General features: G+C 38.7%; 14 protein-coding genes, 7 long non-coding RNA genes and 1 other non-coding gene across 54 annotated transcripts in view; 8 read left to right on the forward strand and 14 right to left on the reverse strand.

Moving 5' to 3' along the window:
* LOC112178344 (pentatricopeptide repeat-containing protein At1g06710, mitochondrial) overlaps positions 1–1,657 on the reverse strand; it is a 2,115-nt gene extending 458 nt beyond the window's left edge. Inside the window, exons 1-2 of one of the 2 annotated variants that reach the window (XM_024316500.2) lie at positions 1,389–1,657; positions 1–1,041 (exon numbers count right to left, since the gene is read on the reverse strand). The exon at positions 1–1,041 is cut by the window's left edge and continues 458 nt beyond it. In XM_024316500.2, the coding sequence (XP_024172268.1) occupies positions 1–1,026 (1,026 nt within the window). In that variant the 5' untranslated portion in view covers positions 1,027–1,041; positions 1,389–1,657. Of the gene's footprint in view, positions 1,048–1,388 lie in introns of both variants that reach the window. The other variant, XM_040512015.1, reaches the window with a different exon arrangement.
* Positions 1,658–2,136: 479 nt separating this feature from the next.
* On the reverse strand, positions 2,137–5,829 carry LOC112176768 (plant intracellular Ras-group-related LRR protein 9). 9 transcript variants are annotated; one of them, XR_005803210.1, is made up of 6 exons: positions 5,049–5,829; positions 4,809–4,975; positions 3,965–4,651; positions 3,050–3,310; positions 2,619–2,732; positions 2,137–2,539 (listed from the first exon to the last, which is right to left on the reverse strand). XR_005803210.1 is itself a non-coding variant. In XM_024314839.2 (3 exons), exons 1-3 carry the CDS (start codon positions 5,712–5,714, stop codon positions 4,021–4,023), a joined length of 1,464 nt encoding a protein of 487 aa, XP_024170607.1. In that variant the 5' UTR covers positions 5,715–5,829; the 3' UTR covers positions 3,782–4,020. The 9 variants fall into 9 exon arrangements, 1 of the variants encoding a protein (XP_024170607.1); XR_005803208.1 differs by having other exon boundaries at positions 2,137–2,732; XR_005803209.1 differs by having other exon boundaries at positions 2,619–3,310.
* Positions 5,830–13,735: 7,906 nt separating this feature from the next.
* Positions 13,736–14,626, forward strand: LOC121050414. The gene is made up of 2 exons (XM_040510209.1): positions 13,736–14,157; positions 14,188–14,626. Exons 1-2 carry the CDS (start codon positions 13,769–13,771, stop codon positions 14,309–14,311), a joined length of 513 nt encoding a protein of 170 aa, XP_040366143.1. The 5' UTR covers positions 13,736–13,768; the 3' UTR covers positions 14,312–14,626.
* A 5,465-nt stretch (positions 14,627–20,091) lies between these two features.
* Positions 20,092–25,950, reverse strand: LOC112175696 (kinesin-like protein KIN-4C). Of its 2 annotated transcripts, none has more exons than XM_040509981.1 (12): positions 25,640–25,950; positions 25,208–25,327; positions 25,009–25,125; positions 24,840–24,920; positions 24,113–24,184; positions 23,909–23,999; positions 23,759–23,790; positions 23,290–23,363; positions 21,737–21,799; positions 21,464–21,605; positions 20,912–21,355; positions 20,092–20,644 (listed from the first exon to the last, which is right to left on the reverse strand). In XM_040509981.1, exons 1-12 carry the CDS (start codon positions 25,748–25,750, stop codon positions 20,525–20,527), a joined length of 1,467 nt encoding a protein of 488 aa, XP_040365915.1. In that variant the 5' UTR covers positions 25,751–25,950; the 3' UTR covers positions 20,092–20,524. The 2 variants fall into 2 exon arrangements, with proteins under 2 accessions (XP_040365915.1, XP_024169186.1); XM_024313418.2 differs by having other exon boundaries at positions 20,093–20,644; positions 23,290–23,372; positions 25,640–25,947.
* A 1,239-nt stretch (positions 25,951–27,189) lies between these two features.
* Positions 27,190–33,552, reverse strand: LOC112175695 (uncharacterized protein At5g08430). 4 transcript variants are annotated; one of them, XM_040509980.1, is made up of 11 exons: positions 33,276–33,552; positions 33,036–33,095; positions 32,780–32,910; positions 32,032–32,111; positions 31,745–31,932; positions 29,812–30,664; positions 29,377–29,489; positions 28,799–28,858; positions 28,456–28,506; positions 28,238–28,308; positions 27,190–27,737 (listed from the first exon to the last, which is right to left on the reverse strand). In XM_040509980.1, exons 2-11 carry the CDS (start codon positions 33,036–33,038, stop codon positions 27,587–27,589), a joined length of 1,701 nt encoding a protein of 566 aa, XP_040365914.1. In that variant the 5' UTR covers positions 33,039–33,095; positions 33,276–33,552; the 3' UTR covers positions 27,190–27,586. The 4 variants fall into 4 exon arrangements, with proteins under 4 accessions (XP_040365914.1, XP_024169184.1, XP_040365913.1 ...); XM_024313416.2 differs by having other exon boundaries at positions 33,028–33,095; positions 33,276–33,486; XM_040509979.1 differs by lacking the exon at positions 33,276–33,552 and having other exon boundaries at positions 33,028–33,187.
* Positions 33,553–41,324: 7,772 nt separating this feature from the next.
* Positions 41,325–41,829, forward strand: LOC112175714. The gene is made up of 2 exons (XR_002926598.2): positions 41,325–41,444; positions 41,532–41,829. It is a non-coding gene; the product is annotated as an uncharacterized LOC112175714 (long non-coding RNA).
* Positions 41,830–47,405: 5,576 nt separating this feature from the next.
* Positions 47,406–47,954, reverse strand: LOC121050338. Its single transcript, XR_005802701.1, has 2 exons — positions 47,813–47,954; positions 47,406–47,664 (listed from the first exon to the last, which is right to left on the reverse strand). It is a non-coding gene; the product is annotated as an uncharacterized LOC121050338 (long non-coding RNA).
* Positions 47,955–48,428: 474 nt separating this feature from the next.
* Positions 48,429–51,704, forward strand: LOC112175705. The gene is made up of 3 exons (XM_024313435.2): positions 48,429–48,804; positions 50,886–50,945; positions 51,040–51,704. Exons 1-3 carry the CDS (start codon positions 48,652–48,654, stop codon positions 51,184–51,186), a joined length of 360 nt encoding a protein of 119 aa, XP_024169203.1. The 5' UTR covers positions 48,429–48,651; the 3' UTR covers positions 51,187–51,704.
* Positions 51,705–53,278: 1,574 nt separating this feature from the next.
* LOC112175703 lies at positions 53,279–54,364 on the reverse strand. The gene is made up of 4 exons (XM_040509998.1): positions 54,182–54,364; positions 53,968–54,094; positions 53,532–53,600; positions 53,279–53,420 (listed from the first exon to the last, which is right to left on the reverse strand). Exons 1-4 carry the CDS (start codon positions 54,238–54,240, stop codon positions 53,355–53,357), a joined length of 321 nt encoding a protein of 106 aa, XP_040365932.1. The 5' UTR covers positions 54,241–54,364; the 3' UTR covers positions 53,279–53,354.
* A 113-nt stretch (positions 54,365–54,477) lies between these two features.
* On the forward strand, positions 54,478–55,845 carry LOC112175701 (NAC domain-containing protein 83). The gene has a single exon (XM_024313429.2). It carries the CDS (start codon positions 54,839–54,841, stop codon positions 55,694–55,696), a length of 858 nt encoding a protein of 285 aa, XP_024169197.1. The 5' UTR covers positions 54,478–54,838; the 3' UTR covers positions 55,697–55,845.
* Positions 55,846–58,257: 2,412 nt separating this feature from the next.
* Positions 58,258–61,877, reverse strand: LOC112175697 (sister chromatid cohesion 1 protein 1). Of its 5 annotated transcripts, none has more exons than XM_040509986.1 (13): positions 61,705–61,877; positions 61,269–61,337; positions 61,074–61,155; positions 60,529–60,830; positions 60,282–60,441; positions 60,121–60,194; positions 59,839–60,019; positions 59,658–59,736; positions 59,409–59,539; positions 59,232–59,316; positions 58,947–59,059; positions 58,762–58,865; positions 58,258–58,691 (listed from the first exon to the last, which is right to left on the reverse strand). In XM_040509986.1, the coding sequence occupies exons 4-12, from the start codon at positions 60,589–60,591 to the stop codon at positions 58,783–58,785; spliced, it is 969 nt and encodes a 322-aa protein (XP_040365920.1). In that variant the 5' UTR covers positions 60,592–60,830; positions 61,074–61,155; positions 61,269–61,337; positions 61,705–61,877; the 3' UTR covers positions 58,258–58,691; positions 58,762–58,782. The 5 variants fall into 5 exon arrangements, with proteins under 5 accessions (XP_040365920.1, XP_040365921.1, XP_024169188.1 ...); XM_040509987.1 differs by having other exon boundaries at positions 58,258–58,680; positions 58,778–58,865; positions 60,561–60,830; positions 61,705–61,876; XM_024313420.2 differs by having other exon boundaries at positions 58,258–58,680; positions 58,778–58,865; positions 61,705–61,876.
* Positions 61,878–64,865: 2,988 nt separating this feature from the next.
* Positions 64,866–66,093, forward strand: LOC112175709. Its single transcript, XR_005802699.1, has 3 exons — positions 64,866–65,114; positions 65,214–65,667; positions 65,792–66,093. It is a non-coding gene; the product is annotated as an uncharacterized LOC112175709 (long non-coding RNA).
* LOC112175698 (sister chromatid cohesion 1 protein 1-like) lies at positions 65,992–69,611 on the reverse strand. Of its 5 annotated transcripts, none has more exons than XM_040509989.1 (13): positions 69,439–69,611; positions 69,003–69,071; positions 68,808–68,889; positions 68,263–68,564; positions 68,016–68,175; positions 67,855–67,928; positions 67,573–67,753; positions 67,392–67,470; positions 67,143–67,273; positions 66,966–67,050; positions 66,681–66,793; positions 66,496–66,599; positions 65,992–66,425 (listed from the first exon to the last, which is right to left on the reverse strand). In XM_040509989.1, exons 4-12 carry the CDS (start codon positions 68,323–68,325, stop codon positions 66,517–66,519), a joined length of 969 nt encoding a protein of 322 aa, XP_040365923.1. In that variant the 5' UTR covers positions 68,326–68,564; positions 68,808–68,889; positions 69,003–69,071; positions 69,439–69,611; the 3' UTR covers positions 65,992–66,425; positions 66,496–66,516. The 5 variants fall into 5 exon arrangements, with proteins under 5 accessions (XP_040365923.1, XP_040365924.1, XP_024169191.1 ...); XM_040509990.1 differs by having other exon boundaries at positions 65,992–66,414; positions 66,512–66,599; positions 68,295–68,564; positions 69,439–69,610; XM_024313423.2 differs by having other exon boundaries at positions 65,992–66,414; positions 66,512–66,599; positions 69,439–69,610.
* Positions 69,612–72,600: 2,989 nt separating this feature from the next.
* On the forward strand, positions 72,601–73,828 carry LOC121050337. Its single transcript, XR_005802700.1, has 3 exons — positions 72,601–72,849; positions 72,949–73,402; positions 73,527–73,828. It is a non-coding gene; the product is annotated as an uncharacterized LOC121050337 (long non-coding RNA).
* Positions 73,727–77,346, reverse strand: LOC112175699 (sister chromatid cohesion 1 protein 1). Of its 5 annotated transcripts, none has more exons than XM_040509983.1 (13): positions 77,174–77,346; positions 76,738–76,806; positions 76,543–76,624; positions 75,998–76,299; positions 75,751–75,910; positions 75,590–75,663; positions 75,308–75,488; positions 75,127–75,205; positions 74,878–75,008; positions 74,701–74,785; positions 74,416–74,528; positions 74,231–74,334; positions 73,727–74,160 (listed from the first exon to the last, which is right to left on the reverse strand). In XM_040509983.1, exons 4-12 carry the CDS (start codon positions 76,058–76,060, stop codon positions 74,252–74,254), a joined length of 969 nt encoding a protein of 322 aa, XP_040365917.1. In that variant the 5' UTR covers positions 76,061–76,299; positions 76,543–76,624; positions 76,738–76,806; positions 77,174–77,346; the 3' UTR covers positions 73,727–74,160; positions 74,231–74,251. The 5 variants fall into 5 exon arrangements, with proteins under 5 accessions (XP_040365917.1, XP_040365918.1, XP_024169194.1 ...); XM_040509984.1 differs by having other exon boundaries at positions 73,727–74,149; positions 74,247–74,334; positions 76,030–76,299; positions 77,174–77,345; XM_024313426.2 differs by having other exon boundaries at positions 73,727–74,149; positions 74,247–74,334; positions 77,174–77,345.
* Positions 77,347–79,345: 1,999 nt separating this feature from the next.
* Positions 79,346–85,301, reverse strand: LOC121050336 (kinesin-like protein KIN-4C). Of its 7 annotated transcripts, none has more exons than XM_040509997.1 (12): positions 84,946–85,301; positions 84,697–84,764; positions 84,403–84,579; positions 84,208–84,261; positions 83,317–83,395; positions 83,124–83,205; positions 82,615–82,879; positions 82,191–82,276; positions 81,604–81,660; positions 81,325–81,487; positions 80,674–80,881; positions 79,346–79,789 (listed from the first exon to the last, which is right to left on the reverse strand). In XM_040509997.1, exons 3-10 carry the CDS (start codon positions 84,427–84,429, stop codon positions 81,385–81,387), a joined length of 753 nt encoding a protein of 250 aa, XP_040365931.1. In that variant the 5' UTR covers positions 84,430–84,579; positions 84,697–84,764; positions 84,946–85,301; the 3' UTR covers positions 79,346–79,789; positions 80,674–80,881; positions 81,325–81,384. The 7 variants fall into 7 exon arrangements, with proteins under 7 accessions (XP_040365931.1, XP_040365930.1, XP_040365929.1 ...); XM_040509996.1 differs by having other exon boundaries at positions 79,346–79,603; positions 79,707–79,789; positions 80,695–80,881; positions 84,208–84,579; XM_040509992.1 differs by having other exon boundaries at positions 79,347–79,603; positions 79,707–79,789; positions 84,208–84,579.
* A 4,102-nt stretch (positions 85,302–89,403) lies between these two features.
* LOC112175713 lies at positions 89,404–93,295 on the reverse strand. Its single transcript, XR_002926597.2, has 3 exons — positions 92,200–93,295; positions 91,422–91,497; positions 89,404–90,079 (listed from the first exon to the last, which is right to left on the reverse strand). It is a non-coding gene; the product is annotated as an uncharacterized LOC112175713 (long non-coding RNA).
* A 243-nt stretch (positions 93,296–93,538) lies between these two features.
* Positions 93,539–100,579, reverse strand: LOC112178348 (kinesin-like protein KIN-4C). The gene is given in 21 exon segments (XM_040511553.1): positions 93,539–93,723; positions 93,957–94,070; positions 94,203–94,434; positions 94,551–94,607; positions 95,151–95,236; positions 95,562–95,678; positions 95,749–95,820; positions 96,778–96,858; positions 96,941–97,057; positions 97,135–97,248; positions 97,333–97,428; positions 97,583–97,680; positions 98,329–98,391; positions 98,473–98,635; positions 98,711–98,824; positions 98,924–99,040; positions 99,125–99,216; positions 99,326–99,362; positions 99,461–99,585; positions 99,823–100,001; positions 100,434–100,579. Coding segments are annotated over 20 exon segments (2,124 nt in total). The 3' UTR covers positions 93,539–93,723; positions 93,957–94,052.
* Positions 100,580–102,192: 1,613 nt separating this feature from the next.
* Positions 102,193–102,299, forward strand: LOC112181027. Its single transcript, XR_002928640.1, has one exon. It is a non-coding gene; the product is annotated as a small nucleolar RNA R71 (small nucleolar RNA).
* A 10,343-nt stretch (positions 102,300–112,642) lies between these two features.
* Positions 112,643–113,692, forward strand: LOC112178349. Its single transcript, XM_024316507.1, has 2 exons — positions 112,643–113,335; positions 113,432–113,692. Exons 1-2 carry the CDS (start codon positions 112,643–112,645, stop codon positions 113,690–113,692), a joined length of 954 nt encoding a protein of 317 aa, XP_024172275.1.
* A 7,542-nt stretch (positions 113,693–121,234) lies between these two features.
* On the reverse strand, positions 121,235–122,909 carry LOC121050339. Its single transcript, XR_005802703.1, has 3 exons — positions 122,835–122,909; positions 121,901–122,044; positions 121,235–121,424 (listed from the first exon to the last, which is right to left on the reverse strand). It is a non-coding gene; the product is annotated as an uncharacterized LOC121050339 (long non-coding RNA).
* A 4,271-nt stretch (positions 122,910–127,180) lies between these two features.
* Positions 127,181–134,028, reverse strand: LOC112175711. Of its 2 annotated transcripts, XR_005802698.1 has the most exons (7): positions 133,994–134,028; positions 131,744–131,960; positions 129,366–129,680; positions 128,960–129,055; positions 128,313–128,870; positions 128,043–128,081; positions 127,181–127,234 (listed from the first exon to the last, which is right to left on the reverse strand). It is a non-coding gene; the product is annotated as an uncharacterized LOC112175711 (long non-coding RNA). The 2 variants fall into 2 exon arrangements; XR_002926594.2 differs by lacking the exons at positions 131,744–131,960; positions 133,994–134,028 and adding an exon at positions 129,804–129,989.
* Positions 134,029–137,482: the final 3,454 nt, after the last annotated feature.

The following is a 137,482-nucleotide window of genomic DNA, read 5'->3' on the forward strand; positions in this document are numbered from 1 at the left end:
ATTGGGCCTTATGCCCCTGTCCATCATATCAAGAATGCACTTCTTGGCATCTCCACAGAAATTGGGGTCAATAGTGAGTCCCTTGATTAAAACAGTGTAAGTGTAGGAGTTTGGAGCAACCCCTGAAGCTAACATGCCCCGGTATGCCTCCAGAGCACCCTTGGTCTTGCCAAACTTGAGGTAGGCTTGAATAACGCTGGTGTGATTTGTGACCATGGGATATACACCCGTCTCACAAATGCGCTTAAAAAGCTCGTTGGCCTCGTCTACATAGCCATCATCTATCAAAGCACCAAACATCTCCAATGACTCTTTCTTGGCAAGGCCACCGCCGGCTGTACGCCACTTGCGGAAGACTTTTTGCATCTTCTTGTCAGTGGTCTTGTTGACAAGATCATCATACAACTTCATTGCATTCATTGCTTCAGTGAGGTGGCCTTCTTCAAAGTGATGAACTTTGGACTCAGGGGTAAACCCCTTTGCTTGTATCTGCTCAAGGAACTCCCTGGCCTTCTCCACCGACTCCCGACAGGCAATGGCGTTGAACACAGTCATGTAGGAGGCAGAATGTGGCTTCATCCCCTTATCTAACATTTCTAAAAAATACTTCTTGGCATACCCAACAAAATTAACATCAGAAGATGAGTCTGTTGCAAGTGAGGTGATGAGTATAGTGTAAGTGCAGGAAGTGGGGTCGACACCGGTGGCTATCATCTGCTGGTAGACCTTGAGGGCAGCCTTGGTCTTGCCGGCATAGGCGTAGGCCCGAATGACAATAGTGAAGACGGCAACATCAGGCAGCACGGCAGAGTCAGAGCAAGGCTTAAAGAGCTCTTTGGCTTCCTCAGCGAGGGTGTTATTTGCCAATATATTGAAGAGTTGAATGGCATACTTGTTAAGGGAGTCGTAGTCCCGAATTTCTTTCAAGACCTTGTCCTCACAGTCTTTGGTGGCCTCCTCGAAAACCTTCATTACATGTTTCTTGAGGCCATCGGCGGAAGAATTGGGGAAACTAGTGCCCTCCATTGATTTGATTATTCACTGTAGCTTAGTTGTAGCAGGCATTGAAGTTAGAAACAACAAAGGTCAGAGCTTTAGGAAAGGTAAGAGACCCAAATTAGTCAAGTCTAAGCGAAGTGGAAATTAGGGTTTTCTATTCTAAATTAAACTAAACCATATGCCATCACCGGAGTGTAAAGATCAGAAATGTACAGAAAACCGAGTGCAGAAAAGGAGAGGAAAATCAGTGAAATAAAGTTAGGTTTTCAGTTTCCTATTGGAAACAAATTTAAGTTAAATAGTAGCTACTGTGCGAGATTTAGATCAGTAAAATGTGCTAGGGTTCCCAACAAGAAGACGATGATGATATCGGAAGAAAGCTCACTCACCTTTCTTGGCTCTGCTTTGTGTTCGAGGAGAGGAACAGTGCCGAGAAATGGGTGTTCAAATTTCGGATGTCGAAAAATAAGAAATATTTAATGCTCTCTACCCGCCTATTATATATATCCGTTAAATTAAAACCCTTTTTTTTTTTTTTGGTCTAGAAGGTTCGAAGTTACCACCTGTGTTTTTTGTGAGCATTTGTAGCCCAAGTTAAAACATTCATCCAACTTTTCAAGCTAACATAAGTGCAATAATTTCTTTTCTGTTCTTTAGTTTTAGTATTGTATAATCACAGAAGCGAGAAATATAGTGACGTTTACGATTTTCTTGGAAAGAGGAGACACCGAATGGAACCCTAGAACGGAGCGCACAATCTTCATACAATGTATGTGTGTATTCTCGAAGTCACTTTACGCTCAGAAAACATAAGCAATTTCACGTAATTGCGATTCAGAGAAATATAAACAACAACGTTGTCGGAAAATTGTGCTTCTATCCTTTTATTTTTTATTTTTTTCAATTAGAAAACACACGAATCAAAGAGGTCATAAACACAAACATGTAACCTAATGGAGCGGCTAAGCTCTAATGCAGCCTATCATCGGATAGAGATTGTTAGAATCCCTCAGTCTTGTAGAGGAGATGTAAGCAAGGGAACAGCCACCTGAGCTTCATTGTACTACCGTTTTTTGGTTTCAATGGTAACGAGTAACTGGGATAACTAGATTTGTAAATTACAGGATTAACAAAATGTGATACTAAACTAGCAACTAGTCTCGTCAAAACGGCAACAAAATGGTAGTGGTGATATAGAAGAAAGTAGCGGTAGCACAAGAACTCATGTACACAAGTCATGTCCTAAACCAAATGTCAGCTTACAAGGAAACTGAAACAGTAAAGATTGAACAGAACATTCTGGATTCTAAGATGGAAACAGTAGCTTTCAAAATACTAGATGCCCTGTGAAATGCCAGAGGAAAGCTTGCCTTGGTCTCCATACGAATTATCAACACTACTGCCTGAGACGCCATATCATGTAAAACTTCATTACTTCAGCATAGACCAGCCATCGTACAACCACTGTTAGCTTCACATTATCTACAGTGCTTGGCTTTAACAAATAAAAGTGTAGGAGTACCATGAAGGAATGATGATGCTGCCCAGCAAGAACCAGAAAATCACTTATGCTGCACAATTTATGAAAGTCACATACGAGAATGCAGCATTGAGCCAACCTGTGCTTCCAAAGATAGTTCCAAAAGTGTTGATGCGTCCCAGAGCTTTGGATTTCCAATAGTACCAGCAGCATTATCATGAACTCTACAATAAATCAACCCAATAACCATCCCCTGCAGTGTAAAAGCCAAGTAACCATATCAAGCCTGTCACAGAAAACCAACGGTGTTGAAGTTATCTTGAACTTTCCCCGCATCCCAGTTACCTAATGAAAAGAATAATGACCTCATTGTACAATCCAATGCTTGGGAATGCTAAATTGGGAAGGGCCTACATGTTAAAATTGTGAGGATTAACCAGCTAATTGTCCTCATAAACAGTCACGCACTAGAATTTTTCCAATACGACACACCATCGCCTACTGAGTTGTAGAATTGTTTTACCCCATAAAATAGATAAATTAAGAGTTTGAGCTGACTTTAGGACTCACTTTTTCCAATGAATGCTTTTGGTTTCAAAATTCTCCTAACCAATTATCCACCAGAAACGAGCAAGAAAATCATAAATTTCCTTGCAGATATCAAGAGGAAGTTGGAAATCACTCAAGACAGAAGATGGAAAATTCCATAGATTCAGCAACTGCTCTAATAAAATATTCAGTCCAGGCTTGGAATTTTAACTGGTAAGTTTCACTCTATTATAGTATAAAGGCCTAAATAGCGCTCAGAGACTTCAATTCTAGAATCTCCACCTGCACATCATGCCTTGTAAAATTAGTTTCGATTGCCGAAATAATCTAGTTTAACCTCTATTTATTTTATTTTTTTATTAAGGATTTTAGCTATATTTTTCAACTGAACATTTCTTTCTTTTTCTGTTATTAATATTTAATCCCCTTTATCCAAGGATATCAAAAAAATAAGTTATGCCCAGAAAATGTATATGGGGTAAGAATGCAAATGGCTTTATGGGATAAATTGGGATATCTGAAGCCTTTAAAGGTCGTTATGTACTAAACTCATACTCATAGAGGAGACAGAGTCATGGTGAGGGGTGTGGTGCATCTTATAAAATAACTGGATTGCAGAATCAATAAAACACAGAGTGACAACAAGGGAATGATAGATTCTTATAGAATACTCATCAATATTAGACTGGAAAAAAGAATATAAAGAAAACAATCAAAAGCATTTGACATTGTAATACAAAAACTAATAACATATATCAAAAAGATAAACCACATTCATCAATCATATACCTCAATTTCTAGCTTAGTCCCAGGTGCAACCATGCATGATTTCAAAATAAGTACAAACCTGAGGAACTCATACCTCAGCCAAATATGATGAATTTTTTTCCAAAGTTACAGGCAAAATTCAAAATTAAAAAGGTCAGCAGAAATTACCAGCCATCTGCATCATCCTTGGGCTCTTCAGGTGTTATGTTCCTTAAAAGTTAAAATCATAGCTGCTGATTAAGAATAGGGTCTTCGGGAGCTTTTGGGGATAGATATTCAGAAACACCTGAAACATAACCCTTCACCCAAGAAGTGCCGCGTGTCAACCATCCTGCTTCTTCCTGTTCTTGTACTTGAAGCATGCTTTTCTTTTCTTCTTCCGCCAGTAACTCTAACCACCTATTGCTCATAAAGACCTTGATGGCTTCAACACCTTGTTGAACTACATCAGGAGGCGGAACCACAAGAGGGTTTCCATCCAGGTTAAGTTTAACCAGATTTTCAAGGCGGCCAAATGTATCTGGAAGAGCATGAAGCTGATTGTTGCTGAGATCAAGTTCCTTGAGATTGGTTAGATCACCAAAAGTATCCGGGAGCTCAGTGAGATCAGTAAAATTACTGGCAAGGTTGAGACTTTGGAGACTAGTCAATCGGCCAAAAGCTAGTGGAAGACCACGTAGCTCATTGAAGTGAGCATCCAAAGACAGCAAAGACCTCAACTCACAAATAGAGGTAGGAAAGGAACGGATTTTGTTCAACTGCACCGAAAGCTTCTGTAGATTAACCAACTCATAACCAATGTTGGTTGGCAAGTACGTGAGCTGGTTGAAACTCACATCCAACTCCACCAATGACCTAAAATATTCCAAAATAGAAAACAACTAGTCATTCTATTGATCCATTCCATTTATTTTACTTATCTATTCGAGACATTTTCCATTTAGAACTCAGTACCGTATTGTAATAATTCCGAAACATACTAAAATACAAGCTTCAGAATTGTGTGGTTTACCTGCAGTGGCAGATAGAGTCAGGAAGGGCAGTTAGCTTGTTGCCGGAGACAGTGAGGAGCTTCAAATTTTGCAGCAGCCCAATCGTCTCGGGCAGTGACTCCAAGAGATTGGTAGACAAATTCAGCACTTCTAGCTTCTCTAATCCGGCTATTGTATCAGGAATGGCCTGTTTCACAATCAAAATTTTATAACTAAATCAACCAAATAAGCATCCACCACAAAATGAAATCAAACCAAACCTGCAGCTCATTGTTGGAAAGATCAAGCTGAAGCAATCCACTGATCCGGCCAAACTCCTCGGGCAAGAAACGCAAGCCTCGATCCGAGAGGTCGACCCGGTCCGGCCCTGTCCCGGCCGACGCCTGCTGCAGAATCCGGACGACCTCCTCATCGACTTGGTCGCTGACGCCATCCACCTTCTCCTCCTCCTCCTCCACCACTCCGGCCTCCGCCGACCGGTAAATCTTGACGAGCCTCTCCTCGGCGTCCTTGAGAAGCTTCTCGTAGGCGACGTGCAACTCCTCCAGCTGGAGGATCGCCATGCACTCTTGCTCTTCTCTCCCCGCCGATTCACGCTGCTCCGTCTCGGCCACGTCAGCACGGCCGGCATCGATGACGGCGAGCTTGGCCTTGGCGGAGTCAACGGTCTCGTGATCGGGTCGGTCGCCGAGCTCGGTGAGGACGGATCGGGCCTGAGCCACGTCGGCCACGGCGCGTCTCATCGCGGCGATGACTTTCGGGTCGGAGAGGTGGGGCATCCGGTCAGCGATCTCGCTTTGAGCAGCGGCTGGATCGCCGATGTGGATGGACATGAGGTCGGAGACGACGGGGGTGGTTGGCTTGGATCCCAAGGAGGGAAGCCGGTCCAGGACGTAGGAGAGCATCGGGAAGCGGTTCCGATCCATCGGGACGGGTAAGGGTTTGTTTTGATGGGATTCGTTTGAGAAATTGAGAAGTTTAAACAGAGGGAGAACGAGAGATTAGAACTAAATTCCTTAAATACCTTCAGGTTCAGACTTCACAGGGTGACACTCCTCTACGGCATCACTCACTGAGTCACTGTATCGTAAATATATGACTCGTCATATGATTTTTTTTTTTTTTTTTTTAAGAAATAGACAATGCCGTTACTTATTCATGGCCAGAAATTGTCTTATCTATACTATTATTAAGAGAAGAGGGTTTGTTAGTCAAAATCTAAAATTTTGACAGAATTGACCCTAAAATATTAATAAATTGACTATAATCCAAATGCTAGGCACTGAGAAACAAAAGGCTTAGAACTTCACTTTGCCCTTATCCATAGGGTTAACCTCCTGAATAGCAGCAGCAGTAGGATAAGTGAGACGCAATGGATCCCCATTCACCTTATTTTGTGGGCGAGGTTCTTGTTCTTGCTCCCAAGAGGTCCACCTACCTTCTTCAAAATACCCTGCTCACTCTCATTGTCAACTTCAACCAGACCAAAAGCATCTACTTGAAAAGTAAGAAGTTTACCACCCATAATTGTTTTGAACTTCTTTGGGGAGGGAGTACAATCTCCATTCCTATTTCTTTTCTTGAAAACCCTAGTCTCCATCTGCATAACTTGTGCGGGAGTAGTGGAGTCAGAAGCAACATCCATAGATGCAGAACCCGAGGCCTCCACACCATGCACAGCAGCCAATGCCTGCTGCAGCCTCCTCCTCTACCGTGACTTGCACGGTATCAACAGATGGGTCCAAACCTGATGTTGATCTCTCCAACCTCTAAACAACATGTTTCTTTTTCTTCCACAAAGTAGAGGAAGGCTTGGGTAATTCTCGGCTATTCTGGGTCGAGAATGAGAAGGATCCTCCAGATGTAGAAGGACCACCAAAGCGCAAAACCCTAGAAGCGGAGATTGCTGCATTAGGTTCCTCACACTTGGTCCCTGAATTAGTAGTAAGGCCATATTGTAAGCGTCTTCCCCTGAGATGTTCAAACTGAAACTTCAATACAGGTTCAACCCCTGCAGTCAAGAAGATCTTACGCTTAAGCATAATAGGTTTTGAGATATCATGTGAGAAGAAAATATGAATAATTCCTTTATGAAACTCTTTCTTATCATAATCTAGAAAACCTCCCAAGAGATTCCCAATGAGAACAAATTTGTCAAGTTCTTTATACGGCAGAGGAATATCCGAAACCCTAACCCAGATATGAACATGTTTCATCGGAACCTCAGCAATAGGGAGTACCTCGTCGTACTCCTCCAGACAGACTGGAGCACGATCAAAGCACCAAACTCCTCCTCTAAGAACCTTATTCCAATCCTGGGTTGATTCGAATGAGAACAAGAAAAGGTTGTCATCTCTTTCCTGCACCCTAAAGTCCCTTACCACCATCCATGTTTGGAGGAAGTGAGACTTGAGGGCTGCAGAGTCCACAGGCTTGCAAAGTGAGGGATTTTCCAAGGAGAAAAGATTAGGAGGATTTGCGCACAGGGCCTCCACCAATGTTTCCCTGGTCTGGGGATTGACCTCCATCAGTGAGGGCCAATGAGGCAGCAAAGCTAGCAGTGACAACGTTAATGGAGGCCACAGAGGAGGGAGACGTGAGGCTGGTAGGGGAAAAACGATGAGGTCGCCATTTGCTAGGGTTTTGGAGAGGAGAGAAAATCTCGTAACATCCACATTGGTTATTGTTAAGTCGTTTATTGAACATAATCCATTTGCAAGGCGCACACACACACACACACACACACACACACACACACACACACACACACACACACACACACACACACACATATATATATATATATATATATATATTATAGAACGAGTGATTCATTTATTAAAAAAAGGCCAAATTACAAAATATTGGAATGACTAGTGGTGAACATAAATTCTCAACTCTCCTCCCTACAACCTAAACTAATCACGGACCCGTCACCAATGATGACATCTATGAGCAGCGACAATAACTTTCGGGTTAGAGAAAAGGGGCATCTGGTCAACGATCTCGCTTTGAGCAGCGACTGGATTGCAGATGTGAATGAACACGAGGTCGGAGATAACGGCGGTGGGTGGCTTGGATCCCAAGAAGGGAAGATGGGCCAGGATGTAGGAGAGGATCGAGAAGCGTGACGGATTCGTATCCATCGGGTAGGGTAGGATTTGTTTTTGATAGGATTCGTTTGAAAAATTAAGAAACACCGAGTGAGAGTGAGAGTAATGATTCCCTTTATATGTTTAGGTTGAGGGGGTGACACTCCTCTACGGGCATCATCCACCGTATGATATATATATATATATATATATATATATATATGAGTTGTCATATTATTTTCTTTTATTTAATAGACTTGCCATGTGGCTTTTGATAAATGCATATATATATATATGGTATAATGGAGGCAAAAATCCCAAACAAGAAAAGACAAACTAGTCAAGATGGCTTTTACATGCTTAGGTCTAGAAACACGTAAAGTATCATCAAGCAAGGCTTCCACAACTAAATTAGGAGGACTTTGAAAAGTGCAAATCCTAGAAGCATGATGCACTCGACTTAAGTTCAGAAAAATAATATTAGGTGAGTTATTAGTTTAAGTCTAGCTCCAATTACATGCATACACTTCATGTTTGAAACCAAAAAAGATATCAATCAACCAAAACCAATTAATCAATCATTCACAAAAGGTAGTGAATCATTTAAGAAAATAAAAGTCTGACTTTCATATAATTGGGGCATCAAAACAATCCCTAACTACAGTGGATTTAGTTCAACATGGGTTTTGAAATCACAAAGAAAACCATAATTGAATGTTTACCACAAAATCAAAAACAGAGGTGGATGGAGATGGTAGCCATGAAGCACTTGAACACAAGTAACTCCAAATGGTGATGATGACGCCAAGATGTTATGTTTCAGGATTTTTGTGATTCTCAAAAGCTCCAAGGATGATGTTACGTCTCGTACCTCAATTTACCCGTTTACAGGTCATTCGTACTGCAAACAAATAAAATCTTTACTTTTCACCTTCATTTTGATCATTTAGTGGCTCTAAAAGTTGACTTTTTGTTCGACTCAATTTTTTAAGAAGCTTCATTCATGAAAGTTGTAGAAGACGTTAAACCGAGTTCATGGACACGTGGCACGCTAAAATCAGAGTTGTAACGAAGAAGTTAAAAGGGTTTCAAGTCAGTGGCAGTTTTATAATTATGTTGAAATCATGTTCTATAAATAGTAAGCTGACTTTCCATTTCGGGAAGGCCCCAAAATTTTCAGAATTTTCCTCTCTCGCCTGCGTAGCTTCCTAGCATCGCAACCGCTTCCTCCGGCCACCTATGGCCATGAAATTGGTACAATTCTCTTCGTCTTGAAATACGCTTTCCATCCATATATGTCTTGCATCCTATGATTCACCATAGACAATGAATCGAAGCAAACAAAGTCAGACTCCTTTTTCAGTGTTTTCTTCAAATTCCGGCTAACTCTGACCAAATTAGGAGGGGAGATCAACTGGGCTTGTTCGTATGGAGATCCTCTACTAACCTTTCAAGTTTCACATCTCAATTCAACCTAAGGAATACGAATTTTGGATTTGAGCGATTTCGGCCTCATTCTTCTCGAGGTAAATTTCGGTCTCTAAACTTGAAAATGGACTTTGTTGCATTTATGAAAGTTGTTGTGCTTGTTGAGATGAAGATTTTGACATAAGTATTGTGACCCGGGTCGAGGTTGGTCAGCGGTGCGTGGGCCTCACGTGCCGCTGCTGGTGGCGGCGCGTGCCGCTGCTTCTGACCTTCCATATTATTCCACTGTGCAAAGCACGATGTTACAATTGTGTGGACACAGTTTGATAGGAATACGTCGAATTTCAAGATCGATTGGAATTTCTGAAGTTTCAGAAATTCGGGTATGAATTCGTAATGATCCGACCGTTGGATCGTTATGATTTTTGATGAGCATGTTAGAAATATTGAGTTTAGGAAATCCTTGAAGTTTGAGACGATTCCGATTTGAGTTCGGATTTTGCGATGAACTATTAGTTAGCTGTTTTGTTTGAATTCGTAATTAGTTAATACTAATTCATTTCAAACGAGAGTCTCGGATTTGAGTGTTAATCGTGACTTGCGATCTCTTGAACTCAATTTCGCATGTGGTTGATGATCTTTTATAAATATTCAGATTATATTTCTTGTGATTTATGATTGTCGATAATTAATTGAATTTATGTGTTAATAGTGATCTTTAATTTCCGATGAATATTATGAATCTAAGTAATTGTTATGATTGTTGGGTTCATGGTATGATCGTGGATGTATTAATTATTGATCGAGTAGTATTATATTGTGATTGTAATAATTGTTTCAGTTGGTTGTGATGATCGTTTGTTGAGATTGTTGTTTGTGAATTGATTGAATGACTTATGTTGTTAGAGACATTAGAAGAGAGGGGATGGATTAGTGATCTCGATCAGTGGCACCAGAACAGAGGGGATGAACTAATGATTGAGATTGTTATTGTGGTACCAGGAGAGAAGGGATGTACTGGTGACCATCCATAGGGAGACACTAGAAGAGAGAGGATGTACCGGTAGCACCAGAAGAGAGGGGATATACTGGTGGTCATGGTTGTCGTAGTAGCACCAGGAGAGAGGGGATGAACTGGTGGCCGTGATGATTCTTGATTCTTGATTCCACATGCACATATGGATTTTCATTTTCCAAACCATGAAATGCAGGAAGGAGTTGAACAATGCCAGCTCTAAAATCAATGTTGGGCGTGTTAGTTGGTAACATGCATGATGCAAGAAGGTTGAGCATTACGTGCAAGATGCAAGTAAGTCTGCAAAGTTCTAGGTGGAGGAGGTGGGGGAAGCACATTATTGTTGAGCACATTATTCAGAACATTGTTTTGGTCATTGTTTACATTATTATTTTCATCTTCTTCTATGTTTACAGATGATGCAGATGAACTCGAAGACTCAAACAAAGTTTCAGATTCGGGCTTTTTAACAAATCTACCTAATTGGTCTCTATAACGCATAAGAATGAAAACAAATTAACTAATTTAACTAACACTAACAAAATTAAAAAGAAATGGAACGAATGTACCAAAAGTAGAAATATTCTGCGTGCTTCGTCAAACGCTCCCCAGCCACCGGGGCCAAAAATTGCTTGCTAATCCCAAGTGCAGGAGTCGCGTAGTAGTATAGACTCAAAAGTATGAGTGTCATTCCGCCAAGAGCAGTGAGAGAATACACAGAATTATGAATAAACTAAAAAGAAAACAATTTAAGTGAGTTTAGTTGAAGAGAATTGAATTCAATAATGACGGACACCAAGGTTTCGGGGTTCCACCTTAAATCTCTTATGCAATCATATCAATTCGACTCTTTTCCTTATAACTTATTTAAGAAAACTGACACTAAAGATGAATTCAATTTAAGGTCGTTCAAATACACAAGGCCCAATCAATTTCTCCAGGAATAGTTCAAGTATAAACTGTATCTATGGCAACAACCTATCAAGAAATAATTCCAACGAAATTGTTTATCAACCTGCAACTCTACTTAGTCTCAAAAGCATGGATATTTTTACTACACAATAGGAAAAACATTCCTGATCCTATGAAATAGAGTATCAAATACCCATTAATCAATCAAAAAGTAAACACAAAAATTAAACTTGAACATCCAAAAGCTGAATTTTCATTGAAGTTCTTGTCGAATCGAACTAATAAAAACTACATAGGGAATCCAAGGTTTCTCCCCTAGCCTTTGCTAGGAGATTAGTTCTTTATGAGAAAAATGAAAGCCACAAAATGATCCATGAGTTTGGAGGAGTACAACGTAGCAAATGAACTGAGGTACGTAGGAGGAAAAGGAGAGAGAGGAAACCAATCTGCCCTAACCTTTTCTTATATGTTGTTGATTGCCCAACCCTTTGTCGACATCTAATGCCTGAAGACATCCTCTTTTGAATGAACTTCTTGATTTCACGTAGCCCAAAATCCCCCAATTCATGAAGAGATTAAATTGTAATTGAACTCTTCTTTCTACTTACTTCAAGGAGCTTGTAGGATTTGGGCTCTTCATAATTGCTAGGTACCCCTTCAGTCCCCCTTAATTAGAAGGCAATTGAATCTGAGTATTTGGAGAGGTGCCTTCAAATGATTAGAAGAAAGGATGGAGAACAGGTCGCGTGGAACACTTATCCCCTCCTCAAAGATAATTATACAAGGCAATTAACCAATAAAGTCAACATGTCCACGTCCAAGTACAGCAACTCCTTTGGGCCTTTAATTGTCCAATTCCATCATCCAAGTCTCAGACGTAATAAATCAAGAATATGATATAATTAAATTAATTTAGGCCAACAAAATACTCAATAGCTAAGCAATTATGAAGATATAACTGCATTTTTGACCACTTATCAAGTGTATATCTAAGTATAGTTTGAATTATCGAGGTCGACTAATGCTATGGCAGGATGAGAATTATATTCATGTATAATGAATTTGTGTTGAATATGTGTTTTGATTTGTTATATTTATAATTCACAGAGACCGGGAGGCTGTGACCCTTGTTATGTTTCAGTGGGTGGGCGGTTGTGGTTATGAAGAGCAGGTAGCTAGGCTCCAGGGGTTGAAACTCGACTTGTATGATTAGAAGTGTTCAGTTGTTTTCTGCAGGATTGGGTAGTCCATTTTTAGGGGAAGTGCTGCTGAATTTTCAGTAAGATTTCTCCTAAGGTGGGCCCCGCAAGACTACTTCTGATTTCAGGGTGAATTCCGGGGTAGGTCCTATCAGATGAGCTAGGGCACAAGTGTATGTTGTAGAAAGAGAGAGAGAAGATCACACAGAGCCGTCAAGGGTTAGGTTGAAGAGCCGTTGAGGGTACGACAACTGCTTGTTAAGAGAGATTAGCCACTAAGCACGGCTAAAACACTCGGGTCGAATCAATAAACTAGCCGCATACTATTACTCTTCTAAGCCGAAACCCCTTCTTGGCAAAGGTATATATGAAATCCTCTTGGCAAAGTTCAATGGCACAAAGACGTTCTTTTTATATGCTTTACTTCCATGAATTCTTCTTGAATTCCAAGTCTCCTTTAAGTATTCTGATTGATGCATAAGTAAGACCAATGGAACCACACCACCTTATCTAATTGCATCATAAAAGCTTGAAAAATAAGCCTAATAGGACTTGTAGGATTATTGAAGCAAACTTCTAGGTTCCTCCATTATTCACGAAATCATTCCCTACTAGTTGCATCAGGAATTGCTTCTTGAGTTCTCCTTCATTAATCAAGTCTTCATATTGAATCATGGTTTTAGTTTTCCATCTTCAGCACCACATGTGCCTTGCACATGCCTAGGATATGCGTTTTCTCTTCTTGTTACATTGCATATGCTTCTCACATGCTTATCTCCTTTATTTTGTTCTTTGCTCCATAAGACATCTAAAATAATAAAACAAAGTTAAAACTATATAATAAGAAAATTAGCATAACAAAATATTTATATAAATTGTCGCATTTTATGCTTCTATCAGATGACTAACTTGTTGGGCTTCATTATACCTAAAAAGAAAATGTCTACGGTTGCTTCTCATCGGAACAAGGAAAATAACATGAAAGGAAGAGGCTTTAATTTATTATAAATCAGGATAGCAAGATGATCAAGTTCAAAGAGTGATCACTTGGGTACTTCATTAGTGTTAAAATCATCATCAATGAGTTGAGGAATTAAAAAAACCTTACTACCTTACTCATCACGACATTGTTGACCGTTTGACTTCGTTGGCCGAGAAAACGTGTCGATTGCCTTACGTGGAAAAATAACGGTCATATTTCTCTCCTTGTATATTAACTTCCTTCCCACTTCACTCTCTCTCTCTGCTTCAATTTCCCCCAACACAGAAAACCCTAATTCCCAACCCACAAAGAATTTAGGGATTGATCTTCCTTGGAATTTGTGACGGAAACAATGAGCGATTCTGTTTCAGGGTTGATTCTCTTCTCGGAGGTTGCAGATCTTGCTGCGTTTGATTCCAACACAAGGGCTTCTTCTTCTTCTTTGAAATGTTGCGATGTTGCGATTCAGATGTTGGTGGAGTTCAAGACTATGAAGAAGAAAGGCTTGCTGGCCGCTCATCTGGAGAAGACCTTCTTCATTCCCAAGAAGAAAAGGTCCAATCTTTCTATTTCTCTTTCTATTTCTAAGAGGAGGACTGACTTGTTGGCTTTCTGTATACCCAAAAAGAAAAGATCTAATCTTGTTTCTCAAATGATGATGAAAAGGAAGAGATCTGGGGAGCAAGATGATCAGATTCCAAGACTAAAGAGGCGGAGAGCTATTACTGGAGATGACTTGGGTTCTCCATTGGCCATGCCCTCTCATTCTCATCAAGAAATGAAAAACATGATTAGCAGCCACGTCCCACTCTGGTCATTCCAAAGGAAATCCCCGCTTCGATTTTCCCTCATCAAGCTTCATCTATCTGCCGCCAGGACAACTGCGGTTAGTTAGTGTGCACATTCTGAGGTAGTTTATTCTCTGATTGGGTTTCTTGCTATGAAACCAATCTCTAGTTAGTGCACATTTTTAGGCAAATTTAATTTTAGATACTCATTGATTGAATTGGCTTATTGTAGTCCCTTTAGTCTAACCAAATTAAACATTCATGTGTGGTTTCTTATACCAAATTGATGACAAAATCTTCCTCTTTTTGTTTCCTTTTTCTCGAGCTCTGTACCCTCTCTTGTCTTTCAGCAGAGACTTCCAGCAAAGAAGAGATCATGGTTTTCAAAGCTGGGGTGCATTCTGAGACAACCATAAGAGATTGAGTAAGAATAGATATATGTTCTGATTAGTATTTACCAAGGTTCGAAAAATCACTAGGCGCTAGTCGGGCGACGGGTTAGGGAGGAGCGCCTAGGCGACGCCTAGGCGGTTTTGTATTTTTTAATTTTAATTTTATTTTTATAACTTTTATTTATGTAATTAAAAATATATAGACTTATAAAGACGTAATACACTAGAAATGGGGTAAATGGACAAAATCCCAAATATTGGGTCCTTGACCACCAGCCCCAAAATAGGCTAATTTTAGCCCACTTACACCATCAACAAAAAACTGTTCTCACTAACCCAAAAACAGATTAAAAAGACGATTTTACCCACTAAAAATTAAAAAATTACACAATAGCAGCACTACATCTCCTCTCTGTCTCCACGATAAGCACAGCTCTCCTAAAACTGTTTCATTCTCTCTCTCTCTCTCTCTCTCTCTCTCTCTCTCTCTCTCTCTCTCTCTCTCTCTCTCTCTCTCTCTCTCTCTCTCTCTCTCTCTCTCCCTCGGATTCCGAACCCGATGCGTCCGAGCCCGGTGAGCTCCACGACGGAGGCTCCGGTGAGTACTCCATCATCGATGGCGCTGCAGGCTGTCGTTATCAAGTCCGGCACGACGAGGAATCGGAGAGAGATCCACCACTCACCGGATCCTTCATGGGCGGAAGACGACGTCGATTGCATACGACGAAGAAGCTCCGGTTGTGGCGTTTGCTTCCGAGTCGGAGAGGAACTGGATTAATGCTAGAGCGGCAGCCGGAGTTCGAGTCCGAGTCCGGGTCGGGTCCGGAGTTCAAGCTGGAGTTCGGTGCCCTCTCTCTGAGTTCGACACTCTTCCTCTGTCAACGACGTCGTTCTTCTGTCTCTCTTCCCCGATCTCCACCTCCGGTCTTTCTCTCTCTCTGATCTCTAACTCCGGCGCGGCGTCGAAACAGGATTTAGGTCGAGGAGATGAGCAGGATCGGTCCACGTCGTCGGAAGTCCGGTGGTGGACTAGTGGTTGTCGTCGAAACACGGGCAGAAGCACAACATCTCTCACCGGAAGATTCCGATTCCGGTTTCAAATGGTTTCGCCTTCAACAGCCAAAGATCGACTGACATCATCAACGTCGATTATCCTCCAGTGCTCGACGCAGGTTGTGGCAGAGAAGAAAGATGATTGGGTGCCCACCAAGTCCGACGCCGGCAGGTTTGTCGACTGAGGGTGCTCTGGTCTTGGGTGCCCAGAGCATTTTTTTTTTTTTTTGTAAACTGTGGGAAGAAATCCGAGAAGGAAAGGAAAAAAAAAAGAAAAAAAAGTTGTATTGGGGGCAAATCAAAATGGTTCTACTTCTGTTTTGCAACAGAAGGCCCGAAAGGAAAGAAAACAGGAAAAATAATATTCTATTGCTCCCCAATAGACATCTATTGGGGAGCAATAGACATTTGAATTAATGTAATCTACTAGTTTTTTTGCTTAATCAAAGTTTTATTTATCTAATTTTAGGAAGATTAGTTCTCATTTTGGCTATCGAAAGTTCTATTGGGGGCAATAGACGGCTATTGGGGCGCAATAGACGTTTTGAATTGATGTAATCTCCTTGTTTTTTTTCAGTAATCAAAGTTTTATTTGTCTAAATTTAGGGAGATTAGTTCCCATTTTGGCAACTGAAAGTCCTATTGGGGGGCAATAGGCTTCTATTGGGGGGCAATACATGGTTGATAGTCGTCTATTGGGGGCAATACATGGCTGATAGTCGTCTATTGGGGGGCAATACATGGCTGATAGTCGTCTATTGGAGGGTAATAGACGTCTATTGGGAGGCAATAGACGTCTATTGGGGGGCAATAGAGGTTTATTGCCCATCTACTAGGGGGCAATAGATGTCTATTGGGGGCAAAAAAACTTTCCGGTGAGATTTTCAGCAAATTCCGGTGGGCGGCAGTAGGTGACCGAAATCCGGCGACCGGTGACCGGATTCCGGCGAAAGTTGGCCGGAATCCGGTGAACGTTGGCCGGAATCCGGCGGCCGGTGACCGGAATCCGGCGACCGGTGACCGGATTCCGGCGGCCGGTGACGGGCTCCGGCGAAGTCTCCCATGGTTTATCTCTCTTCTATTTTTTTTCTCTCTCTCTCTCTAAGTAACAAGGGGGTGAGGGTAAAATGGTATTAAAAAAAATTAAAAACAAAAAAAAAGGTATTAGGGAAGACTCCCTTAGAGTGTATTGGGTAAGAGAGAATTAAAAAAACTTAATGGGGTAAGTGGGAAAAAAATCCCTAGAAATGGGGTAAATGGACAAAATCCCAAATATTTATCCTCCTAAAATAAAATAAATATTTATTTAATTAAAGAGAGGTAGCAGAGAGCTATTTTAAGGAAGTGTTCATATGTGTTGTGGGAGTGTTTGGGAGAGGTATCTCCATGTTTAACTGAAGCTTAGTCATAATGATCATGACCGTTGGTGTTAGTCTTCAAAAAGCCACTCTTTACATAAAAAACAAAAACATGAAGTTGTAAAAGTAGCAGCAATTGTGCTTCTTGTTGCTGCCTTACACACGTGCCCATCCTATAGAAGAGGGATCTCCAAGTCACGAACTCTCCACAATTAACCACCCCATTCATTTTCACGGGTCTCTCTCTTTCTCTCCTTTGTGAAACCAGTAGCCGCCATCTCCACCTTCTCTCTTCATCAGTTTTTTCATTATTCAATAACGCTGAAGAACCGGAAACCATAACGAAGACCAGTAGACCTCCATGAAACAACCTCCATGATCAGAGTCGTCTCCTCCATTCTCTCTCTGCAAGTCGTCAACCTCCATGAAACAACCTTTATATCTGCCTCCGTGAGCCGTCAACCTGCATAAAACAACCTGCATATCCGCCTAGAAAGGCCGCCTAGCGCCCAACTACCCCCGCCCAGGCGCCCAGTCGCCCGCCTAGGCCACCTAGGCGGCCGCCAAACCCACATCCGCCCAACAGAGCTAATTTGGCATTAGTCAAGTTTTAGAACACTGGTATTTACTACATCATTAGTTGTTCTCTTTTTCATCACACTAGCTTTCGATTTGAACCTTTCACACAAACCCTATTAGCACTGTTAGGAAAAAAAAAAAACAAAAAAAAAAATCTTTGTTTAGTATTGTGAAGATATTGACAGTTAGTGCAAAGCCAATGTGGATACGTTCCGTAGGGGCTCATTCTCTGAAGTGTGACCTACATGCGAGGTTGGACAGTCATATGGCTTCACAGGTTCCAGGTAAATATGCAGGTTTCTGTGTTGAAAGTGATCTGAAAATTACCTCAGCAATCTGAATTTTGTGTTGAGGATCGTTACACCCAACTTGAGTATGAGAATCTTCCACCAGTTTGCTATAAATGTTGGTCAATTGGGCATGTTAGAGATGGTGTGTTGAGAATGATGATTCCGAGATACCTGTGACTCCTATGGATAATGTTGTTGATGTTCCTACGCCTACTAGCTCTAGCTCTTTACCTTATAATACTGTTGGGAAGATTCTGAAGGATGCTAATATGGTTGGTTTGGGGCTTTGGGATCATGGAATGTTCTGATTAAAAGGAAAAGCATAAAGAAGAATGTTGCTTCTATTGTTCCCATGCCTGGGAAGCTGCAGAGTTCATCCTACTTCAATTCAACCTACCATCTCCTTTATGCAAAAAAAAAAAAAAAAAAAAAGCCTCTTTCATCTGCAGCGAATATTGCTATTGGATCCAGATTTCTTGTGCTTCAATCTTGTAAGGATTCTGAGGTAGTCGGATCATGGAATGTTCTGCTTAAAAGGAACCATAAGAGTTCTCTTCCTGATCCAGTTGGGTCTAAAGGCAACTTCGTTACTTCAGCTACTGTTGCTCCTGTGTCTAATGCTCAAGACCACTGGTGGTAAGAAGAAGGTGGGAAGGCCTTGAAAAAAACTATTGCAACCTCTGCAACCCTACAAGTGCCATAGGTAGATAGGCTATTCGCCTAAAAGTAGCAGTATGGTGATTGATATTTTTCCTTCATCTTATTCCCTTACTAGTGGCCACTGCCCTCCCAATCTGATGGTAAAAATGAGGATGAAGGTATGTTAAGGTGATTTCTTGTGATTGTGAGAGTCATTTGTGCCTCATAATCATGCACTATAGCTGCTTATGCTAATGATGATGCTATGAAGGAGTTTTCTTACTCAAGTAGAAATCATGTCTTCTCTTGGACGTTCCCAGTCTGAATGTTGGAATGCTGGTGCTAAAACTTCCTCTAGTATTATTAGTGATTTTCAGAAGTTCTATTTAATTGATATGTTTGGTCTATTTGAGCAGAGAATTGATGGCAATAGAATTATTGATGCTTTTGGGATTCTCTGAACGTATTTGGTTCCTTTGGGATTCTCGTGGAGTCAAACTGATAGCACTTGCTCCTTTTATCAGGCTATCACTGGTGTAGTTTCTAATGATCAGGGTTTGGATTGGATACTTCTGTTTATGGTCAGGAATGGTCTTTGGGTATATTTGGATGATATTCTTTCTCTTCATAGTCTTCCTTAAATGCTGGTAGGAAACGTCAACGATTTTGTGTCTGTAAAATATGGTGGTGTTGCATTTGGACTTGCTTGCTGGATGGATTCGAACTGCTTAATTCACCTAGGGTTTATTGGATCATCTCAGACTGCCTGGTTTAAGAAGACGTAGGGTTAATGGGAGCTGTAAGAAAGCGAGGTTTGACAAATCATGTATGCAATATATTTCATGGTGGCAGGAGTTTCCTGATGTGTTGTTCAACATTTCCTTAGACTGAAGTCAGACCACAGCCCCTTTTGGTTTCACCTAGTCTTTATCACTATTCCAGTACGCAGGACAAGCCTTTGTGGAACACCAGTGTTCAGAATGTTGTTGTAGAGGGACTCTAGCTGCTCCAGATCAAAAGCTGCTCTGCTTGACCTTTCGCATTTTTTTTTTCCTTCTTTTATTCTTTTTAGTAGATTATGCAAGTGTTTCTGTTGTAATTTAGACATTGGCTTTTAATACAATTCCATTTTTTAATTTCGGTACTTGCGCATATGTTTTGGTTTTTGATTAACATCGTTCATACACTAGCAGAATATCTGTGCTTGTTTACATTGTCACCATCAACTCCGTAACCCTAACATTGTAACAGAATTAACCTACCCTTTAACCCAATCAATTCTAGCCAACTCTTATTTTGTTCTTCTTTTTTTTTTTTTTTTTTTTTTTTTTCTGGAAGTATAATTAGCAATTGAACACCACACCTAACCATCACCATTTTTGACCAAAAAAAAAAAACCATCACCATTCACCAACCCAAAAACAAAAAAACGCAAGCAATAGAACTAATCTGATCAAGGATTAAAAACAAAGAAAATAAATGAATGTCACCGGAAACCAAGCTAGCTTGTATGTTAGCTTGTCAAAATGAGATCAGAAAAGCATATCAAATGTATATGCACCATTTACAACCTCATCAATGTAGGAAGCTTTACATATGCACCATTTCCATATTTTACTAGGCTGAAAATAACCTTAGAGGCAGTAAACATGAGAGGATTAGACAACTTCTAATGGTTATATGGTCGACCAAATTCACAGCCGAAGTATAGTCGATGAGGCCCATACAAAACCCTTATGATAGAGAAGAGAAAGAAAGAAACATAACAATGCATGGCTATATCATATATTAAAATACACCAAAGAGACAACCAATTTTTTTCAAGTTGCTTTGATGTCATTGTTTACACTGAATTTTGTAAAATCAAAAAGTTAATTTCTCGCTCTGTTTTGTTTGCCTTCACGATCATAGGACAATGGGGAATTTCTAGCCACTGTTGTTGTGTGAAAACTTTCTCAATCAATTCACTATCCAAAAGGGACATTTACTGGCAAAGGACCAACCTTCTGTTATTTGTCATTTCCTTCCATATTTACTGGCACTGAGGAAATTGGGTCTACAGTAACAAGCTGAATCGCTGGCTTTCTCCCCTTTTTTCTTGGGCCAGGTTTTGCAGCATTTGTACTCACCTGTAGGATTTAGAACTTTCAGTTATAGCAAGGAAAAAAAAGGATAATGAACCCCAGCAAGCACAAAGTAGCTATTAAAGCAAAATTCTGAAAGTTTGTCAAAATAGGAACCGAGAGAGATCCCGGCCATATAATAATTAGTGACACCATTAGAGAGCAGGAAGCAAAGTTCTCAATAGAGAAAATTAAGTTAATTTATCAGATACTACAAAATTTTAAGCTTCTTAAGAATAAAAAGTGGAGCTCGAAAAGGTTACTGAAGCATACCAATATGTTCCCAATTTCAGTTAAGGGTTTCTTTATTGCTCCAAAGTTCCCTTCCGGTTCAGCAGGCTTCTGAACTAGTGCACTCTGAAGTAGCATTGCACCTTCAGAAGCCTCTATGCTACTCTTCACTGTTTCACTGGTGTTTGAACTATTCAGAACGCCATTAGCAATCTCTGATAGTGGTGAGTCACTCGACTTGATTGGGACTGCTTTCCTATTGCTGCACTTGGATGCTGCACAGCCACATGAGGCACCACAGCTTCCACCCTTGGATCGACATTTGCATTTCATCGTCTTGCACAAAGAATTCTTAGTGCATGAGCAGCAAACTGGAGCTGCCGTTTTAGATGTTCCAACTGTGGAATTTTCTGATGCAGATGGACTAATGTCCTCCGCTAACTTGTAACTGCTCCCAACAGATGCAGTATGCTGATTCCTAATGCCCTGATTTAGCAGACAACATAACTGAGAGGCTTAGAATAACTCATAAATCCTGTAGGATAAGTTAAAATTCAAATTATAAAAGCATGGCCCAAATCCAACTCTGCTAACCTGTGACTTCCCATGATCAAGCTCAGCCTTGTGCAATCTTAATTGTTCAACCATACTACTGAGGCTGACTACTTGAGCCTTCAGGTCTGTTATATCTAAATCCTTCTCAAAGCTGTCAACCTCTTTCTCCTGGCATGAGCACCTTAAGATGGAAAGAGGGAAAATGGCACAGTCAGAATGCATATGCATAGAATGGTACATACTACATAGTACCATTAAGAACAAGTTTTAAGACGAACTTGCAGGAACAAAGTTCATAGAATAGCTTCTTACCTTGACTTTTCTTGTTGCAGTGCCTCTACTTCATCTTTAAGCTTTTCAGCCTCCTCCACCATCCTAGACATTCCAAAACGAGAGATGATCTTTATTAGTGAGAAATCTTAAGCAGAGCCATTAAAATATACTCTAAGACTTTAGAACAGATCACAACCAAATAACTCCTACTACATTTATACATAAAAGTTCATGGCACACTAGAATACTTTTAAGGTTGAACTTGCAAAATTTTGAAAACTTCATTTGAACAATGCATTCTTGAACTATAAAATCAAAACCTACTAGAATCTATGCAATGTCATAACCAAGTTATTCTTATCCATGTGCTTCACACTTATATTAACTTCACAGACATCCTAGACATTCCAAAATGAGACATGCATTTTCTTAATTAGCAAGAAATGCTCAGCAGACTGCAGAACCATTCAAATGAACTCTAAGACTTAAGAACAGATCACAATAAATTCACGACTAGATGCTAAAGCCATGCATAAAGCTTCATATAACAATAGAATACTTCAAGGTCTTCTGAAGACAAAAGTTTAAACCAAAAAAAAAAAAAACAAACAAACAAAAGTAACTGACATCATATTTTCAGAAACTTCATTTGAACAACTCATTCCTGAACTGTAGAATCAAAAACTATAAACCTATAGACAATGCATATCTGGAATGTCAAAACCTAGCTTATTCATCCAGTCATTTTAGAATATGAATGATATTGATGCTTCAAAAAAGAGGGGAATATAAGTTTGATCTTTCATGCAGTGAGATAACTAAAACAAATAGCAAGCCAAGTGATAGTGTCTGTTGATATTTAAAATTTGTTTACATGAAGAAAAAAAGCATGATCCATGAATGTAATCCACTTATACCTTAGAAAGAATGTTAGTGGACCCATTGATTACAGTTCCCTGCTTTTAAAAATGGCACTCAATTTCTTCTGGTGTAGAAAACCTGAGATTTATCTACTGATAGATTCTTCTTCTTTAGATTTTGCATCTAAAGTATATTTTTAGTTCTAGGAATCTTTTTAATCCCACTGGCCTGGTCTCCTTTAAACATATAAGTTAAATTAAAGTACAAGTCAGGAAGTGACCAGAAGTACTAAGTTTCCAGAATCAGTGATAACGTCTAGTGCCTATAATTTTCTTCATAACCAAACATGTTATGTTTTGATGATTGATTGCAATCAGAAAAGATAAAATTTTCAAGAATACAGTTTGGTGTTACCACACTACTCAGAACTGCACAAGTATTTTGGTTTTAGATACTAGTCACAAGTCACAACTACAGATTGGAAAGACTGCACCATCCAAAGTATCAAACCGATACAGTCCTCTTTAACCCAAGTCAACTTTAAAATTAAATGAACCAGATGAAAATTACTCCTTTTATGCCAGATATTATAAACTTGATTTCTGTTTTAATTAAACAAAATCCTTCTGATCCAAGCCAAGAACTAAAGTACTAAACCTTTCAGACAATTGCATAGCAAGAAGAGATGAGAAAACTATTACTAGACTAGTTGGAGAAAACAGCATACTCACTCTTCTATTTGACGTTCATATATAGCACATAGGTCATTCAACTGCTCTGTGACTTCAGCCTCATGGTCAATTTCCTGCACCAGCTGTTTGAAATTGTTTGTACGCCAAATTACTAAAAACCAATATAAAATCAATGGAAGAATGTAACTCTATAAAGAAAATATAATTATTCAAAAATGCTCTTGCCTCTGTTCTAGTTTATAATAGATTTTAAAGTACCCTTAATAAAAGATTTCTATTAACGTGTTTGAGCCCAGAACAGTATGAAATCCCATGACTCATAGAAAGTGGAAGTCATGAACTACACCCAAAAAAAGAAAAGAAAAAAGTAAACAAAATGTTAAAAATGCAAGACAACAAATATATTAGTGAATCAACTTACCCATAGGCATATACACTATGTACGGGTGTATGCAACAAACACATCAAAACACACACAAATATTAACCACAGTTAAGTTGTCAAGTACCTGAGTTGCTGTATTATTCCCATTTTTGCCACCTACATTTGTACAACAAGAAAATGAGGGAATAATATCAACTTTTATGTAAGCAACAGAGGAATGTAAGACAACTAATTTATCAGGAAGCAAAAGCCAACTCAACAAGTAGGTTCTGACCTCTTTTTAGCAACAAAGCCTTGCGAGATTCTAAGAGTCGTCTCAGCTGTTTAGTAGCCACAGATGCTTCTTCAGTCTTTCGACGCAAAACCTGATGCAGAAGAACCAAATGTCAGAGTAATACTGTAGATGAATCTCAGATGCAAAACATTTCATTCTGTAACTTTATCTAGCATCTTAATCTTAAAGGAAACATATACTCACAGTCTTCAGCCTTTGATTGGAGGCCAATAGCTTGTGCATCTCATGTTTATTCTTCCTACTCTCTTTCTTGAGCTGTTGGAGCATAAAGGTATCCAGAAAAAGAATAATGAAAACAAAGTTCATAGTTTGGCATCATAATATAAGTTGAGCATAGACTAGCTAAGACTTTTCCAGAAAAATACCAAATTAATAGCTTAAATTTTATATTGGACAGAGGCTATGCTACAAAAGTCAGCTGCATCTGCATATCTGAACTCGATCTGTATGCAGCATTTGAGCTACACAAAGTCTGAGTATATGCTATTACTTTACATGAAAAGGTGAATTGTGCAATAGAGCAATACATCTCCGTTGCATCACCACTTACTCCAAACATATAGTCCCACTGACGACAATAGAAACAGTCATACTCCAAAAAACTGCCTTTAGTGTGATATGCCTCTCAATACTAGAATGAACTGAATGCAGGGCTAAATAGGCTTAAGAATGCATTTCCCAATTAAGCTATGCAAATGTGGATAAGTAAATTTGTCAGGAACAAAATACAGTAATGCTGATTCATAGCTTTCTATGTGAATATGGACACAATGAAGATAGGTTTATAGGTCATTTCTTAGCCCTATTTATGCAATGCTACTGATTCAAGATGTCTGAACCATAGTTTACACTCCTAGATATATAAGTGAAAGAGCATGAAAAAGGCAATTGTAAACCAGCATGCATATACCTGAAGAACTTCCTTGTCCAACAAAGCTTTATGCAATCTGAACTGCACAGATTCTAGTTTCATCTTACATTGCATTTGAACCTAATCATCACAAATTTTGTTAACAGCGGAAGCACAAAACTTAACTATATTTCACAGTAACAAGCACAATTGATAAGATAAGTGTCACCTTCTGAGCCTTCAATCTCTGAATCTCAAACTGGAACGGCTTTGCTGACTCGTCCCCTCTTCTTCTTTGGGTTGAGAGTTGAGACTGAGAATCTAGCTTCCTCGTCAACACCGTAACCTGCACCAATGTATTTTGTCAGACACAGAACATGCAATACTAGCACCAAACAAACCCTCACAACATCTAACACAAAATCCACCTGATCTTCGAGGAAAGTCAACTTCTGCAGGTAGTTTTCTCTGAGTTTCTGAGCACTGTTCTCCACACCACTAGTAGATGAAACATTTGCAAGCTTGTATCTCAGCTCCTCAACCTCCTTCTGCTAATTTTCACCGTAGAAAATTAAGAAACTTTCACAGTTAACCAAAACCAAAACCAAAACCAAATTCTTACATGTTTAAGATCAACATCACTCGGATATAGACTGAGATACTCAAATCCAACTCTTTAACTACATTTCTCACAAGCTAAACACAATCCACATGCATAACACTGATTCCGAAACTAAACCGTACCAGATCAAGCTCGTCCAGTACGAAATCAGCTCAATTTTCCCCCAAATTTTCTCAGAAACCAAACAGATTCTCCAAATTGAAACGAAAAACGAAAAAGAAGAGATCGAAGTAGTGACCTGAAAGGCTTTGTTTTCGATTTCGAGTTCGCGAACTCGCTTCTCGCAATCGGCGGCGGCGGCGGACGGGTCGGCGGTCTGCTTGGAGCGGCGGTTGGCCTTCTTCATCATCTGTTGTTGGAAATTGGATCGATTAGTGAGAAGGAAGGGAAAGTTGAAACCCTAATGGAGGCGGCGAAGGCTGTAATGGACCGGATCTGAAGGTTCAAGTGAAGAAGAGTGAGCTTTGGATTCGTTTACATAGACTGAGAGAGCTAGAGTCAGAGAGGCTTTATTACAATACCAGGAGGGAACCATCTGATTCAATTTTGCCACGTCACACAACACGAACGTTAGGGAACTTTTTCAAACTCAAAATTAGAATTTCAAAAAAAAAAAAACAGAAATTTAAATTTGAAGGAAAAAGAAAAGCTTCTATTTTGTTCCCTCTTAACCAATTTTCTCTTTTAGGCAGGTGGTTTTTTCCTTGTCCTTCTCCCTACCGAATTCATCTTTGATGTGAGAAAGATTTATACTCATCACATTCATACTGTTAATTAAGCCGGCTAATCAATAAGTTATGCTCCACTTACTATTTGGAAGATTATTTAAATATTAAATTTTTTAAGGAAAATAATTATGTATTTTCTCAACTATATATCATTGTATACCACAAAAAATTGAAAATGAAATCTAATTTTGTTCTTAAGTAAATATTTTTGCAAGCGATAAATTAGCGACGCAAATTTGGTCCACAGTTTTATCTGGATTGCTTAATTTTTATGACCAAGTCAAGATATACAATACACAAAATTCATGTTCAACTTATATGCATCAATCTTAACCAAAAAAAAAAAACATCACTTTTCAGTTTTAACCAAGCCATTCACCATCTTCTCATTAAGAAGGATCATCAGTAGCTTGGTAATACTAATCCAAGCAAAACATTATTGCTATATGAACGTACTTTTAGACACATTTCAAATGTTACTGAATATAAGATGAATATATATTATTACTACATGAAAATAATTACTTATATTTGTTTGATGTAAACATAACGCCTGCAAAGAAACTCATGGTCTAAACATAGTAGCAAAAAAATAAGATTCGGTGGTTGATGTGTGTGGAGTCATCATCCACTCTTGCCATGCAAGACTGTCAGAAATTATATTGAAGTTCTTGCTATAGCCCAAATTTATTGTTGTGTCATAACCCCAAGAATGGTGTAGCATTTTTCTGACCAGCTCCTTGTCGTCTCAAGAACACCAAACCAGTGAAAGTGTGAAACACTGGTCGTAAAGATCTCTGGTTATGGGATAGACAACTCCCCATACATTTCATTCCTTTCAGCTAGGACGTCTTCGTGCACTTACCGATTAGAACAAGAGAGGCCGGATCAAACTCCAAACCTTGTCCCGATCACAAACACTTGCACTTCCTCACAGTGAGAAGATGTTGAATGGCTTGGGTGAAATCCAAGTTCTGCTGATGCATGCCAATATGAGCGAGTCCGTGATAAAAGTATTTCTGACATGTCTCATGAGCCATTACCTATCACCTGAAACCACTACTGCAATTCAAATGATAGATACTTTCTATAATTCAATCATGCACATAACTTATTCTGTGTTCACTATTTCTAATTTGGTTACAAGTCGCTCATAAAAGAAAATCAACCATTCAAGGCAAGTCCAAATCTGTTTTCTAAAAGCAGAATCAGAGAAACACATTGTACCCTAAACTCATACCAAAAGATACTATAACAACCCGCTCATAAATCATAGCAACATAGAGTCGATGAAACATATCCATGAACCATACCAAGCTCACTAAAAGAAAAAAGAAAAATTAAAAAAGAAAATCTTGGGCCTATAAATTGCTCAAGTCAGGTTATAGCCAAGAACCAAAACAGAACTTGCAGCTTTTAGTAGCATTTCCAGTACAACATAGATTGAATCCAACACTTCATGCCTTGTTGATCACCAATGAGTCCGTAGACCCAGAACCGGATTCAAGATCTATAACCTCAGCAATGACCTCTGGCATCTGCTTTAATAGTCGCTCCTGTTCAGATGGTTTCTTTAGTAGCTCTCTCTGGTCCAGATATTCATCTAGCGTTTAACACAAATTGGTTAAGGTTCACTATCATTTTTTCAGACATAGAGATAGAAACCAGATATTTTACATAAAAAAGATGCATCAATAACTAAACCAGATTTTTAAAAAAAAAAAAAAATGAAATACTTGAAAACTAACATCACACAATCCATATATTAAGCTTGACGAAATGGGGATAAGATAGTGTATCTACAATTTACACTAAACATTTCCACACTGTCCTAATTTGTTGGTAAGCTAACTCTCCAGAGAGCTTTAGGTTTGAGGGATTCGATTACCAATTTATATCAAGCTTACCATATGCTTCCTAATAACAATGCAAAATTCTAAAACCTTGGACTGAATGAAACAGATGCAAAAATAGCAAGAAAGTTCTGGTGCTCATTTACTGTTGACTGCAAGTGTAGTGTAATGTGTCTATTGATCATTATAAAACATCAAAATTAATTAGCATTCAAAATGATGAAAAAAGAAATCATAAATACTATGGAAGGATATTCTCTTCTCCATCCCTTCTCATTTGCCCAATCAACACAATTCTGCAATCTCACCAACTCCTTTTCAATCCACTGACAGCAATATTTCCATAAGATGCAAAAAGGATCAGAAAAGGTGAAGTGCAATACATTCGCATTAAGGTTGGCAAGATAGTCCAAAGAATTAAGCATAAGATAGGTGAAAGACGCAAGAAGCTAATATCAATTAGAAACACCTACATGCTTAGTTATGTCCTGATGCAGTTCTCTTGCCTTCTTTTCAAACTCAACCTATTAAACAATGAACTCGGGTCAAGATCGCGAGAAATAACTATGAATATATGGTACATACATTTTTTCCAAATAAAAGCTGGAAGTCAATCGGGTCAAGGTCTTGACACAGTAAAAAGTTGATAAACCACCGTGGAGTTTTTTTCCACAGAACAAGCTCAGAAGTGAAATCTTCATGATAAACCATTACAAGTTAGGAAAACTATACAGAAGGAAAACAAAAGAAAACTGAAAGGATGCTTACTATATATTCAAACCAATAAAGTCTGTAAGAAGAGAAACTGGAACTTACAACTGTAGGTTTCTTTAGATAACCATTTGCCACATTTTGGCACAAATCTTCACACTCTTCCTGCAAAAAGTAAGGTGGAATTTCATGAATGGAGGGAAATTTCCTATCAATATTTTTATTACCAAATCAGCAAAACAATCTTTATGTTTTCAGAAATTATAAGATATTTATACATTACTAAATAATGTAAGTATAGTAAGCACAAGAAAATTTGGAGAAAGTATGAAATATTAACTGTCTCCCAATCTAAGTATGTGATTTATATAGATGCAGGAGGATGGTGAGAAAGATTACATGAAAAATTGCAAATAAAGTGCAATAAAGATAACATACATGTCCATGTATACATAACCACTCACCAAATGTTATTTTAAGGTTAATCCTTATTCAAGATAATTAAACATAAGATTGAATTTGTCACAAGAGCTCTAAGAATTTCATATCAAGAACCAAATATCTAACATACTGATGCTTGAAAAGTTACATTCCCAGCTTTCTATGGAGATTATGTAGACATTAAAATTAATAGTGTCAGCTTTGTAATTTGGAAAAGTGAAGACTTCCAACACACCAATTACCTGACTGAAGTTAGAATCTGAAAGCAGAGAAAGGGGAATATCGTTTCCAAAATAGGAAACTTGCAGGAGAATTTTATTGCCCTCACCATTGGTTGCTGAGATTTCCTTTATGCCTGCAAGAAAATAGTACAGAGCAAACTAAAGACTCTCAGTGCACTTAAAAGCCAATGGAGGTATTGGCCCAAAGAAAAAAAAAGGTCAATGGAGGTATCAAGATTACATCTCCTTTACTGAAGATCAATCTTTTTGTGATATTCTCATTAGGGTCGTATCCAATCAAAGATGGCTTTTGGCTAATAATTCAATCATAGATACATCACCAAATTTTCATTGGCAAAGCATCCAAACATTCAAAGTACAAGGCTGACATTTATTCAATCTAACATTAATAACAGAATGCATCACATGATATTGACTGCATAGTACACACAATACCTTTAACTTGTGTAAATTGGTGAGTATTTCTCTGAAGGTAGTCTAGGGGGTTATTTTTCACTCTCACAAAACTCCCTAGTACCTTGCTTTCCGAATGATCAGGCTCCTTCAGTAACTTCTCCAGTAAGCTCCTCTTTATGTAAACAAGCTTCATATTCTCAGGGATAATAGATGCAAAACAGCTCTTTTGGAATCTAGGACTTGCTTTCTTTTCATCAGATGCTATGGTTGTATCAGAGCTCACTCTTCTCTTCTTGCGTTCATGCGTAGTACCATTGTTCTTATCTTCCAATTTGACTTCTTCCTCATCCTCGCTTCCACTATCCTCTGTTATGTTCTCGACAAGATGTTCCCCTAGAAGACCATATATCCTTACCAGGAATACAAATTTCGTTCTGAAAATGGATCGTAGACTTTGATCACATAGAGCCTTTCTCTTGTCTTTGGTCACATAAAGCTCTTTATCTCTGATGTAGTTACAGATAATATTGTCCAAATCAAGCTGGGATATCTTCTCAGTTGTATCCTTCCCAATGGATCTTAGAAACTCAATGAGAGGTTTAGAACCCCATCCTATAAACTCTAGTCGCTTAGATCCCTTTCTTAATCTCATTGGCTTCTGAATTTCTGTAACACCAGTGCCACTAGTGTCGCTATCTGACATTGTCAAGTCCTTACTTTCGTCACTCTCACTAATATTTATAGGTAAGAATCTGCAGCTTTGATTTTCTCTCTTCTTTAAATCGACATTTGCTGAATAAACATCGCCAGAGGTCAATCCTTCCTTTTCCTTTACAATCTCCCAATATTCTTTGAATAGCCATTCATCTTGATCCTCTAAGTCTATTTTCTCCTGAAATTCAACAACATAAAACCACAAAAAGAACATTAACCAGGAAATCTACATGCTATAGAATCAGAAATTAGGATAACGCATGCTACCACAACCATGATATATAATACAACGAAGAGACCAAATCTGAATAAAAACAGATGCCTTATCTTTCACTCTGAGCTAAAAAATAAATCAATAATTTAGATTTTGTAACCTGTATCAAGTAGAACAACTCCTAATTGTAAGCATCTATTCTTTTCATGAAAAACATATCTGTAATAGATTTCAATATCCGTAAGGAAATCTCTAATGAAGTAAAATTAAAGTTCAGATCCATTGAAAATAATTAACTGGGTTTATAAAGAGGTAAAATTTATGGGTTGCAGACAAGACAAGACAATACAAGGTCTCCTCCTGCTCACCTAGAACTTTCCGATGAGAGAAGATCTAGAAACCCTTTCAACTTGCATTCACAAGTCATAGAGATTTTCAGTAGGTAGGTGATTCTTTATCCTTATCTGGCTTCTTTTTCATCTGTAGTACATGCTGTATAACTCATTATACCGTGTACATCTGTATCTGATGTCACTGTACATTTCTAGTACATCCTGTATTACTCGAAATTATCATTATTTTCCGAAATATGTATTTGAGTTTGAATAGCTACAGCCCAAGTGTGATTATTACTGGTTTGCTGTCCGCTTTTCCTAGTTTCATTACCTATAATAATGAATTGAGTATCTGTGTGCCCTCTCGATAGTAACAACAGCAAGATTCAATAACTTTTGTTACCTTTTTAGTCAAGTTATTATCAAAAATAACTCTAACGAAACGGTCACAATGACCCTATATTTAATAAAATAATACATAATAAAAGCTAGCTGACCAAAAAGTGATACTCATAAACTGACCATCTTGGTGGGAACTGGTACTATACCAATGAGAAAGATCTTAAAGGATACAACCATCTATATGGAAATTCCAAATGAATAAAAGATGAAGAAAAAGTAATGATCAAATGAGCATGAATTCACTGCTCAATGGCACAAGTAAACAACATTGCTAAAAATTGATAAAAAGGAGGATTATTTAACTTACTCCCTCTAAACCATATTCTGAGTTTTCTTTTGCCAGCAGAATACGCTTTACACAGCTCTTGCACAAGCCATTCTTCCCCCTTAGTAGTGCAAGTTCAGAAGCACCTATGCAATCTCTACATAATGCATGTGGACAACAAAGGCAATAAAACCTTGAGGTACCAGAGCACACTACACAAGAATGCCTACCTGAAAATCAAATGGTGAGTCAACATATGAGCATTTTGGAATATTAAACAAATGGTGAGTCAACATAAATACTAATCTTCAGCAAGTTAAGTTTCTTACTACAAGTCCAGCGCTTTCCAGAGTACATGGAGTTTTTCTTTTTTCCTACACATCCTGGATGATACACTTTTAAGCAACTCCTGATATAAGTAAATGTGTTAATAAGCATTAAAAAAGAAACAGAAAATACAACAGATGGTGCATGCTTGTCATCAAAGAATAAATACAATAGGTTGAAAAATAACAAAAGGAACAATAGTGGCAGTGCTGATGATAATGAAGCTTCTATTAAATATGATGCGTTGCTAAATGATGGAATGTATTTACCTCAGATATTTGAAAAATTATAATGTTTATAATACAGACATTATTAGGCATTTAGTTTTGGAAACACAAAACACTAATGATTCCATGATAGTAGTAATCATATCATGAAAAAGTGGATCAATGTCATCTCAGTAATTTGCTCTATAGTTTTGGAGCGCAATTCAACCCAAAGAGATATGCAATTCTCTTTGGCAACTATTTTAGGTAATACAAACCACTTTTATATCTAAGATTCCTTCAAAAACAAGGTATCTCTAGCACTTGGGCCAGCCTGGTTAGGCCTGGCTGAGTCAAAAGGGCCCAAGTAGAGGTTTGAGTATCTTTGTTTGACCAGAACAGAGTCGGAGTCAGAGAAAGAATTCTGACTCTGTTCTTTCTTGTAGTAGCTTCATGGATGGCCAAGATTAGCATAAGCAATTCATTCCAAAAATTACACGATATTATAGACCCAAATTGAGGAGAAGAAAAAAGAGGAACTCACTTGTGGTCGCAAATCATAAGATCTCCACCATCATAGCAGCAGAAGCACCAATCCTCTGAATCCTTGTCTTCCTCCTCCACCCTCTTCTTCTTCTTCTTCTTCATGATCCCTTCTCTTCTTTTATCTAGACCCTAAAAACCCACAAGCCAGCAGAACAACTCACTAATCAGTCAACTTCTACAATAAGATCTAGCCCAAAACATACATGAAACAATCTAAATTCTTTGTGAATGAAATATTAGTGTTACCTTCATACCATGCAGATGCAATGCAACGCAATCAAGCAAGCTCTCTTGCAAGAAGACACCTCAAACTTCTACAAGCCAAACATGCAAGAAGAAGCACAAGAGAAGACCAGTAAAAAACACACTCACGAGTGTTCATCCTCGAAAAGATGAAGATCTCTTTCTTCCATATAAGGACTTATATCCGGGTTAGGTAGAACACTAATTTTAATTACCCCAAATTTCATACTAATTGCAATTATAACCCTTACCCTTAAATTTGAGGTCCAAGATTTGACATTCCCTCACTTTTCCCAACTCAGCTTCACCACTACTGTTCCAACTCTCTATACCTTCAGATTGTCTGTTTCGATTACAGAACCAAATGGGGTAGTGGGGAGGGACTGTTTCTTTTGGTGATTTCCACTGTGACACCTATGCTTGCGGCAATTAGAGCAGGCCATGTTGGCGCTTATTATAATAATCCCCAGCTCTGACTGACTCTCCTAATCAATCAACTTCTTTCACCTGTCATATCGTTTGCTGTAAATGGGGGCTGGGAAACGTACTTAGTCTCACATCATGATTACTTCGAGCCGGAGCAAGTAAATAAGCAATAAAGAATAAAAGAAAACCTATTGAACACGCATATATGTATTGGGAATTACATCCACCCAACGCTCTTCTTCTACAAAACAAAAAATAAAAGATCAGTCATCAGTCATATACATACTTCATTCTTGTACCCATAATAACTGGTATCGGTTGGGGTTGCCTGAAGAATTGAGGAGAGAGCATTATTTATTTGAGGGACTAGTGTCACCGCTGTGGTCACTTATTTCATATCTATGGTTTCCGAGTAAGTGTTGAATTTCTTTCCAGATAGGACCATACAAAGCGAATAGGACAACTTGACATAGGGATATAGGGTACACAATATTTTTTCTTTCTTTGTAGCCATCAACTGTTGCATTAACTTTTTAAGGTACCACTTATCCTTCAAAATGGTACTATAATGTGCCTAACACAAATTTCAATTCATCGTTGTCCAAAAAAATTAGCAATTTATGACTAGTTATAATTAAACCTCGATGGGTTGGCGGTTTGGTAACTTTATGTTTTTTTTTTTTTTTTTTTTTTTTCTGAGAATGGGCAAGTTTGGTAACTTGGTTTGGCTAGCCACCCAAAATTTAATTCTCATTAATAATAAAAAAGCTAGTATTCTTAGTGATAATAGAGTTTGGTGGACAGGACAATCGTCAATTCTTACCAACTTAATTGGTTTAGTTTGGCTGCACTTATAGCCACATATATTCAATTCTCATTAATATTGAAAATGTTAGTCTTCTTAACGCTAATAGAATCTGGTTAATAGGATAATCGTCAAATGAGTTGAAAAGAATCAAACATTAGCCGATCAAGTCCTTGCTGGCACTGTGAACCTTAACTGACATGTTGCACAAGTTGTAGGACCGGTTTGTGTGACAAAATTTTGCTTTTTGTTTTTTTCTCTGGTGACCAATTTCTAGATTGGTCTGACACGTTGCAAGAATTGTGAGGCCAATTCATGTGACTGAGATTTTCCTTCTTTTCTCTCTAATGAACACCATCTTTGAATTAGTCTGACATGTTGCATAAGTTGTGGGACAATTCGTGTGACCGAAGTTTGTCTTTTTTTTTTTTTTCCGACGCACAACCGACTTTGAAGTTACTCTAATCTGCAAAGTTTGAAAGGAGAATTTATTTGATACTAGCTAAATAAACAGAAAATCCTATGTTACAATGAAGGGACAAATCATTCCCCCTCTCATTAACTATAAAGATTTTGATTAGGGTTTATTAGGGAAGCTTGGTGATGTGTTTGTAGCCGCGTACCAAACACACAGTTAGTTAACGCAATCGGGTGGGTTCTAGCATCATTTCTAGAATCTCTCTCCTTGGCTTTGTTTCATGGTGTTATTGTTCGTTCAGAATTGGTTGATCGGCTCATAGCTCTTCATTTGTCTAGATTTGGTTTTCGGCTTCCTTGGAGCATTGAAGGCGGTGATCTTGGCTTGTTTTGGTGACTTTGGCGATGGTGGTTGGCATTTTTTTTTTTATTCAATGGATATGAGCCTAACCTTACCAAAAAAAAAAAAAAGAATTAGCATTGCAACTACGATGGCAATGGTGGTAGTGATTTCCTTTCCCTTTGTCTTTGAAAGATGGGACAGGAGTTGTGTTCATCCGGTGGTCATCTTGGCAATAATCAATTTTGGTGAGACTCGATTTGAGGATAATAGAGTGGTACAACAATGGTGAGACTCGATTTAGCTTTGGGGATGTCTGTAGCCTATTCAGTGGTTCGGTTTCTTTTTACTAGCAATAGCTTTTTGTAAGATGATAGTAGACTTTGTAGAGGAATGACTTTATATTTTCTAAAAGGCTAAATATTGGTTACTACCTTATACTTTAGGTTCAAAATCAATTCAGTCTCTAGCTTCTAACTTCATCAAAAACACCCATGTACTCTTATTTTTCATCCAATTGATTATTCTGTCAATAGTCTGTTAATTGGATGCGTTAACTTGCTGACATAGCATGCCGACTCAGCTTTCTGTGGGGCCCACATGCAAGCAAAAATTCCCAAATTAGCCTCGACACTCCATCTTCTCCATGCTCTCGTACCTCTTCTCATACCTTCAAAACCAATCAAAAGAAAAAGTAGTCAACTCAATTGATCATGAAGTTCAGATGGCGAAAAATTGACAGAACTACACGGTGGCAATATGGAAGCGATCATTTTCCTTTCAGACAAACAGAAGACTTATAGCAAACTATGAGGCATCAAAACAACTCAATACTTATCTAAACCTGAAAAATAACAAATTTGAGGCGCATCCAAATTAGTTAGTCTATGATTTAGATGAGAAAATCGTCTTTAGCAAAATTGATTAGAAAAGACTTTGTTAAATTCAATTTCGCAATACTTCAAAATAACCTACTTAAGTTTCACCACAGGCTCTACATCAAAATCTACTATGGATGGGGAGGTCTCCTCATTGGTCGCCGTAGCGATGAGATAGAAGGAGAAGAGATGATTCAGCGAAGAAGATGAGTGCCCAGAGAAAATTCTGGGTATCCAAAATGGCGGCGCGAGGGCCATTTTCGGGCACTGCCGAACGCCGTGGAAGTTGCCAGTGGCTCGACAGAGGCCGGTGAGCAGGATAGTGGTGGACATGAGGCACGATGGTGCTTGTAGAGCAGTGGTGGAGGAGAGAGAAAATCCTAGATCAACTTTCTCTCTCCTCTGAGTTTCCTGTAACTTGAAACTCAGAACTAGAGATTGTGTGATTCTGATGTGATAGAGACGAAAATTCCTCGTCCCCCGCACGATTTTCACCTATTTAGCTTTCTCGATTTTTTTTTTTTGTTTCATTCAAATTTGAAGGAATAGAGTAAGATTTCCTTATGTTTTTTTGATTTGGGACTGTGTTTAAGGGGAAACCACCGTATTAGGTTTTGGGTGAAATCAAGGAGAAAGAGCCAAGGCTAATTTGGGAATTTTCACTTGCATGTGGGCCCCACATAAGCTGAGTTGGCATGCTATGTCAGCAAGTTAACACCTCCAATTAACAGACTATTGACGGAATGATCAATGGGCATGAGTGTTTTTGATCAAATTACAGGGACTAAATTGATTTTAGACCTAAAGTACGAAATAACCAGTATCTAGCCCTTTTCTAAATAATGACAATAGTTTTGAAGGAAAATTGCCGTAGCTTTTCAGAGAATAACAATAGTTTTTCAAACATGGTAACATTTTGTTACATATTGAAAATTTAGAATGCGGTGATACTTTGTATATGTAATTAGCTCAAGAAGAAATAGGCAAATGTGCAGGTGGGAACTTCAACAATTGTTTTTTGTTTATCACGATGTTTATTCTTTTGTCAATATATTTAAGTTCACATATTGGAATATAGTTGAGAATAAAAAAATATTGGGGCCGTGACCATTTACTCCACTAAGAGTTTTTTAACCCCATTTACCCAATCCAACAGTGTTTGACAGTGCCCTCATTTTAATTTATAAATTACACTCATATCTATCTATCTATCTCTCTCTCTCTCTCTCTCTCTCTCTCTCTCTCTCTCCTCTCTCTCTCTCTCTCTCTCTCTCTCTCTCTCTCTCTCTCTCTCTCTCTCTCTCACATCCCTCCAATCTGCGTTTTCTCCCTCTCTCATCCTTCGATTCCGATATGCACGGTCCTCTCTCTCAACCATGGCAGCTCCGGTGGCCCATTTATCCAGTTAACATTTTGAACTGATCGCCCTACTAGGAAGAAGGCGGACTCGATAAGGAAGAAGGCCACAGAGGTCGGCGCCCGAGTCAATGTAGTCGAGACGGCCATGGGGCACCACAGGGTGGGGCGGCGACGAAGGGTCCGATGGAGGAGATGAAGCCATGTAGGGCAGCGGCGGACGAGAGTGAGTTCCTGGAGCGGGTCTTCTTCTTTCTCGTTCACAACGCCGTCGTTGTAGTTGAAGGAGAAGATCCTTCTTCTTTCTCGTTCACAGCACCGTCGCTGTTCTCGTTCACCAACAGATTGGGTCTTCTTCTTTCTCGTTCACAACACCGTCGTTGTTCTCTTACGCCGTCAGTGTCATCGTCCCCGGTTGATCCGATCTGGTGCCTAGAGCAATTTCTGGGTGCCCAAAGCACTTTTTTTTTTTTGTTCGTCAGAGGTCTGGGAAGCTCAAAGCTCCATAACGGAATCGGGTCTGGGCTTAGCTGGGCTCGGACGACGTCACTCTGTTGGACGGCGTGGTTCTGTTTTTTTTTTTTTTTTTGGTAAATTTGGTAGAAGGCTTATAAGAAAAGAAGAAAGAAGAATGGAAAAAAAAAAAAAAAGTTTTATTCAGTAGTTATACATGTCTATTGGGAGGCAATAATATGCTTATAAATTGATCAATTGGGTCTGTAGTGTATTCATTTTGGTTTTGGGAGTTTATACAATTCACTGGAGGGCAATAATATAATTATTGGAGGCAATAATATGATTATTGGGAGACAATAAAATGATTATTGGGGGGCAATAATATGATTACTGGAGGGCAATAATATGGTTACTGGGTATTATTAGGGGGCGATAAATTCAGATGCCGGAATCCGGTCACCAGTCTGGTAGCCGGATTTCGGCCACTGGTCGCTTGAGTCGGGTCACCGGACCGCCACTGGAGTCAAGCAAGGTCTCCAATGACTTCTTTCTCTAAGTGACAAAGAAAGAGAGGGCAAAATTGTCTCAAAAATAAATAAAAATGAATTAAAAAAATACTTAATTGGGTATTAGGAAAATAATCTCTTAGAGTGTTTGGGTAAGTGGGCAATCTCTTAGAATGTTTGGGTAAGTGGGCAATTTTTAAGCTAAAATTGGGTAAATGATCATTTCCCTAAAAATATTAATGTTTTTTAAGAACCCAAATTTTGACATGAATTTGTCAACATCTACATCTTAACCACACACACACACACACACACATTTTGTGTGTATATATATATACACAATCCTTCTTGGCTAAGGACATCCTTATCTAAGCTTAGGTACGGATTTTTAGTTTTTGGCCACTTTTCGATCACATATTCACATCTTAACCGTTCAGTTTTTAGGTCATAATGTATAGATCATATCTGCAAAATTATAGCCAAATTGATGATCGTTAAGGCATCCAAAACTGCAATTTACAACAATATACACGAACGATTCCTTTTCTACAGATTCAGTTCGTTTGTGTAAATTGCAGTTTTGGATATCTTAACGATCATCAATTTGGCTATAATTTTGTAGGGATGATCTATATATTAGGACATAAAAACTTAACAGTTAAGATGTGAATATGTGATAAAAAAAAGTGGCTAAAATATTATCTAAGGCCGCGTTTGTTTGTCTGCATTAGTGACTGGATAGGACAAAATATTATCTAAGCTGGTGTTTGGTGGTTTAGATTGCTCTAAGATTGGAAATCTATATCTTGTCAGGGTAGGATATCAAATCCTATTAGAGAGGTGGGATATGCATAGGCAGCATAGCAAAACAAGATTATAACTATGATCACCCCTGTATTTTGAGCAAAGACGACCATCATTCTGTTTGAACCTATATTTGGCAAGGCCCATGTAGCAGATAGGTGGACCCGGCCCGCAAGGCCTAATGAAGGACCGCGGCTAATGAAGGATGGCGGCCAATTAGACTCGTCACATTAAATGTTTATTGTCAAATTGATGACAAGAAATAACGTGTGCAAAGAGCCGTTATTAAATCGGTAGAGATTAAATGACCCACAAGTCATAATGAATGACCGCGGCACATCAAAGAGGTTGATTGTCAGGAGAAACATTACCGAAGTTTGGGGCAATTAACTTGAATGAGCATCAGGAGGTGTTATTGCCAATCATTAGTTACAAGACCTGATTGATTACTCATGATAGAATTAATCATTGATAACTATATCACAAACATGAATACTGTTCTATTTGTAATCAATGCGGTCTTAACTATAATGGCTGAGATTGTTTCTTTTCCTTCATTCAGTAGTTTAGCTTCACTATAAAAATGACCATATGATTCATTGTTAGAGGTCCTCGACCAAAACGCTCTACGCGATTACACAAATTTTATCTCAATACATTTCAATATTTCAGCAACACTTATCAATCTTTACGTGTTTATCTTATCACTTTCTTTACTGGTATTTATCTTTCCTGCACTTTACTTTGTTGCTCTTTACATTCAAGCAGTTTATCTTCCTGCACTTTATTTGCTGCACCTTTACATTCCTGCACTTTACTTTGTCTTTACCTGCACTTTTATTTTCTGTCGTTTACTTTACGTTATTTACTTTATACAAAATACAAAATCACAAAAAGAATCATCATCACTTCACTTTCACCTCAATCACCAAGTTACACAGCACTGCGGCCAAATAAGGCCGATCTGTGCTAAAGTCCTTGCATTTAAGGCAGAGAGTACCCCGCGGCCGAGATCGATCCTTCCTCGGCCCACAATCAACTGATCAGAAGTCAGATCAGTGCAAGATCTACAATCTATAACAAAACCTCGCTTGGCCTACCTGCCGAGAGTTGGCACGCCCGCGCACATGTCACCACTCCAGAAGGACACGTGTAAGCAAAAGAAGCCCTCGACCTAGTGACACGCAGCCGAGAAGATTTTTGAGCGAACATCTTTTGGCACGCCCAGTGGGACACTAATGTATTAGGTGTTTTCACAAATGAGTTTCTGTGAGCCGAATCTAAACGGCTCAAGTTCAATATATGGTGTTAATGGGAGATATAACTATGCTGCGTACAAAAGTTTTGTTGACTTCAATAGCCACGCAGCATGGAATTTACAAACACTCAAAACACAACCCCAATATGGTTACAGTTTTGACAAGGAGGTTGATTTTTCCCTAAATGGTAAGCCCAAATTTGATCTCGACATTGAGCCTATTGATGATATATATGAAGAGGACGAGCCAATTCATGGCTTTTGTTACGTCTCGAACCTAAATTTACCGGTTTACTAGTCATTCGGGCGGTAAACAACAATTACTCTAACTTTTTACTTCGTTTAGGTACTTTTCGTTGACCAAAAGTTGATTTTTGTTTCGTTCTTTAAGTGAGAAAATTTCCTTCATGAAAGTTGTAGAGAACGTCAAATTGAGTTCGTGGACACGTGGCGCGCCTAAATCAGAATTCATATGAAGTAGATATGGTCTGCAGAAGTTAAATATTATGTCGGAGTTTTTTTTTCGGAGATGTTGGAAGGGCAAAATGGTCTTTTCACAAAGCCAACTATATAAGAGAAGAAACCCTAAATTCTCTCTCATTTTTTTTCCTCTTTCTCTCGGCCGCACAGCCTTCCCCCCTTTCTTATCCCCGACCTCTCCTTCTATTCCTCTGCCATCATTGGAGATCACCACCTCCGGCCACCACTCCACTACACCGCCACCACCAAGAAAGCAAGCGAAGGACGGTGACCCAACCCAAGGAGAATCACCGACAAACACCGCCTCCAACCTACGCACGCGGCACCTATGGCTGCGACGTCACTGTTCGTTCTCTCTTTTCGATTTCCGGCCACCATCTCAATTTACCGCCACCATCAATACACCCAGCAGGCACGAGGAGAGAAAACCCAGATGTTTTAGTGTCCACTGTTGCTGGACGAGACAGTATGCGCCTTCGCCGGAAATCGAGGTTTCTATTAGGATCGATTCGTCCTCTCCGGCGACGTCTGAACTGCACAACCGCCATAAATGAAATCAGTGCCTTCTTGTTCACCAAAACCCCATGGTCCTAACATCTAGCTTCGGTCAGAACCGCCACACGCACTACACGCGCCGCCGCTGGTACCTGGATCACCGTAGCTCCGCCGCCAGATTTCTAGGCCGCTCAAGTAGGTAATTTCGTACCCTTTCCTTGGTAAAGTCTCCAACTCGTTTTGGACCAAGGACCTTAACCTATTATTGTTTAAATTGGCTTTTGAGGTTTGTGGAATTTTGAGAGTTGGGAGTTTCGGACAAGGAGAAGATGATTGGATCAGTTGTGACAGAAACCGACAGTGGACTTTGGGTGACTGATGGTGGAGGAATGCAGTTTTGGCGAATCGAGTTTGGGTTGGAAAAGAAGAATGGTAAGGATCTCGGTTGGATATGTTTTGCTTTGTGTTATTGTACTAGTGAAGATATGGTTGCGGGAATTGTTGAATTGGAATTGGTTGTGTTGCTTAAATTGTATTGGAACTTTGGCATGGAAATGGAAAGGGGATTGTAATGGTTAAAAGAATGGAAAAGAGTAGTGATGGTGATATAGTATTAATGAAATTGCCGACCATTTACCCTTTGGTTCTGTTGAGGAAAATGTAATCAGATTTAATTCATAAGGAATTTGTATGGAATTTGCATTTGGAACGATTTAATGGACTCGGTAATGAAAGTGGTATATTTTATTAGTCAAACTTAAGAAGATTTTCAATTAAAGTCAAAGGAGTAATTTATAACAAAGTAATTTGTGCTACAATATTCTGGAATTTCCGTGAGAACGGAATACTCCAGAAATGGTAAATGTGGGAAAAAATTTCTTGAGGTAGATATACCCAGTAAGTGGTCGAGTAGAATGATTCAAAGTATATTTTGGAAAGTAGCTTGATCATCATATCCTAAGGGATCTTTAAAGAATTTGAGCAACAAAATTATAGACGAATACTTATCGATTTTAATTGCTTATTAAAGGACTCGGACATGAATACTCGGAGTTGGATGTACGTCCAATTTATAAGGGATCGTAGCAGGAGAAGCAAACCCGACGTACGGGGAGCTTGCTATTGCACATCATAGCGTAAACCTGTGAGTGGACTTTTGTTTTTAAATATTGATGCATGCACCTATTTTCTTAAATAATGCTCTAGTTTTAATCATATTACTTATTGAGCAAATGATTTGATTTTCGGAAATTCGATCTCGGTTTATCTCGTGGATTTGCTCTCGATAATGAGTTTCAAAGGTTGATTATGATTTATAATATTATTTGACAAATTGCTTATTTCCGAGGTAATTTTCCGGAATTAAGTATATTTCTAATTGCCGATTTAAGTTCCTGGAAGATTCTCGAGATGAGTTTCGATGGAGTTGGATTTTCTCATTTATTTATTGACTTTCGGTTTTGGCATCGGGAATGCCTAATTAAGGATTTTGGATTTGGTTGGTTTCTTGGAGATTTTGAGAGATTTTTGGAAATAGGATTTACCTAAACTAATTTCTGGTTTTGGTTACGAATTTGAGAATATCTGGGCGTGTGGGACACGCCGTCGATTTATTCCTATTTCTCACTTATCCATTTTGAGATTGAGAGTAATCTTGGCGTGCGAGGTCACGTCGTTGAATACATAGTTTCTATCTCGTGAGAAATGTGGGGAAGCTACATGGATTTACTGGTTTTTCATGATTTTTCCTCACCATACGCGGGTTATGTTATTAGGTCTCCTCCTCACTGACTTTGTGTTGGTGAGTGGCAGTTGAGGTAGCTTGTTCTCCTCCTCACCTACTTTGTGTTGGTAAGTGGCAGTAGAGGTGATTTATTCTCCTCCTCACGTGGGTGGCAGTCGAGGTTATTTGGTCTCCTCCTCGCACAATCTATGTGTGAGTGGAAGTTGAGGTTATTAGTTCTCCTCCTCACACAATCTATGTGTGAGTGGCAGTCGAGGGTAGGTAGAGCCTAGGAGGCTCCATTACCCGTATGGTGATATTTCTTCCCCATATCCTGTCATTACTTGACTAGCGGGGCCTAGTCTGATTTCCGTTTAACCAGCGGGGCTGGTCTTATTCTGTTGAGTATCGGAGTTTCCATCCTTCCTTTAAGTTGTTTGGGACTAGCGGGGCTAGTCGGTTTTCTTGAGCGGAACTCCTTTTGTTTCGTTTTCCTAAATCAGTGCTTGCATCGGGAGATTTTTTTAATAAATTAAATGTGGGAAAGTATAAAATCTCTTTTGTTTAAAATTGCTTATTTTTGTCCACTCACACTAACGTGTTTTCAATACTTTCCCCTGGGCCCTTCGGTTTCAAATGCCCAGTTTGCAGGCGAATTATTGAGGTCGGGCGTACACGGAGTTGAGGCATAGTCAACAACATGGCTTCCGCGTTTGCCTTTGAGGTAGGTTGTCCTTACTTACCTTTTTATTAGAATTGCTCTGATTACCTATGGGATTTATGTTTTTCAAGTTGAGGTTTGTGTTTTGTGAATTGGAGATTGATGTTGAGTTGGGGAGCAGGGTGGCTCCAGAAGTATAAGGATGATTTGATTTAGAAGTGTAAATGCTTTCTACAGGTTTTGGGTAGCCCATTTTAGGGGAAGTTCCGCCAAATTTTTAGTAGAATTTCTTCTAAGGTGGGCCCCGCAGGGCCACTTCGGATTCAGGGTGAAATCTGGGGCGGGTCCTGTCAGCTTTGATCTACTCAGAGGGCTAAAGCACCATCAAGAGGTTGATTATTTAAGTGAGGAGGTTGTACACTTTGACATGGTTGTCAGTAATAAAGCCGACTTAGAAAAATCACAATCGGCTAAATTTGAAGTAGAAGTTGAAGTTGGTAATTCAAGTACATATGCAGAGCTTGAAAATTCGGCCTACATAATAGCCGGAGAACAAGAACCTACTACATGGGGTTTAAGTTTAATGCTTCACAGCCTCCAAAGGCTTGAACCAAAGGCCGAATACAAAGAAGTTTCCAAGTTTGCAATAAAGCATTGTTGGCCACCTCCATAACGGCACACAAGATTTTTACATTTTGTTTTCTTGCTTTAGTTTCTGCAAAAAAGAAAATAAGATAAAATAAAATAAATGAAAAGTTGTGTTTTTAGGAGCCGTGTAATTGATCGGTAGGCATGACACTGTACGGTTGAAATATTTCTATGATCACGGCTGGAAAAAAATGTGAATGTCATTCGACAATGAGGCTAACTTTGTTTACTAGTTCCTTCACCACTCGGCTCGAGCCGAGGCTCAAGGAATTAGGGAAGGGCTACATCTCATGAATTCAATGAATAATCATAGCCGGTAAAGGACCACGTTTGAATAATTGTTTAGTGGGTACGTGAACGGCTAGTTGGTATCACGAGTACCGCAGTTGTTGAAGAGCCGCACTTGAACTGACACAGTAAATAAAAGTCCATGGTTAACTAATTGTCTACTAGGCATATAGAATGTATAAACCGTAGCCAGCAAAGGACCACGTTTGAATAATTGTTTAGTGGGTGCGGGAACGGCTAGTTGGTATCACGAGTACCGCGGTTGTTGAAGAGCCACACTTGAATGGACGCAGTAAATAAAGGTCCATGGTTAACTAATTGTCTACTGGGCATATAGAACGTATAATCTATCATCCTTAACTCTTTGGGTGGTACCGGCGAGTTTTTCTAGCTTTTGGCAGTAACAAACGGTTGAATAGCCGCAACTATCAAATGATCACGGCTAGCAAAGGACAGCGGCTAAATGTCCATAATTTAATGAATCATGGTTAAATGGCTGTGAAGGAGTAAGTTTGAAATCAACGGTTGAATAGCCGCGGCTAGCAAATGATCATAGCTAAATGTCCATAATTTAATGGATTGTGAAACCAACGGTTGAATAGTTGCGGCATAACAAGGAGCCGCAGTGAGTGGCTGCTGCGTGACGAATGTCACCAACGCTATAATGCGTGAACCTTGCCAAGAGATTTTTCTAGAAACAATCTTTTAGTCCCTTAACCACTAGGCATCTATGCCGAAGCTCAAGGGACGAAGGGGCTTTGTTTGAATCTATATTTGGCAAGCCCAAGTAGCAGATAGGTGGACCCGGCCCGCAAGGCCTAATGAAGGACCGCGGCTAATGAAGGATGGCAGCCAATTAGCCGCGTCACATTAAATGTTTATTGTCAAATTGATGACAAGAAATAATGTGTGCAAAGAGCCGTTATTAAATCGGTAGAGATTAAATGACCCACAAGTCATAATGAATGACCATCAAAGAGGTTGATTGTCAGGAGAAACGTTACCAAAGTTTAGGGCAATTAACTTGAATAAGCATCAGGAGGTGTTATTGCCAATCATCAGTTACAAGACCTGATTGATTGCTCATGATAGAATTAATCATTGATAACGATATCACAAACATAAATACTGTTCTATTTGTAATCAATGCGGTCTTAACTGTAAAGGCTGAGATTGTTTCTTTTCCTTCATTCAGTAGTTTAGCTTCATTATAAAAATGACCATATGATTCATTGTTAGAGGTCCTCGACCAAACGCTCTACGGAATTACACAAATTTTATCTCAATACATTTCAATATTTCAGCAACACTTATCAATCTTTACGTGTTTATCTTATCACTTTCTTTACTGGTATTTATCTTTCCTGCACTTTACTTTGTTGCTCTTTACATTCAAGCAGTTTATCTTCCTGCACTTTATTTGCTGCACCTTTACATTCCTGCACTTTACTTTGTCTTTACCTGCACTTTTATTTTCTGTCGTTTACTTTACATTATTTACTTTATACAAAATACAAAATTACAAAAAGAATCGTCATCACTTCACTTTCACCTCAATCACCGAGTTACACAGCACTGCGGCCAGATAAGGCCGATCTGCGCTAAAGTCATTGCATTTAAGGCAGAGAGTACCCCGCGGCCGAGATCGATCCTTCCTCGGCCCACAATCAACTGATCAGAAGTCAGATCAGCGGAAGATCTACAATCTATAACAAAACCTCGCTTGGCCTACCTGCTGCGAGTTGGCACGCCCGGGCACACGTCACCACTCCAGAAGGACATGTGTAAGCAAAAGAAGCCCTCGGCCTAGTGACACACAGCTGAGACGATTTTTGAGGGAACACATTCTTCAACCAAAAATACAACCACCAGCCTTGTGTCATCTTCCTATATCCGGTGACCAATCCTAATCAAATCCAGCCGTTACTGGAAAACCCCAGATTTCTCCGGCCCATTCCAACAAACCTCTTGGCCGAAATCACTGATCACCCCCTCATCACTGACCTTATCATGGTTGTTGACAGGTGAATTTGATCTTGATCTAGTTTAGTTTAGTGATGAATTTGAAATTGTTATTGTCTTCAGCCGTTTTTGCCATGGCCAATCACTCTGTTCATCTTTGTTTGGGTCGAATATTTTTTATTTTTTTTTGTTGTTGTCTATTTCACGTATTTGGTAGAAGAGGATTATAGCTGAAATGGATAGGTACCTAAAAAGAGTAAAACAAATCCAATCTTATACTAATCCAGTCCAATTATCCTAAAACATTTCTATCCTGGTTCCTAAACGTGGGCCTAAAGAACATAATACATATTGGTTGGAGATATGTATGTCTAAGAGACGGACAATTGAGTAATCCAGGTGACTCATTTTTAGCTTTCCTTGCACTCATATTACCTCTCCACCATTGTTATTTCTACTCATCCCTTCGTCACCTTTGCAAAATGGGATCAATAGGACAATATAGCTACAAAATCTAGGGCTGGGCATGGGACGGGACGGGACGAAATTCTGGTGATCTCGGTCCCGGACCCGGAAATAAAACTCGGGACGGAACGGGACAGTTATGGCACTTTTTGAGAATTGATCCCGACCATCCCGAACCCGAACGGGACCGGGCCGGGATTGGGACGGGACCGGGACATCCCGAAAGAAAGGAAAAAAAAAAAAAAAAGGTCTCCTGCAATTTCCCTAATTTCTGCAATTCCTGCAATTTCTGAACTCCAAATCATGCCAAATCAATCCACTCGTATATTAACTTCACCAAATCAATCAATACACCAGAATAGTAGCCACATCAGTTTCAAATCAATACACCAAATCAATAAATACCAAATCAATGCACCAGATTAATAGCTACAATAATTTAAATCAGTGCACCGAATCAATCAATACCAATTTAACACACCAGAATGGTACTCATCCATCTCCTTCTTCCCACGACCCAAACCCCCAAATCCAACTTCAGAATGCAGACGGAGATGAACCTTCGATCATGAGAGCCACCCCTAGGACCCATGACCCAACCCATGGAGATCGCTCCGGCACCGCAATAGTCCGCAGATCAGGACAACTCGAACGACACCTCGTCGCCAGACACTGTCAAAACAACGCATGTCCTCGATTTTTAGAACAGAGCTTATCACAGCCCAAAACCCAGTTTCCAATTTCGATTCTTTACAAAAACCCAGCTCGATTTCACAAAAAAGCAGACGAATAATAATCAAAGAAGCTGAAAGAGTGGTACCTGATCAGAGAGCAGAGCAGTCTTGCTTTTAGATCCGATCGGAACAACAAAGCAAGAGGACGAATTGATGAATGATGAATTGGGGATCTAGGGTTCTAAGCTTGGGACGGTGAGTGTCTGAGTGATACTGTGAGAGACTGAGAGTGTGAGTATAGATCGCGTGAAGGAATGAAGGGATCAGAATTGAGATCGGCCTATCCGGTGTGCTCGAGTTCATGTTAGGACTATAGACTCAAAAATCAACCAATCAAATGCCATATAAATAGAAAAGTAAGAAAAATAGAATAAATGAAATTAAAACGGGACGGGACGGGTCTTTTCGGGATTCCAAGTTTCCAAACCGAAGCCCGTCCCGTTAAAACGGGACGGGACCAAATAGTTAATTTTCAGGATTTCAAACCGTCCCGTCCCGCCAGTTTTCGGTACGGGACCGGTTCGGGTTCGGGTTTTCGGGTTCAAGTGCCCACCCCTAACAAAATCAACCTTCAACCAAACCAAAAAAAAAAAAAAAAGAAAGCGTCTAGGCTGTTTGCGTGTGAGGCTTCTCAATTCTCACGTGCGCTAAAAAGAGCATATAAATACCTCTATTCGTATAAACTGGATGAGCAATTGAGCAAGGCGGTCACTCATTTCTGGTTCTAGCCCTCTCGGCTCTCTTCGTGGTCAACGATTTTCGTCGGAAACCTAATTCTGTCGTCTACATTCGGTACAAATCCCTAATCACAAGCCATTTCTATCTTCCTCGTTAGATTTTCTCAGGAAAACCCGAGTTTTGGCGGGAAAATTGATTTCAATCTGGTGACGATCGATGTGCTTGTTTTTTGCACCGTGAGTGAGTGATGGAACAGCACTTGCGAGGTTCTCAGTCGCCGATCGACGTCTTCAAGTACCGCCGTCGTCAACTGTCGCCGCTCGCGCCCCTGCACAATCTGATCGCGCCGCAGCCGGGTGACGGCGTTTCGGTTGCCGGAAGCTGCGGCTCCAAGGGCCAGGTCTCCATCTCTCTCTCTCTCTCTCTCTCTCTCTCTGGTTCATCGATTTATAACTATATTTTAGATTCTACTTTTTGTGTATGAAAGAAAAATGGTCCAAGTAATAGTATTGACATGAAATCGTAATAGGATTTTCATTGCTTCTTTTAACAATTGGTGCAAGTTGATTAGTCTTTCTGTGATTTTCTGTTTTGTTTTGGTTGGGAATCTAGGATATTGCTTGAGTACACTTGGTGTGAGATTTTTTGATCTGAAAAGATGCAGACTTGAGTTAGTTTAGCGTTCTAGCACTTGAACTGATGACATTCACAAGTCCTTGAGATTTCAGCTGCTGCTATCGTCAGCGAAAATGACAATCTATTAAGAGCTTTCTGACTTGTGAAATGAGATTTCGAGGAACAACACCAGTATTTTACCACTAGTTCACTAACATTTTAGGAAGAGTATACTTACATAAAGATGCTATGGTCAGGAAAAACACAGTCAAGCAGAAAATGTTGTTGCTTGCTGCCTCTAGAGGGCATTATATATGAGTAAACAACATTGATATTTGGAATTCATTTAGATTTCTGATGATGCCATGGTTGGTCAAAATGATGGTCCATTAGAGACTTATTTTGACATGCTAAATGAATTTTGTATGAATCTTAGGTTTTACCACTTGTTTGTTAACATCAAAGAAGAGGTAGTTACAAATGAGGGCCAAGTATTTCCATTGGACCTCTTTATCTTTTGCATTTTGATTCCCCTAGTGTTCTTAAACTCCTCCGCTTCTTAAGCTTACTGAACATTACTTTTTGCTTGGTTATACACAAGCACAAGGCCGAAAATATTTTTGCTTGCTGTGTATCAAAGATCATAACATACATTACTATTCCTCGAGATCTCTGACAATGCTGTCTTTAGTCAAGTTGATGGTTTTGACCTGTGAAATGAATGCATGAGAAAAGTTTTTTCCATCATTACTTCATTAACATTTCAAGAAGACGGGTAGAGGGTAGTTACAACTTACAAATAGGTGGTTGATGTTTGAGATTGGTTTGGAAAAAGACAAGGTTCAAGTTAGAGACTTGTAACAATCAAGTTTAGCTATTTATTGTTTTATGTTGCACATCGATCACTCTGTATGCGTTTGAACTTTGAACTGTAAATACTAAGTGCTGGATTTTTATATTAAAACTGTGAACAAGGACTTGGTTGGGTTAGTTGCACCAAATTGCATTAGATGAGGCAATACTGTAAGTCTTGCCGTACTGTCACTGCCCAATCAAATTGCTCGTAGCCTATTAGCATATTCGAGCTATTTACTTGTTCTTTTATATGAATGTTGCAGTACTATGATTCATTATATGTAACTTGTTCTTATGTAAAATTAGGTTGCTTGCTGTCGAAAATGATTCACCACCTTTTGTCATCCTACGGTTCTGGGATTGACTGAATGGGAATTTTGAAATTAAACGAAAGCTAATAGAAGATGAAAGCTATTACTCCTGAAGTAATGTCTAATAGGTCACAGTTTGACAATAAGTTGTTGGCATGGTGCTCAGATTTTGAAGTCATGTTTTTGTACCTTGAGTTAATGCTAGAGTTGATAAGGAAGTCGGGGAAAGTTAAACTGCTTTCACTGAAGTAAGCAAGTAACAGCTTATGTGCCATCCGTCCATGAGCCTCAAAATAGGAAAGAAACTAATAGTGTTCTGCCAAATTCAGTTAGTCATTAGGAGGTTAAATTGTAGTGTACGTAAGTCAATGAGGTACTGTGATTGTATTATTTTAGTAGTCAGTGCAGTTGTTTGTCTGTTCTGTACACGAACCTAATGTTCACTCTGAAATATTAGAACCTTCTCTAAATGCTGAATACGTTGATCTCACAATTTTGTAAGAATTTGAGTTTCTGTTATGGTGCCTTTGATAGTTTTGTGAGTGTGTTTAATACATTGGTTATGCTGCCTCTATTATTTCCTTAAATCTCATTGGTTTTTTGAGATGATTTGTTCAGTTGCCCAAGCAAATTGTTGGACTCATAATAGCAAATTGCTCTTTGATGGTGAGGACTTGACCAAACTTTAATTTTCTTACAGTTTGTGCATGGTAAAGAAAATCTGCATCCAACTTCTTTCCCTGCCAAGAACAAATCCGAGGTTAGCAGTTGGATAGCTACAATTGGCTGTCAAATTTTGACATATTCAACTACTGAAACTGCCATTGTACGTTTGTTCTGTTATTGTTTCCCAGGCACAGATGTGCAAGTCTACAACTAGCTCAGGATTATGCACACCCAGCCCAAAGTCCCACGTCGCCCATCAGGTCATGGCGTCAGCTGTTACAGAAGCAGCAGCAGCAGCGTTAACCTCATCGCCAAAGCCAAATAACACCAGCTGAATCACAGGTTATCTTGCCTCCAACTGAATCACAGGTTATTGAGGTTATCTTGCCTCCAACTGAATCACAGGTTATCTTGCCTCCAACTGAATTACCTTCATCGAACGAAGATGTGGATGCATCCAGCACTGCTGGGTTGAGTCTTGTCTATGGTCCTACTACAAGAAGGAGATTGCCACTGTTTACTGAAATTTGCCCAGAGTAGTGATTCTGATGTGTAGTCTAGAGAACCTCGATTTCAGACAAAATATATACTGCACTGCATATTCGTCCTGTTAGATTCGGGTTATAACATTACATAAGACAAAAGGTATAATGTAAATTCGTCATGCTGCTCATATTCTAGTGTATTGATTGGGATTAAATTGAGGAAAACTCGTTGCCAACTATACTTGTAGAGGTTTTGTTGATGCTCTGTTATGGTGTATAATATCTGGATGGTATTGCATTCGATGGTGCTTGAAAATTAAAAGGACAGTGGATTTATGGTGTATAAAATCTCTTTGTTGCAGTTTTTATTCGATCATTTCTATCTGCAGCAATTACAATGGCCAGGCTTATGAATTCCACATTGTCCAAATTTTCACAATTTTTTTTTTCTTCTTACAATGGAAGGGTCAAATTATTGATCCGGTGATTAATGAATTTGACAATGGCTTCAATGCTAAATTACCTGTTGAACTTGGTAATAAATTATCAATTTACTCTCAAATTTGAAACTATATCAAACAAGATCATTAAAACTCCTTCTGAATATCTAACACATAACTCAATCACCATAAATAGCAGTTCTTAATTATTTAATACACCATAAATAGGATAATTAGATTAGGTATATCTAATCTATCAAAATTAGAACTCGAAAAAGGATATTTAATCTAAAACTAGCATCAGCTTCCACAAAAGGAGCAATGTCAACTTTCTTCATTAACTAGCATCACTTTCCTAGCTCATTCCAGCACGAGTTCTGTTATAGAATAGTACAGTTAGGTCAGCGTAGTGTCTTTAACATGTCAATGACACAAGGCGATAAGGATACACAAGTGTAGGTAATCTTACCTACATCTTTGGTCCTCTAGTCATGAGAATATCCTCGTAAGGGGCATTTTGTTTAACTTTTACAAAATCACGAGTAGCAAGAACTGCAGATGCCAGAACATAAGCAGAACGTAAGCATATTAGGTGTAAAAACAGGCGCATAACATAAGCAGGAAGGGAAGAAAGTATGGATTCCTACCACAAGTTTGATAGAAAAGCAAAGCCGCTCCTCTTCGATTCATTCCAGCAGTCAGGTCGTTCAGGGATTCTACTTGAGGGCCACCCGGTATTTCAAAATGGGATTTCAGTTCCCTGAAAGAATTCGAGTATAAGGAAAAAATGCAGTCAGATCAAAGCTACTTAAGAACCAGGCAATCTAACAGATCTTTGAGACAAGCATACATTTGAGAAGAAGGACATAATGCAATCAGATCAAAGCTACTTATTTACCAGACAATCTAGCAGACGTGCGAGACAAGCATACATTCGAATTGCATCAGTCACTTTTTCCAGTGGCTGATTGATGATTGGTTGTTGTGTCTGTGTCGGTCCAGTTTCCATCAATAGTTCTGCAAAAATAGACATGACAGTCATTGAAATCTCCAGAAATAAAGAATGCGGTTATAAACCCATAGCTACTATGCTGCATCAACAGGTAAGTTTATACCTTGCTCAGGTGTTGGGCCATTTCCAGATAACCCATGAGAACACTAGCTGGCTGCTCCATGAGTTTACCAATCTTCATAGTAGACATTATGTTCTTGGGCTGCAACAAAGAGAACACAATGAGGACAGTGCATGGAATGTACATACGAGTATGCTTAACTCCTCCACTGAAGGATATACTTGGAATTCAGGACAAACCTTTTGGTTTCTTCTTCTTCTTGAAACTATATCTGAAGTATCTTGAACCCAAGATTGGTACACATGTCCAGGATGGATTGTTTGGTCATTATCCATTACAGAGGCAGGTGTTTTTCTCTTTCTCCTCCTTATAGGCCTCTGCCTCTGTTGAGCATTCTCTTGAACATCTTGCATCTGCAGCACTTCATCAAACACATTATTAGCCTGCTGTCTTTCCTGATGCTGGTCTTGACGAGGTGGAGAAGGTATTAGATAATTTGGTGGGTTCAACAAATCTGCATGTGCATCTGATGGATCATAACATTTAGGCAATGTGATATCCTCAGGATCAGCTGAATGCGAGAGAGAGGGGTGGGGTACGTTAGCTGATCAACAGATTATGGATATGTGTGGTCACATTTAAAAGTAACTGAAGAAGGCACACTAAATGAATAAGAAAGGACCTTGATGTAAGTATCTCCCTCCGCTGCATTATCGTTAAGTGGTTCTCCCACATCTACACTATCCAGTTGCTGCAAGCACAGAAAAAGATAGGGTGACCATGAGATATTGGAAAGATTCCATCAAGTTTCTGTATGCATTTCATACTAGGCACAATAGTGGAAACAAGTTTATTTATTCACTCGAGCATTTCATCAAACATCTTCGGTGCCCCATCAACAAAATATAAACAGCTCCATTCTCACTGTAGCCAGCCGGAAAACTATCTCAGGCATTCATTACGATAAAACAAAATGGGGGTTAAAGAGGCGTTGGGGGATTGGTGGTGTGTTTCAGTTGAATATTAAAAGCACACAAACACATACTGATTCACAAGAATACCCTTTACAGAACTAGAGGAATATCTGGGTAACAAGAGCCCATTAAGGTCACATTTACCATGAGAAAATAGCCGGTTTGCTGCTGGAAAAGCGTGGCATGGTGAGAGAAATCAAGAGACTGCTCGATGTCACCAACAAGATCTGTATCTTCATGCTCAGCCTCAGGCGGAATTATTGCTTCTTTCCTGCAAAAACCCACAGTGAGATTCAGGAATTGACAATAATATCCCTGCTCCCTAAATGCAATAAAATAAAGAAACGCAGCGTTTTACTGTGAGCTCTCCGTTTGGGTAGGATAGTGGAGTCTGTGCTGGATTTCACCTTCTTCCATGCTTCGTTTAATTGATCCTTAGAACACAAAATTGATTTTGACGTCAGAAATAAACGTCAAAAATTGATTTTGACGTCAGAAATCGTTAGAACACAAAATACAAAAACAGAAACCGCGTGAACCGCCACACGCGGCAAACCAACGGTCATATTTCCAATCTTTCTATAAAATTCCACTCTTCACTCGCTCACAATTCACAATTGCAATTTCTCTCTTTCTCTCTCTCTGTTTTTCTCTGCTTCAATTCTCTGTTTCTCTAACCCGCCCAGAAAACCCTCTCTCTGTTTTTCTCTGCTTCAATTCTCTGTTTCTCTAACCCGGAATCCCCAAATTCCAACCCAGAAAACCCTCTCTCTGTTTTTCTCTGCTTCAATTCTCTGTTTCTCTAACCCGGAATCCCCAAATTACAACCCAGAAAACCCTCTCTCTGTTTTTCTCTGCTTCAATTCTCTGTTTCTCTAACCCAGAATCCCCAAATTCCAACCCAGAAAACCCTCTCTCTGTTTTTCTCTGCTTCAATTCTCTGTTTCTCTAACCCGGAATCCCCAAATTCCAACCCAGAAAACCCTAATTCAAACCCAGAAAGGAATTTAGGGTTATGGATCGTTGTTTTCCTGTGGGTTTCAGATTCCACCCGACTGATGAAGAACTGATTGGGCACTACCTCCACCTCAAGAACAATCCTAACTCGGCGACACCGTCCTTGGTACTTCCTGAGTTTGATTTGTACGGTGAGGCCGAACCCTGGATCATTTGGGATGCCTATGGAGGACCCAATCTCAAACAACAAGATCTCTTCTTTTTTACTCTCCTTAAGAAGAAGGCCAATCCCCGCGGCGGCCATGCTAGTACCCGGCATAGTCGAAGGGTTGGATCATCGGGCACATGGAGCCAAGGTGAACCGTCCAGACCCATTTTTGGCGAGAAGAACCAGGAAACCCCAATTGGGCGAAAGACGAAATTGAGGTACGAGAACAAACTGGTGCCGGAACAACACGGTTGTTGGATTATGGAGGAGTATACCAGTGTTGATGATCAATCCAGTTGTCCTGCCGCTCATGATCATTATGTGATTTGCCGACTGCGAGAGAACAAGACTGGACAAAGAAGGAAGTCTCAGGATGATGATGATCACCATCCAAAGCCTAGGAAAAAGCCCAAGTCTTTGACAGTTGCTGATCCACAACCTGCTTTTACAACCAATGAGGCTAGAAAGACAGTGTCTTTGAACCAGAGTCCTAATCCTGAGCAGCAATTTGAAAATGAGTTGATTATTAGTGAGGGTGAGGCACAAAGCAGTATTAGTAATTGTATTGGTATGCCCGAGGATATTGATTGGCTTGATCTTGCATTGGAGGATATTGATTGGCTTGATCTTGCATTGGAGGAAGTAGAAGGGGATAGACTATCCCCTGCACTCGCAGAACAACAATCATTGACCTTTCAACTTTGTTAAGTTGGTTACTTAAGTCCTATTTTTGTGAGGCATCACTACCACTTCTTTGGAGTTTAGTTACTTGTTTTAGCTATTTTCTTTTTTATTCCTGTAGATGTACTGATATCAAAATCAATTCATTGCTAATACACTACAATACTTTTTGTTCAGTGAAATCAACCTTCCATTCTTCCTTCATTATCTCTTTACTTATTGCACTTGACGTTTCAACTTTGTTAAGTTGGTTTAGTCTTAAGTCCTATTTTTGTGAGGCATCAAAATATTTCTTTTTTCCCCTCTACTGGTGTGAAGCAAAATGCACGCTGGCTTAATCAGCTTTGATTAGATCGATTATTCACCTACTTGTTCTATCAAAAAGCAATTCAAAAGTTCTATGCTAAATGAAACTCTACTTGCCTGGACCTTTTATCTTGTGCATTTTGCTTTCTGTAGTGTTCTTAAACTCTTGAAGCTTCTTAAGCTTGCACTTGAGAACTGCCATTTAAACTTTAAAACTAATCGAACAGTAATATTTGCATGATTGTACTGTTGCTCAAAGCTGTTACTTTGCTGCATCAAAGAGCATGACATACAAGCAATAAGATTGTGATACTTGAGACTCTGACAATACTGTGGTTAGTCAGGTTGGTGGGCCATAAGAGCTTGTTTTGACTTGTGAAATGATGTATGAGAAAAGTTTAGTTTCTTCTACAGATCATTTACATAGAAGACAGATAGAGGATATATAGTTCCAAATAGGTGGCTAAAGTTTCAGCTTGGTTTGGAAAAAGACTAGGTTCAAGTAAGAGACTTGTACTCATCAGGTTCAGCTAGTTTCTTCTTGCATACTGATTATCAGGGGATGTGTTTGAACTCTAAATACAACTGCTGTATTTTTCTTTGGATTTTTAAAAATGAACAAAGAATTGGTCGGGTCAGTTGTACTGTTATCACAATAGTTGAGGCAGTACTGTAATTTGTTCTATGTTTAGTTAGGTTGCTTGCTGTAGAAAATGGTTTGCCACTTTTATCATCATATGATCTTGGGATTAACTGATTCGGCCTTTTAAGATTGAAAGAAAGCTAATAGAAAATGAAAGCTCTTACTGCTAAAGTAATTTCTACTTGGTCACAACTTGACATTAAGTTGTTGGCTGGTGCTCAAATTAGGAAATCATTTGTACCTTGACTAGAATTGATAAGGAAGTTAAGGAAAGTTAACCTGCTTTCACTGAAGTAAACAAATATTAGCTTATGTGCCATCATTATAGGAAACAAACTACTAATGCACTGCCACTTTTATTTACTCATTAGGAGATTTGAGTGTCAGTCAATGAGGTAGTGTCATTGTATTTATTTTAGTAGTCAGTGCAGTTGTAAACAATTTCTTTAGTTATAAGTCGGTTCTGTACACAAACATAATATTGACTCTGAAATTTTGGAGCCTTCTCTAAATGCTGAATACGTCGATGAGTTTGTTTTTTGGTACCTTTGATGGTTTTGTGATTATGTTATATTACATGGGTTATGCTGCCTTTATACTTTCCTCTAATCTGATTGGTGTTTTGAGATGATTTGTTCAGTTGTGCAAGCAAATTGTTTGTTTTTTTTAATGACTTGACCAAACATTAATTTTCTTGCAGTTTGAATATGGAAAAGAAAATCTGCATCCAACTTCTTTCCCTGCCAAGAACAAATCCGAGGTTAGCACGCAGTCGGATAAGCGCTAATTAGTTGACAAATTTTGACATATTCAGCTACTTAAATTGCTACTGTGTGTTTGTTCTGTTATTGTTGCCCAGGCACAGATGTGCGAGGCTACAAGTAGCTCAGGATTATGCACCCCCAGCCTGAAGTCCCACTTAGCCTATCAGGTCATGGCATCCAGAGAAGCAGCAGCAGTAGCCTCATTGCCAAAGCCAAATAACGCCATTGAGACCCTGATTACTGTCATCAGCTGGAAGGACTGGTCACCCCAAGATGATGGCATTGAGGTTATCTTGCCTTCAACTGAGATACCTTCATCGAAGGAAGATGTGGATGCATCCGGCACTGCTTTGCTGAGTCTTGTCTATGGTCCTTCTACTAGAAGAAGGAGATTGCCACTGTTTGCTGAAATTTGCCCAGAGTAGTGAATCTGATGTGTGTAGACTGTAGAGACTATAGAACCTCCATTTCAGACAAAAGGTATACCGCACCATATATTCATCCAGTTAGATTCGGGTATATGCTTTGATTACATACTTCAGACAAAAGGTATAACGTAGATTCATCTTGCTGCTCATATTCTAGTTTGTGTTTTTTTGTTTTGTTTTGTTTTTTTCCTTTTTTTTATTATTTTTTTTTTTTATCAACATATTCTAGTGTGTCGATTGGGATTAGATTGAGGAAAACTGGTTGCCAACCATACTTGTTGACGCTCTGGTGATGCTCTGTGAGGAAAACTCGTTGCCAACTATATTTGAACTTTGAAGAGGCTCTGGTGATGCTCTGTTATGGCGTATAATATCTGGACGGTAATGCATACGATGGCACTTGAAAATTGAAAGGAAAATGGATTGTGGTGTATATACTCTTAACTCTTGTTGCAATTTCTATTTGATCATTTCTATCTGTAGCGATGTACTTTGCAAAAGGAAACTAGTATAGAGCTCAGGTGGCACCCAGCCCAAGCTTGTTTTAGACTTTCAGTTGTGCACCACCCATGGATCAATTATACAAAACTATATCAAACAAGACCATTAAAACTACTTCCGAATATCTAACGCATAACTGAATCACAATGGAGCTGCCAGAAGAGCAGCAATCAGCCCATTGCAAGAAAGTAGCACTTCTTAAATACTGACCACACCATAAATAGGATAAATAGATCAGGTGTATCTAATCTTTCAAAATTAGTACTCCAAAAAGGATAATTAGACTAACACTAGCATCAGCTTCCACGTAAGGAGCAATGCCAACTTTCTTCAATAAGTAGCATCACTTTCCTCATTCCAGCACGAGCTCTGTTATAGAATTGTACATTTAGGTCATTGTAGCGTAGTGTCGTTAACATGTCAATGACTGAAGGCAGTAAGGATATACAAGTGTAGATAATTTTACCTCTATCACATATTTGGTCCTCTAGTAATGAGAACATCCTCATAAGGGGCAATTTGTTTAACTTTTACGAAATCACGAGTAGCAAGAACTGCAGATGACAGAACACAAGCAGTTCGTAAGAACAAGCGCATAACATAAGCAGGAAGGGAAAGATAGTATGGATTCCTACCACAAGTTTGATAGAAAAGCATAGCCGCTCCTCTTCGATTCATTCCAGCAGTCAGTTTGTTCAGGGATTCTACTTGAGGGCCACCCGGTATTTCAAAATGGGATTTCAGTTCCCTGAAAGAATTCCAGTACAAGGAAAAATTGCAGTCAGATCAAAACTAATTAAGGACTGGGCAATCTAACAGACAATTGAGATAAGCATACATTTGAGAACAAGAACATAATGCAATCAGATCAAAGCTACTTATTGACCAGACAATCTAACAGAGGTGTGAGACAAACATACATTCGAATGGCATCAGTCACTTTTTCCAGTGGTTGATTGATGATAGGTTGTTGTGTCTGTGTCGGTCCAGTTTCCATCAATAATTCTGCAAATATAGACATGACAGTCATTGAACTCTCCATCAAATAAAGATTATAAAATCATAGCTAATATGCTGCATCAACAGGTAAATTTTACCATGCTCAGGTGTTGGGCCATTTCCAGATAACCTTATTACGTTGAAGTTTGGATCAGAATGCTGACATCCATTATCCTCTAATACTGGTTCAAGTCCATCATTGCTATGTATAGATGAATAACGCCTCTTCCTGTTGGATCTCTGACAATCAGTACTCCAATCACTAGTACACTGAAGCAACAAAAAGAAAAAAAGAAAAGAAAAGGAAAATAACACTTCTTATCGATTTGGATAAAAAACATGCTAACCGTCCAGAATTGACCTCTGAACTGTTTCTGTTAACTCCCTTTCCAGATGAGGACCTCAGGATGGATCTTCTCTCATCGCCTGTAAGAAAAAAATTAGTTGGCGATTAATGCACATAAGTGAAACATAAATACTTCAATATCTAGAGAAATGAGAGAGGAGAGACGTAGAAATCATGTGTACCAGAATTTCTTGGTGTTGCCGGGTTGGTATCAGCTCCTTTCATGCCATTAGGATTGGCTTTCAGTTTATCCATGAGTTCAGGTTGTAGTGTTACGTCATTGTTAACTAAATTTGTCCGTATCTGTTCCATGGGGGTTACAAATGACTGGGAGCCACCTCCACTAAGAAAATCTTCAACAGGCTTCACATTTAACATATTTTAACTTTTCAGACATAAACTTAGTTATAATTTCCTGAAAAATAAGAAAACTAAAAGTAGCTGTATTGACTTAAATATCTCACCAGGTCGTGATAAGTTTGTTTTTCAGGTGGTGACCACGATGATGGTTCTGGAGGCAGAGGTGGCGAGGTTAATGCTGCAAACAAAACCACAATTAAGGCCCTCTTTCTGTTACTTGAATTATTCATGTAAAAGTTCTCAAATTACAAACTATGATACTGACCTGAAGGTGAGTCATGGGTATGTTTTTCCTTGAATAGCTCTAAGAGAGGAGCTGGATAATATGTTTCTCCACTTCCGGGTTTAAATAAACGACCCATGAGAACACTAGCTGGCTGCTCCATGAGTTTACCAATATTCATAGTAGACATTATGTTCTTGGGCTGCAACAAAGAGAACAAAATGAGGACAACATGAGTATGCTTAACTCCTCCACTGAAGGATATACTTGGACTCGATCAGGAACAAACCTTTTGGTTTCTTCGTCTTCTTGAAACTATACCTGAAGTATCTTGAAGCAGGTGTTTGGTCATTATCCATTACAGAGGCAGGTGTTTTTCTCTTTCTCCTCCTTATAGGCCTCTGCCTCTGTTGAGCATTCTCTTGAACATCCTGCATCTGCACCACTTCATCAAACACATTATTAGCCTGCTGTCCTTCCTGATGCTGGTCTTGACGAGGTGGAGAAGGTATTAGATAATTTGGAGAAGGTGGTCGAATATGTGTGGGCTCTCCTGATGTGAGGTCTACGTCATCTCCCTCAATTTCAAATCTGCCATATCATCCAAAGACAATAATAAATAAGAATACGATAATGATTCTTGCAACAGACTGATTAAGTATCTGTTATAACAGGAATGAAAGGGCATAAAATTAGCTGGGCGCAGAGTTCGCAAACTCCAATGAAAAAGGCACTCGGAAACTCAAAAGCATGAACACTTTGTTTTGCTCAACCTTCAGGAATGGGAATCAAAAATCAAAAGTTTATCTATACTGTATTGTGGTAATGATTCACCTCTCAAAGCGAGGGTTGAACAAATCTGCATGTGCAACTGATGGATCATAACATTTAGGCAATGTGATATCCTCAGGATCAGCTGAATGCGAGAGAGAGAGGGGTGGGGTACATTAGCTGATCAACAGATTATGGATATGTGTGGTCACATTTAAAAGTAACTGAAGAAGGCACACTAAATGAATAAGAAAGGACCTTGATGTAAGTATCTCCCTCCGCTGCATTATCGTTAAGTGGTTCTCCCACATCTACACTATCCAGTTGCTGCAAGCACAGAAAAAGATAGGGTGACCATGAGATATTGGAAAGATTCCATCAAGTTTCTGTATGCATTTCATACTAGGCACAATAGTGGAAACAAGTTTATTTATTCACTCGAGCATTTCATCAAACATCTTCGGTGCCCCATCAACAAAATATAAACAGCTCCATTCTCACTGTAGCCAGCCGGAAAACTATCTCAGGCATTCATTACGATAAAACAAAATGGGGGTTAAAGAGGCGTTGGGGGATTGGTGGTGTGTTTCAGTTGAATATTAAAAGCACACAAACACATACTGATTCACAAGAATACCCTTTACAGAACTAGAGGAATATCTGGGTAACAAGAGCCCATTAAGGTCACATTTACCATGAGAAAATAGCCGGTTTGCTGCTGGAAAAGCGTGGCATGGTGAGAGAAATCAAGAGACTGCTCGATGTCACCAACAAGATCTGTATCTTCATGCTCAGCCTCAGGCGGAATTATTGCTTCTTTCCTGCAAAAACCCACAGTGAGATTCAGGAATTGACAATAATATCCCTGCTCCCTAAATGCAATAAAATAAAGAAACGCAGCGTTTTACTGTGAGCTCTCCGTTTGGGTAGGATAGTGGAGTCTGTGCTGGATTTCACCTTCTTCCATGCTTCGTTTAATTGATCCTTAGAACACAAAATTGATTTTGACGTCAGAAATAAACGTCAAAAATTGATTTTGACGTCAGAAATCGTTAGAACACAAAATACAAAAACAGAAACCGCGTGAACCGCCACACGCGGCAAACCAACGGTCATATTTCCAATCTTTCTATAAAATTCCACTCTTCACTCGCTCACAATTCACAATTGCAATTTCTCTCTTTCTCTCTCTCTGTTTTTCTCTGCTTCAATTCTCTGTTTCTCTAACCCGCCCAGAAAACCCTCTCTCTGTTTTTCTCTGCTTCAATTCTCTGTTTCTCTAACCCGGAATCCCCAAATTCCAACCCAGAAAACCCTCTCTCTGTTTTTCTCTGCTTCAATTCTCTGTTTCTCTAACCCGGAATCCCCAAATTACAACCCAGAAAACCCTCTCTCTGTTTTTCTCTGCTTCAATTCTCTGTTTCTCTAACCCAGAATCCCCAAATTCCAACCCAGAAAACCCTCTCTCTGTTTTTCTCTGCTTCAATTCTCTGTTTCTCTAACCCGGAATCCCCAAATTCCAACCCAGAAAACCCTAATTCAAACCCAGAAAGGAATTTAGGGTTATGGATCGTTGTTTTCCTGTGGGTTTCAGATTCCACCCGACTGATGAAGAACTGATTGGGCACTACCTCCACCTCAAGAACAATCCTAACTCGGCGACACCGTCCTTGGTACTTCCTGAGTTTGATTTGTACGGTGAGGCCGAACCCTGGATCATTTGGGATGCCTATGGAGGACCCAATCTCAAACAACAAGATCTCTTCTTTTTACTCTCCTTAAGAAGAAGGCCAATCCCCGCGGCGGCCATGCTAGTACCCGGCATAGTCGAAGGGTTGGATCATCGGGCACATGGAGCCAAGGTGAACCGTCCAGACCCATTTTTGGCGAGAAGAACCAGGAAACCCCAATTGGGCGAAAGACGAAATTGAGGTACGAGAACAAACTGGTGCCGGAACAACACGGTTGTTGGATTATGGAGGAGTATACCAGTGTTGATGATCAATCCAGTTGTCCTGCCGCTCATGATCATTATGTGATTTGCCGACTGCGAGAGAACAAGACTGGACAAAGAAGGAAGTCTCAGGATGATGATGATCACCATCCAAAGCCTAGGAAAAAGCCCAAGTCTTTGACAGTTGCTGATCCACAACCTGCTTTTACAACCAATGAGGCTAGAAAGACAGTGTCTTTGAACCAGAGTCCTAATCCTGAGCAGCAATTTGAAAATGAGTTGATTATTAGTGAGGGTGAGGCACAAAGCAGTATTAGTAATTGTATTGGTATGCCCGAGGATATTGATTGGCTTGATCTTGCATTGGAGGATATTGATTGGCTTGATCTTGCATTGGAGGAAGTAGAAGGGGATAGACTATCCCCTGCACTCGCAGAACAACAATCATTGACCTTTCAACTTTGTTAAGTTGGTTACTTAAGTCCTATTTTTGTGAGGCATCACTACCACTTCTTTGGAGTTTAGTTACTTGTTTTAGCTATTTTCTTTTTTATTCCTGTAGATGTACTGATATCAAAATCAATTCATTGCTAATACACTACAATACTTTTTGTTCAGTGAAATCAACCTTCCATTCTTCCTTCATTATCTCTTTACTTATTGCACTTGACGTTTCAACTTTGTTAAGTTGGTTTAGTCTTAAGTCCTATTTTTGTGAGGCATCAAAATATTTCTTTTTTCCCCTCTACTGGTGTGAAGCAAAATGCACGCTGGCTTAATCAGCTTTGATTAGATCGATTATTCACCTACTTGTTCTATCAAAAAGCAATTCAAAAGTTCTATGCTAAATGAAACTCTACTTGCCTGGACCTTTTATCTTGTGCATTTTGCTTTCTGTAGTGTTCTTAAACTCTTGAAGCTTCTTAAGCTTGCACTTGAGAACTGCCATTTAAACTTTAAAACTAATCGAACAGTAATATTTGCATGATTGTACTGTTGCTCAAAGCTGTTACTTTGCTGCATCAAAGAGCATGACATACAAGCAATAAGATTGTGATACTTGAGACTCTGACAATACTGTGGTTAGTCAGGTTGGTGGGCCATAAGAGCTTGTTTTGACTTGTGAAATGATGTATGAGAAAAGTTTAGTTTCTTCTACAGATCATTTACATAGAAGACAGATAGAGGATATATAGTTCCAAATAGGTGGCTAAAGTTTCAGCTTGGTTTGGAAAAAGACTAGGTTCAAGTAAGAGACTTGTACTCATCAGGTTCAGCTAGTTTCTTCTTGCATACTGATTATCAGGGGATGTGTTTGAACTCTAAATACAACTGCTGTATTTTTCTTTGGATTTTTAAAAATGAACAAAGAATTGGTCGGGTCAGTTGTACTGTTATCACAATAGTTGAGGCAGTACTGTAATTTGTTCTATGTTTAGTTAGGTTGCTTGCTGTAGAAAATGGTTTGCCACTTTTATCATCATATGATCTTGGGATTAACTGATTCGGCCTTTTAAGATTGAAAGAAAGCTAATAGAAAATGAAAGCTCTTACTGCTAAAGTAATTTCTACTTGGTCACAACTTGACATTAAGTTGTTGGCTGGTGCTCAAATTAGGAAATCATTTGTACCTTGACTAGAATTGATAAGGAAGTTAAGGAAAGTTAACCTGCTTTCACTGAAGTAAACAAATATTAGCTTATGTGCCATCATTATAGGAAACAAACTACTAATGCACTGCCACTTTTATTTACTCATTAGGAGATTTGAGTGTCAGTCAATGAGGTAGTGTCATTGTATTTATTTTAGTAGTCAGTGCAGTTGTAAACAATTTCTTTAGTTATAAGTCGGTTCTGTACACAAACATAATATTGACTCTGAAATTTTGGAGCCTTCTCTAAATGCTGAATACGTCGATGAGTTTGTTTTTTGGTACCTTTGATGGTTTTGTGATTATGTTATATTACATGGGTTATGCTGCCTTTATACTTTCCTCTAATCTGATTGGTGTTTTGAGATGATTTGTTCAGTTGTGCAAGCAAATTGTTTGTTTTTTTTAATGACTTGACCAAACATTAATTTTCTTGCAGTTTGAATATGGAAAAGAAAATCTGCATCCAACTTCTTTCCCTGCCAAGAACAAATCCGAGGTTAGCACGCAGTCGGATAAGCGCTAATTAGTTGACAAATTTTGACATATTCAGCTACTTAAATTGCTACTGTGTGTTTGTTCTGTTATTGTTGCCCAGGCACAGATGTGCGAGGCTACAAGTAGCTCAGGATTATGCACCCCCAGCCTGAAGTCCCACTTAGCCTATCAGGTCATGGCATCCAGAGAAGCAGCAGCAGTAGCCTCATTGCCAAAGCCAAATAACGCCATTGAGACCCTGATTACTGTCATCAGCTGGAAGGACTGGTCACCCCAAGATGATGGCATTGAGGTTATCTTGCCTTCAACTGAGATACCTTCATCGAAGGAAGATGTGGATGCATCCGGCACTGCTTTGCTGAGTCTTGTCTATGGTCCTTCTACTAGAAGAAGGAGATTGCCACTGTTTGCTGAAATTTGCCCAGAGTAGTGAATCTGATGTGTGTAGACTGTAGAGACTATAGAACCTCCATTTCAGACAAAAGGTATACCGCACCATATATTCATCCAGTTAGATTCGGGTATATGCTTTGATTACATACTTCAGACAAAAGGTATAACGTAGATTCATCTTGCTGCTCATATTCTAGTTTGTGTTTTTTTGTTTTGTTTTGTTTTTTTCCTTTTTTTATTATTTTTTTTTTTATCAACATATTCTAGTGTGTCGATTGGGATTAGATTGAGGAAAACTGGTTGCCAACCATACTTGTTGACGCTCTGGTGATGCTCTGTGAGGAAAACTCGTTGCCAACTATATTTGAACTTTGAAGAGGCTCTGGTGATGCTCTGTTATGGCGTATAATATCTGGACGGTAATGCATACGATGGCACTTGAAAATTGAAAGGAAAATGGATTGTGGTGTATATACTCTTAACTCTTGTTGCAATTTCTATTTGATCATTTCTATCTGTAGCGATGTACTTTGCAAAAGGAAACTAGTATAGAGCTCAGGTGGCACCCAGCCCAAGCTTGTTTTAGACTTTCAGTTGTGCACCACCCATGGATCAATTATACAAAACTATATCAAACAAGACCATTAAAACTACTTCCGAATATCTAACGCATAACTGAATCACAATGGAGCTGCCAGAAGAGCAGCAATCAGCCCATTGCAAGAAAGTAGCACTTCTTAAATACTGACCACACCATAAATAGGATAAATAGATCAGGTGTATCTAATCTTTCAAAATTAGTACTCCAAAAAGGATAATTAGACTAACACTAGCATCAGCTTCCACGTAAGGAGCAATGCCAACTTTCTTCAATAAGTAGCATCACTTTCCTCATTCCAGCACGAGCTCTGTTATAGAATTGTACATTTAGGTCATTGTAGCGTAGTGTCGTTAACATGTCAATGACTGAAGGCAGTAAGGATATACAAGTGTAGATAATTTTACCTCTATCACATATTTGGTCCTCTAGTAATGAGAACATCCTCATAAGGGGCAATTTGTTTAACTTTTACGAAATCACGAGTAGCAAGAACTGCAGATGACAGAACACAAGCAGTTCGTAAGAACAAGCGCATAACATAAGCAGGAAGGGAAAGATAGTATGGATTCCTACCACAAGTTTGATAGAAAAGCATAGCCGCTCCTCTTCGATTCATTCCAGCAGTCAGTTTGTTCAGGGATTCTACTTGAGGGCCACCCGGTATTTCAAAATGGGATTTCAGTTCCCTGAAAGAATTCCAGTACAAGGAAAAATTGCAGTCAGATCAAAACTAATTAAGGACTGGGCAATCTAACAGACAATTGAGATAAGCATACATTTGAGAACAAGAACATAATGCAATCAGATCAAAGCTACTTATTGACCAGACAATCTAACAGAGGTGTGAGACAAACATACATTCGAATGGCATCAGTCACTTTTTCCAGTGGTTGATTGATGATAGGTTGTTGTGTCTGTGTCGGTCCAGTTTCCATCAATAATTCTGCAAATATAGACATGACAGTCATTGAACTCTCCATCAAATAAAGATTATAAAATCATAGCTAATATGCTGCATCAACAGGTAAATTTTACCATGCTCAGGTGTTGGGCCATTTCCAGATAACCTTATTACGTTGAAGTTTGGATCAGAATGCTGACATCCATTATCCTCTAATACTGGTTCAAGTCCATCATTGCTATGTATAGATGAATAACGCCTCTTCCTGTTGGATCTCTGACAATCAGTACTCCAATCACTAGTACACTGAAGCAACAAAAAGAAAAAAAGAAAAGAAAAGGAAAATAACACTTCTTATCGATTTGGATAAAAAACATGCTAACCGTCCAGAATTGACCTCTGAACTGTTTCTGTTAACTCCCTTTCCAGATGAGGACCTCAGGATGGATCTTCTCTCATCGCCTGTAAGAAAAAAATTAGTTGGCGATTAATGCACATAAGTGAAACATAAATACTTCAATATCTAGAGAAATGAGAGAGGAGAGACGTAGAAATCATGTGTACCAGAATTTCTTGGTGTTGCCGGGTTGGTATCAGCTCCTTTCATGCCATTAGGATTGGCTTTCAGTTTATCCATGAGTTCAGGTTGTAGTGTTACGTCATTGTTAACTAAATTTGTCCGTATCTGTTCCATGGGGGTTACAAATGACTGGGAGCCACCTCCACTAAGAAAATCTTCAACAGGCTTCACATTTAACATATTTTAACTTTTCAGACATAAACTTAGTTATAATTTCCTGAAAAATAAGAAAACTAAAAGTAGCTGTATTGACTTAAATATCTCACCAGGTCGTGATAAGTTTGTTTTTCAGGTGGTGACCACGATGATGGTTCTGGAGGCAGAGGTGGCGAGGTTAATGCTGCAAACAAAACCACAATTAAGGCCCTCTTTCTGTTACTTGAATTATTCATGTAAAAGTTCTCAAATTACAAACTATGATACTGACCTGAAGGTGAGTCATGGGTATGTTTTTCCTTGAATAGCTCTAAGAGAGGAGCTGGATAATATGTTTCTCCACTTCCGGGTTTAAATAAACGACCCATGAGAACACTAGCTGGCTGCTCCATGAGTTTACCAATATTCATAGTAGACATTATGTTCTTGGGCTGCAACAAAGAGAACAAAATGAGGACAACATGAGTATGCTTAACTCCTCCACTGAAGGATATACTTGGACTCGATCAGGAACAAACCTTTTGGTTTCTTCGTCTTCTTGAAACTATACCTGAAGTATCTTGAAGCAGGTGTTTGGTCATTATCCATTACAGAGGCAGGTGTTTTTCTCTTTCTCCTCCTTATAGGCCTCTGCCTCTGTTGAGCATTCTCTTGAACATCCTGCATCTGCACCACTTCATCAAACACATTATTAGCCTGCTGTCCTTCCTGATGCTGGTCTTGACGAGGTGGAGAAGGTATTAGATAATTTGGAGAAGGTGGTCGAATATGTGTGGGCTCTCCTGATGTGAGGTCTACGTCATCTCCCTCAATTTCAAATCTGCCATATCATCCAAAGACAATAATAAATAAGAATACGATAATGATTCTTGCAACAGACTGATTAAGTATCTGTTATAACAGGAATGAAAGGGCATAAAATTAGCTGGGCGCAGAGTTCGCAAACTCCAATGAAAAAGGCACTCGGAAACTCAAAAGCATGAACACTTTGTTTTGCTCAACCTTCAGGAATGGGAATCAAAAATCAAAAGTTTATCTATACTGTATTGTGGTAATGATTCACCTCTCAAAGCGAGGGTTGAACAAATCTGCATGTGCAACTGATGGATCATAACATTTAGGCAATGTGATATCCTCAGGATCAGCTGAATGCGAGAGAGAGAGGGGTGGGGTACATTAGCTGATCAACAGATTATGGATATGTGTGGTCACATTTAAAAGTAACTGAAGAAGGCACACTAAATGAATAAGAAAGGACCTTGATGTAAGTATCTCCCTCCGCTGCATTATCGTTAAGTGGTTCTCCCACATCTACACTATCCAGTTGCTGCAAGCACAGAAAAAGATAGGGTGACCATGAGATATTGGAAAGATTCCATCAAGTTTCTGTATGCATTTCATACTAGGCACAATAGTGGAAACAAGTTTATTTATTCACTCGAGCATTTCATCAAACATCTTCGGTGCCCCATCAACAAAATATAAACAGCTCCATTCTCACTGTAGCCAGCCGGAAAACTATCTCAGGCATTCATTACGATAAAACAAAATGGGGGTTAAAGAGGCGTTGGGGGATTGGTGGTGTGTTTCAGTTGAATATTAAAAGCACACAAACACATACTGATTCACAAGAATACCCTTTACAGAACTAGAGGAATATCTGGGTAACAAGAGCCCATTAAGGTCACATTTACCATGAGAAAATAGCCGGTTTGCTGCTGGAAAAGCGTGGCATGGTGAGAGAAATCAAGAGACTGCTCGATGTCACCAACAAGATCTGTATCTTCATGCTCAGCCTCAGGCGGAATTATTGCTTCTTTCCTGCAAAAACCCACAGTGAGATTCAGGAATTGACAATAATATCCCTGCTCCCTAAATGCAATAAAATAAAGAAACGCAGCGTTTTACTGTGAGCTCTCCGTTTGGGTAGGATAGTGGAGTCTGTGCTGGATTTCACCTTCTTCCATGCTTCGTTTAATTGATCCTTAGAACACAAAATTGATTTTGACGTCAGAAATAAACGTCAAAAATTGATTTTGACGTCAGAAATCGTTAGAACACAAAATACAAAAACAGAAACCGCGTGAACCGCCACACGCGGCAAACCAACGGTCATATTTCCAATCTTTCTATAAAATTCCACTCTTCACTCGCTCACAATTCACAATTGCAATTTCTCTCTTTCTCTCTCTCTGTTTTTCTCTGCTTCAATTCTCTGTTTCTCTAACCCGCCCAGAAAACCCTCTCTCTGTTTTTCTCTGCTTCAATTCTCTGTTTCTCTAACCCGGAATCCCCAAATTCCAACCCAGAAAACCCTCTCTCTGTTTTTCTCTGCTTCAATTCTCTGTTTCTCTAACCCGGAATCCCCAAATTACAACCCAGAAAACCCTCTCTCTGTTTTTCTCTGCTTCAATTCTCTGTTTCTCTAACCCAGAATCCCCAAATTCCAACCCAGAAAACCCTCTCTCTGTTTTTCTCTGCTTCAATTCTCTGTTTCTCTAACCCGGAATCCCCAAATTCCAACCCAGAAAACCCTAATTCAAACCCAGAAAGGAATTTAGGGTTATGGATCGTTGTTTTCCTGTGGGTTTCAGATTCCACCCGACTGATGAAGAACTGATTGGGCACTACCTCCACCTCAAGAACAATCCTAACTCGGCGACACCGTCCTTGGTACTTCCTGAGTTTGATTTGTACGGTGAGGCCGAACCCTGGATCATTTGGGATGCCTATGGAGGACCCAATCTCAAACAACAAGATCTCTTCTTTTTTACTCTCCTTAAGAAGAAGGCCAATCCCCGCGGCGGCCATGCTAGTACCCGGCATAGTCGAAGGGTTGGATCATCGGGCACATGGAGCCAAGGTGAACCGTCCAGACCCATTTTTGGCGAGAAGAACCAGGAAACCCCAATTGGGCGAAAGACGAAATTGAGGTACGAGAACAAACTGGTGCCGGAACAACACGGTTGTTGGATTATGGAGGAGTATACCAGTGTTGATGATCAATCCAGTTGTCCTGCCGCTCATGATCATTATGTGATTTGCCGACTGCGAGAGAACAAGACTGGACAAAGAAGGAAGTCTCAGGATGATGATGATCACCATCCAAAGCCTAGGAAAAAGCCCAAGTCTTTGACAGTTGCTGATCCACAACCTGCTTTTACAACCAATGAGGCTAGAAAGACAGTGTCTTTGAACCAGAGTCCTAATCCTGAGCAGCAATTTGAAAATGAGTTGATTATTAGTGAGGGTGAGGCACAAAGCAGTATTAGTAATTGTATTGGTATGCCCGAGGATATTGATTGGCTTGATCTTGCATTGGAGGATATTGATTGGCTTGATCTTGCATTGGAGGAAGTAGAAGGGGATAGACTATCCCCTGCACTCGCAGAACAACAATCATTGACCTTTCAACTTTGTTAAGTTGGTTACTTAAGTCCTATTTTTGTGAGGCATCACTACCACTTCTTTGGAGTTTAGTTACTTGTTTTAGCTATTTTCTTTTTTATTCCTGTAGATGTACTGATATCAAAATCAATTCATTGCTAATACACTACAATACTTTTTGTTCAGTGAAATCAACCTTCCATTCTTCCTTCATTATCTCTTTACTTATTGCACTTGACGTTTCAACTTTGTTAAGTTGGTTTAGTCTTAAGTCCTATTTTTGTGAGGCATCAAAATATTTCTTTTTTCCCCTCTACTGGTGTGAAGCAAAATGCACGCTGGCTTAATCAGCTTTGATTAGATCGATTATTCACCTACTTGTTCTATCAAAAAGCAATTCAAAAGTTCTATGCTAAATGAAACTCTACTTGCCTGGACCTTTTATCTTGTGCATTTTGCTTTCTGTAGTGTTCTTAAACTCTTGAAGCTTCTTAAGCTTGCACTTGAGAACTGCCATTTAAACTTTAAAACTAATCGAACAGTAATATTTGCATGATTGTACTGTTGCTCAAAGCTGTTACTTTGCTGCATCAAAGAGCATGACATACAAGCAATAAGATTGTGATACTTGAGACTCTGACAATACTGTGGTTAGTCAGGTTGGTGGGCCATAAGAGCTTGTTTTGACTTGTGAAATGATGTATGAGAAAAGTTTAGTTTCTTCTACAGATCATTTACATAGAAGACAGATAGAGGATATATAGTTCCAAATAGGTGGCTAAAGTTTCAGCTTGGTTTGGAAAAAGACTAGGTTCAAGTAAGAGACTTGTACTCATCAGGTTCAGCTAGTTTCTTCTTGCATACTGATTATCAGGGGATGTGTTTGAACTCTAAATACAACTGCTGTATTTTTCTTTGGATTTTTAAAAATGAACAAAGAATTGGTCGGGTCAGTTGTACTGTTATCACAATAGTTGAGGCAGTACTGTAATTTGTTCTATGTTTAGTTAGGTTGCTTGCTGTAGAAAATGGTTTGCCACTTTTATCATCATATGATCTTGGGATTAACTGATTCGGCCTTTTAAGATTGAAAGAAAGCTAATAGAAAATGAAAGCTCTTACTGCTAAAGTAATTTCTACTTGGTCACAACTTGACATTAAGTTGTTGGCTGGTGCTCAAATTAGGAAATCATTTGTACCTTGACTAGAATTGATAAGGAAGTTAAGGAAAGTTAACCTGCTTTCACTGAAGTAAACAAATATTAGCTTATGTGCCATCATTATAGGAAACAAACTACTAATGCACTGCCACTTTTATTTACTCATTAGGAGATTTGAGTGTCAGTCAATGAGGTAGTGTCATTGTATTTATTTTAGTAGTCAGTGCAGTTGTAAACAATTTCTTTAGTTATAAGTCGGTTCTGTACACAAACATAATATTGACTCTGAAATTTTGGAGCCTTCTCTAAATGCTGAATACGTCGATGAGTTTGTTTTTTGGTACCTTTGATGGTTTTGTGATTATGTTATATTACATGGGTTATGCTGCCTTTATACTTTCCTCTAATCTGATTGGTGTTTTGAGATGATTTGTTCAGTTGTGCAAGCAAATTGTTTGTTTTTTTTAATGACTTGACCAAACATTAATTTTCTTGCAGTTTGAATATGGAAAAGAAAATCTGCATCCAACTTCTTTCCCTGCCAAGAACAAATCCGAGGTTAGCACGCAGTCGGATAAGCGCTAATTAGTTGACAAATTTTGACATATTCAGCTACTTAAATTGCTACTGTGTGTTTGTTCTGTTATTGTTGCCCAGGCACAGATGTGCGAGGCTACAAGTAGCTCAGGATTATGCACCCCCAGCCTGAAGTCCCACTTAGCCTATCAGGTCATGGCATCCAGAGAAGCAGCAGCAGTAGCCTCATTGCCAAAGCCAAATAACGCCATTGAGACCCTGATTACTGTCATCAGCTGGAAGGACTGGTCACCCCAAGATGATGGCATTGAGGTTATCTTGCCTTCAACTGAGATACCTTCATCGAAGGAAGATGTGGATGCATCCGGCACTGCTTTGCTGAGTCTTGTCTATGGTCCTTCTACTAGAAGAAGGAGATTGCCACTGTTTGCTGAAATTTGCCCAGAGTAGTGAATCTGATGTGTGTAGACTGTAGAGACTATAGAACCTCCATTTCAGACAAAAGGTATACCGCACCATATATTCATCCAGTTAGATTCGGGTATATGCTTTGATTACATACTTCAGACAAAAGGTATAACGTAGATTCATCTTGCTGCTCATATTCTAGTTTGTGTTTTTTTGTTTTGTTTTGTTTTTTCCTTTTTTTTATTATTTTTTTTTTTATCAACATATTCTAGTGTGTCGATTGGGATTAGATTGAGGAAAACTGGTTGCCAACCATACTTGTTGACGCTCTGGTGATGCTCTGTGAGGAAAACTCGTTGCCAACTATATTTGAACTTTGAAGAGGCTCTGGTGATGCTCTGTTATGGCGTATAATATCTGGACGGTAATGCATACGATGGCACTTGAAAATTGAAAGGAAAATGGATTGTGGTGTATATACTCTTAACTCTTGTTGCAATTTCTATTTGATCATTTCTATCTGTAGCGATGTACTTTGCAAAAGGAAACTAGTATAGAGCTCAGGTGGCACCCAGCCCAAGCTTGTTTTAGACTTTCAGTTGTGCACCACCCATGGATCAATTATACAAAACTATATCAAACAAGACCATTAAAACTACTTCCGAATATCTAACGCATAACTGAATCACAATGGAGCTGCCAGAAGAGCAGCAATCAGCCCATTGCAAGAAAGTAGCACTTCTTAAATACTGACCACACCATAAATAGGATAAATAGATCAGGTGTATCTAATCTTTCAAAATTAGTACTCCAAAAAGGATAATTAGACTAACACTAGCATCAGCTTCCACGTAAGGAGCAATGCCAACTTTCTTCAATAAGTAGCATCACTTTCCTCATTCCAGCACGAGCTCTGTTATAGAATTGTACATTTAGGTCATTGTAGCGTAGTGTCGTTAACATGTCAATGACTGAAGGCAGTAAGGATATACAAGTGTAGATAATTTTACCTCTATCACATATTTGGTCCTCTAGTAATGAGAACATCCTCATAAGGGGCAATTTGTTTAACTTTTACGAAATCACGAGTAGCAAGAACTGCAGATGACAGAACACAAGCAGTTCGTAAGAACAAGCGCATAACATAAGCAGGAAGGGAAAGATAGTATGGATTCCTACCACAAGTTTGATAGAAAAGCATAGCCGCTCCTCTTCGATTCATTCCAGCAGTCAGTTTGTTCAGGGATTCTACTTGAGGGCCACCCGGTATTTCAAAATGGGATTTCAGTTCCCTGAAAGAATTCCAGTACAAGGAAAAATTGCAGTCAGATCAAAACTAATTAAGGACTGGGCAATCTAACAGACAATTGAGATAAGCATACATTTGAGAACAAGAACATAATGCAATCAGATCAAAGCTACTTATTGACCAGACAATCTAACAGAGGTGTGAGACAAACATACATTCGAATGGCATCAGTCACTTTTTCCAGTGGTTGATTGATGATAGGTTGTTGTGTCTGTGTCGGTCCAGTTTCCATCAATAATTCTGCAAATATAGACATGACAGTCATTGAACTCTCCATCAAATAAAGATTATAAAATCATAGCTAATATGCTGCATCAACAGGTAAATTTTACCATGCTCAGGTGTTGGGCCATTTCCAGATAACCTTATTACGTTGAAGTTTGGATCAGAATGCTGACATCCATTATCCTCTAATACTGGTTCAAGTCCATCATTGCTATGTATAGATGAATAACGCCTCTTCCTGTTGGATCTCTGACAATCAGTACTCCAATCACTAGTACACTGAAGCAACAAAAAGAAAAAAAGAAAAGAAAAGGAAAATAACACTTCTTATCGATTTGGATAAAAAACATGCTAACCGTCCAGAATTGACCTCTGAACTGTTTCTGTTAACTCCCTTTCCAGATGAGGACCTCAGGATGGATCTTCTCTCATCGCCTGTAAGAAAAAAATTAGTTGGCGATTAATGCACATAAGTGAAACATAAATACTTCAATATCTAGAGAAATGAGAGAGGAGAGACGTAGAAATCATGTGTACCAGAATTTCTTGGTGTTGCCGGGTTGGTATCAGCTCCTTTCATGCCATTAGGATTGGCTTTCAGTTTATCCATGAGTTCAGGTTGTAGTGTTACGTCATTGTTAACTAAATTTGTCCGTATCTGTTCCATGGGGGTTACAAATGACTGGGAGCCACCTCCACTAAGAAAATCTTCAACAGGCTTCACATTTAACATATTTTAACTTTTCAGACATAAACTTAGTTATAATTTCCTGAAAAATAAGAAAACTAAAAGTAGCTGTATTGACTTAAATATCTCACCAGGTCGTGATAAGTTTGTTTTTCAGGTGGTGACCACGATGATGGTTCTGGAGGCAGAGGTGGCGAGGTTAATGCTGCAAACAAAACCACAATTAAGGCCCTCTTTCTGTTACTTGAATTATTCATGTAAAAGTTCTCAAATTACAAACTATGATACTGACCTGAAGGTGAGTCATGGGTATGTTTTTCCTTGAATAGCTCTAAGAGAGGAGCTGGATAATATGTTTCTCCACTTCCGGGTTTAAATAAACGACCCATGAGAACACTAGCTGGCTGCTCCATGAGTTTACCAATATTCATAGTAGACATTATGTTCTTGGGCTGCAACAAAGAGAACAAAATGAGGACAACATGAGTATGCTTAACTCCTCCACTGAAGGATATACTTGGACTCGATCAGGAACAAACCTTTTGGTTTCTTCGTCTTCTTGAAACTATACCTGAAGTATCTTGAAGCAGGTGTTTGGTCATTATCCATTACAGAGGCAGGTGTTTTTCTCTTTCTCCTCCTTATAGGCCTCTGCCTCTGTTGAGCATTCTCTTGAACATCCTGCATCTGCACCACTTCATCAAACACATTATTAGCCTGCTGTCCTTCCTGATGCTGGTCTTGACGAGGTGGAGAAGGTATTAGATAATTTGGAGAAGGTGGTCGAATATGTGTGGGCTCTCCTGATGTGAGGTCTACGTCATCTCCCTCAATTTCAAATCTGCCATATCATCCAAAGACAATAATAAATAAGAATACGATAATGATTCTTGCAACAGACTGATTAAGTATCTGTTATAACAGGAATGAAAGGGCATAAAATTAGCTGGGCGCAGAGTTCGCAAACTCCAATGAAAAAGGCACTCGGAAACTCAAAAGCATGAACACTTTGTTTTGCTCAACCTTCAGGAATGGGAATCAAAAATCAAAAGTTTATCTATACTGTATTGTGGTAATGATTCACCTCTCAAAGCGAGGGTTGAACAAATCTGCATGTGCAACTGATGGATCATAACATTTAGGCAATGTGATATCCTCAGGATCAGCTGAATGCGAGAGAGAGAGGGGTGGGGTACATTAGCTGATCAACAGATTATGGATATGTGTGGTCACATTTAAAAGTAACTGAAGAAGGCACACTAAATGAATAAGAAAGGACCTTGATGTAAGTATCTCCCTCCGCTGCATTATCGTTAAGTGGTTCTCCCACATCTACACTATCCAGTTGCTGCAAGCACAGAAAAAGATAGGGTGACCATGAGATATTGGAAAGATTCCATCAAGTTTCTGTATGCATTTCATACTAGGCACAATAGTGGAAACAAGTTTATTTATTCACTCGAGCATTTCATCAAACATCTTCGGTGCCCCATCAACAAAATATAAACAGCTCCATTCTCACTGTAGCCAGCCGGAAAACTATCTCAGGCATTCATTACGATAAAACAAAATGGGGGTTAAAGAGGCGTTGGGGGATTGGTGGTGTGTTTCAGTTGAATATTAAAAGCACACAAACACATACTGATTCACAAGAATACCCTTTACAGAACTAGAGGAATATCTGGGTAACAAGAGCCCATTAAGGTCACATTTACCATGAGAAAATAGCCGGTTTGCTGCTGGAAAAGCGTGGCATGGTGAGAGAAATCAAGAGACTGCTCGATGTCACCAACAAGATCTGTATCTTCATGCTCAGCCTCAGGCGGAATTATTGCTTCTTTCCTGCAAAAACCCACAGTGAGATTCAGGAATTGACAATAATATCCCTGCTCCCTAAATGCAATAAAATAAAGAAACGCAGCGTTTTACTGTGAGCTCTCCGTTTGGGTAGGATAGTGGAGTCTGTGCTGGATTTCACCTTCTTCCATGCTTCGTTTAATTGATCCTTAGAACACAAAATTGATTTTGACGTCAGAAATAAACGTCAAAAATTGATTTTGACGTCAGAAATCGTTAGAACACAAAATACAAAAACAGAAACCGCGTGAACCGCCACACGCGGCAAACCAACGGTCATATTTCCAATCTTTCTATAAAATTCCACTCTTCACTCGCTCACAATTCACAATTGCAATTTCTCTCTTTCTCTCTCTCTGTTTTTCTCTGCTTCAATTCTCTGTTTCTCTAACCCGCCCAGAAAACCCTCTCTCTGTTTTTCTCTGCTTCAATTCTCTGTTTCTCTAACCCGGAATCCCCAAATTCCAACCCAGAAAACCCTCTCTCTGTTTTTCTCTGCTTCAATTCTCTGTTTCTCTAACCCGGAATCCCCAAATTACAACCCAGAAAACCCTCTCTCTGTTTTTCTCTGCTTCAATTCTCTGTTTCTCTAACCCAGAATCCCCAAATTCCAACCCAGAAAACCCTCTCTCTGTTTTTCTCTGCTTCAATTCTCTGTTTCTCTAACCCGGAATCCCCAAATTCCAACCCAGAAAACCCTAATTCAAACCCAGAAAGGAATTTAGGGTTATGGATCGTTGTTTTCCTGTGGGTTTCAGATTCCACCCGACTGATGAAGAACTGATTGGGCACTACCTCCACCTCAAGAACAATCCTAACTCGGCGACACCGTCCTTGGTACTTCCTGAGTTTGATTTGTACGGTGAGGCCGAACCCTGGATCATTTGGGATGCCTATGGAGGACCCAATCTCAAACAACAAGATCTCTTCTTTTTTACTCTCCTTAAGAAGAAGGCCAATCCCCGCGGCGGCCATGCTAGTACCCGGCATAGTCGAAGGGTTGGATCATCGGGCACATGGAGCCAAGGTGAACCGTCCAGACCCATTTTTGGCGAGAAGAACCAGGAAACCCCAATTGGGCGAAAGACGAAATTGAGGTACGAGAACAAACTGGTGCCGGAACAACACGGTTGTTGGATTATGGAGGAGTATACCAGTGTTGATGATCAATCCAGTTGTCCTGCCGCTCATGATCATTATGTGATTTGCCGACTGCGAGAGAACAAGACTGGACAAAGAAGGAAGTCTCAGGATGATGATGATCACCATCCAAAGCCTAGGAAAAAGCCCAAGTCTTTGACAGTTGCTGATCCACAACCTGCTTTTACAACCAATGAGGCTAGAAAGACAGTGTCTTTGAACCAGAGTCCTAATCCTGAGCAGCAATTTGAAAATGAGTTGATTATTAGTGAGGGTGAGGCACAAAGCAGTATTAGTAATTGTATTGGTATGCCCGAGGATATTGATTGGCTTGATCTTGCATTGGAGGATATTGATTGGCTTGATCTTGCATTGGAGGAAGTACAAGGGGATAGACTATCCCCTGCACTCGCAGAACAACAATCATTGACCTTTCAACTTTGTTAAGTTGGTTACTTAAGTCCTATTTTTGTGAGGCATCACTACCACTTCTTTGGAGTTTAGTTACTTGTTTTAGCTATTTTCTTTTTATTCCTGTAGATGTACTGATATCAAAATCAATTCATTGCTAATACACTACAATACTTTTTGTTCAGTGAAATCAACCTTCCATTCTTCCTTCATTATCTCTTTACTTATTGCACTTGACGTTTCAACTTTGTTAAGTTGGTTTAGTCTTGAGTCCTATTTTTGTGAGGCATCAAAATATTTCTTTTTTCCCCTCTACTGGTGTGAAGCAAAATGCACGCTGGCTTAATCAGCTTTGATTAGATCGATTATTCACCTACTTGTTCTATCAAAAAGCAATTCAAAAGTTCTATGCTAAATGAAACTCTACTTGCCTGGTCTTCATTTCGCATAGATACTATGAAAGTTACCTTCCAGTTTAAATGAATAACTCTGTTTCAAATGGTGCACAAGACTCACAATTTGGTCTCTGTTTTGAATGGTGTACAGGGTAGGGTTTGAAATATATATATATATGGAAACAGTTTCATTATTTTAGTACCACACAAGTCAAAGTGGAGTCTAGATCAAAAGACATTGAGACCTGAAAATTCATCCAAAGCAAATAATATGACACCTTCTGGTCCTTCAATCTCTGAATCTCAGTAGATAAACTGTTGCATTGATTTGTACCTATTCTTCTGGGGGTTGATAGTTCAAGATTTGAGAGTCAAGCATCTTTGTTAACAACCTGCACAAATGGATTCTTAAACACACCATCACAAGTTCTAACTTAAAATTCACCTGATCTTCAAGAGCTTTTGATATATGATCAAGTAGTGGACAAAATATTTGCAAGCTAGCATGCATCTCAGCTCCTCAACCTCCTGCTATTTATCACCAGAGAAAATTTAACAAACTTTCACAATTGATCAAAAATCAAAATAACATTCTTTCTTTTTCAAAACTAATCGACACAAGTATAGAGTGAGTGGCATTTCTTGTCTTTAGGTTAAAGTGCACAGCTTCAAGTTCCTTATGAACCAAGCATTTGTAGCCAAATCTTTTAAGCATTTGCTGAACTATCACACTCTCTTTCAAAAAACTAAAAAAAAAAAAGTATATCATACTCAAATTGAGTCTGAACAGATAGAAAGAGCTACTTCTGGCCAATAGAGGTTTGGCTCTCAATTTAGTGACTTAGGATTGCCGAGTTTAATCTTCAATGGAATAGCTTTTAAAATTTGGAAACAGTTTACAAATTTAGTACTACAATGCATGTACATAAAAGCATCTAGACTAAAAGATATTCAGAACTGGAAGTTCAACGGAATCAACTACGTACAGTGAATTACACTATTAGAAATTTAGAATAAAAGAATTCTGAACAGGCTTCAATTCCAATTTCCAAAGAGAGAAACCTCTACCTTTCTCTGAAGAAGAAAAAAAAATGTGCGCGTGTGTGTGTGTGACCATATAAATTCCAGTTAGATTAAAGACTGAAGCATAAAAAATCAGATTGCAAATGGAAATTTTATCGGTTTAAGTTCCTTTAATGAATAGTCTAATTGCTGCACAAAGTACATTCATTGAGGATGATGGTGAGTGCATCATTGTATCAATTGGATACTATATATTGAATCCTTGTTCTTAAGTTGGATAATATTTGATTTTTGCAAGCAATAGAACTTGAATCTTTCTATTTGAAACTGTTCCTGGTAATAGCATCATAATATGACATTTTTCAGCAGCAAATAAAATTTGAACACACCTCAAGTGCTTGCAAAGATACCTCCACAGTAGAATTTCTTTTGTGCACAGAATATGGATATGCAAGTAACCACCATGTTGACGAGAAGGTTGACTAGCATGATTGTCTTTCCCATAAAGCAGAATCAAGGATAATCATTCAATTGTAAGTAGCTGGCTTATTCAGTACTTTTGATAAAGTACATAATTTTCTGCAGAAGTTGTTTAACCTGCATGTCATTGAACTTGATGTCACTAGCAGCTACTACTCCAGCAAGATCATGTTTACTCAAATACGAGATACAATCTACTTCATGAATGAGATCTTATTATTCCCTCTACCTTCACCATGTTCTGATGCGAGAAACCTAATACTCCATCATTTAAAATTATAAACTTTCCAGTAAGTGTGAAAAACCTCCCAGTTTCAACTTCATGTGAATTGTATCTGCCTTAACCAATCATCATGCAATTAAGGTATAAAAAACAAGTGTTCTTAAAATCAATTAACGGTATGAAAATTCATATAAATAGATGTTAATCAGCTATATGTATACGCCACAAATGTGTGAGAGAGAGAGGCAGATAATTTCATATGGCTAAAAAGTTAAAAAAAAATAAAAAATGAGCATTGATGCAGAACACCAAAATAAGCATCTGTAAGAGACCGAACTTGATTCCAACGCCCCCTGCCATTGAAACCCCGCTTGCGCTCTTCTGCTTCTGACAATTGTCATGCCGTAGATACCATGGTGCTAGAAGAAGTAGCAAGCATGTTTTCAAGTGCAAAAATCCTTGAATTTCTTGCACCAGGAGACATTATTTCTGAGGAATCACTGCATTCATACCATTGAAACAAAGATATATACATCATGTACACACAAGATAATGGACGAATTTATTGCAACATGACAACATGATATTGAGTATATTCGACTTCAAAAATACTCACCTTAAATTACGTTGTTCTTCTATTAGCTTGGTTCTTTCCTTGGCCATCATAGCACGCCTGTGGTAGCATAGTTAAAATGAAATTGATTAGAGCACTGTCCCAGTCAAAAACAATGTTGATATACGGACAGTTATTGGTCACAGAGCATGGCTCTTTTCAAATGAAATACAAAAAATATGGATAACTGCAGTTACTGTTACTATGAATATATTCAACATATCAGAGAAGTTGAGATAGATGCTTGACTAGGTTCTTAATACATGATGCTATTTTGCCAAGTGAACTGTACTAACAAAGAGAGATACTGCAAACACTGCAATTACGGGAATTTTGCCGAAGTTATATCCAATATACACTACTATCAAAAGTAAAACTCCTCTCTAGGTTCACAAGACTCATGGACCTGACACCTTAAATTTTTCAACTTGTCATGAATAATATTTATCATGCTTATCATACCCATTTCTTCATAAATGATGAAAACAACTGAACATGTCTAGAAAGCTCCAACAGCACCTTCAAGCAAGTCAATTCTAAAAGCCTTAAAGATTAATTCATAAACTAGTCCAACAGAATTAGAGGCTTACTCTTCAATTTGCCGCTCATACTCAGATCTTACTTCATGAGTCTTAACTGTGACTTCAAGCTCAAGTTCCATTGCCTGCATCAGAGCCTATATGGAGAAAACAGTTACATGGAGGATTACTACATCCCAATGCATAACCAAACAAATCAAAAGGTTACGTCCAATCAGACAAATAGAGTGAGGAGCCAATTAGATCCCCATTTACATAGATGGAAATCGCAGTATTATAATAACAACACAAAAGATAATCAAACTACTTTACTATCAAGCTACATTAAAAGCAAAGGTCCAGTCCAATGTGACATAGATAATGTGATGCCATCTTTTCTTATATTTGTCATCAGTCCAACTCATAGCATACAAACAAGCACTTCATTTTGATAAATGATTTTTCTTTTTTATTAGAAGCTTCGAGTTACAAATACCTGAATACCATGAGCATTATGACCAGAAGTTTCAGTGAAGAAGTCTTTCAGTGAAGAAGTTTCAGGTGTTTTTCTCTTTCTCCTCCTTATAGGCCTCTGCCTCTGTTGAGCAATCTCTTGAACATCCTGCATCTGCACCACTTCAGCAAACACATTATTAGCCTGCTGTCCTTCCTGATGCTGGTCTTGACGAGGTGGAGAAGGTGGTCGAATATGTGTGGGCTCTCCTGATGTGAGGTCTACGTTATCTCCCTCAATTTCAAATCTGCCATATCATCCAAAGACAATAATAAATAAGAATACGATAATGATTCTTGCAACAGACTGATTAAGTATCTGTTATAACAGGAATGAAAGGGCATAAAATTAGCTGGGCGCAGAGTTCGCAAAACTCCAATGAAAAAGGCACTCGGAAACTCAAAAGCATGAACACTCTGTTTTGCTCAACCTTCAGGAATGGGAATCAAAAATCAAAAGTTTATCTATACTGTATTGTGGTAATGATTCACCTCTCAAAGCGAGGGTTGAACAAATCTGCATGTGCATCTGATGGATCATAACATTTAGGCAATGTGATATCCTCAGGATCAGCTGAATGCGAGAGAGAGGGGTGGGGTACATTAGCTGATCAACAGATTATGGATATGTGTGGTCACATTTAAAAGTAACTGAAGAAGGCACACTAAATGAATAAGAAAGGACCTTGATGTAAGTTCTGATGTTGATCTCCCTCCGCTGCATTATCGTTAAGTGGTTCTCCCACATCTACACTATCCAGTTGCTGCAAGCACAGAAAAAGATAGGGTGACCATGAGATATTGCAAAGATTCCATCAAGTTTCTGTATGCATTTCATACTAGGCACAATAGTGGAAACAAGTTTATTTATTCATTCGAGCATTTCATCAAACATCTTCGGTGCCCCATCAACAAAATATAAACAGCTCCATTCTCACTGTGGTTGGCTTGAAGAAAAGACCAAGCATCGGAGCACAACGGTTGTTGGATATTGTATGAATTCTACCTTGATCCATCACTCAGAGACAAGAAACAAAAGGTGGAAGACTATGTTCTTTGTCTGCTACGAAAAAATGGTGAACCCAAAGCCAAGATCAAAAAGAGGAGAAAACAACGTGAAGAGGAAGACGTTCTTGAAAACAATTATGCCTGTGATGATGGAGAGAACACAAACAAGGAGCAACCTCAAGCTAAGCGACAACGAATGGGGGAGCAGAATGGGGGACTCCAACACTTTGTTTCCGAGGTTCAATCAGGCGACGATCATGGAATGCTTATTCCACTACCCGAGGAAGATTTCCTCTGGGAGGAAATGTTACAACAAATGGGTATTGGAGACGATCATGGAATACCGGAGGAAGATTTTCTGTGGGAGGATATATTACAACAAATAGGTAGTAATTGAGTGAATTACAGGAATAAAGACTAGTAGTTATTTTTCAATCAACTGAAATCAGTTCATAATGAAAATAGGTAGTTTATAACATGTACGAGAGGTTACAGACATGATCTTATGAAGGTAAAATAAAAATAAATATATAAAAAAGCTTTCAAAAGGGAATGCCACTGCACTTACTAGCTTGCGCAAATCATACTTGTGTCCATTTTCACATTTCTTCAACGCTGAGTTCTGTTGCAATAAAAGATTAACCAAACTAGAATTAGCATTCATGAATAAAAAAAAAGAAAAAAGTTAAAGGGTTTCTCTAATGCTAGAAACCAAAAGGGAAAAAAAATTTCCAAAACCAAATGTGTCCGCAAAGAAAAAGACCAAGATGAGTATTTTAGTGGGTAACATAAATGAATTATGTTTGGTAGTGCTCCTTTCTACTCAAATCATAAGATCTCCACCATCATAGCAGCAGAAGCACCAATCCTCTGAATCCTTATCTTCCTCCTCCACCCTCTTCTTCTTCTTCATGATCCCTTCTCTTCTTTTATCTAGACCCTAAAAACCCACAAGCCAGCAGAACAACTCACTAATCAGTCAACTTCTACAATAAGATCTAGACCAAAACATACATGAAACAATCTAAATTCTTTGTGAATGAAATATTAGTGTTACCTTCATACCATGCAGATGCAATGCAACGCAATCAAGCTAGCTCTCTTGCAAGAAGACACCTCAAACTTCTACAACCCAAACATGCAAGAAGAAGAACAAGAGAGACCGGTTAAAAACATACTCACAAGTGTTCGTCCTCGAAAAGATGAAGATCTCTTTCTTCCATATAAGGACTTATATCCGGGTTAGGTAGAACACTAATTTTAATTACCCCAAATTTCATACTAATTGCAATTATATAACCCTTACCCTTAAATTTGAGGTCCAAGATTAGACATTCCCTCACTTTTCCCAACTCAGCTTCACCACTAGGTCCCCTACTGTTCCAACTCTCTATACCTTCAGATTGTCTGTTTCGATTACAGAACCAAATAGTGGGGAGGGACTGTTTCTTTTGGTGATTTCCACTGCGACACCTATGCTTGCGGCAATTAGAGCAAGCCATGTTGGCGCTTATTATAATAATCCCCATCTCTGACTGACTCTCCTAATCAATCAACTTCTTTCACCTGTCATATCGTTTGCTGTAAATGGGGGCTGGGAAACGTACTTAGTCTCACATCATGATTACTCCGAGCCGGAGCAAGTAAATAAGCAATAAAGAATAAAAGAAAACCTATTGAACACGCATATATGTATTGGGAATTACATCCACCCAACGGTCTTCTTCTACAAAGATCAGTCATATACATACTTCATTCTTGTACCCATAATAACTGGTATCAGTTGGGGTTGCCTGAAGAATTGAGGAGAAAGCATTATTTATTTGAGGGACTAGTGTCACGGCTGTGGTCTCTTATTTCATATCTATGGTTTCCGAGTAAGTGTTGAATTTCTTTCCAGATAGGACCATACAAAGCGAATAGGACAACTTGACATAGGGATAGGGTACACAATATTTTTTCTTTCTTTGTAGCCATCAATTGTTGCATTAACTTTTTAAGGTACCACTTATCCTTCAAAATGGTACTATACTATAATGTGCCTAACACAAATTTCAATTCGTCGTTGTCCAAAAAAATTAGCAATTTATGACTTGTTATAATTAAACCTTGATGGGTTGGTGGTTTGGTAACTTTTTTTTTTTTTTTTTTTTTTCTGAGAATGGGCGAGTTTGGTAACTTGGTTTGGCTAGCCACCCAAAATTTAATTCTCATTAATAATAAAAAAGCTAGTATTCTTAGTGATAATAGAGTTTGGTGGACAGGACAATCGTCAATGCTTACCAACTTAATTGGTTTAGTTTGGCTGCACTTATAGCCACATATATTCAATTCTCATTAATATTGAAAAAGTTAGTCTTCTTAACGCTAATAGAATCTGGTTAATAAGATGATCGTCAAATGAGTTGAAAAGAATCAAACATTAGCCGTTCAAGTCCTTGCTGGCACTGTGAACCTTAGCTGACATGTTGCACAAGTTGTAGGACCGGTTTGTGTGACAAAATTTTGCTTTTTGTTTTTTTCTCTCTAGTGACCAATTTCTAGATTGGTCTGACACGTTGCAAGAATTGTGAGGCCAATTCGTGTGACTGAGATTTTCCTTCTTTTCTCTCTAATGAACACCATCTTTGAATTAGTCTGACATGCTGCACAACTTGTGGGACAATTCGTGTGACCGAAGTTTGTCTTTTTTTTCTTTTTTTTTCCGACGCACAACCGACTTTGAAGTTACTCTAATCTGCAAAGTTTGAAAGGAGAATTTATTTGATACTAGCTAAATAAAAAGAAAATCCTATGTTACAATGAAGGGACAAATCATTCCCCTTCTCATTAACTATAAAATTTTTTGTTAGGGTTTATTAGGGAAGCTTGGTGATGTGTTTATAGCCGCGTACCAAACACACAGTTAGTTAACGCAATCGGGTGGGTTCTAGCATCATTTCTAGAATCTCTCTCCTTGGCTTTGTTTCATGGTGTTATTGTTCGTTCAAAATTGGTTGATCGGCTCATAGCTCTTCATTTGTCTAGATTTGGTCGTTTTCGGCTTCCTTTGAGCATTGAAGGTGGTGATCTTGGCTTGTTTTGGTGACTTTGGCGATGGTGGTTGGCCTTTTTCTTTTTTTTTTATTCAATGGATATGAGCCTAACCTTAAAAAAAAAAAAACAAAAAAAAATAAGCATTGCAACTACGATGGCAATGGTGGTAGTGATTTCCTTTCCCTTTGGCTTTGAAAGATGGGATAGGAGTTGTGTTCATCCGGTGGTCATCTTGGCGATAATCAATTTTGGTGAGACTCGATTTGAGGATAATAGAGTGGTACGACAATGGTGAGACTCGATTTAGCTTTGGGAACATCTGTAGCTTACTCAGTGGTTCGGTTTCTTTTTACTAGCAATAGCTTTTTGTAAGATGATAGTAGACTTTGTAGAGGAATGACTTTATATTTTCTAAAAGGCTAAATACTGGTTACTACCTTGTACTTTAGGTCCAAAATCAATTCAGTTTCTGACTTCTAATTTCATCAAAAACACCCATGTGCTCTTAGTTTTCATCCAATTGATCATTCCGTCAATAGTCTGTTAATTGGAGGCGTTAACTTGCTGACATAGCATGCCAACTCAGCTTCTGTGGGGCCCACATGCAAGCAAAAATTCCTAAATTAGCCTCGACACTCCATCTTCTCCATGCTCTCGTACCTCTTCTCATACCTTCAAAACCAATCAAAAGAAAAAGCAGTCAACTCAACTGATCATGAAGTTCAGACGGCGAAAAATTGACAGAACTACACGGTGGCAATATGAAAGTGATCATTTTCCTTTCAGACAAACAGAAGACTTATAGCAAACTATGAGGCATCAAAACAACTCAATACTGGTCACTCCCTGTACTTTTAGGGCGTCGACAGTTCAGTCCCTGCTATCCTAATTTCGACAAGTTACACCTCAGACTTTCAAATCTCACACAATTTGGTCCAAAATGACTATTTTGCCCCTCCCTTCCTCTTTTTGTTTTTTATTTTTCTCTCCTCTCCCCTCCTTTCTTCTAAAATTCATAATTAATTCATACGAACTCCGATATTTGCGTTCCATATATGTACGAGATCGTATCGATGAGCTCCACAACTTTTGTGAAGAAAGTTTTTCCAAATTTTGTATGTATAAAAAGTCAATTTTCACGACCGCTCCAAATAACATTCGTTTCGAAAATCCACTTTCTTCTAAAATTCATAATTAATTCATACAAACTCTGATTTTTGCATTTCATATATGCACAAGATTGTATCAACGAGCTCTACAACTTTCATGAAGAAAGTTGTTCCAAATTTTGTACGTATAAAAAGTCATTTTCACTACCCCCCCTAAATAACGTTCGTTTCGAAAATCTCCTTTCTTCTAAAATTCATAATTAATTCATACGAACTCCGATATTTGCGTTCCATATATGTACGAGATGTATCGAGGATCTCTATAATTTTTATGAAGAAAGTTTTTCCAAATTTTGTATGTATAAAAAGTCAATTTTCACGACCCCCCTAAATAACGTTCATTTCAAAAATCTCCTTTCTTCTAAAATTCATAATTAATTCATACAAACTCCGATATTTGTGTTCCATATATGTACGAGATCGTATCGATGATCTCTACAATTTTTATGAAGAAAGTTTTTCCAAATTTTGTATGTATAAAAAGTCAATTTTCACGACCCCCCCTAAATAACGTTCATTTCGAAACTAAAATTGATACGAAACCGAATTTCTCGTACAACTACTTATGAAATAGTCTCAATATTCATAATTCAAATATTTGATATTTCTTGGGTTGAAATGTGCATAATGAGAGAGAGTGTGTGTGTGTGTGTTATTTTGTGGTTGGGGGGATTGACTGTTTATACATACAAAATTTGAAAAAAATTCCTTCATAAAATTTGTAGAGCTCATCGATACGATCTCGTACATATATGGAACGCAAAAATCGGAGTTTTTATGAATTAATTATGAAATTTAGAAGAAAGGAGATTTTCGAAACGAACGTTATTTAGGGGGGTAGTGAAAATGACTTTTTATACGTACAAAATTTGGAACAACTTTCTTCATGAAAGTTGTAGAGCTCGTTGATACAATCTTGTGCATATATGGAACGCAAAAATTAGAGTTTGTATGAATTAATTATGAATTTTAGAAGAAAGTGGATTTTCGAAACGAATGTTATTTGGAGCTGTTGTGAAAATTGACTTTTTATACATACAAAATTTGGAAAAACTTTCTTCATAAAAGTTGTGGAGCTCATCGATACGATCTCGTACATATATGGAACGCAAATATTGGAGTTCGTATGAATTAATTATGAATTTTAGAAGAAAGGAGGGGAGAGGAGAGAAAAATAAAAAAACAAAAAGAGGAAGGGAGGGGCAAAATAGTCATTTTGGACCAAATTGTGTGAGATTTGAAAGTCTGAGGAGTAACTTGTCGAAATTAGGATAGCAGGGACTGAACTGTCGACTCCCTAAAAGTACAGGGAGTGACCAGTAATTTCCCCTTATCTAAACCTGAAAAATAACAAATTTGAGGCACATCCAGATTAGTTATTCTATGATTTAAATGAGAAAATAGTCTTTAGCAAAATTGATTGAACAAGACTTTGTTAAATTCAATTTCGCAATAGTTCAAAATAACCTACTTAAGTTTCACCACAGGCTCTACATCAAAATCTACTATGGATGGGGAAATTTCCTCGTTGGTCGCCGTAGCGATGAGATAGAAGGAGAATAGATGATTCAGCGAAGAACATGAGTGCCCAGAAAAAATTCAGGGTATCCAAAATGACGGCGTGTGGGCCATTTTCGGGCACTGCTGAACGCTGTGGAAGTTGCCGGTGGCTCGACAGAGGCCGGTGAGCAGGATAGTGGTGGACATGAGGCACGATGGTGCTTGTAGAGCAGTGGTGGTGGAGCAGTGCTTGTAGACCAAACGACTTGAGGCTCAACAAGGACATCTACTTCTTCACCAAACACAAGACGATGAGTTCCACAGACACACGCATACGCCGGACCGTTGGCAATGGCACCTGGAAGGGCGACGACTCCGGCAAGCCAGTAAAATCTCTGGAGACTGGTCGTGTGGTTGGCTTGAAGAAAAAACTTACTTACAAGAACCAATGTCACGCCCCGAATTTTGAATAACCAATTCAAATCCGAAACGTGAATAATAACTATTACAAATAAACGTTCTGAATTTTTTTTTTCTGAACAACCACCCCACAAGCCACTCAAAATTCAAATCTCGAAAACCTCGAGTTAATTATTACAACTCACTCATACAAGTAAGATTGTAAAGCTCTAAATGAGCATAACAAACCTCTCAATAGAAATTTAGAGTATCACATGCAGCTACTCTACACAGCTCGATCGCCTTCCTGATTCTTCTGTCCTGTAGGATTACCCGCTACACCGTTTGAATAGTGTACCGGGAATCGCAACAACACAAAACCCGGTAAGCTTTTTGCAAAGCTCGTGAGTAAACAAGAAGGAACTGTTGATTTATTAAATTACAATTCTTACAGTTCAAGTAAAAACTCAACAGTATTACGTTTGCAAAGAGACATCAATCCATTCATGGAAAACCACAAATCACAATACCCACAAAGCAATCCACAATCCCCAAAATCAGTCACTAAAATCACCAACTCTAAATCACCAAAGATTAATACGGGGTCTAAACTCACATCTTTCTTCTCAAAACCCCGAAAGCGTATTTATACAAATACGGTGACTGACAGACTAGAGTTCTATCTGAATCATAGCCCATCACCTGGCCTAGGTTATGGCACTCTACATGATTGTCAATATCGCAGTTCATCAACATAGGTTAGAACATCCGATACTCATACTCAAATAACCGTAGCCTGTCATCCACTTAGGATTAGAGCATCCGGTATGCATACACAACTAATCGTAGCCCGTCATCCACTTAGGATTAGAGCATCCGGTATGCATACACAACTAATCGTAGCCCGTCATCCACTTAGGATTAGAGCATCCAATATGCATACTCAACTTAGCCCGTCACCCGATAAGGGTTGTGGCATCTCCTACACTCAACCAATCGTAGCCCATCATCCACCTAGTATTAGAGCATCCGATTCCCTCATACTAGTCACTACGTCGACCCTAAACTTAACCAATCGTAGCCCATCTTCCACCTAGTATTAGAGCATCCGATTCCCCCATGCTGGTCATTATGTTGACTCTAAACTCAACCAAAATCGAGTACAATAATATTCTTTCACACAATAGGATCAATAATTCCATGGTACGTACTATTATTGTGTATATATGTACTCAAAATACAACTCCAAAAATCACAAATCCATACTCAATCATATCATCACTCAATACCATGTCATACATGAATTTTCAATATAATTCCATCAATCACTATTATCATAAGTGAATATGGTAATTCATGTTTTCGATTTCACATCAATTAAATCATTATAAAATCACACATCTCCATGTCATACCATTTCATATATAATCACGTAAATATATATATACGTAATCACCCACTCAGGAATGACCACTAATACCAACTATAGTTCACACAAGAAAATCATGAAATTCATTTTGTATAATAGAAATCATTTTACTTACCTATGGACCGTAGTTGATCAAGTCCATATGATTTAAAACAAATATTTATTCCATAAATATTTTCACACAATGACAACAAAATAAATTAATTAAAAGTACTGGTTCGTAATATGAACCACGTGAGGTTTACTCACCTCTAATCCAGCTGCGTCTTCTTAACAGCACAACCACGATTATACGAATCGTCCGCCAAATCAAACCGTCAAACACCTAATCATAAGTGACTTGAATTTAGCCAACAACTCATAAAATAAAATAAATGACGATCTGATGGAGTGATCGAATTTATACGATGATCCAACGGTCAGATCGAATTTATACGATGATCCAACGGTCAGATCCTCACGGATTGCTCTTTGGATCATCCTCCTGAAATTATCACGAAGATCCAACGGTCGGATCTTCCTGAATCGCCTTTATTAACATCTCCACAGATTTATATGAAAATCCGACGGTCGGATTCTCACGAATCGCCTTCCAAAACACCATTTCACAATTATACGAAGATCCAACGGTCGGATCTTCGCCCGTGACCACAAAAAGTCATCGGGACAGTCATACGATCAACATATTAAAATTACAAGTCCATCCGACGGTCTGATCTTCACAGATCACAAATCGAACGATCGAAATCGATCGAAATCGTCAAATTCATAACTAAATCATACGATATCCAAAAATTGCGTATAATATATCGAAATGATCGTATTGAAATGTAGAATCTAAAAATGTAAAGATTCACATTTTTGACCCCCGGAGGTGGCCGGAAAGGGCCACCGGAGTTAGGGGCCGAGCCGCCGCCGACCACCGCCAATGGTGTCGGGGCCAGGCTGTTCCTCTTCATCTCATCAAGCCCAACCACTTTCCTAACTAGCATGAAGTCTGAAATTGACCGTAAGGGGTCGAAATTACCTAAAACAGTCGAGGTGGCCGGAATTTTTTCCAGAAACCGGCGAGAATTGCAGAAAACGGCGAGCTTGATTTCGACGTAAAAACTTCGATTTCAGGCCTCGATTGCTTCTGTAGAGTTGTTAAAAATATCAAGCCGAACTCATTGGTTCAAGAATCACTCAAAAAGAAGCTCTACAGCTCGAGATATCTTGATCGAAAGCTTCGGTGGCCGGAAAATTTCCAGAATCCGGCGATTTTGAATTCCGACGTAAAAACTTCAACAACTCGCTTCGATACCTTCATGAAAGTTGTTCAAAACTTCAATCTGAGTTCACCAGCGCAATAATAACAAGAAATGATGGTCTGTAGCTCGAGATATCCGGATCGATAGCTCCTTTTTTTCGATTTTGATCGGGGCTGGCTTCCAGCTGCCACCACGCGCAGCACCGTCGTATATGGACACTTCTGGGAGTTTCAGGAGGTTGAGGTGAGCTCGAGGATGAATTTTGGTGAGGATTGGTGACCGGTAGCTTGAGATATCAAGCTTGGAACCCAAACGAGCTCAAACCGGGCGGAGCTTCCCGCCGCCGCTTCCGGCTGTTCTGCAGCGCAAGGCTGCCACCTGCAGCTGCGCAATATTGAGGCGAAGGTGTGGGACGTGGTCTGGTGTCTTGTGGTGGCCTGAGGTGGGAGAGAGAGACCGGAGAAACCGTGCTCTGTTTTCGAATGGGTTTCGGACGAGAAAGAGAGTGAGAGTTTGAGTGAGAGAGAGAGAGAGTCAAAGCAGAAGCACTGCTTTCCCTTTGTTGCTCAAAACACGGAAACATGTTCCACTTTTCTTTTATCCACAGTAAACCCACTAAATGCTGCCAAAACAGGTTATTACAACCAAGCATCGGAGCACAACGGTTGTTGGATCTTGTATGAATTCTACCTTGATCCATCACTCAGAGACAAGAAACAAAAGGTGGAAGACTATGTTCTCTGTCTGCTACGAAAAAATGGTGAACCCAAAGCCAAGATCAAAAAGAGGAGAAAACAACGTGAAGAGGAAGACGTTCTTGAAAACAATTATGCCTGTGATGATGGAGAGAACACAAACAAGGAGCAACCTCAAGCTAAGCGACAACGAATGGGGGACTCCAACACTTTGTTTCCGAGGTTCAATCAGGCGACGATCATGGAATGCTTATTCCACTACCCGAGGAAGATTTCCTCTGGGAGGAAATGTTACAACAAATGGGTATTGGAGACGATCATGGAATACCGGAGGAAGATTTTCTGTGGGAGGATATATTACAACAAATAGGTAGTAATTGAGTGAATTACAGGAATAAAGACTAGTGGTTATTTTTCAATCAACTGAAATCAGTTCATAATGAAAATAGGTAGTTTATAACATGTACGAGAGGTTACAGACATGGTCTTATGAAGGTAAAATAAAAATAAATAAATAAAAAAGCTTTCAAAAGGGAATGCCACTGCACTTACTAGCTTGCGCAAATCATACTTGTGTCCATTTTCAGATTTCTTCAACGCTGAGTTCTGTTGCAATAAAAGATTAACCAAACTAGAATTAGCATTATGAATAAAAAAAAGAAAAAAGTTAAAGGGTTTCTCTAATGCTAGAAACCAAAAGGGAAAAAAAATTTCCAAAACCAAATGTGTCCGCAAAGAAAAAGACCAAGATGAGTATTTTAGTGGGTAACATAAATGAATTATGTTTGGTAGTGCTCCTTTCTACTCAAAGTTGTATTCAATATAGCTGTAGACTTCACCTCTTATTCTCCAACTTCCTGAGCGAACTACTGAGGCTTACAACTTTTTCCTTCAAATCTCTTATTTCCAAATCCTTCTCTCTGTATGCAACTTCTTTATCTCGTAACAGGCACCTTGAAAAGCAGGAGAAGTCTTGTTTTCAGTCATATACCAAAGTATGAGGGAGTGTATGACAATTACACATCGATCATTTAGAAGAATTGTTTCTATTTGGGGAACTTCCAATGTCATATAGAATCTATTACCTGGAGGAAGAAGCTAAGTTGAACAGATGATTCATCAAAATTTTGGCATCTGTAAGAGACCGAACTTGATTCCAATGCCCCCTGCCATTGAAACCCCGCTCGCGCTCTTCTGCTTCTGACAATTGTGATGCCATAGATACGTACCATGGTGCTAGAAGAAGTAGCAAGCATGTTTTCAAGTGCAAAAATCCTTGAATTTCTTGCACCAGGAGACATTATTTCCGAGGAATCACTGCATTCATACCATTGAAATAAAGATATATACATCATGTACACACAAGATAATGGACGAATTTATTGCAACATGACAACATGATATTGAATATATTCGACTTCAAAAATACTCACCTTAAATTACGTTGTTCTTCTATTAGCTTGGTTCTTTCCTTGGCCATCATAGCACGCCTGTGGTAGCATAGTTAAAATGAAATTGATTAGAGAACTGCCACAAAAGAAACACTGTCCCAGTCAAAAACGAAGTTGATATATGGACAGTGGTCAGAAAGCATGGCTCTTTTCAAATGAAATACAAAAAATATGGATAACTACAGGTACTGTTACTATGAATATATTCAACGTATCAGAGAAGTTGAGATAGATGCTTGACTAGGTTCTTAATACATGATGCTATTTTGCCAAGTGAAATGTACTAACAAAGAGAGATACTGCAAACACTGCAATTACAGGAATTTTGCTGAAGTTATATCCAACATACACCACGATCAAAAGTACAAATCCTCTCTACGTTCACAAGACTCAAGGACCTGACACCTTAAATTTTTTAACTTGTCTTGAATAATATTTATCATGCTTATCATACCCATTTCTTCATAAATGACGAAAACAACTGAACATATCTAGAAAGCTCCAACAGCACCTTCAAGCAAGTCAATTCTAAAAGCCTTAAAGATTAATTCATAAACTAGTCCAACAGAATTAGAGGCTTACTCTTCAATTTGCCGCTCATACTCAGATCTTACTTCATGAGTCTTAACTGTGACTTCAAGCTCAAGTTCGATTGCCTGCATCAGAGCCTATATGGAGAAAACAGTTACATGGAGGATTACCACATCCCAATGCATAACCAAACAAATCAAAAGGTTACGTCCAGTCAGACAAATAGAGTGAGGAGCCAATTAGATCCCCATTACATAGATGGAAATCGCAGTATTATAATAACAACACAAAAGATAATCAAACTTCTTTACTATCAAGCTACATTAAAAGCAAAGGTCCAGTCCAATGTGACATAGATAATGTGATGCCATCTTTTCTTATTTTTTTCACTAGTCCAACTCATAGCATACAAACAAGCACTTCATTTTGATAAATGATTTTTCTTTTTTATTAGAAAAATACCTGAATACCGTGAGCATTATGACCAGAAGTTTCACGTGAAGAAGTCTTTCTGGATTCTAAAAGCTCCTTTAGCTTTTTTGTGGCCATATTAGCTTCTTCTGTCTTTCGTTGCAAAACCTGGCATAGCGTAGAGAAGTGAGTATATCTTTCTATAAATGAAGGGCATCCCACACAAACGTTTGCTTACCATTTTTTGCCTCTGGTTTAAAGCTAACAGCTTATGCATCTCATACTCGTTCCTCCTTCCCTCTTTCTTAAGCTGATCATTCACAAAATAGAAGATTTGTAGCTGTTTAGTTTCCAACATGGATAGAAAATAAAAGATATAATCAAGCTACATTATGTACAGCTTCTTAAAACTATTGCATATAAGAAAATATGGTATACATCTAGCAAAAGTTGCTCTCCCTCTAACCCAAAAAAAAAAAAAAACAACAAAAGAGCCGATAACATTCTGAAAGTTAAAACTTCAACATCAGAAAATTTACTCCCCATAATTTAATAAAAAATGTCGGTTTCGTCAATCAGGATGATGTTTTCTACTAATTAAAATCTGAAAAGTACCACTTGAACAGTTGAATGGTATGCAGAATTACTATAAATATAGACTACAATCATTTGAGAATTATAGTAGAGTTTAAAGACAGCAAGAATAGCCAAAAACAATACTAAGAGCCAAATTTCTTATACCATTCAGATTCTGCTTCCGTTTTTTTTTTCGTTTTTACATCATAATAAGATTAATCGATCTGCCAGCAGACCATACATTGAAGAAAAATTCAACAAATATCATTTTGACATCTTCACTTCAAAAAGAGTAAAAACATGAAAGCTAACTAACTAAACTAATTTCAGTAGTTGCGTAGTAAAAAGTTAAACTATTTTAGGTCTCTGCCTGTAGTTTGGAGTGCATTCCACTTTGGGCTCCCTGTAGTTTTAATCTTAGCAGTTATTTTTCTTTAGGGATTGCAGTGATTCTAAAGTTACCTTACTGTCAAAAATATCTACAAAATTGTCCCATAAAAGGTTATCAAAATCAACAGAATGAAGAACCAACATCATAGTTCAATTAAAAATGAATAAAAATTTTATCCATCATTTATTTGCAGATTACTTTATTATGTTCAGTCAAGTCATATCACAAGTAGTGTGGCTCGATCTGGTTCAAAAGAAAACCACAAAGTAAACATCTATGATATTCCTCCATTCTATTTACCTGAAGAACTTCTTTTTCTCGTGATGCTTTCCATAATCTAAACTGCTCAGACTCCTGTTTGATCTTGTGTTGCAATTGAACCTATGAAATAACCTTGTATTAATAATAAACAAACACAATCATCATTCTCCATGACCATATGCATTTCAACAACAAATAGCACCTTTTGAGTCTTTATTCTCTGAATTTCATCCTGTAGTCTCCTTGCAGCCTCATCGCTTTTTTGTTTTTGTCTCAACAATTGGGCTTGAGCATCCTGTTTCTTTTTCAGCTCAGAAACCTGCAAAGGAAAAAATAAGCAGGAGATATAAAAATGCCATCAAAAGGGTAAGTCTAATCGTTTATGAGTCTACTCACCTGTCCTTCAAGAAGGTTCAAATTGTGTAGATAATCCTCCTTTAACTTTTGAGCTCCATCCCCAGAAGTAGATGAGATATTTGAAAGATTTTGTCTCAACTCTTCAATCTCTCTCTGAAGAATGAAATTATACGATCTTTTAGCCAGACATTAAATGATAGCTTTGACAACATAAAGTAAAGCAGACAAAAAACTAACCTGAAGGGATTTCTTCTCATGTTCTAACTCATGAACCTTCTTCTCATACAGCTTAAGAACCGAGGTATCAAAACTTGTAAACCGCTTCATTTCAGCCTTTAACCAAGTCAAAGAAAACCAAAATAAAAACAAAGTGACACCCAGACAACAGTAGGATGAAACAACTCACTGATAACCGCTTCAACATCTCCAGGGAGTTGGAGATGTAGCAAAGACAAAAAGTCTACAGTTAAAACTGAAGAAACATTACCTCCTTTTGCTCGAGAGCCTTGTCCAATTCTTTCAGCTCCCGATCCAGTTTTTCTTGAAGAGAAGAATGTTCTTGCTCTTTTTCTACAGCTATCACATCTACATATGAATCAAGTTTGTGATTACTAAAGAGTACAAACGATTCATTAGGGACATATCTAATCGTACAAGTCTTGAGATTAAGTTATTCACATAAAACAATAAATCACAGCTACATAACATAATATATAATAGACCAAAAGCTTTTAACCACGTGAATGGGGAAAAAAAGCATATCCATAAAATCAGAGGAAATCATAGCCATAATAATCCTACTCCCCCACCCCACAAATCTTTAAAATTCCTTGTATTTTCTTCCACCTTAAGCCAAAAATAACATCACATCTCTAGTTGAACCGCTGTTGGCAACTTAAGAGAATTCAAACACATCACCATAAGCAATTGAAAAAAAAAAAAAAAAAGAACAAGATGAGAGAGATTTTAGTTCAAATAATCCCAACTATTATTAGTCTGTACAGCCCACAAGCAGTCCACAGCTTGCAATACAAGGAGAAAATATAACAGACTCGGACTTTGTACTCAATAACAACAAAAGTCATTGACAAATAGCCGAAACAGAAATCGTACAGAGAGATTAATCTTGATGGTAGATGAAATTCTGATGCAGAACGCAATCAAAAAAATATAACACTAACAATTAAATAACTAAAAGAATATCAAAAAGCAAGGCGTTTTTTCATATCTTACCAGAAACATCCCCAGCTTTGGTATCATAATCAGATGAATATTCATCATTACAGGGGAATAATATGTTGTTTGAGTGAAAAGTGTTAAAATGCCATGTCACGGTTTAATTTCTTTTCTAACAGAAAGCTGCAGTAAGACAACAACAGGGGGGGGGGGGGGAACAATGCATAGTTCCAAAAAGAAGATAAACTGAACGCATCCAGCCAGTAAAAGATTTACAAACCTGAACTGGATTGGAGTCAATCTCATCCCAAGATTTACCATTTCGGAAGGCTTCAATTTTCATGGCCAGTTTATCTTTTTCAACCTGAAATATATAATATTAGTCAAGTGTCATGGCTAGATATTATTAATGAATTACGCACTTTGAAAATTATCAAACCTGAGCTTCAAGAGCACGCTGTGTTAGGTGTTCACAAGTTATTCGGCGTCCCTGAACCTCCTGCCTCAGCTCCATGTTGCTTGCTTCGAGTAATGACACTTTGTGTTTAAGAATCTAGGAAAAGTGAAGGTTATTGAAAGATCTAAGATCAATTAACACATTACAGAATTATAAAGAATCACTCTTTGAAACTTCTTCTACACTGGTATATACCTGCAGTTCTTCAAATGGGGCACTAGCATCACCACGGTAAAATAGAAGTTCAGTCTGCAAGTGCTCAATCTGGCTGCGCATCAATTGTAACTGAGCAGCTACTGGATCACGATTGATCTAAAATAAAGAGCAAAGACAAGATTATTAGACAAAATGCCAACATGAAACCATAAAAGAGAATTACGTTACCCAGAAACTTACCACTGCCTTGTACTGGATTTTGCGAGCACGGTTAGCATATTTTAAAGTATTCAAGGTCTCTTCTGCATTTGTCTCAGCTGGACTAACACAAGCTATCAAAAGACAAAAGAAAAAGAAATTAGAAACTAATAAATGAACAGTGAGAAGGGTATATCATGATTGCCTAAAGAAACTATACAGTGACACACAAGTGCAACATACCAATCATCACAGTCTTACTGTTTCCTCCTAGTGAATCCTACAAATTCAATGTCAGTTAGTAAGCTAAAAACATGTCTACAACTTGCAAGAACTAACAACCATCACCAGATTGAAATAACTGAAATAGTTACATACCTGTAACAAGCGAGTTAACTTGCTATCACGGTAGGGAACATGTCCGCCTTCTTTCCTCTTTTTCTCATCTCCCAGGGCACTAATCACATTTCCGAGAGCAAGTAAACCCTTGTTGATATGAATGCCTGTTACAAGACCAATAAATAGTCTTTAAAATAAGGGGTATCTACTTAAAACCAAACGTAAAAGCATTAAACGGTAGTATTTCCAAACTTTTTAAGAGCAATAATGCAATGAGAGTGAAAGACTACTAGAGCCACTGTAAAAACATAAAGGGTTAATCTTGCCACAGCCCCATCAAATCCCATTGTATAGTTCCTTTATACAAGAAAAAGCTTCTATCCAAGAAACATTATAGTTACCTTCTTTCAAGCGCATGCCATCTGCACCTGTTCGTTTTGCCCGCTCAGAACCTGCTAGGTCAACTAAATGGAGTTTTGTGCATAGTATGTCATCACCGATATCATCATTATTTGCTCCATTCAGACAGTGAGAAATCTTCTTTTGCTCCATGGTTATTGTAAATATAGCATGTGAGCGACTGCATTGTGAGAAGAAAAAGAGAAAGCAATAGAAATAATATGTCAGTTCCTTCCTACTGAAGCTAATTAGAAGCACACAAATGGTCTTTTTTGAGTTAATTAATGTCTCAACATATGAATTATGAAAACAAAAGGTATGTCATTACACAAGCCAAAAGCAACACTTCCTATTAATGATCAATTAGAGAAAGTCTATCCACCCCCATCATATACAATGAAGTAATAAAAATATATAGCATGGATATCTATACATAGACAAATTTATTTACATAACAAATACTGGTTCCACAAATCAAATGCAAAACAAAAACAGAAAGTGCAATAATATAATATGCCCTGAACTTAAAGACATACATATATCACTAATATTTGTTAATTAGTCATCTACTTAAATACTTCAGTCTTAACAGAAAAAAGAACAGGCATTGCACCTTGACTGACTGTTCATGTTTGTGCTCCCTGTAGCACGAGCTAAAGAACCTCAAACCAGATACGATCCCATATCTTCCTTCGTCCTAACTGTTAAGCGATTGAATGCTGACCAAGGCAAAGAGAAGGAGATTGTATCTAAACGCATTGAGACTTGTCCTATTGATGGTCCTACTGGTCCTTTTGATGGTTACAGCTAGCTCTCCCACGCTTGAAGCTTGACTTGACGTTCCTTTAATTGAGTTAATCAGTTGCATGTGCTTTTCATCCTAGCCGTTTCATGTCTTCCACGTGTCATGATCCTGAGAGCTGCTGCCTAATTAGTTTTACTAATTCTGTTTACCCATCTAGTATAAATAGTTTGTTTCTGCTTCTTTTGAGTAGTTGAGATCATTTTGTAAAAATTACTCAGTACCAAATATCATTTACTTCTCTCTTTTCTCTCTGTGAGCTTCGTCTTCCTCAGGTTAGGCTTTTATCTTTTCACCATTGTTGCTTAGCTTGAAGCTTATATGATAATATACATGAATTTTAGCACTAACGTACCTCTGGCTCAGTCACACCAGCAAGTGTTATCCCTCCACTCACTGTTTCTCTAACTAATTTGAATAGGCACTCTTGCTATAGGCTTTGTAGTAGCTGCCCCTTCATTTTTAGAGAGAGTTGATGAATTTGGATCAAGCAAGTCAAACACTTCCTCCTTGAATATCTGAGTGTCACAAATTCATCATGAGCAATATACACCACATAACTTTACACCAGGCTAAAAACAGTAATAGAACTCGACATTTACCTCAATAAACGATACCCTGATCAAGAACTCCGTGTGATTGACTTGATTCATGAACTCTTCGCAAGCGTACGAATCGTTGTCAAGTAAGGGAAGTCAATGGCGCCGTTGCCGGGGATTAGGGTCTTCGGATCTTAATCCCTTGGTAATTGGCATTTAGGGTCACTTTTAGCATACTTTTATTTTTATTTTTTATTTCTTGTTTCTTTGTTTAGTTGTTTAGTTTTTAATTTTATTTTTCACTACTTGTTAAGTCTCCTTCTTTTCTCACCCTCTAATTAATTTTATTTTGTGCATGAGAACCATAAGAACCTCCATGAGAAGTACCAAATGAAGACCCTTGGCCATGAGAACCAAGAAATGAAGAATGTGGTCCTTGTTGCCCTCCATAAGAATAAACACCACCTTGTTGTGCACTAGAAGATCCTCCACTATCTCTCCATGAGAAGTTTGGGTGATTTCTCCACCCCGGATTATAAGTACTTGAATAGGGATCATTCCTTGGTCGGTTTGGAAAACTACCAACCGCTTTAGCATGCTCATCAACAAAATCCGGATAGCTAGAGGTAAAATGACACTCACTAGTAGCATGTGTAGGTGACTCACAAAGTAGACATAGTGATGAAGGCATAGAGGCGGCCTTTACATGATATGTAGGTGCACCATACTCTTGAGCTTGAAGAAGTAGATCAAGCTTCCTCTCAAGCTTTCTATAATCCGCACTAGAGCTCTCTTGAGCAACCCATGTCTCATGAGTGTTTTTGGTGTCATAATATGGATCTTTCCTCAATCTTTCTCTCCTAGAGTCATGATCATCCCATTGCCTCGATTGTCAACCCAAGTGCTCAAGTATATCCCATGCTTCGGTTTGACCATGGCTATGAAGTGAACCTTGTGCGGCAACATCAACCCTCCTCCTCTCATGTGGCAACAAACCACCATAAAAACCGTCAATCATCATCGACTTAGTCAAACCATGATGGGGACATGCATTGCAAATATCTTTGTACCTATCCCATGCCTCCCAAAATGTCTCATGATCGCGTTCAGCGAAGAGTAAGAGCTCATGTCTCATGCTAGTGGTCTTGTGTGGTGGGTAGTAAGCATCCAAGAAAGTGTCTGTCAACTCATCCCATGATCGTATACTCCTTGGTTGTAGCTTCAAAAACCATCCCTTTGCATCATCTCTAAGTGAGAAAGGAAATAACCGCATCTTGAACTCACCTTCCGGAAGTCCACCCTTTGACATAGTGCTTACAATCGCCTCAAAATCTTGCATGTGGTTGATGGCCTTCTCGGATGGCATTCCACGGAAAATAGGTAAGATGCTCAATTGTTGTAGCTTGATCTCAAAGTCCACATCTCTATCCGGAAGTACTAAGCATGATGCCGTATTGGTCATGGAAGGTCTAGAGAACTCCCGAATAGGTCTTTCCGCCATCTCTCTAACCGGTGATCTAATCGGACTCGGTGAGGGATTTCTTGGAGGTACTCTTGGCCTTGGTGGTGTTCGTGAACGATTCCTTGGCCTTTGTCTAGGAAGTCTTTGAAAAGTGTGACCACTTCTCAAATTGATAGGTAGTAACGTGTTGTTCATACACCTATAAAGAAACACTAGAACAATAAGCACCTCAATAATCAAATAAACACAAAATATTCACCAAGTTTACCAACCACAAAATTTGATAATTAATTAGAGGGTGAGAAAAGAAGGAGACTTAACAAGTAGTGAAAAATAAAATTAAAAACTAAACAACTAAACAAAGAAACAAGAAATAAAAAATAAAAATAAAAGTATGCTAAAAGTGACCCTAAATGCCAATTACCAAGGGATTAAGATCCGAAGACCCTAATCCCCGGAAACGGCGCCATTGACTTCCCTTACTTGACAACGATTCGTATGCTTGCGAAGAGTTCATGAATCAAGTCAATGGCGCCGTTGTCTCCACTCTTTTGAAAATAGTTTCCATCACTTTCGGTATGATTCCGCCAGTGCTTCCTTCCCCAGAATAGTTAGTGCCCATCGTATACGTCTTCCTCGAACCCGTCTTCAATATCAAAAGAATTAAATCAGTTACTACCTAACCAGCTCAAGCATAAATAAAACAAACACAATAATTGCAGCAAAGAAAATCCAAAAAAAAATGTCAAACCTGGCCGCAAGCAATCACAGTAGCATTGTATCCATGGAAGAGTGCATCCACCAGTGGAGAAACACAATCGTCATACACTGAGCTAGAAGGCAGTGCTGTGCTACCATACACATAATCGTAGGTGAATGTATGAGTCCCAATTTGCACCTATTCAAAACACCCCAATTAATCACAAATCCCTTAACATTTTCTAACCTTCTATTCAAACAGACCAACAAAAAGATCAAACCTTTGATTCAATAAGCAAATCAAAATCCAATTCAAAATCAAATCAACAGCTCAAAATCACCCAGAGAAAGCAAAGCAAAGAGGATCAAATTGACCTCAGATATCCAACACCCAAAATCCTCGATTCCATAAAATTGGGTCGAACCCCCTCAATTCAATCTTGCACCCAGAAAAGCCCTCGTCTTCGCTCCCCAAACCCAAACCCTAACTCTGCTCTCGCTCCTTTCTCCGCCTCGTTTTAAGAAACTAACCAAATGACCAAAAAAGAGAGAAGCGCCGGGGAGGAAAAAAAAAGTTTATGACGTAAGGGTCCAACGGTCATAATTCACAAACCAATCAAATTCGATCACCTTCATTAATTAATTCCTTCCTCACCACCACACTGTTGACAATTTGACTTCCGGCGACAGTTGTCAACAGAGAAACCGCGTGAACCGCCACACGCCGCAAAGCAACGGTCAGTTTCTATAAAATGCTATCACTTCACTAATCTTCCACTTCACTCGCTCACAATTGCAATTTCTTTCTCTTTCTCTCTCTCTTTTTCTCTGCTTCAATTCTCTGTTTCTCTAACCCAAATTCCAACCCAGAAAGCCCTAGTCTTTAGTTTTTATAAATTCATCCATCAAAACCCTAGTCTTCTAGCAGCAAAAGAATTTGTGTCACTCAGTGACAATCCCATTTTACTTTTGTATATTTATTATAGGGTTAATGCTCATACACCCCTGATTCTTGAAAATACTTCTCATACACCCCACTGTTTTATTTATCTTCCTCTTTACACAACTTTTCCTCCATTTTCTTCCTACCTACCCATCTTGTCAAAACCTCTACCAATAGTACCCTTCTTTGTTGTCTTTTTTCAGTTTGGTGTGCTGTCTATTCCTTTATTTACGTAACAAAAGTTTTTGAAACGTGGTGGGCCTATCAGAGTTTTATTTGAATATATATGCAGAGTTAACAATCATCCTCTTATTCAAAGGTAAATAGTACGTATTACTATTCATAATTTCGATCGTTGACATGCTTGAATTGAATGCTATCTGTAAAAATACTAGCAAAGAATTGCAAAAAGAGAGAGAAAAATTGAGAAAATTGAAAGAGTATAGAAAAAGTCTTAATAGAGAAACCCCCAACTATTGGAATATCATCTATAGACTTCAAACCAGAATCTATAAATTAGAACAAGACATTGATAATCTGTTATATATGTTGGAAGAGGAACAAAAACCTCTTGATTATTTGAGCATTGGTTAGATACGCAAATCACTGGTATCAAAGCTTGTAAAGAGCTCAGCAGGGGAATCCCCAATGGGGACAATACCTGATTTAATAATAGAGAAACTTAATTCTCTATTAAAATCTTCTGATGAAAAATATCAGAACCTGCAGCAAGAATTGACTAGATGTCAAAATCATCTAGAAAAAAAATACTTGCTATAATCCACCAATTAGAAAAATTGGAAAACAAACTGGATTATATCAAGGAACTTCCAAAAACGGAAGAAGAAAAGCTAACAAATGTTAGTAGAAAAATCAATGAATAGCAAAAAACGCTGGATTCTATGAAAAATATACTAAAGGACAAGAAAGTGCCTACAATAAAAAAGAAAGCTAATGGATTTAAACCATTAGAAAAACCAGACAAGAGTCATGTTCCAAATATGATTTTTCTGGAGCCATCAACTAGTTCTACTAGTATTCGGTATGAAAATCCGAAAGAAACTCGAGATGTCAACATGATGAGCATCTTCGAGAAAAAGAAAGGAGTACAACTCCTAAATGCTGAAGAATTTGAATTCAATGAAATCGAGCATGAGGTAAAAAACGCCTCAATTCCAAAGCTATATTTCAAACAAATCTACAAAAGGGGAACATTTGACCTGATGGACAGCCATCACTTCAAATTATTGGAATTTACAACCCCTTCCACAACAGGAGAAACAGATCTCTTAATGATCACTCCTGCTGAAGTTGCCAGAGCAAGAGCAAAAAATTATCAATTTATGCATATTGGAGCAGTCCAAGTAGGCATAAAACTTCTTGCCCGAGAAGGCATAAACTGTTCAGTTCTATGTGTCTTACAAGACAATAGACTAACAGACTTTCAAGCTAGTCAGCTGGGAACCCTTGAAGCATCCTTATGCAATCAAGTAGCTTATTTCAACTGCTTCCCAAACTTCTCAACCAGCTTGAAAGATGCAGCTCACTGTCTAAGACTAAGAGTCAAGACAGATGGCATATCCATGAAAAAAGATATGCAAGAATTAGCTATAGTATACAGAATATACTATAAACTGATGAGTACTACATTAGAGCCCAAGATAAGGATATCAAACATCCCTGGTCTTACTACTGGATTCCTCACCAGTCAGAAAAACCATTCACAACAGATTCACAAGGTTACTTGGAATGAAGTAACTTTTCCTATTGAATGGAAACTATCTGGTCCGAAGCTACCAGCAGAAAGTGCGAAAGCTAAAATTTATGAAAGTAGAAAGACTGGAGAAATCAGTCTAAATTTTGAAAATCACAGAAAAAGTGATGCTTGTCCTGAAAATATCAGGATAAACAAAAATCTTCTTAGAAGAAGCTACAACACTAGAGAAGCTAGTGTTAGTGGTACAAAAAACTCTGAAGAACCATCAGAGTCTATTACTGAAGAAGAATTAGAAGTTGATCTAAACAGACCAGTAAACATGCTTAGAGCACAAAAGCTCTATGAACTTTATGAAGAAGCTGAGAATTGTGAAAATTCTGAACGATTAGAAAATCTAATCGAAGAAATGAAAAAATTCAATTCAGGAAAGGAAAGAAAACTCCTTACCTACCAAGATATTGAAATGGAAGAAGGAGAAAGCTCCAAAACTCCATCATTAGAGAAAAGGGAAAGCTTAAACTCCCTGTACAGAAGGCCTCTACGGGCAGAAATGGAGAAAGAAATTCTCAAAGATTTGTCCCAGAGGACAAGATACCCAGAGTACCAATTTCCAACTATGGAATTTGGCTAGATCTGGATAAAGCTCTAGACAAGAGAAAAACTCTTGACCAATGGGTAGATAGCCTGATGATGGGCACTGCTCTTACCCTTGGAAAATTTGAAGCTCCTGATCTTCAAATGTACTTTGAAACTACTCTCACCGGGGTAGCAAAAAAATATTACTTCTCTTTCAAAGAAACAGCCAGAGGGAAAGAATGGCTAGAAGAAATCAAACTTCAAAATCTCCGTATGATTTTGCAGTACCCCTGTACGATCAGTTCTGTGGAGATCTCTCAAATTTAAGTGAAAAGGCTAAAGAAATGGCCAAATCAAATATCTATGCTCTCAAAATCTGTGACATGAGATATTTTGAAGAATACTTGAAAGAATTTCAAGAATATTACTGTACGATTGGTGAACTAAAGAACACTGATCTAGTTAACCTGTTGCACAGGAAACTCCCTGAACCATGGAGAACAGCTGTAAGAGAAAGCATAGCTGAAAAACCAATTGAAAGATTTTCAGTTGGAGGAATTGCCGACAAAATCCTGCAATTACTAAACGAACAGTGTAAAGCCAATCTTAGAGCAAAGATGGCTAAGAAACAACTCAAAGGAGTTGAAAATTTCTGCTATGGGATACTGGATATGCCAACCAACTGGGGATGTCATGAATCCAAGTTCCACCGAAAGAAGAAAGAAAAATATTACTCTAAAAAATTCAAAAAGAGTAATCAGAAAAAGATTGAAAATTCAAGAAAAGTTCCAATTACAAGAAACAACAGGATGAAAATCTTAACAAGAAATTCTTCAAGAAAAAGAAGAATACTCATCAGCATAAACAACCAAGCAAGAAAGTTTGCAGATGTTGGTTATGTAAAGCTAAAGGGCACTATGCCAATGAATGCCTGGAAAAGGGTAAAAGATCTACTAAACCTCTCTTTGAAGAATATGAGCAGATAGTAGAAACAACAAATATGAAAGGCTACGAAATAGCCTATTCTGATGATGAAGAAGACGACAGGTCAGTTTACTCTGCCTGGTCTGAAGAAGAAGATTCATCCGAATCTGAGTCAGATTCTGAAGTAGAGTACTTCGAATCAAGACAGATGAATATTCTAAGAATCAAAAACTGGGAAGAAAGTAAGACAGACTCTTTAATGTCTTCTTATCAGGTGAACCCTGGTACATTCGTTTGTGACTACTGCCTATGTCACGAAAAGAATGGTCTCCCTATGTGTTGTGAGGAGTCAAAAAAGACTTATCACAAAGAATGCATCATAGCTGAAGTAAGAAGGAAAACCAAGTATGGCCTTGTTAGCCAATTGGTAGAACAAGAATATGAAGAATATTTCTCTGAACAAAAAGAGAAAAAGGTAGAAGCCTTGTTCCAAGAAATTATGGAACCATCTTCCTCAAAAATAAAGGAAGAACTCATCAATGAAGAGAAAATCGATGAAAATGAAAATTTTGAACTGGTTGAACCACCAGAAATTGTTCCAGAAGAATGTAAACCGTTCATTCCAAAAGAACAAGCTCAAGAAAATGAGCTTCAATAATCGAAAGTCGTCTCTACTAGTAGATACAGCAACTACATAGAGATTGGACTAAAATTCCCTGATCACAAAAAATATCATCTACATGCCTTTGTAGATAATGGATCAGGATTTACAGTTGCAAAGAGATTTGCAATTCTAGAAGAACTCTGGAAAGAAGATAAGAAAAAGACAGCTACTGGTGTTACTTTTGATGGAAGCCATCTCACCATGAATAAGGTAGCAAAAAATGTTCATATTACCATTGGTGGAGGAACATTTATCATCCACAATGTCTGGCAATCTGAAGGCCAAGGCTCAGATTTCTTGTTGGGTAATGATTTTATCCTCCAACAGAGATTTATTCAGGATGAAGAAGCAATAGACTTCAGAAAGGGAGAAAGGGTGTTCTGGGCAGATAGGCTTACTCAAGCCAAACATGTGGTAGGACCAAACTTCACTACACAATATCAGAGATCGCAATAGAATAGTGATGATCTTACCCCCTACAAACCTAAATTTGAATCCATACTCCAAATCAAACAACAAGAAGAATTACTTGTTGAAGAATCTTCTAAAGAAGAAGATGAAGAAGAAGAAGCTAGTTTCATCCATGAGCATAACCTCAAGCATTTCCAGAATAAGCTTGAGTCTTAGAAAATTCCTACTCTTGAGAAAATCAAGAAACTACTCGAGCAAAACATCGATGTAGATCCCCAAAAGTTATGGGAAAAAGACCCAGTGGTCTGTGAATTAAGATTACATGACATGAATGCTATCTGTCATGTCAAAGCAATTCCTCAGTATAAAGAAGAAGATCAAAAGGAATTCAGAAAAGATATTGAAGATCTCCTGAACAAGAGATTAATTCAACCTTCCAATAGCCCTCATCATGCTCCAGCATTCTACGTAAGAAATCATGCAGAAACTCTAAGAGGAAAAGCTAGAATGGTGATTGATTACAGAGATGTCAATAAAAAGACTGTCAAAGACGGTTATCAAATTGCTCAAGTAAGAGTACTGATCAACCAGCTCAGAGGAGCCAAAGTCTTTTCAAAATTTGATGCAAAGTCGGGTTTCTGGCAAGTCAAGATGCATCCTGAGAGTGTACCTCTCACTGCATTTGGAACACCACAAGGACATTATGAATGGCTAGTAATGTCTTTTGGTCTAAAATAAGCTCCCTCAATCTTCCAGAGAAACATGGACAACATCTTCAAACATGTTGCGGAGTTTTGCGTCATCTAAATAGATGAGATCCTGGTCTTCTCCAAAAACAGAGAAGAACACATGAAACACTTCCACGAGATTGTAAAGCTGATAGTTCAGCATGGAATTATCCTAGGAGAAAAGAAAATCTTCTTTATCATCGATGAAGTTGATTTCCTAGGAATAAATATCAAAAATGGAGTGATAAAACTTCAACCTCATATCCTTGAGAAGATCTGGAAATTCCCAGATAGAATTCCTGATGCTAAGAGTCTAGAGAGATTCCTTGGTATCATAAATTATGGGAGAGATTTTATTCCCAAAATTTCAGGATTAACAGCAATGTTATCTCCTAAGACAAGTTCTAAAAGAAAATGGAACCTCACAGATGATGATGAAAAAACTATGAAGCAGATAAAAAAATCTCTGCAAAAACCTCCCTCCTCTTCAACAACTAGAAGAGAATGATGAAATTATCCTCCAAACAGATGCGAGCGATAATTATTGGTCCGGTGTGGTTCTGGCAAAAACGCCTGGAACTAATATTGAAAAGATCTGCAAATTTTGTAGTGGCAAGTTCAGCCCTGCGGAACTGAATTATCCCACAGGAGAAAAAGAAATTTTGGCTGTTAAGAAAACAATTTTAAATTCTCCAGCTTTTCTTGAAAACCCTTTACTGTCCGCACCGATTGTGCTAGAGTAAAGAATTTTTAAAAAGTTTAAACTGGATAAAGCTGTTGATAGAGGAAGATTAGCAAATTGGCAATTATTTCTTAACCAATATGACTATGTTGTTGAATTTTTAAAAAGTTTAAACCAGACGCCTTGACCAGAGAATTGGTAATGTTTAGCCAAAAAGATGACGACGAAGGTCGTAATCCCAGAAGCAGAAGAACTGGGAAAGAACATGAACCTGATCGAAGAGGATCCCATGGAAACCAAAGAAAAAATCCTCAAAAGGTTTCTGCTAAGTCCTAAAGGATTAGCCACAACTGATCAATCTCAGGGTAAAGGATTGGCTAGCCCGTCTCAAACGGCAGATGGTAAAGGCTCATCAAGACCTTTGAAGGCTGTTGCTTTGCCAAAAAGCAAACCTACTCTAACTGGAGTAATAAATATTTTTAATTATGAACTTCAAACATTCGATACTCCTGTGTTCAGAACTGGCAGGAGACTAGCCTACCACCAGAAAGCAATTCTCGATAATCTCCTGTTTGTTTTTCAGGAAAGGAGCAGTGGTTTGATGTTTCCAGCACTCTTTGCACTTGCTGAGGAACTCTATGAAAATGGTAGACCATAGTTTGAAGAACTTCATACACAGCAGAGTGCTGTAAGAAAAGAAAAAATTCACTTCCTTGAAAGCCCAGAAAGTGCTAGGGTCCCTATCATGGCACTTAATGAATCAGACTGGCATGAATTTCATAGTCTGATAGGAAGTCATAATTCTGAAGATCGAGTTCCTCTAACTCTCTTTATCATTGCAGGACCATATGTTGGAAAATACTTAGTCAATGTTCAGAGTGAACATCCTCAAGAACACAAGCTTTGGCTTGTTGAAAATGGTTTTGTCCATAATCTGTGGACCAAAACAAATGATGATCTCAAGGGCATGCCCCCTATCATTGTCAACATAGTCAAAAATATTAGAAAAAATGACTGCATGCTTCGCCTGAAGTTCAGATCCACTCCTCCATAATGGATCCAGAAGGCAAACGGTGAGGTTGAATATATTTCTCCATATCATTATGTGAGAATTATTCAAAGAAAATATCTTTAACCTGCCTGTGTTGGGTACAATGGCCAGCCAAACTCAAGCATCCCATGGATGAAAGGCATGGCTCTAGAATATATCAAGAAGATCATCTCTGAAGATATCAACAATACTTTCCTGGCAGTAGGAGAAAAAACAATAATCATTGCCTACGACCATCCTGACGTAGTCAGCAGTGACCTATTCCTATCTCTCACACAAAAAGAGATAGACTCGACACTGGCATGCTTACAGTGGGTTGAAAGACCTGAAAACGACAACCACTACAAAATGTACGTTGATACAGATGTTGAAGATAATGCCACAACCACTCGTATGGCCCAGGCAGACAACAACTCCTTTGTCTTTGGCCATAATTCTGAAACAGAAGAGAACATGTGAAGCTACAGGTGAAGAATAAGCACCAAACTTGTAACTGTAGACCTTTAGACTTTTCTAAAGCTACCTTTGCCTTTTTCAAAAAAAAAAGACACTTTACCAAATCTTTTTCTGCTTTCTCCATCCGACCTCCATCATCAAGAGCACTGAGAAAAGCTAAAAAATCACGGAGTTGTTCTGTACATTTTGAGTTTTTGAATTCGAGTTTGGGTTCCGCTCCCTATATAAGGAGCTTTAAGTTCATTTGTAAGGCATCAGAAAATTGAGCAGAAGAGTCTTCTCTCAAAGAGTAAGAAAGCCAATAGCAGTGTGCTTCCCTTCCTGTCTAGTGTGAAGTAGTGTGCTTTCATTACAAGTAAGTATCTGTTCTCATTCTTATGGATAGCTAAACAGCATTTTGCTGTTTACCTGAGAATGAGGCTCTAAATGTTTAACATGTATGTATATTTGAATAAATAAATTCAGGTGGTTGCACATCCACTTCTTCAACAAATATAGTTGTCATTACATTTCCTCATTTATAGTCATTTATAATTGTCAATATTGTGTTTCGCCATTTAAGATGCATGCATCCTGTAGAAATCTAAAGTTTTAAATGTACTATTCATCTAAAAATTTTCAGTTTTAAAACAAAAAATTAGGACAAGAAGCAGTGATTCCGCTTGTTAATTAAGTAATCGTTAGGTGAAAAACTTAGGCATGTTGAAGGCTAGTCTTGTTTTTGTTTTTGTCGTTTAAAGCAAAGTTTTTAGGGTTGAATATTATTGCTAAAACCACGCGTCAATATAGGATACAAAAGGCATTTTCTGAAAAGACCTATCCCTATTAGTCTTTTCCTAAAAGTAATAGTGTAATACAAAATTGTTGGGCAGTTAAGAAAAATATAGAGGCTTTTTAGGTATACGGGAAAAGACCCTTTATTATAATTACTTAATGATCAAGAAATAGATTAATAAATATCAATAGTTAGAGAAATCTGATTGGTCCACCTAATCGTAGCAGTAAGTCGGTTCTCTACTTGCTTTGCACACAATTAGTTTCCATAAAATCTATCCTCCTAAACCGTAGTCAGTACATTAGTTTCTAAAATACGCTCAAGTTTCTAAAATACGTTAGGGGCTAGGGCAAAACAATTCTTCTAGCAGCAAAAGAATTTAGTTTTTCATTCATGGAGGGTGGTTGTATGCTTCTTCCAGGCCAAAGGTTTTGCCCCATGGAAGATGAACTACTCATGTCCTACCTTAAGCCTAAGGTGAACGGGATGCAAGTGCCCGACAATGAAGACCTGATCTGCGAGATGGATCTTTATGGTGACCAAGATCCTTGGAAGATATGGGAGAGATTTGAAGCAAGAAGGGCCAACGACTTGAGGAGGAACAAAGATCTCTACTTCTTCACCCAAAAGAGGAAGAAGACTGCAACAAGCACACGTACAAGCCGAACAGTTGGGGGTGGCGGTACTTGGAAAGGCCTAAACGCAGCCAAGGAGATGTATCTTCTTGATCAGAATCAGCAGCCAACATCTACTCTTCTTGGTTTCAAGAAAACCTTCACGTACAAGAACAAAAACTCTGTGCATCATGGTTGCTGGATCATGTATGAGTTTGAACTTGATAAGTCACAACTCCTGCACAAGAAACAAGTAAACAAGAATGAATACGTTCTTTGTTTGCTTAGGAAGAATGATGTACTACCGGAAAAGAAGAGAAAAAGGAAAATAGAAGAGGAGATGCCTAAAGACTATGTCGAGGACGATCCTGAATCGGTTATTGAGGAGCCGCAAGAGAAACGACTACGTCTTCTACCATGCTTTCATATTGTGCCCGCACCATCATTGGAAGCTGGACAAGAACAATTCTTGGTAAGCGACCAACCATTCTTGCAGCTAGCACCATCATTAGAAGCTGATGAACAAGAAGCAGTACCCACATCATTAGATGTTGAACCACTTTTCTAGCAAGTGGATGAGAATATGGGACTGCTACAATTCGAGGCTGATCAAAGAGCATCGTCCTTGGAGTTGGCTGAATTAGAAAAGTGGTTTGAACAAGAATTTTATGCTGAAAATGTTACCTCGCTAGTTGAAGAGAATTCAGGACTGCAACAATTGGAATCTGAACCTCAACTAGGAGAAGAAAATTTGGAGCAGCAACTTGATGCACCATCAATTGCAGCTGATGACCTGCAGTCTCACTCAGACAAAAATCGGGTGCAGTAAATGGGAGCTGAAGCCAATGTGTATGGAGGGAACTTGAGTGACGCTATGCTTGGTGAAAACTAGCCTATGTCTTTTTTGGAAGATCTAATGATTGATGAGCAGCCAAATACCATGGAAGTAGGAGAGTCGAATATATGCTGCTTATTCAAATCTTGAGTACTTTGCCTTTTAGTTAACAGTTTTTCTCTTGTACATTGATTCCTGTGAAATTTGATAACTTAGAGTGAACCATGGACAAATAATCACGAAACCTGTATGTACAGGTAAAATTTTGTCAGTATCATTACCATTGTCCCTCATATGCAATAGAAAATACACTACAACAGAAAAGCTAATTTGCGAGGAACAAGTTTGTCGCTGAAAATCGAAATTTCCTCGCCGTAGTGTTTCCGTGAGGAAAATATTTTGGTCGTCAGTTCCTCGCAGTAGGGTGGTCAAGAAAAGTTTCCGCGAGGAAAATACTATTTCCTTGCCAAGCTCTTTTCACGATGAAAATATTTTTTTCTCGCCAATATTCTTTAGCTACAATTTCTTTCCTCGCCTAAGCTCATACTTTTTCCTCATTGAAAATTTTTGAAGGCTCGAAAATAGTCGTTAATGTTGAAGGAATATCGATTTAGTGTGCCTTATCAAACTAGGAGTAGTAATAGGAGAGAAGGTTCTAGATTTCCCAATCCTACACGGATTGGTATTCCTTGTAACATTAGAACTAGTACTTTGTAATCCCTATATATAGGGCTCCTATTCTCAATAATATGACACATCTCTCTCTACAATTCTCTCTCGAATCTATTTTACTTAAACACGTTATCAGCATGACTCTAACCACAAAACAGAAAACCAAAACTCATTCACAAAGCAGCCCCTAGCCCAAGCTAGCCGAGCCTTCGCTGCAGGCCGAACGCCCGTGCGCTTGCAACCTTGCACAGCAGCCCCTGCTGCCCCCTCCCTGCAGCCCTGCGTTCCAGCCTGCTACCACCGAAGCATCCCTGCTGCGCAAGCAAGCCAACGCACACCCACTGCATCTTTTTCCCGTTCCTGTGCACATCCGTCTTCTTTCAAGCCTCTAAAAGTCTAGTTCGGAAGCTCAGATCGAAAAACTTTCTTCATCAAAGTTGTTCGTCTCTGTCTCTTCCATCTAACCTTCGAATTTCAGACTTATCGGAGTCATATTTAGATCTGTACACCAATCGAGGTACAAGCTGTTCAGAACAGAATCTGCTCCGAATTTTCACCAAGTAAGTATTCAAAAGAGTAAGTTTTGAAGTTCCTATAATTCGAAATTTAAATATTTCTTCTTTTCTCGGGGACTTGAAAACCTCCCTTCTTCTACATCCCACCTTTCTTATAACGTGGGTTCGATTCTTGAAAAGCGGAATCGTGGGAATTCACGCAATTAACGAACTAAGAGCGTTCGTAAGACTTCGGACTAAGAGCGTCCGTAAGCATCGATTAACGACCATATAAACATCATTGTTTCGGTCTAATCCAATTATTCTTGGAAATCTATTTCTTGGTAGCATAGCTCGGAAATCTTATTTATATTAGTTTTCGTGGAAGCATTGACTCCGAAACTAACTTGTTTTTGTTTCATCTTTCAGGATGTCAAACACAAACAAACTCGATTTTGTTCCATTGGATTATGCAGGCAAAAGGTACTTAATTTGGGTCACTGATGTCGAGATCCACCTTATTGCCCGTGATTTATTGCATACAATCCAAGAGCTTTGTCCTATAGAAACAGCTCCAGACCCTCAAACTGAGAAAGATAATTCCAAGGCACTTGCCTTCATGAAACGTCACATGGATAGTGACCTACAGTTTGAGTTCATAAATGAGGATAGCCCCATAAAGCTTTGGCATGCGCTTCGCGAACGATATGGCAATGTTCGTGACTCCATACTTCCGAATACAGAAGCAGAATGGAAACATCTTCGCTTCTCTGAATTTGACATTGTCATGCAATTTTATTCGGAAGCTCTCAGCATCAGAGCAATGATGCGTCTCTGTGGAAAAACAATCACAGAAGACCAATTGATTGAGAAAACCCTAAATACCTTCCCCGTCTATGCTATGAGGTCCTCTGACTTATTCCGGACTCATGTAAATGCAAGACGGATCACAAGTTTTCAACAGCTTATTGAAGCTATGGTCACTACTGAAAGACATGGCAATGAACTTGTGAAAAGAAGATTTGATAGGCTTCAAGATAGCTATCAAGAGCATCGTCCTATGGCTAGAGAAAGTCGCCATCGACGTCATGATCCATATGATCGAAATGCTCAAGAAGGTAATCACTCAAGGAGACAATCAGACGACCGTAGGAGGCGTGATTTTGAGGGACATAGGGTTGGAAACCATGGAGCCAACGTTGGCCATGGGCACCACTTTCCAACGCCACTAGTCTTAGGGACTATGCATATTGCGCCAATACGCCTCAATCAAGGGAGAATCCTCTTTATGGTGTCTATTTCTGATATGGAACGTCTGATCAATGGACCTGAATTTGCAATGTACCTACGAAGGTAGTTGCATTATGGTGATCCAGACATCGAGTTCACAAAGACTTTAAATCTGGCGATGAAGACAACATGCCGCAGATTTTTATTTAGAATAGTCTTTTATATTTCCAAGAATTATGTAATGGCAATTATGCCTTAAATCAATAAAATGACTTATTGTATTAACTCTTTCCCTCTAGGCGTACTCAAGAGTACTTGTGATGTCTAGGCAAGGTTTGATCTGAGAGAACGGTTTTAAAAGTGAGCAACGCTCCACCAAAATCTCGCCTTACCTTACCTGGTCACAACTAAATTGAAATTACCGAACGGATAGAGTGACTACGATTTGTCTACGATTTGATTTTTATATTGGATTAGATTATGGTCACGAAACTTTGGTGTCATCATTGGATATTATTAATAAAGTATCGATTTATTTTATCTCATGTCGTAGACATGTTTTTCGAACTTTATTATTTCAAAGATATAAGAGCCAATGGTTTTCATGTGGAAACACATTGTGAGAATGGACAAGAGTTCCTTTGCATCACCTCTAATGACTACGGACATAAACGAGTATTAGAGAAACTTATGTATCGCTCTAGTGGGTTGTATGCAACCACTATTCGAGTCATTGAATCCAACCATGTCATGAGAGATGATTTATGGGATTCCGACACGTATAGGCTTTGGCACGACCGTTTGGGACACCCAGGTCGTGACATGATGATCCGTATATTAAAGACTTCACACGGACATCCATTTTTCAGAACGAAAAGAAGTAAAACTCGACATTTGGATCAAGGAGGAGCACCTGCGCCTCACGGTGCCTTTCCCCTTCAAGTTCGGCCATCACAATCCGACCCCGCCATCCCCCTGCGGCCCAAGGGTGGCTTTGATGCCACCTCTGCTCCCCTGACTCCAATTTCTACTTCTCAAGTCCATTGTGACTTCGTGGCTCAACCAAAATCCTCATTGGTTGTTTCTAAAGCCCATTATTCGTTCTGCAAAGCCTACTCTTTAGCAAAATTAGGATCGAGACCATCCTATGCAAAGGACACTAAAGAAAATATACCACTCTTGCAAAGAATCCAACGTGATATTTGTGGACCTATTCAACCACCATGCGGACCATTTAGATATTTTATGGTGTTGGTTGATGCATCGACACGCTGGTCACATGTCATGCTATTGTCCACTAGGAACGCTGCATTTGCTAAACTCCTAGCACAGATTATTAAGTTGAGGGCTCACCACCCTGATCATCCTATTAAGTCTATAAGATTAGACAATGCTGGGGAGTTTACATCAAAAACTTTTGATGATTATTACATGTCCATTGGGATTGAGGTTGAACATCCAGTTCCTCATGTTCACACCCAAAATGGTCTCGCAGAAGCCGCCATTAAACGACTACAAATGGTCGCTAGGGCATTGGTAATGCGCACCAATCTCCCTTTTTCTGCTTGGGGGTATGCAATTTTGCATGCAGCTGTGCTTATTCGTCTGAGGCCCACTGCCACTCAACCCTTTTCTGCGTCCCAGATGGTGACTGGGTATGAGCCTAATGTCTCACACTTACGCATATTTGGGTGTGCAGTATATGTGCCTATTACGCCGCCACAGCGCACCAAAATGGGTCCTCAACGACGATTAGGCATTTATGTTGGATATGATTCTCCAACTATTGTCCGCTATTTAGAACCCTTGACAGGCGATCTCTTTACCGCAAGATTTGCGGATCGTCACTTCGATGAGACAGTCTTCCCGTCATTAGGGGGAGATAAGAACATAAATGTTCAACAGGAACGACAGGAATTGTCGTGGTCTGTCCCCACTCTGTCTCATCTTGATCCCCGAACCGCACAGTCCGAAATTGAAGTGCGGAGAATTCTCGATCTTCAGAACGTAGCAGAATCGATGCTTGGTGCGTTTTCTGATATCACTAAAGTGACGAGATCACACATACCTGCTGCAAATGTGCCTGCAAGGATTGATGTCCCTAAAATTAGAGGACATGACGCCACCTCAAGGGCACTTGAGCATGGCGCCAACGTCCACAGTGGTAGTGACGTTGTGGCTAGGCCCACGGCTCCTGCCAGGAAGCGCGGGAGGCCAATAGGTTCGATGGATTCTCGCCCAAGAAAGAAAGCGAGTTTGGCACAAAATAATCCATTAATCATCGATGTAAATAATCCATCTCATGAGAACATTCCGGATTATGGTTATGTCCAAGAGACATCATTGGGGGACGCTCCAATGTCAGAACCAACTCCAGAGAATAGAGAGATCTCCATGAATTACACTAGTGTACATGAGATGATGGATAGAAATTCTATGGCAATTGATGATGCATTTGCATATCATGTTGCAAAAGGAATCATAGAATATGATGATATCGAACCTCGCTCTGTCGAAGAATGTCAACGAAGAGTGGATTGGCCTAAATGGAAAGATGCGATCCAGGCTGAATTGGATTCACTAGCAAAGAGACAGGTATTTGGGCCTATAACGTAGACACCCCCAAATGTAAAACCTGTTGGCCATAAATGGGTCTTTGTTAGAAAGCGTAATGAGAAAAATGAGGTGGTTAGATATAAAGCCCGCCTCGTGGCGCATGGTTTCTCACAACACCCTGGAATTGACTACGAGGAGACATATTCTCCCGTAATGGACGTTATAACGTTCCGCTACCTTGTCAGTTTGGTAGTTTCTGAAAAACTTGACATGCAGCTTATGGATGTGGTTACAGCATATCTCTATGGGGATCTAGATTCAGAGATATATATGAAGGTTCCAGATGGACTTCAATTACCCAAATCAAGTGGCTCTAAACCACGGAGCACGTTTTCAATAAGATTAAAACGCTCACTATATGGATTAAAACAATCCGGACGGATGTGGTATAACCGTCTAAGTGACTACTTGATTGGGAAGGGATATATTAATAATGAAATATGCCCATGCGTGTTCATTAAAAGAACAAGTTCCGGATTTGCAATCGTAGCAGTTTATGTCGATGACATGAACCTAATTGGAACTCTAGATGAGTTGAAGGAAACTGCTAAATACTTGAAATCCGAATTTGAGATGAAAGATCTTGGGAAAACACGGTTTTGTCTCGGTTTAGAACTCGAGCACCGTAGTGATGGCATTTTGATCCATCAGTCTGCATATACTCAGAAAATCTTAAGGCGCTTTAATGATGATAAAGCAAAGCCTGTGAGTACTCCCATGATTGGTCGTAGTCTTGAGCCAGGAAAAGATCCGTTTCATCCAAAGGATGAGGACGAAGAGCTATTAGAGGCAGAAGTGCCCTATTTAAGTGCAATAGGCGCATTATTGTACTTAGCTCAATGCACAAGACCAGACATCTCATTCGCAGTGAACTTGTTAGCTAGACATAGCTCTGCGCCAACACGTCGCCATTGGATTGGTGTAAAGACAATCTTTCGATACCTAAGAGGTACAATTGATATGGGCCTATTTTATCCCGACAGAGAGAAGAGGAATGACGGAAGAATGGGATCGGACCCCATTAGGCATGGAGCCACCGTCCACCATGACAAGGTAGCCGGCCATGTTGCCGCCAACGTCATCACCACCACAAGGGGTGGCCGGCCTCACCCTATCCCCCTTCATCAAAACGACAATGATGTCTTGATGGGTTTTGCTGATGCAGGGTACCTCTCTGACCCTCACAAAGGTCGCTCCCAAACTGATTATGTCTTTACCATGGGAAGCACTGCGATATCTTGGAGGTCTACGAAACAGACCCTTGTTGCTACTTCCTCAAATCATGCAGAGATTATTGCTCTACATGAAGCCGTGCGTGAATGCATATGGCTAAGGTCTGTAATTAGACATATTCAAGAAAGTTGTGGTTTGAAGTCTACCACAGAAGAACCTACATGCATTTATGAGGATAATGCAGCTTGTATTGAGCAAATGAAGTTAGGTTTCATCAAGGGTGACAACACCAAGCATATCTCGCCTAAATTCTTTTATAATCAGCAACAACAAGCACTTCTAAAGATTGAAGTGAATCAAATCCGATCAGAGGATAATGTAGCGGACTTATTCACTAAGTCGTTACCTAAAATCCACCTTCGAGAAACATGTAAAGAGCATCGGATTGAGAAACTTATCTGAACTCCCACGATTGTAGCAATCAGGGGGAGATATCGACATCAGGGGGAGTTATGATGTCTACATGTTCGATCTCGAAGAGTGAAAGACGTGTTGTGCTCTTTTTGTCCTTCGACTAGGGTTATTTTTGTCCCACAGGGTTTTTGTTACCTGGCAAGGTTTTTAATGAGGCAACGGATGAAGCGTCACCACCAAGTTTGAGCGGCACAAGGGGGAGTGTTGAAGGAATATCGATTTAGTGTGCCTTATCAAACTAGGAGTAGTAATAGGAGAGAACGTTCTAGATTTCCCAATCCTACACGGATTGGTATTCCTTGTAACATTAGAACTAGTACTTTGTAATCCCTATATATAGGGCTCCTATTCTCAATAATATGACACATCTCTCTCTACAATTCTCTCTCGAATCTATTTTACTTAAACAGTTAATTATATTTCTCGATAAAATAGATTTCATCGCTAAACAATTATTTCCTCGCTAATGATAAGTAATAATTTAGAAATTATAAAAAATTTAAAATACACTTGTTGAGACGAAAATAATTTCGTCGTTGTAGATAGCTTTGGGTGAGGAAGTTTTTCCTCACTATAAGCTATCTTTAATGAGGAAATTTTATTTTCCTCGCACTATATATCCTTTCAGCGAGAAAACCATTCCTCCCTAAACATACTCAATGATGAGGAACTTTACTTTTATCATTGTAGGTTCTCTTGTCCATAACGAGAAAATTCAATTTTATTGCACTTGCTTGGTTATAGCGAGGAACAATAATGTAGATAATAAAGATGAGTAGACAAAAGAAATATATATTAAAAGTAATAACTCAAAGTATTCCCTTACAATAAGTACTAATTCAAAGTAGTTACACCAAATACTATATACTATTTCAAAAGAGTTTAGGGATTGTCCTGTACTAAATCCAATATAGAAGTAACTAAATCATTTGGTTATTGGTGAACTAAATCATAGGCATCCTCCTGATTACTTCCCCAAATCTTGGAATCTTTTCTACTCTTGCACTTGGAACTCGTCACTAGAAATGGAATTTCTCTTTTAGAGGTTTTGTATAGGGCTTTAGCACCTGCAGAGCAAACCAATAGATTTAAAATCCATCAAAAATTAGTCCTACCCAAAATTAATTTAGTAGTCATTAATCAATCATATCCATGAGTATGACCTTAAAATTCGTTTCCAGAATTGCATAACATACTCTCTGAAACGTTGCTTCATCTCATATGTTATGACCACTCAAATCTGGTGGTCAATTTCACACATGATATAAATAAGTTGTATCCAACAACATCCTAACCCAAAACTTTTCTCCTGTAATAGAAATTATGATGTTACTGGAGTATTGATTAACTTTAACATATGGGATTCCAATTGGTAAAACAAGGACTCAAACTATGATGTCACTGGAGTATTAATTAACTTTAACATGTGGCATTCTTATAGGTAAAACAAGGACTCAAATTTAAGAAAGGAAAAGTGCATGTCAATGAATGGAAATCTTGGCTTAAACAGAAGAATAGTGCAACCAAACCTCCAATATCTTACCGAGTTCTCTTGATCCATAAGTAATTTCAAGGCCCTGTGCATGAAGCTAGCCAGCAATAGTACAACCGAACCTCCAATATCTTATCGGGTTCTCTTGATCCAGAAGTAATTTGAATTATTTCAAGGCCCTGTGCATGAAGCTGGCTAGCAATAGTATAGTAAATGAAATGTCAAAAGCCAGATATTGGGATATCCATACAGCGATCAATATGAGTAGACTGTCATCTTATGAGAATAACACTGTATCTGTTCATTCCATAAAATAAAAAAAACACTGTATTTGTTCCTCATCCACAACCCACTACCAAATACTCTGTTTTCATATATAGAAGTACTAAGATATGCAGTGCAAGAAAATTTTCTAGTACTCGGAACTATGACTTTTTAGTACTTCTTTACCCTATAATCCTTGTTAGAAGAAGTTTTAATTACTCTGTGGAGTTAAAATAAAGAAATGAAAAGCATTCAAAAGTGGAATTGAGCTAATGTGTTACAATGTCTAGAGCTTGCAATTATGAAGAACCCTATCATAGAGAAAATCAATCCAAAAAGACACAATGATTCAAACAACACTTACAGTTAAAGACTGCAAATTTCATGCTCCGACCCTAATCTTGCAAAGTAAGCAAGCAAATATTACAAATTCAGTAGCAAAAGTTGGTACTAACTGAAAACCTGACGAAATATAACAAGGTTCATAGTCTATAACAAATACTGCATCTGTACAATTGATAAATAACAAGGTTCAGGGTTCAAATATAATTCACTTGATACACAATACATATTTAGCAGATTAGAAGGTAGGCAACAAAGTTTCCATTGCTTAGGTATTGAAAAGGAGAAAAGAGACCCTCATGATATGTTAAAGGGGACAAGATATTATGCTAAAGGAAGATGACAGAATAGTCAATATAAGAATGAGCATTGGACTCACCATATATGAGGAAAATTGCCCTGCATTTCCCTGTGCACAATCTGTTTCATTCATGAAGAAGAAAACCACAGCCCGATTATCATTAGTCACTGAGAATTAACCCACCAAAATACAAGAAATCCCAAACCACACCAAAATCAGAAATCACAAAATGCAGGCACCAATTAGAGAGTGGGAATGTGAATTGACCTAGTGGAAGTTGAGACCCCAACTTGAAACGTGGGACCAAATATGGTAGCAAAGACCCAATTCGAACCCAGAATAAGAGAGCAATTGGTAGTGCAGCGACAGAAGATTGAATTTACCTGGTATCAACATCTCCTTGTCCTGGATTCACAAGATAATCAAAATATAGGGTGAGTTTAAATCGAATTGGGCATTCAATTAGTGTTTAATTGAAATTACCTCAAATTATATATACTATGACATCTCACATTTGGATTTAGCAGAAAATAAAAAACCGACCTTTAATCAAGCTCTACTAGAATGATATACAAGGAAGAAGAAAGATGAATCTAATGTTACTCACTGAGATGAGAGCTTCAAAGATGGTAGATCCAAAGAGGAGCCTCAGAGACGAAGACAGAGCTTCATCAGACTATGAGAGGAGAACGGCGGAGATAGAAAAGGGCGATATCCTACTACCCTAAGAGTATTTTATCTTCATTTTTTTCTTTTTAAACTTTGGATTAGCGCTTTCTTTTTTTCGATGCCCGCCTTCGATCATCACTATCCCGGCTTTTTTATTATCTTTTCTTTTTCTTTTTTCTCTAATTCTTTGGTATGCCGCTTATAAAAATAAAAATAGATTTAGGGTTTACGGCTTAGGGATTAGGGGTTAGGGTATAGGATAAGTTTATGTTTGTGAATAGCTTAATGATTTTTTTATTTGAATACTTGCTATCATTATTTATAACTAAATACTTCAATCAAGCACATTTTGCATAGTGTGTTCCACATGTGCTCCATCAAATTGAACAAGAAAGACATTCATTATTGAACAACTGTATCCATGTATATACAAAATAGGTTGTATCATGAGTCATTGTCATATTATCGAGGTAGGAAATATAAATTCATGCCATGTATGATGCAGTGGTTCTTAAGTAGGAGAGATGTAGTAAAGGGAAACTCAATTGCAGAAAACCGGGAAGCGAAAACGAGTCATTCATACTAATGTTTACAAATGAACATATCAAATTAGTATCGTGAAGGACAATCGATTATCACTAACTTGTTTAGTAACTATGAAATCATTCATACAATACCACCTTCCGATTTTAAAGAGGTCCATGATATTTGATCATACTTTTAAAGCAAAAATATGAATAATGCTTGTGTATATGAATTTTAATGATCATGAAATCAAATATGTCAATAATGCATTCCACACTTTAAAAAAATAAAAAAAATGATTATGACAAATATAGACACCTAGCACATGTCATTCATTGGTAATCTTATTTATATATTCATTTATTGCAGGTAAACGTATCTCTTCATCTCAAATTTCCTCATTTTTTCGCCGTTCAATTTGGAGGGTCTTACCCAATTTTCTGAACTAATAACGAGGAAAATAGTTATTTCCTCGCTAATTGCTTCTTTTGACAAGGAAATGGTTCCTTGTAGAAAACAGTTTTTTAGCGAAGAAACCATAATTTTGTCGCCGTTGGATTTGACAAATCATACTTAGTTTTCCACTAAACTAATAAGGAGGAAAGTGTTATTTTCTCACTAAATGCTTCTTTTGGTGAGGAAATGGTTCCTCGTAGAACACAAACTTTTAGGGAAGAAATCATAGTTTTGTCGCTATTGAATTTGGCGGGTCGTACTCAATTTTCAACCAAACTAATAACAAGGAAAGCGTTATTTCCTCATTAATTGCTTCTTTTGGTGAGAAAATGATTCCTCGTATAACATGGACTTTTAGCGAGGAAACCATAGTTTTGTCACCAATAAATTTGGCGGGTTTTACTCAATTATCCGCTAAACTAATAACGAGGAAAGTGTTATTTCCTCGCTAATTGTTTCTTTTAACGAGGAAATGGTTCCTCGTAGAACATAGACTTTTAGCGAGAAAATCATAGTTTTGTCGCCAATGAATTTGGCGGGCCTTACTCAATTATCTGCCAAACTAATAACGAGTAAAGTGTTATTTCCTCGCTAATTGTTTCTTTTAACGAGGAAATGGTTTCTCGTAGAAAATAGACTTTTAGCGAGGAAACCATAGTTTTGTCGCCATCAAATTTGGCGGGTCCTAAACAATTTTCCGCCAAACAAATAACGACGAAATCATTATTTCCTCGTTGAATGTTGTTTTTGCGATGAAAAAATTTGTCACTGAAGTCTTATATTTTCTCGCTAATAACATGACGATTTGAGAGACCAAATTGTGGTCACCTTTAGTGATGAACTGAAATATTCGTCGTAGAAAGTCATATATAGGGAGGAAAATATGTTCCTCGTAAAAAATCTAATGGCATTTAGTGAGGAACTTAATTATTCCTCGTAAAATGTGACATTTACTGAGGAAAATAAATTCCTCGAGAAAAACTTGGTCGCTAAAGAGACTTTTTGTTGTAGTGATAGAATACATTGTGGTAGTATCAATTTCATTTTATTGCCATTGCTCATTAAGAAAGCCGAATCGTGTTTCGCAAATTTACTTTTTCTCATAATCATACAAATTATATATGTTTTAAATATTTGTCAACTGAATATGGAAAAGCAAAGACATAATAATGAAAGATTCTTGAGTAATAACCTTTTACCAAAGAAAACCCTAATACGCGCCTCCGTAACCTACTCCCTTCAAGCTCGTCCGACTACGTACGCTGCCATGCTTGGCTGGTCTCAGCCTTTGTCGGCGTGCGTTGTGCGTGGTCGGACGGGATTAGTTTGATGAGATGCTTCTAGATGAGTGGCAAGGCTGCAAGCGTGAATGAGACCTGAAATCGGGTTAGTGCCCGGATCGATCCCGATTTGGCTCCAGACTGGTGATGGGATCAGCAGCGTTTGGCGGTTTCTGGTGGCCCACGGGGAAACTGGTGGCAGGGCGCAATCTGCTGTGACCTCTAGATTTGGAAGAGGATGAAGCTCAAATGCAGATGGGGCGGTTGCGAGGCTGGATAAGGCGGCGGGAGGACAGATTTTATAGGTCCGTTTCTGGTGGAGATCTGGCAGGCTGGTTCGGTTGAGGCGGTGGCCTTGGTGTGTTGGTGAGGTGCTTAACCAGTGTGCTACGGCGTTGGCGACGTTGTTGGTTGTCGATGGCGGCAGCAGTTTTGATGGATATCAGTGGTGACGGCGACGGTGTTTTTGGGTCATGGTGCGGTGTTCTACTCGTCACCAATGCTTTAGGGCTGGGCCTAGTGGCTAGGGCTGGGCATTTGGGCTCTGTCCTTGGGCCAAGTCTGCTCGTTCATGTGGATGGGACATCTGGTGTTAGATTTTCTTGTCTAGCTTTTCTAGTGGTCTTAGTGGCTTCGGCCTCTTTCTAGTTTTCTCTAAGCTTCCCGTGTTCGATACCTAGCATTTGATTCCAGTCTATTTCTATTTAAGTCTAGTTTCTCTGATTGTACACCAATTGAGGTCCTTGGCAATTAGGATTACTCTAGAAAGGGGTTAGATAGTTGTTGGATTTGTCTCCTTATGGCTAGGTTAATTCTTTGTGCTCCAGTTGTTCCCAATGGGGGTTACCTGTTATGTGCTTAACAGCTTAGACCAATTAGGTATTACTTGGTGTAAGATAGCATATGATGTACGTGCCTTCTGGCCATAGATAAGTAATGAAATTATCAACTTCTCAAAATGAAAGATTCTTGAGTAGCACCGTAGCAAAGACAAGATTCCAGCCAATTCTCCAGACTCCAAAACGTTCCAAATTTGGATGCAGCTGAGTAACTTTAACTTGAGCAGCATGTAACTGATATCTGCTTGAATTATCGCATTAAGTATACTACTACGGTCATTTACTCCCTCATATCTCCCTGAGTTAGAAAGAGAATATAACTTATAAGACCTGGTAGACAATTCACATAAAATTAAAGCCAATACTGCTAGATATTAGAGGCATGTAATGCAACATGCATGGAAGTAGTCTATATATTAATAAATGTAAAATACTTCAGTTCATTAATGTATAGATACATCAAGTAGCAAGAAATAAATACAAGATTGAATTTCATAAAGGAATCAAGACATCTGTAGCAACAAAAAAATGCCAGTAAGGTAACACAACTTGGGGAACACGAAGATGTGTTTGGCAGTACAAAACTTAAAGAAGAATAAGAGCCCTTTCCACTGCAACAAAGATAAACTAGAGAAGCTTGGATATAAGTTAGCAAGATGTCCAGAAGGCTGTTTTGGCATCTCTTCTGATTACAGGGATTTGATATACCCTGTCAACAAGAGAGTTCAAAGACCAGTAAAAAAAATGTAAACTGAGACCAAGGAACAGTGATTTAAAACACAACATTACAAGTTGCTAGATGTATAAAGCCATCAGAATAGCAAACTGGTGCTACGTGATTTATGACTTTGCTTCCACCCATGCCTTTCGAATATTTTACTATCTTCTTTTTTGCTAAGAATGTCTAGTCAAGGGGGCTACACAAAAATTTCGGAAATGTTAGATTTCACTCCTAAATGAGGTAGCAAACTAATTGAAAATAAAGCATATGCTTGTGGAACTAAAAGATGTGGAGTCAAATACAAAATTTTTTATTTCCATTATTCTAAATCTGGGAAGCAACATAAAGACAAACATTATGGATATGAGTAGTTCTGACTAATTCCTAGGTGTGAAAATCTAGCTCATAATAGAATGACTGTAGCCTGTGCATCTCCATGATTCTGAGGAACAGGATTCATAATATCAAAAGGGAGGAGAGTCCATTAACAGAAATTATCTAAATTTATTTTCTAGTATCCATCAAGTTTGCAACAGGTTCTTATCTCTAGTTGTGCAGCTTCTGCTAGTGACTCAACTCTCTGGAACCAACCAAAAACTTCGGTCACCGGCCTTCCTGCTGCTAAAGATTCTATTTGTTTTAGATCAGCAATGTTCTCTAGAATTATAAGAACCTTTAGCACATTTTTTTTATTTGAACACTCCATAGGAGCATGTGTATGTCATTCTATGTGATCAATAACGTAAAGTTGTGTCTTCCAGACAAAAAAAGAAAAGAAAAGCAAGTGGCCTGGTACCTGCACCACCAGATTGTTGATTTCGCTGTTGTAAATGTGCTGCAAAATAATTGGATAAGAAAAGTACTGTGAAAATAACAAAAAGTGAAAAAGGTCATAACGGGGATTCATTACAAAAATGGGATGTGTTCATCAATCTAGCACAGTTGGGATAATAACGGACCCAAAAACTCAATAACATAACATGCTCGTCTTCACACAAATCTGAGTAAGCTGTAGAAAATGATATATAATGACTTATCTTAAGCAATAATCCTTCTTAATCCTTACCATCTTTCCTGGATCATCTTCGTCTTCTCCTATCGCAGACTTTTATATTGCCATGGCAAGTTCATTCCCTGGTTTCGATAAGTCAACAGCACTCTTTGTGGGAGTTCTATCCAGTACACCGAATTACCTTTTTGAGCCATTTGAAGCTGAAGATTTAGTACAAAATTCCATCATTTTGCATTTTGCAAATGTTAAGCACTTGCTCCTGTAGAAGAGAAAAATAATTTCCTTGGTTTGCATTCAACTTGCAATTCTCCAAAACAGCATCAAATGCCGGATTTTGGAGTCACTACAGAGAAGACTTTCTTTTGCGCATAGGATAAGGATATGCCGGTAAACACCATTTTTACAAGAAGGTTGACTAGCATCATTGTCTTTCCCACCCAATCAAGAACAATCATGCAGTTAAAAGTAGCTTGCTTATTGCTTCATCCCTCTATAACATGAACAGAGAGAGATCTCTTTTGGTGCTAGTTGTGCAGAAATATTTGACTTTTGCAAATAAATATCCATGGTTTTTATGATGCTGTCTTTGTTGCTCAAGCACCAGTCTCTTTCCTGAAAACAGAGGTCATTCAGCAGAATAAGCTGTTTGACAATGTAACAAATAAAGCCATCTCAGTACAGATTGAAACCATAAGCTTTACCTTTGTTCACCCTAACGACTTTTAGCATCCATTTCTTTGGTGGGAAGATACTTTGGCAACTTTGATAGATCACAAGCACTAAGGGGTTCTGAAGTTCTGTAAGAAATGAAGCCATGATAGACCATCAAATCAGAAAATATTCAATTTTACATATGAGAATGTATCGTTAATCATTATAAAATGTTGTAACTGATATACATGTAAACTGATTAAAAAGCTAGCTCTGAAGTCATTATACCATAGCTACAAGGGAAGGGTTGGTAGTCCTGCACTTGTAAAATTAGTGTGTGTTTATGATTAGCTATTAAAAAAAATACCATTTGAAAATTTTATAATCCAATGCAGTTCCGTGTATTGTTCAAGCCAGTCTGAGTACTAAAAGGATTCACATTAATAACGTAATCACCTCAATTGTTCCTTTAAGGATAGGCTGCCTTGGGAAAGGTTCAGCATATACACTAGCCAATGCTGCATCTATATATGCAGGGATACTTCTTACTTTGCTGGCCCCATAAGAAGTTCAGGAGGACACTACCACAAGGTTATGCCACTAAGTTGTCGGTGGTTGCTTGTTAGTCATATTTACGACACTTGCCAATCCAAAATCTCCCAACTTATTCCTCAATCATTACAAAATATTTGATGCTTTGATGTCGCAATGCATATACCTCTAAAGCGACAGTGCTTGGCTGCAGATAATAGTTGCTTCATATACTCCAAGCTACACAAAAAGCAAAAAATTATCAACTAAACTAATCGACTTGTATGGCAGAGAAAAAAGAATGATTTTGACAAAGTTAATACTTTTCTGCAAAATCTGTGAATAAATTATGCAAAATCTAACCTGCATGTCATGGAACTTGATGTCATTAGTAGATACTACTCCAGCGAGACCATGTTTGCCACAATACGAGGTACATTTTACTTGAAGAACAAGATGTTATTATTCCCTCTAGTTTCATGCTGTTCACATGATCAAGCTTCAAAGAAACATGATTTCCCATGTGATAAATCTAATACTCTTTATCATTTAAAGTTGTTGTATCAGCTCTCCCAATCTACATGGAATTGGTTGTATTAAAAAAAAAACTATTCTCACAATGAGAGGATTTGGGGGTGGGGGGGAATCTCTTCAAATTAAGCAGATAATTTCATGGGGCAAAAAAGTTGAGAAAAAATAGCAATAACCAATATTGCAGAAAACCACCGTAAACGAAACAGAAAATAAAGGAATTAGCACCATATACTACTTTCAATGTCAACATGAACAAATAGAGAGAACATCACAAAATATTGAAACCCTATCTTACATGATTATCCACTTCAGTTTCAGCATTCACACTACAATGTTTCATTCAAACTGATGGAGAACAGCACAAAATCCCTAATTGAAACCTATGCTACATGATTTTCCACTCTTACTAGCTCCCCATATATGAAAGCACCTAATCCTGAAGCTGCTAACATAGCCTCAAGCGAAGGATCAGTACTTCAATGTCACATTCAAAATGATAAAGAACTACCCCAAACCCAATCCTACATGATTTTCTACTGTCACCATATATGAAACCACCTAATCTTGAAGCTACTAGCGTAACCTCAATGAAGCAAAGAATCAGCCTTTCAACTTGGAAAGGACAGTATTCATGACCCTTCGAATAATAGATGTCGGTTTCCCCTTTAAAACCTCCCTCATTGCCTTTGCATTAGGCACAAGTAACCCCTTACCCATCATCACCTCTACAAACTCTTTGCCCTCATCCTCAGCTGCCCTGCCTTCCTGCCGTGCAAAACCCTCTATCACCGTAGTGTAGGTAGCTGCATTGGTCCTTCTAGCATGTGGAACTGTAGCCACCAACTTTATCCACTGATTTAAGATTTCTCAAAATAAAGTTTATGATGTAAAAAGAATTTGGTCAACAGCAATGTGAGAAAATTCTAACTTTGTCCTCAATAAGATACTGCATCAGCTATTATTACTCATGACATCCTCAAGTACACAAGGGTGAGAAAATTTAAAACGTATAGATATAATACTATTAGCTACATGCTCTTAGTTTCTGAAACGGACATGTAATCTTGTCAAAATATCTTTGTAGGAGTTGAAAGATGGATAGCAGCTCAGGTTTATGCACACAAAAGGAGTCCCTTGCAAAATGCCTAATACCTACTGGAAGCCTTAGTAGAGATAATGGTTAGTCCTTCTATAGGTGTGCCAATGGTTAGTCCTATAGGTATGCCAATTACATCTTTCACATACCTAACTATCAAAAATGCAACACATTTTTTGTTGCTGGCGCTGGGAAGCAGTGGCTCAAATATTGGAATGCAGGAAGTCAACAACACAGATTTGCTTGCTTTAAATGGGCAAGACACTAATTCAATTCCTCCAACCAACCCTTTGCAGCTGTATCTGAAGCCGTAGAGAGGATGTAACTCTTCCAAGCTATCGAAACAACAAAACTTGATTTAGGTTCCACGTCCACAGCTCTGCAACCAAGCTCAGAGGCAAGTCTGAGGCCATTTGACATATCCTAAAGCCCAATATCCAAAAACAGACAACTAACAATAGAAAATCAGGATCCACCCTCCTCCCCGCAAGTGCTAATTAAACCAAACATCCCAGGGTCGAGACTATAATGCCATCTACAATCCATTTCACAAAGCCACAGAAGATAAATATTTAAGAAATTTATTGGCTTGTACAGTAGAGAAAAAAGAATGCTTTGACAAAGTCCATACTTTTCTGCAAAAAGCTGTTAATGACATTAAGCATAACCTAACCTCCATATAACCTGGATGTCATTGAATGTGATGTCATTTAGCGGCAACCACTCGATGAATGAGATGTTATTAATCCCTCCATAAGATTAATGTTCAGATGATCAAGCCGACCAAGAACCATGATTTCTCGCTGGTTCAAATCCGTCAAAAAGACATTCTCTTAAGTGCCAAAAACCTCCTAGTTTTTTAAGTACTCCGGATACACTGCTGTATGTACCTTGCCCAATCTTCATGCACAAATTGAAGCAATTAATAACGATTATTGTCCAAATCAATCAAGTGTAAGAATTTTATAAATTAATCAACAGAAGACGAGTTCGTTAAATTTCAGGAGAAGAGAAGAATGCACCCAGAATTAAATATACCAACTGCAAGGATTTCAGAATCCACAAAAGCAGGACACCAAAAAACTATGGTTTTGCTAGCAAGTAAAGAAACTAGTATTTGAATTCATTTTTGAATATACAACAAGTCAAAAGCAGATAATATAGTGGCTACAAAGAAAAATATGAATGCAGAACACCAGGATAAAAGAAACACAAACCTACATGAATTAGCACAACAGACTACTTGAAGGTCAACAATCACAATTATAAATCCCAGATTGAAACCCTATCCTACTATGATTTTCTATCGTCACTAGCTCTCGCATATATATAACCTCCTAATCCTGAAGCTGCTGGCGTAACACTGATTAAGCACAACATCAGCCTTTCAACTTGGAAAGTACAATATTCATGACCCTTCTTATTACATTTGTTGGCCGTTCTTTTAGAACCTCCCTCATTGCTTTTGCATTAGGCACAAACCCCTTACTCATCATCACCCACACCAAGTCTTTGCCCTCCTCCTCAGCTGCCTTGTCCTCCTTCCTTGTAAAGGCCTCTATCACCGCAGTATAAGTAGCAACATTGGGCCGCTTCCCCTTGTCCATCATCTCAAGCAAGCACTTCTTGGCATCTTCAAAAAAGTTGGGGTCAGTAGTGAGTCCCTTGATTAAAACAGTGTAAGTGTAAGAGTTGAGGGCAACCCCAGCAGCTAACATGCCACGGTAGGCCTCGAGAACTGCCTTGGTCTTTCCAGCATTGAGGTAGGCCGTAATAATGGAGGTGTATATTGCAACCATGGATTCTACGCCTGTCTCAAGGGTGGGCCTAACAATCTCCTTGACCTCGTCTACATCTCCATCATCTACCAAAGCATGGAACATCCTCGATGCCTCTTTCTTGAGGCCACGGATGCGCCACTTGCAGAAGACCTTTCACAAATCCTTGTCGGTGGTGTTGTTGATGAGATCACTGTACAACCTGATTGCCGTAACTGCTTATGTGAGGTGGCGTTCTTCAAAGCGATAAAGATAGTTGACAGGAGTAAACCCCTTTGCTTTTATTTGCTCAAGGACCTCCTTGGCCTTGTCCACTGACTCACGACAGGCAATGGCGTCAAACACAGATATATAGCAACCAGGATGGGGCTTCATCCCCTTATCCAACATTTCCAAAAAATACTTGTTAGCATAGCCAACAAAACTGGAATCAGAAGACGAGTCTTCTGCGAATGCTGTGATGAGTGCATTGTAAGTAGCGGAGGTGGGGGTGACACCAGTGGCTACCATGTGCTGATAGGCCTTGAGAGCAGCCTTGGCCTTAATTTCCAGCATGGGCGTAGACCAGAATGACCATTGTGAGGACAGCCACATCCGGCAATACAGCCGGCACAGCGAGAGGCCTAAATAGCTCTTTGGCTTCATTAGCCTGGCCGAAATTTGCCAACAAATTGAACACTTGGATCCCAAATTCGTTAAGGTTGTCATAGTTCCTAATCAAGTCAAATATTTCTTTCAAGACCTTGTCCTCATAGTCGAAAACCTTCATTACATGGTTCTTGAGGTCATCGGCACAAGAATTGGGGAAGCTAGTGTCCTCCATTGTTTTGATTATTCACTCTCTAAGTTTGGTTGTAACAGAAATGAAATTTAAGTGAAACAACAATCAAGATCACAACTTGCTGAGAACAAAGAAGGGTTCTTCAGCCCCAAATCAGTGGAGTGAAATTTGGATTTTCTAGCACCGCTGAGGGTAGAAATCAGAAGTTGAACGAGACCCAGTGTAACAAGACGACAGAGGTTGTCTATCTAATACAAAGTTAACTAGTGGCTACTGTGTTAAATTTCGAATTCGATTAAGAAAGCTATATGTTGTGCTTTCCAAACAAGACAGTGAGATAATAGGGCGAGAGAAGCTAACTCACATTTCCACGATGATCAGCGACGGTAGCTCTTTCCGACATTCCTAGTGTCGCTCATGGGGATTTCTTTTCTTTATGGGTTACTGAGCGTCCACAGAAATTCCAAGTCCACCAAATGTGTTTGGCCAAATTTGTGTTTTGATTTAATTATACTAGTCATTCTATGCAGAGCAATGTGCTAAGTATTTTTTTATTTTATTTTTTCAGAAATAAAAAAGAAAACTGTCATTACATTTTTTTTTTTTTGAAATAATAGAATTCCATTGATAATAATCTCATGCCAAGAAGGTCATTACATACCCATCCGCTGACACATAACAATGGCCAAACAAGAATTCGTGGAGGAGCCACAGTGGCACATAGGATAGACCAACTATATTCGAACTTATCACTCACTTATTTAAAGTGAGCCTATAACTATGAACAAATCTCGCATAGTAATAGGCTAGTTTAAACAAAACTAATTAAAAAATGGGTATAAAACCCACTGCTCATTCTGGACCCAAGAGAGCCCGGCCCAGAACTTGATTGTAGTGCTACAGTCACATCCCGAGGCCCAAGGAGCCCAAGAAACCACTAGCATGCTCTCCCTTGCCCCCGGAGTCGCCGACGGCCATTCACCCCGCCATGATTTGCCCACTGCCATAATCAACGGTAAGTTCGCCGTCCTCCCCGTCAAAGCCAACGAGAGCTGAGTTCGGCTAGGAGCCAAAAAACGGCACCCTTGCCTCACTAATCTGGGTGTCCAGATACAGCTATGAACCTGATCCCATGATTCGCCTCCGATAGCCCGCTCTGCCGACCGCAACAGTCCCACCGCAATAGGACGTAGTGGCGCGTCTCTATCATTCATATTGACCTCCAGTCCAATCAGGTCAAAACTCAAGGACCCCAGATCCACACCTCCGCCATAATCAGTGGCATCAACAACTCCGTTGGCTCCACCACATACTAGCACACTGATCCCACAGATCCCAGCCATTGTAGGAGGCAACCCGGACAAGGAAATCGGGTCACCATCGTGAATGAATCGTTTCCCCCTTTCACTGCCGTCCTGGCTTTCTCCAACCCACGGTACCAGGGCCTTAGGACCATCGCCACAATAACCGATAGGGATTAGATGTTTCCAAAATAGATTAAGTGAAGGGCAAAGGCGCCCTGAGATTTGGAACCGACCGGAGCCGCTATGCACCTCGCCGGCAAGAGGGGGCGGGGTTAGAGTCAACGCGAGAGGAGGTGCTGCTTGGGAGAATAGGGTTTTCATCGTATTTCTATTAAAAGGGAAGAAGGCAATTGACTTTGATGGATAGCGAATTAACCGCAATTCTTTTTACTTTAGATTGAAAACTGTCATTACATAGAGAAGATAGTGGGAGTAAAAAGTGGATTGTGGGTTTTTTTGTTTTTGTTTTTTTTATAATAAAAGTATATTTTGTAAATGTCATAATTGTCCTTGTGATTTAATTAATTCTCAAAGTTTTTTAATTTTCTAAGGCCATTTCTGTCAAAATTTTTAATTTTGGCTAACAAACCCTCTTCTCTTAATATATAATAGTATAGATATAACAAATATTACCTATATGAGCTGGTTTAGCTGGTATTGATCTACTTGTGAATGAGTCCTAATTTAAGTTCGATTCCAGCTAATCACTGCAATGGGGTGTGCTCTCCAACTTAGGTTTGAACTCCGAAACTGTCAAAGTGACCAAGCACTGTACTGCAATGCACAGTTGGAGCATTGCACATGCCCTAAAGGGGTTTATCTTGGACCTAATAAGCCTTTTGGTTCCCCTTGACAATGTCAAAAAAAAAAAATCGATTCCAGCTGCCAATAATTAATGGTATGTGGGTTTATCTTGGATTTAGGAAGCTTTTTGGTTTCCCTTGACAAGTTCAAAAAAAAAAAAAGTTCGATTCTAGTTGCCAATAATTAATGGTACGTTGGACCAATCCATGTGCATGCTTTTATTGGTTTTTATTTTATAAACATTTTAGTTCTCATTATCTTATAACATCTAATCAACTTTCAAAATGAAATTGTAATGCGAGAAACAGAATGTAAGGATTAAAATTGCAATATTCAGACACCGAGTCAAAGTATATATATATATATATATATATATATATATATATATATATAAGAAAAGGATTATTACAAAGCACTAAATACAAAAGCTTTTTGGGCATCCGTAACTATATAAATCAAAATTAAACGCTAGTAAAGCTGTTAGTCTGTTACCATACTCCCTCCCTTAATCAATCGTCTTGCAAGGATTGACCCCTTTTTGCAACTACATCTATCAAGAACTTAGCTTCTCTCAGTATATGATTAAAAGAGATATTTGAAAAGGTTTTATTCACGGTGATGATTGTAAAAACCATATATTCATGCTCACAATCATATGAACATTAGCTCGACAACATACATTGGCTTACCTTCAGCAATTACCGACATGGATTCCATCTTATGCAGCTGCAAACACGATCACTTGAATATGACATTCTGTTACTTACCAATTTTGCTTCTCAATTGACAGAACTAATGCAAATTCTTATGGTAGCAACAGGGACCAATTCATCTATTTATGTAAGTGACCTAATCCTCAAGAAGTTTCCCATTAAAGTAGTTCATATCGGATTAGGTCTCCTAACTAGTTAGATCCTTAATGTAACACTTCATTGTAGTTTTTCTTGCAGACTAAGAATTGGATTATTAACCTTAATGAATTGATACACTCTTTCATTAAGCTACAATTATTGGTTTATAGTTTGTGTCCATGTTGAACTAGTTTTGACATTAAACTAATTATCAATTTACTTTATGTTAATGTGTGATAAGTCCATAATCATTGTTAGAATCATGACTCTAATGACATGTTTCATACGCCAAAGAATATCACAATTTCTATAATCAATAATAGGTTTCGAGTCGTCTTCAACTTTGATAAATTGATAACCTTTTTTTTTTTTGGCTTTGAGAAGACTGTCCCGTAGAGCAATAGCTTTAGCGAGAGTAACTAAAATCAACCTTTCTTGAACCTGCCAGAAGTGTATTGATATATAGTTACAAAACATAACGCGGCATATTACACTACTAGCAAAACAACAATTACCCACGGATTTTAATCTGTGGGTAATAAGACTTTTACACACGGATATCAGTGTGTGATAGCCTTTACACACAGTACACGCACAGATTGGTGTTACCGTGCGGTTTGGAGGGGGGGTAATGCTCATCTCACACAGATTATGTTGTCCGTGTGAAAAGGTTACGTGGGCCCCACCATAATTCCATAAATATAAATTACCGGAATGGAAAGCAATCCGTGTGAACAACTCTATTTCACACGGATTTCTGTAGCAAATGTATAAACTCTATTTCACACGGATTTCTGTTACCAACTCTATTTCACACGGATTTCTGTGCCAAATATATACTCTATTTCACACTGATATCTGTGTCAAAACCTATAACATTATAAAATCTATATA

Source organism: Rosa chinensis, chromosome 7, assembly GCF_002994745.2.
Source record: "Rosa chinensis cultivar Old Blush chromosome 7, RchiOBHm-V2, whole genome shotgun sequence".
Taxonomy (NCBI): domain Eukaryota; kingdom Viridiplantae; phylum Streptophyta; class Magnoliopsida; order Rosales; family Rosaceae; genus Rosa; species Rosa chinensis.

Excerpts from the sequence above, each read along its gene's own strand:
- LOC121050336 (XM_040509996.1), bottom strand. The coding sequence starts at position 84,303 with ATGAATGCTAATTCTAGTTTGGTTAATCTTTTATTGCAACAGAACTCA. Across the intron at positions 83,206-83,316 it reads ACATCAGAACTTACATCAAG|CTGATCCTGAGGATATCACA; the intron begins GTCCTTTCTTAT and ends TCTCGCATTCAG. Across the intron at positions 82,880-83,123 it reads TTCAACCCTCGCTTTGAGAG|ATTTGAAATTGAGGGAGATA; the intron begins GTGAATCATTAC and ends ATGATATGGCAG.
- LOC112175703 (XM_040509998.1), bottom strand. The coding sequence starts at position 54,240 with ATGGAAGAAGGTGAAATCCAGCACAGACTCCACTATCCTACCCAAACG. Across the intron at positions 53,601-53,967 it reads AAACCGGCTATTTTCTCATG|CAACTGGATAGTGTAGATGT; the intron begins GTAAATGTGACC and ends CTGTGCTTGCAG. Across the intron at positions 53,421-53,531 it reads AGGGAGATACTTACATCAAG|CTGATCCTGAGGATATCACA; the intron begins GTCCTTTCTTAT and ends TCTCGCATTCAG.
- LOC112175705 (XM_024313435.2), top strand. The coding sequence starts at position 48,652 with ATGGAACAGCACTTGCGAGGTTCTCAGTCGCCGATCGACGTCTTCAAG. Across the intron at positions 48,805-50,885 it reads GCTGCGGCTCCAAGGGCCAG|TTTGTGCATGGTAAAGAAAA; the intron begins GTCTCCATCTCT and ends ATTTTCTTACAG. Across the intron at positions 50,946-51,039 it reads CTGCCAAGAACAAATCCGAG|GCACAGATGTGCAAGTCTAC; the intron begins GTTAGCAGTTGG and ends ATTGTTTCCCAG.
- LOC112175698 (XM_040509989.1), bottom strand. The coding sequence starts at position 68,325 with ATGACCAAACACCTGCTTCAAGATACTTCAGGTATAGTTTCAAGAAGA. Across the intron at positions 68,176-68,262 it reads GAAGACGAAGAAACCAAAAG|CCCAAGAACATAATGTCTAC; the intron begins GTTTGTTCCTGA and ends TCTTTGTTGCAG. Across the intron at positions 67,471-67,572 it reads GGCAACACCAAGAAATTCTG|GCGATGAGAGAAGATCCATC; the intron begins GTACACATGATT and ends TTTTTCTTACAG.
- LOC112175701 (XM_024313429.2), top strand. The coding sequence starts at position 54,839 with ATGGATCGTTGTTTTCCTGTGGGTTTCAGATTCCACCCGACTGATGAA.
- LOC112176768 (XM_024314839.2), bottom strand. The coding sequence starts at position 5,714 with ATGGATCGGAACCGCTTCCCGATGCTCTCCTACGTCCTGGACCGGCTT. Across the intron at positions 4,976-5,048 it reads TTTCCAACAATGAGCTGCAG|GCCATTCCTGATACAATAGC; the intron begins GTTTGGTTTGAT and ends ATTGTGAAACAG. Across the intron at positions 4,652-4,808 it reads GACTCTATCTGCCACTGCAG|GTCATTGGTGGAGTTGGATG; the intron begins GTAAACCACACA and ends GGAATATTTTAG.
- LOC112178349 (XM_024316507.1), top strand. The coding sequence starts at position 112,643 with ATGGAGGGTGGTTGTATGCTTCTTCCAGGCCAAAGGTTTTGCCCCATG. Across the intron at positions 113,336-113,431 it reads CTGGACAAGAACAATTCTTG|CAAGTGGATGAGAATATGGG; the intron begins GTAAGCGACCAA and ends CCACTTTTCTAG.
- LOC112175695 (XM_024313416.2), bottom strand. Across the intron at positions 30,665-31,744 it reads CAGAATATGGTTTAGAGGGA|GAGAAAATAGACTTAGAGGA; the intron begins GTAAGTTAAATA and ends GTTGAATTTCAG. Across the intron at positions 27,738-28,237 it reads GAGAAGGGATGGAGAAGAGA|GCTAGATGAATATCTGGACC; the intron begins ATATCCTTCCAT and ends TTTGTGTTAAAC.
- LOC112175696 (XM_024313418.2), bottom strand. The coding sequence starts at position 25,750 with ATGATGAAGAAGGCCAACCGCCGCTCCAAGCAGACCGCCGACCCGTCC. Across the intron at positions 24,185-24,839 it reads TGGACAAGGAAGTTCTTCAG|CTCAAGAAAGAGAGTAGGAA; the intron begins GTATATGCATGC and ends ATGCTCCAACAG. Across the intron at positions 24,000-24,112 it reads CCAATCAAAGGCTGAAGACT|GTTTTGCGTCGAAAGACTGA; the intron begins GTGAGTATATGT and ends CTTCTGCATCAG.
- LOC112175699 (XM_040509983.1), bottom strand. The coding sequence starts at position 76,060 with ATGACCAAACACCTGCTTCAAGATACTTCAGGTATAGTTTCAAGAAGA. Across the intron at positions 75,911-75,997 it reads GAAGACGAAGAAACCAAAAG|CCCAAGAACATAATGTCTAC; the intron begins GTTTGTTCCTGA and ends TCTTTGTTGCAG. Across the intron at positions 75,664-75,750 it reads TACCCATGACTCACCTTCAG|CATTAACCTCGCCACCTCTG; the intron begins GTCAGTATCATA and ends TTTTGTTTGCAG.
- LOC112175697 (XM_040509986.1), bottom strand. The coding sequence starts at position 60,591 with ATGACCAAACACCTGCTTCAAGATACTTCAGGTATAGTTTCAAGAAGA. Across the intron at positions 59,540-59,657 it reads TCAGAGGTCAATTCTGGACG|GAAGAGGCGTTATTCATCTA; the intron begins GTTAGCATGTTT and ends GAGATCCAACAG. Across the intron at positions 58,866-58,946 it reads GCTTTTCTATCAAACTTGTG|TTCTTGCTACTCGTGATTTC; the intron begins GTAGGAATCCAT and ends TGTCATCTGCAG.
- LOC121050414 (XM_040510209.1), top strand. The coding sequence starts at position 13,769 with ATGAGCGATTCTGTTTCAGGGTTGATTCTCTTCTCGGAGGTTGCAGAT. Across the intron at positions 14,158-14,187 it reads ATTACTGGAGATGACTTGGG|TCAAGAAATGAAAAACATGA; the intron begins TTCTCCATTGGC and ends CTCTCATTCTCA.